The 113,711-nt window shown below is 42.1% G+C and overlaps 2 protein-coding genes across 3 annotated transcripts; both read left to right on the top strand.

Annotated features, from left to right (window-relative positions):
* Positions 1 to 30,876: 30,876 nt before the first annotated feature.
* Positions 30,877 to 97,752, top strand: DNAJC6 (DnaJ heat shock protein family (Hsp40) member C6). The gene is made up of 19 exons (XM_084848252.1): positions 30,877 to 31,316; positions 50,129 to 50,279; positions 58,967 to 59,016; positions 59,135 to 59,283; positions 65,369 to 65,491; positions 66,668 to 66,801; positions 67,662 to 67,856; positions 68,942 to 69,059; positions 71,363 to 71,442; positions 73,558 to 73,751; positions 73,863 to 73,943; positions 74,296 to 74,742; positions 79,203 to 79,355; positions 80,318 to 80,389; positions 82,016 to 82,150; positions 91,889 to 92,155; positions 92,669 to 92,814; positions 94,970 to 95,146; positions 96,657 to 97,752. The coding sequence occupies exons 1-19, from the start codon at positions 31,058 to 31,060 to the stop codon at positions 96,756 to 96,758; spliced, it is 3,033 nt and encodes a 1,010-aa protein (XP_084704378.1). The 5' UTR covers positions 30,877 to 31,057; the 3' UTR covers positions 96,759 to 97,752.
* Positions 97,753 to 101,327: 3,575 nt separating this feature from the next.
* On the top strand, positions 101,328 to 110,528 carry LEPROT (leptin receptor overlapping transcript). 2 transcript variants are annotated; one of them, XM_084852285.1, is made up of 4 exons: positions 101,328 to 101,401; positions 103,130 to 103,205; positions 103,810 to 103,996; positions 110,133 to 110,528. In XM_084852285.1, exons 1-4 carry the CDS (start codon positions 101,386 to 101,388, stop codon positions 110,139 to 110,141), a joined length of 288 nt encoding a protein of 95 aa, XP_084708411.1. In that variant the 5' UTR covers positions 101,328 to 101,385; the 3' UTR covers positions 110,142 to 110,528. The 2 variants fall into 2 exon arrangements, with proteins under 2 accessions (XP_084708411.1, XP_084708410.1); XM_084852284.1 differs by having other exon boundaries at positions 108,485 to 110,528.
* The last annotated feature ends 3,183 nt before the right edge of the window (positions 110,529 to 113,711 follow it).

Raw genomic sequence — 113,711 nt, 5'->3', positions numbered from 1 at the left:
CCCAAACTGATTGTGTGAATTTCATCAAATTCTCTGTGTAGCTTGGTACAGATCCCCAAGCAGCTTAAGACGCAACAGTGACTGGGTTCGCACGACACGACAGCCCATCATGAGCAGCCAGCCAGGGTTGGTTTTCCAAACCCAGAGTGCTTTCCATGGGGTAGCATATTTTTCGACAACAAGCCACAGAGAGAACCCATGACCTGTTGTAGGATTATTTTTGCCCATGATGGGTTGTCATGTCATTCGAATGTTTTATTGTGGGTTGTGGAGATAAGCTACAGAGCTACTCAGCAAGAGTGGCAAAAAAGCCCTTGCCACTTGCTTTTCACGACCTTTACTCGTTCCCTGGCATTTTAAAAAATTATTTTTGATGCCTCAAAAATGCGCAATTGCGGTCATATTATTTATTTATTTAGTCAGTCTTTCTCAAGTGTGCAAGTGCACACTTAGGGCTGTCCAATATGTGTAGCCTTGCCTGGTCAATTTCCTTGTATGGTTCAGCTGTCAAAGGGAGCATCTAAGGGGAGTAGGCAGTATACAAGGAAACTGACAAGATGAGGTTGCATAGGCTAATTTGGGCACAGTTGCAAAAGTCTGGGGAGAAATAATACTAAGGGAAAAGAGGGTAGCACAATTCAGAAGCAACGAAAAAGTGGGGGGAAGCCAAAGGAATAGATGCACCAAAAGCAGGGGATATATCTCCCTTAGTGCTGTGATCCTCTGGGATACGTGGTGGCTCCAGCTGGAGAACAGAGGGGGAAGGAGCAGGAGAACAACCCACAGCAAGCCCAATAGTCTGTAAATGTACTGTGGGTTGTTCAGCAGCAGGGTGAGGCAGCTGCCTCAGGCAGCAGATGCTGGGGGTCAGGAAGCAGTCGGGAAGTTTTGGGAGAACAGAGCTAGCCTCCCCTTATGACCTGGACCTCCTGAGCAACCCCTTGAGGATCTCTTGCCCCTTAAGAGTCGCACCTTTTAGACTTCCCTTTCCTAGTAATGTGGGATTTAGTCTGTAGACATGGGGTGACTGACACTCTAGACATGGGGTTTAACCACAACAGTTTACTAGTAGATAAAGCAAGCAAATCACAACTAAAAGTATTTACACAATACAGCTGAGTGATACAAAAGACATTAAAAGAAAATCATATTCTATGATTCTATGATTCTATGAAAATAAAAGTTGCAAAATGCAAGTTCCTTTATCCTAGCTGTCCTTAGATTTTTTTAGGCTGCTTCTTCCTGCTCACTCTTCAGACTCTGCTCTCACTTCAGGCTCTGTCTATCTCTGTTCTTACTGACTCTCTCAATCTCTTTATATACCCCCCCTCCCTCAAAACTGAAAGTACTGCTTCAAACCTGAAGAAATGAAACATAACTGGAGAAATGAAACTGACACTTACCCAGAGAAATGAAACTACTCCTTTCAGGGTTACCCCCTCCCAACAGAAAACTCCTCTAAGCCTGACCTTTTCCCTCTTTGCTTCTGTAGGTCTCAAACCTTCACACACTGTGTTGCATGTAACAGCAAGCCAGGAATGTCCTAAAGCAAAACTAAAGGCTTGTTTATTCATCCTCCTGGCCATGTGGGGAGGAGGAGAGAGTACGTCTCCTTTCTGTTCATATGCATAGCACTAAATTATGGTTTAGCCTTTAGGGTTATGTGTGAATGCTCTCAATGTGTCAACTATTAAGATTAAAGGTTAAGATTGTATCCAATGCTGTCATTTCCCAAACTGTGGGCATATATATCTATACTTGGAACTCACTCAGGATAACACTTCATAAATCAGATGAAATGGGCTGTAGTCCATGAAAGTTTACCATATGCTATAATAAATTTGTTAGTGTTCAAGGAGACACAAGACACTATTGTTTTTGCTGCAACAGACTAACATGGCTACTGGTCTGGAAATTGTTACTTGTGGCAAGTAACATGATGCTATGTATTACAAAAATGTGAATGCAAATGTGAATACACAGTTATACTGTGTCTGGGAGGACAGAGCTGTGGGTTCCACACAGTCAGAATTAGCCTGCTGCCCTCAGGTGTAGTGAAGGAAACTGCATCATTGCCAGTGTTAAAGTAAGATTCAACTACCTGGGTCAGCTTCTGTACATGGCATGGGGAGGGGGCATCTTGTCCTTCATCTCAAGAAGTAAAACGTTTTCAGCTGAGCCTGCCAGGGAGACTTGGGTTCAGATCTCCACTTAGCCATTACGCTTGCTGGAATGATCTTGGCCAGACACACTTTCTCAGCCTCACACTGATCCACTGAAAAGGCTTGGTTGTCAAAGGGAGGGAAAAAGCTGAAGGGGGAAGAATTCCCTCCCCAGAGAGGCTCACCGGGCAGCTATGTTATGGCCTTTTCACTAGGTGAAGACCTTTTTATTCACCCAGGCAGGCATTTTAAGAACTGTTTTTAGTGCTTTCAGATCTTAGCACATTTATTCTGCTTTTTGTTTTTAGTTGTGTTTTTGTGCTGAACTGTTTTTATCCTTTGCTGCCAGTTTTATCTTAGTTTTATTATGCGACGTTTTTATCATTGTCTGTTGTTTTGTATTTTATGTTAATCTACCTGTACGTTTTCCAGAGATGTCTGGTTAAAAGAGTATAAAATAAGGGTTAGACCCAGGATCTGTCTTCTGTGAGAGGAAAGGTTCCAGTTGCAGAGGTCCCTCGGCCTGATTTTGGGGGATCCCCCTCCTCCCCACACCGCAGCTCATCCCACCCAGCGGAGTCTGATGAGTCTCTGTGCAGCATTTTCAGGGGGCTGGAGGGGCTGCCGTGAGAAGGAGGGGGTGGGGAAGTCCACTCCCATCGGCACAGTTGACCCAGTGTAAATCTGGATCCAACCCTGTATAAATAAATAATCCTACCCCATCCTCTGACTGGATGGAAGTCTAGAAGATTTAAAGTAAAAGTCTCTTTCTCCTGGAATGGAAGGATTGTTTTAATTGCTCCCCAGTCACCGTCCCCCAGCAGTACTTAATGCTCATCTCTCTACCTGGAACAACTTTGGAATTGTTTTAAAAGCTTTCCCCCCACCCAACCCCACTCGATATGTGAATCAACATAAACAACCATAAAGCTCTTTAAAAAACTAGGAGAGGTACCAAACTTTCCTTAGGAATTAAGGGTGCAATCCTATGCATGTTTAAACAGAAAAAGTCCTTACAGCTCCCAGTATCGCTCCAGCTAGCCATGCTGGTTGGGGCATGCTGGGAATGGTAGGACTTTTTTTCTGTCTAAATACCCTTAGGATTGTGCCCTAAATTGACTGGACTAGACGCTTCTTACCATCTGGTCAAGTCAATTTCACTTCTCCAATAGGTTATAGGAGACTTTGAGAAGCCATTGCAATTAGGAGCAGTCTTTTCCTTACAGTGGGAAAAAAAAAAGGGTTTCTGGTCTCTCCATTATTTGTGCAACAGTTACCAAAGACCTGGAGAGAAATTGCTTTGTAGAAATAATAGCGTGTATGTAGTCATAATGTTGTATGTAGTCATAATGTAACCATAACAAACAAATTTAAATTTAAATTTGTTTAAATTTAAAACAAATTTAAAAAACAGATTTAAAAAACAGTCTCATACTTTATATACTAGAAAACATCAAAGCATAATGATTTATTTGACATAGGTCAGGATATTCAGTATACTTTATTCATGTTTTTTTCTGGATATATGCTGAATATTTATTACAGGGAGAAAATGACATTCTAATATGCTTTCTAAGTAATGGTGTCATTATCAGGCAGAAATTAATAAAAATGGAAATGAAGTATTCAGATTTCTAAATCACACAGATTCCAGCTTCCATGCTAGAACTCAGCATGATATGTGTATTAAAACATGCTCTTTACAAAGAACACCTTCTGGATTTCCTTTATACTATTTTCTTGTTGAAATTAACAAAAAGTTATGGATTATTTTTCTTTTTAATGAACAAGTAAAACATTGTCTGCAGAAATGAACTGAGAAAACCTTTTGACTCCAGATCCTGTTCCATGCCAGATTTTATTAAATATGTTATGTCTTCTTGCATCCTCACTCTGCCTCTGTTTTTTTTTAAATAATCTGAAGTATAACCCAGCACTGTACATCGTTTCATACAAATTATCACCACATCACTACCCTGTGATGACTGAGGAACGTAGCCTTCGTGACCTATGACTGGCTGTGAATGACAAATCAAAAGTCAGCATTTCAGAAATCAGCTGGTGGTGTTTTTTTGTGTGTTTTTTGGTATTTCTACTGAGCTGCAGCAAGGAGACGAAAGGGAGAATGAAAGAATCTGAAAATAAAGGTAAGAAAAACCTACAACTAGGAACATGTACAGTGTTCCAAAGAGATAATGCCTAATTAATATATGAGGTACTGCTTACAGTCTGCTGAGTAACCATTTTAAAATCGCATCCTAGCATCCTGTATCTTGAATGCAAAAAAGCCTTGTTTAAAAATAAATGCAGTTATATAATATGCTGAAATCTCCTTCTTATGCATGAAATCTCCTTCTTATGCCCAAACCTTTCATATTTACTATTTGATGTACAAATTAGGATGCCAAATTCATTAGTCCATAGCTGTGAATTTAATATATGTTATTGTATGACTGGGAAAATAATTATTTCCTCTGTGCTGTTCAGGCTTTCTTCAAATGCCAGTATATACAGTATATTTTAATCTTTAATGTTGTGTTATCAGTTTATATTAATATCAGCAAAGAATAACTGGATGGCTCCAAGTTAAAATATTAACAGCAGCATGGGATCTGCAGTGGATAAATAGACATCTGTTTCCTTTTGAAAGAGAAAACAAATATTAAAAGTATCCAGTCTTTCAGGATATATACATCAAATTGACCTTCATAACTGTATCCGGGTGATATGCCAACATCAAACACCATTTTCTCCTTTGGAAAACATACTTCTAAATACCAGTTACATATCATCTCACATTTATGTTCAGTTATTTCTGCTTTGAAATCTAAAATACTGAAACCAAGGCTATCCAAAGGAGTGAAGGAAGATTGGTTAAATCGTGTGCTTATCACAACGTTGCTGATGCAGTTACATGACATTACCAATAGTGTTCCATGTTATAGGTAGGTTATTCCAAAATGTTATAATGAAGGGTTTGGCCTTTCCTGCAATGCTTCTTATTTATACTGTTATGTATTTTTTACTGTTCCTCAAGCTAGCAAAATTGATGTGAACACTGATATAGATTCTATATAGATTCAGGTGCTGAATTTGGGTTGAGGCCTCCAGCTGCTGATGCTCTAAGGGGAGGGAGTTGTATATCTCAGTCGCAGCTTCGTTTTAGTGGTAAAAGCTCTTTCTTTCAGTTCATGTAATTTAGATGCTACCCATCACAGCTCAAACACAATACGGGGATACGCTATATTTAGCTAGCTGTGACAGCATCTGTTTCTTTCTGATCCAAGAAATGCTCACAGCTGATATACGCAGCATTTACAAAGCTCTTTAACCTTTAAGGAGAAACCATGTTTTGCCCTTTAAACTCTTGTGTGTGTGTTTTTACTGCATGCCAATGGTAGTATAAGCACTCATTTAATTGCTGACTGTACTAATCTGTTCCACGTAGGCTTTTGCCCTGCTGAAGATTAATCCTCAGAGCAGAAAGAAAGCCTAGGCCTCAAGCCTATCTGTTGTCTGCTATGTGATTCCATCCCTTGTCATCGTCCCCCACCACTTTTTCTGAGCAGTGCCGCTGTGGAGTTGTTGGGCATATTAAAATACATGTATCCCCCCTTTCACAAAATCTGTTAGTCGGACCTAAGAAGTAATTCATTTTTAAATATACAACTACATATCATAGAAGAGGTAACTGTGTAGAAGACTACTGTGGCGATGATTTTGAATTAACAAGCTATCTATACATAAGTTAAACTATCTTACCAACTGAATTCTATAGAAGCTGCAGGATATGTTTATTCCTCCCGCTCCCGCTCCCCCTTGTCCTCCTTCTTCCAATCTCAGAGTCTCTGTAGCTGGCAGAATATTACATTAATATGGGCAATTAGCAGATAACTACTCTAAGGGATAGTATGTACATTCAGCAGAATCAAACAGAACTGTAGTACTTCAGGCTGCATGTGGGGTTTGCATATTTTAAGGCTGCTCCACCAAAAATAAACCCTGCACATACAAAAAATGGCATGCTAGGGAAAATGTTAGGGTTTGAACGCTTACATGGAGGTTTGTTTGTTTGTTTGTTTTAGATGGGATACTATTTGATGAGATGCTTTCCCACCTGTGGTGGTACAGCCCAGGGAATCTTTACAACTTGGTTCTGCTGGATGTATAAACTGGGCTTAATGTTCTGTTTGGAGCAGGTGTGTGACTCGACACGAAACTGATTAGTGTCTGTGTGGGAGAGCGTCACTGTCCTCCCTGGCATGGCATATGACTCACTTGGCTGGTTATTAGGAAAGGGGCACTTTCCCCAGATTCTGGGGCATGACTCACTCGCTTGAGCCATCTGCCTGCATTACATAAACGGACTCCTTGTTTAAAAGATGCCTCTGGCACAGGACACTTTTTTTGTTGCTGCACTATTTGGGCCAGACGACACTGCAATATGTTAGTAGGTTACAAATGATTGGCTATAGATGATCCAAATTCCGCCTGCAAGCCAAGAATAGATACTGTTCCCATTATAAAATAGTAACAAATTACAGATACAAACACTAAAAACATGTAGTTTGTATCCAAATCTAATGTGTAAAAGTGAGAAGCAGTCCTCAGAGAGCAGGGCATATAGCATATATACTTCAGTTTTACTTCAAAGTGAGGACTGTGGCACAGCAGCATGGGAATTGGTAGCAGGCGGTGAGTCCTCACACAAGGACATGGTGTCCCAGGAAATAAATGATTGATAGGTTTGTCAGCCAGGGCATTAGGAACAGTGATAGGCCTCTGTTGCATTTATGGAACTGTTGTAGGCTTGCAGTGCAGCCAGCTCCAGGTTGTGAGGGCTCTTGGGCAAGACACCCTCAATGGGCCCCCTCCCTCAGCGAGTCTACCTTCTGACCCCCATTGTCACCAGCTGCTATTGCTCCTCTTCCTCTCTGTCATCATGGCTACCACTTGCTTGCTTGGCAGGCAGAGAGCCAGTGAGCAAGTAGGCAGTGGCATCTACTGTACCTCTTTCTCACTACCACCATTATCTGGGCCAGAGCAAGAGGGTGGTAAACAAGCAGGCTGCAATAGTGAAGAGGCAGAGCAAATCCAGGGAGTTCTTGTCAGTGTGGGCCTTTGGCAGGTGCCTAACCATGCCTACCCTTGATGCCAGCTGTGCAGGCTGGGGTACAAATTTCACTAAAGGCATGGGAATGAAGCTAGTTTAAGGGTATGCAGCCATCAGCCTGCCTACTGGAGGATTATGAGTGAGATGAAATGGCAGCGCATACACACACACACACACACACACACACACACTGCTTCAATGGTAGTTCTGATCTGTTCATTCATTTCAGTAGGGCTTCTGTGTTGGAAGTAATATTTTTCTCAGGCACATCAAAGAGATGCCGTTTCTCATTTTGCATGGAGTTTTCTTTTGCTAAAATGATTCTAATGATATGTCTGTTTATATAAGGGATTTTATTTCACCAGAGACTTTATATAATATTGCCCCCAAATAGGTGAACCTGTTTTGTACTAGTAGTACACAAGGAATTCAACCCTGTAATGGGCACAGTGTGGATCAAAACATTGCAAGGAATACCATTATTTTCCCCTTGCAAGCCTGAATTGGCTGTCTAACAGTGCAATCCTTTGCACGTTTACCCAGAAGGAAGGTCCATTGAGTTCTAAGGCTCCAAACCTATACAAACATACTGGATGTAAGCTCCATGGTAAAATCCATTCAACACAGTAGGATTTACTTCTGAGCAAGCATCGTATGATCATGCTGTAAGGCTGCAATCCTCTTCACGCTTATTTCGGAGGAAGTACCACTGAAGCCAGTGGCACTTGCCTCTGAGTAACATGCATTAAATCATGCTCCACATAAAAGGATACTGAACTTCGCTGTTTTCTGTTGAACCACACAATTTACAAATACACGTGTCTTAATAAAGGACAATTATTTGCAGCATTTATTATTTTGAAAGTAGGTCTTAACACCATTGGCCATGAACTTCTATGGTTTAAGCTAAATAATACTAATATAGATCAGTGATTTTTTTAAAATTCATTTTTATTGTGAAATTTCAACACCAACAAAAATTATAAAAAGAAGAGACAGAGGGAAAAAATTATATACATACATAGATTTGTATATATCCATATCAATGAATACATAAGAAATGCATATATGATAATTAGATTTAGTTTGAGTGTTGTAGACTAACACCTGTTTGAAACTAATATTATCTTCCTTAGGCGATCTTAATGGGTCTGTTCCATTGAGGAGTAAAACAAAGCTGTGTGTTGGCATCTTACTTTTAATTTTCTTTACAAATTATATTGCTGAACATATGAATGGGGATAAATACTCTCCCCCGCCCTTCCCCATCAACAATTTGTAGCAGAGGGGTTTCCCTGTTATTGTATACAGGTGACATGGTTTTATTCTCTCATGCTCAAATAAGCCTGAGAGGGCTTCTGACCAATTGTGATGCCAAAATAGCAAACTAATGATTAATTACAAGAAAACACAAGTCAAGCCTGTGCTAGCACATGGCGTGCTTGGGCAAATGCCCTAGCAGGCCCCACTGGTGCTGATGCCAAGTCTGGTCAGGGTTCCCCACAGATAGGAGCACTGGGCCCATGTGGCTGAACTTGCTCTTGCTGCCATTTTAATTCTCCCAAATGCAACTGATCAATTAATTCATGTTATTTATATGTATTTATATATCTGTGTGTTTTCTTTCTTTATATGTATGTATGTGCTGCGGCACCCCAGTTGTGGAATGCCCTCCTCTTAGAGGCCCGATTGGCGCAGACATTGGTTTCATTTCAGCACCAAGTAAAAATATGGCTTTTAATCAAAGCCTTTGAGGGCTAAATGCATTCCCTAAAGTAGCACACTGTTTAAACTGCTTTATGGTTATAGATTTTAATTGGTATGAGCTTGTTAAATGTTTAATATGTTTTTAGCTGTTTAAATTATTTATTGTTTTATACTGTTCAAATTTATTTTATCTGTCCGCTGCCCTGCGATCTAATGGTATAGGGCTGGATATAAATGTTTTCAATAAATAAATAAACAAAGCATTGCATTTGGGTAAATTAAAAGGGGGAGGCAGTTCTAGCTTCATAGGCCCAGACAAATGAACTGAGTGCTACTGTATGCTCCACTGTTGGGCGACCTGCCCCACTGCTGCTGTTGCTCCCAGGCTTCCTGACATTGAGCTTCCTGTCTGTCAGCTGCAGGCATCCAGCACCACTGATGAGAGTGTTGGCACCATGGAGCTGGCCCTGGCCATCCAGCCGTTTTGATTTTCCCAGAATGCAATGCTGTACATACGTAAGTTTCCTCTAGAGAGACACCAATTTTCTCTGCCTGGTAAGCCCACAAGTGGGCCCAGCCTAGTGTGATGGGTTGCCCACTGAGGCTGGGGCACTCACGGAAGGTTGCTCACAGGCCCACTGAGGATACAGACCTGGAGTCTGGCCCTGATTAAAGTAGTCGCATTTCAGGGAGGCCATTAAAACATAAATGGTGAATTGGTCAGTATTAGACTGAACAAGTGCAGAATTATAGATATCTTGGAGTATATTTACTGCTTCATATTCATGAAAGAGCAGTCAAACGTAATGCCAAACAAGTAGCTGGTAGGATTCTTAAATCTGGGCAAAATACCAGAAGAAGGCAGGTATTGATCCTGTAAAAAAAATCAAATTCCATCTGCAAGTTTTGTATGAAAGACAGATCTGTGGTCACCAAAACTCAAAAATTTGGACTGTATTCAAAATTAACTATTTATTTTCTGGTCTATGAAAATTTATCAGCAGGCCTTTACTTATTGGTATTAGTTTTAAGGGTATGCTGGACTATCTGTTAACAAAAATTGTGTTATCTAGGGCAGAGCTTCTCAAACTGTGGTCTATGGAGCTCCATTCAGGCAGTCCACATGAAGGTTGCTGAGAAGTCAAGAATATCTGTACTTGGCCCTGTTGTCAATTTTTTTTTTTCCTGATGTTGGAGACAGGGGCCATTTTGATCAGGGCCAGATTATCAAACAAGCTAACAAAGCTCTGGCACAAGGCATGTGATTTTCATTTATGTGACTGGTCCAGTCTACTAATTCTCCCCTAAACATTTATCTGTTAAAAGGTGCCCTTCTCAGTTGTCTGGCTTATGGTTCTGGTTTTAATGATGATGCAGGTGCTGAAGAAAAAATGTTATTAAAATATAAGTTATTATGTGCTTTAATTTGTAAGACCAAAAAGAAAAGGTTTATTAAGTGGTCCACTGAGACCTCCAGCAATTTTCAAGTGGTACAGAGGGGGAAAAAAAAGTTTGAGAGCTATGGAGGACATTAAACCCTGGTATCAAAGCATAATTCCCCTACTGCAGAAATTTGAATGTTTGGAGATCTACTTCCTTCAGAGTGATCATGACTTAGCTAAGGATTTTAAATTTAGACTCTATTATGTATTTACTCAGTTAGGCTTTTCATCTTTTACAATGCTAAAGGCAGTGGTATAATTTACTCAAATATTATTAAGGTCTGGAGGATCACCTATATAGAAATGATAAATTCAATTGGAGCAGAGAACTTACTCTAGGTGATTGGCTACCCTTTTACCTGCCAATAAAAATTCTTACCAAAAACAAAATAATTTTTGTGTAATCACTATTCTGCCAGTGACACAAAGAAATGTATATACGAGGAATGCAAATCAGATCTTTGATCTAAACAATCCTGTATAATATCCAGTGCCTCTTCTTGAGGAATATTAGTGTATAAGGAAGTGGCATTCATTGCAATAGGATGTCCTGATCCTGGACACACTTCCTTTGCATCTTAGGGTGCAATCCTATGCATGTTTAGACAGAAAAAAGGCCCATAACTGGGGCATGCTGGGAGTTGTAGGCTTTTTTTCTGTCTAAATATGTGTAGGATCGCACCGTTAACAATGAAATCTGCTGAAACCCTGACATATGTTGGAATCAGAGGGATGAAAGGTTAAAAAAAATTGAGCCAGGATGGCCAGGTGGTAGTAAAATACCTCTGTGTAGCCTGGGAAGAACATAAAACCATGGTGTCCTAGGCCTCATGTTCAAAAGAAAACTATACTCTGCTGATGAAATATAACCCAACAATAATCCTTCCAATAAAGACTGACCTCTATCAAGATGTCTTTAAATGAATCATGCACCAGTCCATGGTAATTTTTGTGCTGTGTATCTCGTGTATGTATGTCTATAAACTGTAATACGTTATGTATTATGAGGAACCTCTGAGGAAGGAGGTTATCCCTGAAATGTTGGTCAAGTGGCACAAAGCTGGCACTCATGTGATCTTGTAGCAGCTTTGTTTATGGCTGCTTTTGGTATATCCCTGTTGTTGGCTGGGTTTCTGGATTGTAATTCCTTTTTCTTGGAGTTTTGTAATGGGCAGTACAGTAGAAACTTACTGGCTGGCTGCATTTGTGGTGGGAGAATTGTGCGTGTGCTGTCGTGCAAGCAATACTGGATTCATCTTCCACCATGCTTCTTCATTTGGTTCAGCCATGACACATTCAGTCTACCCAAACTACTTATGATCCATTCATGCAAACCAAAAGTCAGAACTGAAACAGTAGCACAGAGCAGGTACCTGACATTCTCCGAGAAACCTATCAGGGAGAATCACCTTAAAAGATGCTTCTTCATAATACTGAAAGCTCTGTCAAGAACCAGATGGCAGCTTCCCACCAGATCTATCCAACTGTGTAGTTTAAATAGGATCTGGCTATTGTGAGAAGCAAATAGACATTTTCTTGTGCAATTTCCATTTGCTTATGACCCTGCGCAGAACATGTTCCTCATTATTTGTGTTCCTTGTGTTTTCTGAACAGGAAATTAAGTAATGATAAACAAAGACAAGTTCTATTCAAAAGCAAAGCAAATGTCTAGACTTTAATTAATTACATTAATTACATTAATTAAATTAATTTCATATCACAAGTAGTCTCAGTGGGACTGGAAATGGGAATTATTTCTGCAGATAACTGTGGTCTGTGTTCAGTGGCTGCCCAATCCAGAAAGAATATTATTAATATACAGAATCCCAGTGAAGTCCAGTCTCCTTTTATGTGGAGCTTGACTCAATACATGTATCTCCTTTGTACAGTATTACTTCAATTTTAGTGGCACAGCAAGCATGGAGCAGAGAGTGGAGGAAAAATAACTACATGGAATTGCTCTAAATACGTGGAATATTTCTCTCTCTCCTCTTTGTAATCTGTAGAAAGAAGACAAATGAGAGTCACGTTCATTTTCTTCTTGTGAAAATGTGAATAATTAGTGAAGTGGGGCAGCATTTCAACACATGATTTTGCCTCTGAAAAGCCATGGGAAAGAAAAAAGAGCAAGAATTTAAGACCAGAAAATACAGAGAGGAAAAAAGTCAAGATAAAGAGTAAATAGAGAATTGCCTAGGTCAGGGAAGGGCAGACTTCATGTTCATGGGATTATTTATTTATTTATCATTCAATTTATGAGTCACCCTATAGCCAAAGCTCTCTAGAGAATAAAAGCAAAAACAATAACACCAATGATAAAACCAGTAATAAAACACATTAAAAAGTATCGTTTTAAAAGCAGAAACAAAAATTCAGCATTTAAGAGATAAGTAGCTGAGCAGTGAAAAACATAGAGAAGCTGATTTTAAAATGAAGCAATAAACATATTAAAAATAAAGCAACCAGCAGTTAAAAATACTTTTAAAAGGTATCTTGGTGTTTTTTTACTTGAAGTCTGAGATCCACCAACAGTTGGTTCCAGAAAAGACACATGCTTAGAATTAAATAAGCCCAGGATTTTTTGTTGTTGTTACTACGAGAACCAGCAGATGCTGGTGGCTCTGAAGTCAGTGGGATGGTGAATTCACTCTGGGTTTCAGTCAGAACTCTGAGGGAGCTATCCAAGGTGCTGAAGCTTGGATAGCTCCTTTAGAGTTCTGACTAGTTCTGTCTGAAACCCGGAGCAAATTCACTGCTCACTGACACTGGAGCCACCAGCCTACACTGACAAGAACCGAATGGAATTCACAGTCCTTCCATGTAAAAACTTACTCATTACTTCAAGCATTCTTCATTTCAGCAGTATATTTTAGGGGAGTGGGGAGTCATTCTGTTGCCGCTATTGTTAAATAATTGCAAGTCAGAAATAATTCAGATTGCACATCATTCAGAGATCTCCCAGTCGATCCAGTTCTATCTTTTGCCCACCCCAGGTCTAGGGTAGCAGTCATTGGGCTGGTTTGCATGATCAGAAAGCCACCATAGTTTAAATAAGCCATGGTGGCTTGTTTTAATCCCTGGCACATGCTGGATGTCATTTCCCTAATTACCCACCTGGGCACATCTTGTTGTGTCAGGTGAACCCAGGCAGCATGACTTGTTTGAGGGGGAAGCAATGCTCGAATAGGTCTACAGTACGTTATGGCTTATTTAGAGCGTGCAAACTGGGAAAGTGTTTATATCCTAGCAGTGAAAAGCAGCTCACTGTATATGTACGTTCTTCTGAAACAGAGAAGTCGGTGCATGCAGGTGCAAACATATTTCCCCTCCACAGATTCCTTCTTGACAGCTGCCCTTACTGCTCTCCTGAGTTTACAAAACAGCTGAGATACTTGGCATGAAAGTTTTTAAAAGGCAAACTGCACTGCTAATGCACAAGAGGTATTCTCCCCTCCTCTGACTTTCCATTTCAGGAATTCTCATACCAAATCTCCAGATGGCTCGGTAAACCAAGTTACAAAGTTTACACGGAGCTGTGTGGGAGTCGTCAAGGGCAGCTATAGAGAGGCACACTCTGAAAAATTGGCAGATGTGGCCCTCACTACAAGTTTGGCTATTGAATTTATTTTGGCCAGCAATTGAAGACCTGGCCTTTCATCAATAATAATAAATCTAAACCATTTCCAAAGGGGTAGCCATGTTACTCTGTTGCAACAAAAACAACTACCGGCTCAATTCTATGCAATGGTGTCAGAGTTGGGATTAATTACGTAGTCAGAGGTTCAACAGCGTAATCCTATGCCTGTCTACTCAGAAGTAAGTCACATTGTATTCAGTGGGACTTGCTGTCTGGTAAGGGTATATAGCACTACATCTTAACAGTGTGTGCAATCCTGTACATGTCTACTCAGAAATAAGCTCCACTTACTTAAATGGAGCTTACTTCCAGATAAGTGGGCATAGGATTGCAGCCTAAAAGAACTGCCCCTCTCCTGGGCACCACATGATAAGATTTTTATTGACTATGGTATCTACTTCCTGTTCACCTGAATGAACTCTATAATCCTCTAAATACAGTAGCATGTTTTGGTTTGATTATATTAGGAGTAGGCAGGCATCACTGTGAAAATGTTTCAGTATTTATTTTGCTTTATAACCCCCCCCCCATATCCTTGTAAGAAGAGAGAGAGAGAAAAGAGGCAAGAAGGGTTACTACAATTTCTGTACAGTAAGCATATGGTGAGTGGCTACCAGGAAGGGGGCCTTTTCTGCTGTGGAACCTTGGCTGTGGAATGAGCTCCCTAGAGAGGTTCGCCTGGTGCCTATGTTGTACTCCTTTTAATTTCCCCAGCACTTTAGCATTCTATCCTTGTAGCTTTGCCGTTTTAAATCTGTAGTTTAAATCTCTGCATTGCTGCTAGGTTTTATTCTGGTTGTACTTTTATATTGTAGTTTTAAGCTTTCATTTTTATATTGTTTTATGCCATACCTTGTGGTTTTAATTTTTGTGAACTGCCCAGAGAGCTTCAGCTATTGGGTGGTATAGTAATGTAAGTAAGTAAGTAAGTAAGTAAGTAAGTAAATAAATAAATAGTTAATTTTGCTTGGTGCAACTTTTCTCATTCTTTTCCCCTTCTGTAACAGGCTGCATCTGCTGATGTTCCCTTATTTACCCAACTATTTTCTCCACATCCTCTTTTGCAATCTGGTCATCCCAAATAAAAAGCATCCCATCCCATCTCCCTTTCCACTCCTCTTGCAATTGGTGTAGGGAAAAATTTAAATGGTTTAAAAAGTAAGACATGGTTAATTTTCTAGGTAGCACTTTTGTGACTCTTCAGATGACAGTTTCTAGGGGATCAAATGCAAAACAGGACATGGCTCTGGACAAGAGAGGTTGTTTTTTTTTTTTCAGATGACCAGAAGTGAGCATTTTGCAGGTATAGTGCAGTGAGCAATGTTATTTGCACTGCACATAAACTAGATATTAAATTATTTGGTGTGCAATTCTTCTATCTTGTGAATAGAGACTATAGTCCTTCTATGACTAATTCTTTAAGCTGACATTCCTGGAGTGAATGATTTCAGGAGTGTGGTCACACTGGTGCACTCCTTGCAAAGGCTGATGTTTAGCATGCTATATCTTACTTTCTGGGAATGCTTTTAAGATACTTCGGTTGTGCCAAGAAGCCATTCTATGAACCAGTGAATATCTTGTACATGACAAGCTATACCCGCCAAAATGTTCTCTTCCACACAACTATTAAAGATACAGCAGCCCTGTTTTCTTTTGCATCTGGCCATCCTAGCTTTGATCCTCTAAACAAATTGACAGCCTGATACCACACAGAGTTAAGCATGCTTAAAACACATTGATATCATTGGCCTAACCCTGTAGTTGGCTTGGGATGTAAAGTTGTAGTCATATTCACACTTACTTGGGAGTAAACCCCATTTAACTCTGTGTGACTTGCTTCTGAGTAAGCATAAATACATTCAAGTTATTACTTGGTTGTAGCAATCCCCACTAAAGTGCATTTAGATTTACATTCTATGCAACAAATGTACGGTCCTATAAATGGCTATTCAGAAATATGTCCTATTGAGTTCAGTGGGACTTACTCCCAGGTGAACGGGTATGGAATTGCAGCCTAAGACAGTTCAAGTGATTTGTCAAGTACAATTTATTTAAAATTCTATCTTTCTCAAATGAGGAGTATCTGAAAAAGTATTAATGATACTTTCTTCCTATGAAAGTCAGATAAGACTATTCCCCAAAGTAATCCACCAGGTTGAGCCATACTGAATAGAGCTTGACTTATAGTACAGTCCTATACATGTCTGTTCAGAAGTATGTCCTACTGAGTTTAATGGGGCTTATTCCCAGATAAATTATAGGATTGCAGCTTTAGGGCTGGTTGGGGAATGCTGGGAGGTGCAGGACTTTTTTCTGTCCAAACATGCATATGATCACACCCTTAATGCTTCTAAGGATCAGACACAGCAGCTTGCTTGCCTGAATGCTGGCAGTAAACCAATATTTCCCCAATGCAGATCACATCTTGTATCAGCTGCCTTTGTTGGACAAGTATCTGTGAATATTCATCATAATTTTCTGATAATCTCAGTGTAACAGGAAAGCCTTTTGATTTTTCAAATTGTTTTTGTGTTTTGTTTTTAAAAAGGGTTAAGTTTCTCCAGAAAGGAAAAAAACCATGCTTAATTCATGAGTTGAATTATTCCATTCTCAAAGAAAAACCCACAAAGAAAAACTTGGAAACTCTTTCTAAATCCTAAATCTATTCCTTTTTTGTTTGTGCCAAAGAAAAAGATATTCTGTTCTAATTTTAACATGAAGAGTAATGGGGATATAAATAATCAGATCTCAGTTTATGCTTCATCTCACTTCTGTCTCAGAACCATCAGCCTACCATTTCATGAGCTGAAGCTCCCATTCATATATTGTGATTACTGTTTGATGTGGTAATGTCACCACAAGGGCCACATCCACATGGAGACGCTTTCTGAGACGATTCTATGTAAAACCAGATTTTCACCACTTCAGAATTGCTCCTTCCATAGTATGCTTTTCCAGCTAATGCAGTGTATACTGGGGAAAAACCACTGTCTCGGGGCAAAGTCCGTAGTAGAAACCGCCCTATTTCATGCATATGTGGGTGGAGTCCTGTGACATTTCCATCCACCCTGCCCAGTCCCTATGGTCAGCGTAGGGAGAAGCTGAAGGTTAACTCTTTCCATTCCTTCACTCTCCCGAAAAGCAGATATTTAAAACAAAAGGCTTGCCGTTTGCTCGTTTCCCTGCTCCTGTGCTCAGTGAATGCAATGGAAGACACCCTGCCGAGCATCACCACCGAAAAGCCAGCGGTGCTGACGAGTGCCAGGAGCCCCACCAGCAGGGTGGTGGTGGGGAGGGCAGGTAGCAGAATGGCTACTCCTTACAGCACCCCTTCACCACCCCCTTTGGTCACCTTCTCTGCCTCTGCTCAGAGTATGTTTACAAAGCAGCGACCATAACTTTCTCTTCCTCCTAACAAGGATCTTCCACCCCTTCCTTCTCTCTGCTCATGGCTGTTATGGCAAAGGGCACCCACCCACTCAGCTCCCCTCTGCTCCTTTTTCTGAGAAGACATCTTTACAAAGCCCCAATCAGTCACTCCTATGCACACCTGGAAAAGGGCTTATAAGTGCAACTTCCCTTTCTCCCCTCTGTATCTGTAAGCCTGGGAGAATGGCTTCTGGCCCCTTCTCTTTGCTCCTTACATCTGGTAGGCATGTTCAGCCAACACCTCTTTCTCAGCGATTAGTAGCTCGCTATCTTCCTCACCACGAATGGATGCTGCTGGAAAAGAAACAAAATAAAATGGTGATGCAACATCCAACTCCCCAGCCCCCCAAACACACACAGTAAGCCACATTTAATTTGGGGATATGGGGCACACTCTGCTGGAACTGTGAGGAAGCCAGGTTAAAGGGAAAATGGGGCACAAAACGCCTTTGCAAAAAATGTGGGCTTTCACTGGAAAGGATGGGTTTGCTGTGGAGGGGTAATAACATCATGTGTCATGCACAACTGTGAGTCATAGTAGCACCAGGGTAAACCTCACATGTAGATGGGCCCAAGGTGATTTTGCTATGTCAGTTGGACATGAATATGTTGCTTGAATGGCATCATTGTGGAGCAAGAGCAGGTATTTACAACACCTGAAGTAGAGCAGTATTTGCTATGGAATGGTGAATACAAGCTCTTATAAATCAGGGGTCATTAAAGCATATTCACCAATTCCTTAAAGCAGTTACAGCCATCCATCAGTTCCTGAAATTACCAGTTGACCATAATTTGTACTAGTGTAATACCTAGAAGCACACAGCTGCCATCCTCATGTACAGCGTAGTCTACATTGGTGTCACTGAAGCCAACAGAGTAAATGACTTCAAGACTGTAGCCTAAAAATGTTAATATAGGCACTGTGCTGCAGATGCTCACTTTACTACATAAAAAGGAATGGATTCTGACAAATGTACCAAATATTTACATTTTCTTAGACATCTTAGTAGTGTAGTTGAATAGCAGCCTTCCCCAACCTGGTGCCAAATGGGTTGGACTGTAACTCACATCATCCACAGCCTTATGAGTTTGATGGGTGTTGTAGTCCAGCACATCTGGAGGCACCAGGTTGGGAAAGGCTGCAGTAGGGTAAAGGGATTCATATAGGTTTTGTTTTTTTTAAACAGAACCAGGAATTCTGGCATATACAGCTGCTCAGGCAGGAGAGAGAAGAACTTCATGTACTGATATTCCCTTTTCATTCTATATACCTAGTTAAAGTAGGGCAGGTTTTCCCAACCTGGTGCCCTCCCAATGTTTTGGACCCATTGGGGAGTTAAAGCCAGCATGGTCAATGGTCAGGAAAGAGACCTGTCAAATTCCCTCTTGTACATTAAAGGTGCAGGAGTGCTATTCCTGCTTGAAAGAGCAGGAACCCTGTCTAACTTTGCAGCTTGTTGTTGTTGTTCAGTCGTTCAGTCGTGTCCGACTCTTCGTGACCCCATGGACCATAGCACGCCAGGCCTTCCTGTCCTGCGCTCTCTCCCGGAGCGTGCTCAAGTTCATATTCATTGCATCCGTGATGCTATCTAGCCATCTCATCCTCTGCCGTCCCCTTCTCCTTTTGCCTTCAGTCTTTCCCAGCATCAGGGTCTTTTCCAGAGAGTTTTCTCTTCGCATTAGGTGGCCAAAATATTGGAGCTTCAGCTTCAGTATCTGTCCTTCCAATGAGCACTCAGGGTTGATTTCCTTTAGGATGGACTGATTTGACCTCCTTGCAGTCCAGGGGACTCGTAAGAGTCTTCTCCAGCACCACAGTTCGAAAGCATCAATTCTTCGGCGCTCAGCCTTCCTTATAGTCCAGCTCTCACAGCCATACATTACTACTGGGAAAACCATAGCTTTGATTAGACGGACCTTTGTCGGCAAGGTGATGTCTCTGCTTCTTACTATGCTGTCTAGGTTGGCCATAGCTTTCCTCCCAAGGAGCAAGCGTCTTTTAATTTCATGGCTACAGTCACCGTCTGCGGTGATCTTGGAGCCCAAGAAAGTAAAATCTGTCACTGCTTCCATTTCTTCCCATTCTATATGCCAGGAAGTGATGGGGCCAGATGCCATGATCTGAGTTTTTTTAATGTTGAGTTTCAAACCAGCTTTTGCACTCTCCTCTTTCACCCTCAACAAGAGGCTCTTTAGATCCTCTTCGCTTTCTGCCATTAGGGTGGTATCGTCTGCATATCGGAGGTTGTTTATAATTCTCCCAGCAATCTTAATTCCAACCTCTGATTCATCCAACCCAGCATTTCTCATGATGTACTCTGCATATAAGTTAAATAAGCAGGGTGACAATATGCAGCCTTGTCGTACTCCTTTCCCAATTTTGAACCAATCGGTTGTTCCATGTCTGGTTCTGACTGTTGCTTCTTGACCCTCGTACAGGTTTCTCAGGAGACAGGTAAGGTGGTCTGGTACTCCCATCACTTTAAGAATTTGCCACAGTTTGTTGTGATCCACACAATCAAAGGCTTTAGCGTAGTCAATGAAGCAGAAATAGACGTTTTTCTGGAATTCTCTTGCTTTCTCCATGATGCAGCGAATGTTGGCAATTTGATCTCTAGTTCCTCTGCCTCTTCTAAACCCAGCTTGTACTTCCGGTAGTTCTCGGTTCACATACTGCTGAAGCCTAGCTTGTAGGATTTTGAGCATCACATTGCTGGCATGTGAAATGAGCGCAATTGTGCGGTAGTTTGAACACTCTTTGGCATTGCCCTTCTTTGGAATTGGAATGTAAACTGACCTTTTCCAGTCTTGTGGCCACTGTTAAGTGTTCCAGATTTGTTGGCATATTGAATGCAGCACTTTAACAGCATCATCTTTTAGGATTTTAAATAGCTCGGCTGGAATACTGTCATCTCCGCTAGCTTTGTTGTTACTAATGCTTCCTAAGGCCCACTTGACTTCACTCTCTAGGATGTCCGCCTCAAGTTCAGTGACTGCACTATCATGGCTATCAGGGACATTCAGATCTTTCCTGTATAGTTCTTCTGTGTATTCTTTCCACCTCTGCTTAATCTCATCTGCTTCTGTTAGGTCCCTGCCTTCTTTGTCCTTTATCATGCCCGTCTTTGCACAAAACGTTCCCTTGAGATCTCCAATTTTCTTGAAGAGATCTCTAGTCTTCCCCATTCTGTTGTTTTCCTCGATTTCTTTGCATTGTTCATTTAAGAAGGCCTTCTTGTCTCTCCTTGCTATTCTCTGGAACTCTGCATTCAGTTGGGTATATCTTCCCCTTTCTCCCTTGCTTTTCGCTTCCCTTCTTTCGTGAGCTACTTGTAAAGCCTCATCAGACAGCCACTTGGCTTTCTTGCATTTCTTTTTCTTTGGGATGGATTTCGTTGCTGCCTCCTGAACAATGTTACGGACCTCCGTCCATAGTTCCTCAGGCACTCTGTCTATCAGGTCTAATCCCTGAAATCTATTCCTCACCTCCACTGTATATTCATCAGGGATATGATTTAGGTCATACCTGAACGGTTTAGTGGTTTTCCCAACGTTCTTCAATTTAAGCCGAAATTTTGCAAGAAGCAGCTCATGATCTGAGCCACAGTCAGCTCCAGGTCTTGTTTTTACTGACTGTATGGAGCTTCTCCATCTTTGGCTGCAAAGGACATAATCAATCTGATTTCGATATTGACCATCTGGTGATGTCCATGTGTAGAGTCGCCTCTTGTGCTGTTGGAAAAGAGTGTTTGCTATGATCAGCATGTTCTCTTGGCAAAACTCTATTAGCTTTTGTCCTGCTTCATTTTGTACACCAAGGCCATGCCTGCCTGTTATCCCGGTGATTTCTTGACTTCCTACTTTAGCATTCCAATCCCCTATGATGAAGAGGACATCTTTTTTTGGTGTTAGTTCTAGAAGGTGTTGTAGGTCTTCATAGAACCGATCAACCTCAGCTTCTTCGGCCTCAGTGGTTGGGGCATAGACTTGAATTACTGTGATGTTGAATGGTTTGCCTTGGATTCGTACTGAGATCATTCTATCATTTTTAAGATTGTACCCCAATACTGCTTTTCCCACCCTTTTGTTGACTATGAGTGCTGCTCCATTTCTTCTAAGGGATTCTTGCCCACAATAGTAGATATGATGGTCACCTGAATTAAATTCGCCCATGCCTGTCCATTTTAGTTCGCTGATTCCCAAGATGTCGATGTTCAATCTTGCCATCTCATGTTTGACCACCTCCAGCTGACCTTGATTCATTGATCTGACATTCCAGGTTCCTAAACAATATTGTTCTTTACAGCATCGGATTTTCTTTTCACCACCAGACACATCCACAGTTGAGTGTCCTTTCGGGTTTGGCCCAGCCGCTTCACTCTTTCTGGCGCTACTTGGAAATTCCCTCTGCTCTTCCCCAGTAGCATATTGGACACCTTCCGACCTGAGGGGCTCATCTTCCTGCGTCATATCTTTTAGCCTTGTGATACGTTCCATGGGGTTTTCTTGGCAAGAATACTGGAGTGGGTTGCCATTTCCTTCTCCAGTGGACCACATTTTGTCAGAACTCTCTGCCATGACCTGTCCATCTTGGGTGGCCCTGCACGGCATAGCTTATGGCTTCACTGAGTTACGCAAGCCCCTTCGCCACAACAAGGCAGTGATCCATGAAGGGGAACTTTGCAGCTGTTCACCTTCAAATTAATGATAGCTATTTTATGTCATCTTATGAAGAACAAAAGGAGGAAGCATTTTTAACTGAATTTGGAGATGCAGAAAATGTGTTCTAATGAATACGAGAGGCTAGATCAATTCACCCAGTAATCAGCTGGAAGAGTTAGGAAGCTATTGAGATTACCCAACTGTAAATCTGTCTTCGTGAGTTTGAATTGTAGCCCAGTCCTATACATTAATTCAGTCATTCATTCATTATATTTCTTCACTACCCCATAGTCAAAGCTCTCTGGGCAGTACACAACATGAAAAAACATAATACAAACTTTTAAAACAATTAAAAACAATTAAAAACAACCAAACTATAAGACTTGATAAAAAACCTAGAATGTCTGAAAGTAGAAGAAAGTCTTAACCTGGTGTTGAAAAGTTGACCAGTGCCAGGTAGACCTTATGGGGGAGAAAATTCCACAGGGGGGCCACCACTGAGAAAATATTTCCTTGGAGAAGGCACTCGAAGGGTGGGGTGGGGTGGGGTGGGGGTTGATGTTGACTGTAGTGTACAGGTAGGTTCATACGGGCAGAGGTATTGTAGATATACATGAAGTAAGTCTCAGTCACTTACTTTATCTCAAGTAAATAAGCATAGGAGTGCAGCCTTAGTATCACCTGAGCTGAAGCTTTGTATTTTAGGAAGTCTAAGTTCATCAACAAACATCAAGAGCATAAATTTAAATTTATGTAGGGACCCAGAGAGGCCCATGTGCAAAGGGAGCTTATGCATGTATGGGGAGCACTTTACCATTTTTTGTCTTCTCATAACATCTCATAGGTAGGGTGTTGCTCTGGAGGGCTCAGCCTCTGGGGGGCTTCTGCCAGAAGGGAAAGCTGAAAAGCTCTCACTCACGTGGATGACACTGTTTACAGTGCTTTGTATCCTCTCAGTAATCACTGCACTTTACATTTTCCATGAGCATCCTGGCAGGCAGAAATGCAATAGGTGCAGATTCTCACCATACAGAGATTCTGTAATGTGAAAAGCTATACCCGTTGAATGTGTTCACCTGTCATGCAATTATTAAAGCTACAAGAACCTAGTCACATAAGAAGAACACCTAATTCACAGAACAGCCAAACTTAGTCAGGCTGCAATCCTAAACATACTTACTTGGGGATAAATACATCTCCCACTGAATTCAGCAGAATTTCTTCCAAGTAAACGTGCAGCTAATCAGGCTGCAAGAATGCTTAGGATCACTTGGGGTTAAAAGAGAACCTAGGAGGAGAAACAGATGAATATAATCTATTCATTAATTTATTTAGGCCGAAGATGATGCCACATCTGATTGTGAAGAGGAGTGAAAAACTGGAATAGCTTCTCACAGAATAACTTTGTGAGCACAAACCACAGATTCCCTAAATGTGCTAAATGTGCGAAAGAAGGGGCTTTGCTTACTGATGGGGTGGGAAAATGAGGCACCGGAGTTCTTAAAGGTAATTTTAGCTCTATGTTAAATGTTCTATGCTACTACAGCTATCTCTTTTCTTATTCGAGTCACTGAAACCCACAATGCAGAGTTGAGAAGCCACATTCACTTGGCTCTTGACAAGAAATAGGGTTTGTTTTGCTAACTATACAAAAATGTTCATGATTGTAGTAAGGCAAAAATAATAATGCATTTTTGACTTATCTGACTTGGTTTTTTAAATTGTTTCGCATATTGTTTTTATATAGATCTCTTTCTGAGTTGGGTATCAACAGTTTAGCACTAGAAACTCTTCAAGAGCCAATGCTGCATGGCAAGTACTCTTGGAAAGCTAACCGTTTCCCCTCTTTTTCAGGTATGCTATTTGCACAATCTTTAGACACACAGAAATTGTTCTGCTGAATGCTTGTTGAAGAATTCATTGATTCTGCCCCGCCACCTTCTTCCTGCCTTCATACACTCTCTGTGAAATCACATATATTATCTTGAATAAGGGCCACTGAGTAACATGCGGACGGAACTTACTTGCTAACTACTGTTCAAATGAAAGGGCTTGGAAGAATAATCAATAAATCAGCCATCCTCCAACCAGTTGGAGATGCAAATTGTAGTCTACCGCATCTGGAAGGGCCCCAGGTTGGGAAAGGCTGTAATAAATAGTAGGATGGTCAGATGCAAAAGAAGACAGTATTCCTCCACCCTTAATAGTTGTGCAGCAAAGGGAGTCTCAGCAGGGGTAACTTGCATGATGAAGGGTCCTTTCTTCTATTTGCTTCTGGTCACCCTAATAATTAGGGAGAGGCAACTTTATATAGTGAAACAATGAAATGAAATACAAGGCAGGCAAAACAGGATGGGATGCTGGTAATATTATAAAAGGATTTTGAAACAAATTATAATGTTTTGAGAAAGAGTGCATAATTTGCTGGGGAGCCAGGGTAAGAAACTTGGATCTCTCTCCCCACCTGTATGTTTCAGAGCTATATGGTTCATCCCAGGTTATCTGAATGGTTTACAGTGTAAAATCTAGTGGCTTTTCACATTTAACTAGGGTGTTGTTGTTGCTTTTTACTGTAAATTAAGTACATACTAGGTATCCACCAAGTGTATGAAAGGGCTACATTTTACAAGGATGCTGAACCAATGGAAAACTTATGTCCTTTGAGTCTTACAAAAGGCACTTTCTTCTATTGCTCCCAAGGATGAGGTTTCCACCCTCTTGTCTGGCCATTTTGCTGGGCTAGGTGATTACCACTGGCAGTGTCACTGATGTGAAAGAGATTATTCTCTATCCTTGATGTGAGTAAACAGAAGATGGTAATGTGGACTCCTTGCCTGAAACATTCAAAATCCTGGGACCAGCCAAGGAGTATTTATAGGACCTAATTGTAGTTGTTGAATATTCAAGAAACCCCAAACTCTGCTTTAAGCAGATGTTTATTTATTAAGTATGAACTATGCCTAGAAGCCCGAATTCTGGATGTGTGATGGCAGGTTATGGTATTCAGTGGTGAAGGAAAGATATTTTGCACATGCTCAAAGGCACTCTCTTACTACATAGGGACTGAAAATGGATTGTGAGACTGAGTCCAGGCGCAGATTAAGCTCTTTTTCTGGGTTGCTGTTGTGCTGTCATCCTCATTTTTTCCCCCACCTATGCTTTGGAGGTCATATACCTTCATCTGATTGACATTACATTTTAGCGAGAGCCTTAGGAGCAATAAAGCCCTTGTTAACAGCTGCTGACCATAATCTTTACATATACCCATTCCTGTTTCTTCTTCTTTTAGAACTCTTTTACTGAAAATAGTGTTGTAAGATTGGGAGGGGTTGAACAGTGGATGGTTAATTTTTCTCTAGAGTAAGTGTGTGTGGCCCCAATTCAGATTTTGGGTGCTGAGAGGGGAGGATTAAACCTTTTCCCCATTTGCTTACTGAAATTTGTTGTTGTTGTTCACTCGTTCAGTTGTGTCCGACTCTTCGTGACCCCATGGACCATAACACGCCAGGCCTTCCTGTCCTGCGCTCTCTCCCGGAGCGTGCTCAAGTTCATATTCATCGCATCGGTGATGCTATCTAGCCATCTCATCCTCTGCTGTCCCCATCTCCTTTTGCCTTCAGTCTTTCCCAGCATCAGGGTCTTTTCCAGAGAGTTTTCTCTTTGCATTAGGTGGCCAAAATATTTGAGCTTCAGCTTCAGTATCTGTCCTTCCAATGAGCAATCAGGGTTGATTTCCTTTAGGATGGACTGATTTGACCTCCTTGCAGTCCAGGGGACTCGTAAGAGTCTTCTCCAGCACCACAGTTCGAATGGGGGTTTCTTAAAAAATGGAAAAAAGGCTTCCATTGCTTTCAACTGATTTTTTTTAAAAAAAATCCCTCTGGGGTGATGAAGGGAAGCAAACAGTTTGAGTGGAGAGGTTTAGTCTTCTCCTCCTGGTGGTCTCAATCCAAATTGGGGCCACATAACTTACTCTAGAGTAAACCCCCCCCCCCATGCCTCAGCTACATGCTATGCTACTAACATAAGGTGTAGCTTGATCCAGAGAGATATGGGTTTCTAGGCTCTTTAAGATAACAATATTTTGGGATGCAAGCTGCCTTTCTCTGGAAATTTGATGTGGGAACAGTAGACTTTGGTTGTCGGTCAGAGAGGTGCTTAAGCTGTGTCTCCACTCCAGCTGTGCCCAACCTGTATATTTAGAAATAAACTCAAATATTACCAAATGCCATTCCATGGGCCTCAGTGACCTCCTTCCAAAGACAGACAAATCTGAGTAAATGCTTGAGCACTGGAAGCTCTCACTGCTCAGAGAAGTAGGGGAGGGCAGAACAACATGAACAATGGAGCTCTACAGATTTAATTGAAAGAAGTCTAAGTAGAATTGCTAAAATAGAAGCTGTAGTAATGAATGTAAGCACCAATAATGAAGACAGTTCTTGAATGACTGCAGTGAGCTGCACTCATAGCAAGATAATGTTACAGTTATCCAAATTAATTATCCAATCTCAGTAGAGATTTTGAGTTGTCTCCAATGGCAAAATCCAACATGAGTCCTACTTAGAGTAGACATATTGAAATGAATGGTACTTAAATACCATTCATTTCAATGGGTCTACTCTAAGTAGGGTTTATGTTGGATTTTACCGATGTTGTATAGATTGTATACAAGATTGTCTCTTGTATAGATTAGCATATAACATGTGGATGGAAATGCGGCCTCATCTTGTGCTGAATAATGTGCATCCATTAAAGTTGGCACGTAACAGGAAGCTTTGCTCTCCCCATGTTCCTTAACTACTGTGAAAGTTGGATTTATTGATATGATTACTATATTATTTATTTGAAAATATTTAAAGGCCGCTATTAAGGGCAGAATCCTCTCAAGGCGGTGTATCTCCTTCTGCATCTCTATGGTTGTGTCTGTGGATATAGGCATTATTCATTTCAATAGCCTTTACTGCCTTTGCCCCTACCCCACAATAATAATATGTATGGTATATTGAACAGTACCACAGTTGCTGGTTCAGCAACTTATGTGGAATAAGTACAGAAAGAAATTTTTAACATAAAACCAACCAATGTTTGTGGAGTAGCAACTGTGGAGGACTTTTTGTATGATGCTGTCAATCTGTAAATATTAATCCATGGTAATAAGATAAACATATGTATTGAACTTCTGGTGTGCTACACTGTGTGCTACACAGAGTGGAGCCAAAGGAGCCCCCTGATTTTCCAGGGTGCTGCAGGTGATGAAATGAATTGGGCGCTGACTAGAGCAATGGTGGAAAACTCGGAATGATCGAACACAGGCTACAGCTCATCTGAAAGCCTACTCCATGGCAATGGGGTGGCAAAGAAATTGCACTTCTCTGCCACCATTGCATCTCCTCAGAGTCACCCAGCAGAGCTTTTTCAGGTGGTCATAGTCCTTCCTATGTTCTGGCCCACAAGAAGAGGTGGCCCCTCAATAGCCCGCTGTGACCCATTTGCATGACACTTTGCACATAAAATTGATCGTATCTGTGCCGCCTTGGATGCCATAGTTGATACAGGTTCAGTGGATTTAACTTTGGCTCTGGTTTGTCCAGTTATAATGGATACTTTTCAAGTTGTATGGTCTGAAGATGTGGACAGGATCCTTTGAAAGTGTTTTTTTGGGGGGAGTACTGTCTGAGTGGATAAGGGTAGTGGTGAATACCTCTTTATAGCAAGGTGTGATTCCACCTTGCCTAAAGGAGGGGGTGGTAAGACCTTTAAAAAAAACCCAAAACACCTCCCTGAACCCCACTGCACTGAATACAGTGGTCTCCAATACGCCATTCTTTTACAAGGTACTGGAACATGAGGTGGCTTCTCAGCTCCAGGGATTTCTGGATGAGATGGATTATCTAGACCCATTTCAATCTGGCTCAGGACTGGTTATGGGGCAGGTGGATGACCTAAGCCGGGAACAGGACAGGGGGAGTGTGTTCCTGTTTGTTCTTGGCAGCTGTCGATACCATCAAGCATGGTGTCCTCCTGAGGTGTCTGTCTGAGTCAGGACAGTGGTTCTAGTCCTTCTTGGAGGGATGATCTCAGAAGGTGGTGCTGGGGGGTTTCTGTTCGATGCCATGGCCACTGGCCTGTGGTGTCTCTCAGCGTTCCACCTTATGCCCCATGCTATTTAACATATGCATGAATCACTAGGAGAGATTATCCGGCGTTCTGGGGTTCAGTGCCACCAGTAGGCTGATGACACCTAACTCTATCTCTCCGTTCCATCTAAACCCAAGGAAGCTGTTCTGGTTCTAAATTGGTGTCTGAGGTCATAATGGATCAGATGAGGGCAAACAAATTGAAGCTTAATCCAGACAAGACAGAGGTGCTTTTGGTAAGTCAAAAGGCAGATCAGGGAATATGGATTCAACCTACGTTGGATAGGGTTACACTGGTAGTTTGGGTGTACTCTTGGACTGAGTCCTAACCTGGATGCCCAGGTCTTGGCAGTGGCCAGGAGTGCATTTGCACAGCTGAGGTTAGTGAGTCAACTGCGCCCATTCCTAGAGGTGTCTGATTTGGCCACCGTCATGCTTGCCTCAGTTACATCCCATTTGGGCTACTGTAATGGGCTCTATGTGAGGCTCCCTTTAAAAAATGTTCAGAAACTTCAGCTGGTCCAGAATGCTCCAGCCAGATGATTGACTGGGCCCATTTACAGGGAGCATATTATTCCGTTGTTACAACAGCATCACTGGCTACCAATCTGTTTCTGGGCAGAATTCAAAGTGCTGGTTATGACCTATAAAGCCCTATATGGCTTGGGACCAGGCTACCTGAAAGACCACCTTCTCCCCTATGACCCTGCCTGGTTCTTAAGATCTTCTGGAGAGGCCCTTCTTTTGAGACTGCCACTTTCAGAAGCACATTTGGTGGCAACCTGAGAGAGGGCCTTTTTGTGGCTGCTCCCAGGCTGTGGAACTCCCTCCCAAGGGAAGCTAGGTTTGCTCCTTCTCTGCTGTCCTTATGCTGGCAGGCATAGACTGCTTTTTTCAAGAAGGCTTTTGGGCAGTTGGGTGGGATGCCGTTTTAACTGTGTTACTGTGTTTTTAATTGTGCTTTTAATGTATCTGTTTTACTACTGTTTTAATCAAATTTTTATTTATCTATGATTCTAAGTGCCATTTTCTTGGTAAAAAGGCAGGGATCAAACAAAATAAGCAATCAATAATGGATGATCACCATTCCTTAGAAAATTTGTAAGTTCTGGGTGAAAATAGAGGTGGTTAACAATAATCAGCTAACACAACTGTGCATGTCAAAACATTCAGACAACAACTGGTCACCCTGCCTGAAATCCCTCCGTACTTCTGCTGTGTGTGTGTGCGCGCGCAAGTTCAATTGTCATGTCGCCTTCTGAGGCTTACTTTGCACTGAATTCCATCAGAAAGTGGCTGCAAATATCTTGTTGTGGAGAAAAGGGATCATAAACATTGACCTTCAGTGCCACCTCATTCGACTTTTACTTTTACATTCGACTTTTAGTATGTCAGAGCCACTTACATAGCTCATTGGCAGTTAAAATGTAATAAGGATAAAGTGTGGAGGCAAGTGTGTGAATCTGCTGTTGCACCCTGATACTGGTAAAAGTAAGCGCCATATAATGCAACTTTCATAGAAGTAGGGTTAGGATTGCAGCAGCTATCATTTGGCACAGCTCCACGCAGCGGATATATCCCCAGTGGCCCAAGCCATACGTGGCATGTTCAAGAGGGAACCTGTGCCTCTGGCTCTGCCTCCCCTTAGCAGAAAAGGTGTCCTAATAGACCACATCACTGCGCACAAAGGATCTTTCCTTCTGTAAACTAGGGCATCTTACCTGCCAGTGCAATGGCTGCCATGTTTCTGCTGCTTTTTTCCATTGCAGATGAGCCAGCAGAGCCCTTCTTATTGCTACATTTTAGACGCAGTGATGTGCACATTTACATGGGAGTAAGCCTCAGTTGAACTCAACGGGACTTACTTTTAAGTAACCTAGCATGGGATCCAGAATAACAGCCAGTTCTTTCTTGACGCCGGGGCTTTGTCCTTTCTTAAAACTTCATTTATTACAAACTCAAAGGGTAGCATTCGTTGTGTTTTCGCCTTCCTTCCTTCCTCTCCTTTTTGTGTTCGTTCTCTCTCTCTCTCTCGGGAGGGGGCGGGGGAGAAGGAAGTCCGTTCCTAAAACAAGAGATGAACACAAATCTGGAAGCGCTCGGCCGCGAGAAAGTTCTGGACGTCCAGAGCGAAAGATGCACTATGGAGAGCCAGGGTGGAAGACAAGTGGGGGCGGGGGCGAGCTGGCAAAACTTGCGATTTCTGTGGGATACTGCGGTAAGAGCCAGCTGCAATGGCTTCTTCCCAGGGGCTGAACGCAAGCTCCGCTCGCTCCGCCACCCGCGCCAAACTGCCGGCGTTGGCCTCTGGAATGTGGCGCTCCGGAGCGGGGCTCGTCAGCTGCGTGCAGCCCGCGGCGATGGCCCGCTCCTCGGCGGGGGATGCTCCCTCCTCCTCGCTCTCCCGCTGCCCTTCTCCGTCCCCAGGTGGCGCCTCCTCGATTGCTTCCGGGCATCGTCTCCAGAAAGCAAAGGGCTCCTCGGCCGAGAGGCCCCGGCTCTTGTCTGTAGCAGCAGGCGAGGCGTGCCTGGCCAAGGCTGCTCCAATCGCTCCCAGGCAGAGAGGCGGGGACGCGAGGAGAGAGGCGGGCAGGCCGCCGCCCACAGCCAGCCAGCCAGCCAGCCAGGCCCTGTTCGGGGGGCTGCAGCCCCGCTCTGGGTGTGTGGCCGCCTCCGCCTCTCGGGAAGGTTATGCACTGGTGATTCCCTCTCCTCCTCCTCCTCCCCCCTCTTTATGCCAGCCGAGCCTCCCTCTGCCTGACTCGCCCATGAGCCTTCTCGGGAGCTACCGGAAAAAGACCAACAATGATGGCTATGAATCTTTGCAGCTGGTGGACAGCAACGGTGACTTCTGCGGCAGCCGGGAGCGAACCGGCGGCGGCGGCGGCAGCAGCGGCGGCGGCGGCGGCGGCACCGTCGGCAAGCAAGGGGTGATCCCCGCGGTGGTGGCGGCGGCGGCATCAGCAGCGAGGAGCCCAGCGCGACAGCAGCATCAGCCGCTCGACTCCAGCACCATGGACAGCTCAGGTAGCGGGGTTTAACTTCTTGGGCGATTTGATGGGGGTAATGGGAGGTGGTGTTCCGGCCCCACCTTCCACCCAGATCCGACAGGCCCAGGCGCGCGTGCACCGTGCTGGGGGGCGGCGGCGGGGTTTGCCGTGGTGCAGGCGCTCCTCGAATTTCGAAGAAGAAACCTTAGAGGTCTTTGCAACGCCTGGGCGTTGCAAATTTCAAGAGCTTTCAAGACCAGCTAATGAGGAAGCCGATCCCAGCTGCCAGCCTCTTCTTTTAGTTGATAGGGGAAAGGAGTGAGGAGAGGGGCACAAGAAGCCCCGCGTATTGTTCTCTGGCGGTGTGTAAGTGGGTGGGGAGGGGGAGAGAGAGAGAGATGGAGGAGGATTGCTTGGGTCGGTTTTCCTGAGGTGCCTTATTATGATGATACACAACTACATTAGGGTAACCACAGGGAAATCCCAGGAAGACCTATTTTTCAAACAGTATCTGGTCAGTGGCCAATAGATGATGCTTATAATGAGCATGCTTAGGGATCCTTTTGAAAGGAGCACGTTATCTCAATGAAAAAGTGCACCGGGGAAATATATCCTGTATATCACATACAGAAAAATGGAATTCCTGACAATGCTGATATTGTCTTGTACATGAGGGTGACTAAACAAGGGTTCACTTATTTCCGCAAACAACTATCATTACTTGGCTTGGCCAAAAGAGTTCTTTTGTTTTCCAGCATACTGTCACTTCTGCTATGGATTGGGGGAAGTCAAAATCTTAAGAGAACAAAAAGAAGAGATTAGGAAACAGTGCTGTACTTTATTTGCGTCAAGTGATTAATTCCCCCCCCACACACACACTGTAAGGCTTATGGCAAAAAAGGGAAAGGATATAGGCAATTTTACTGGAATCTCTCTCCCCCCCCCCCCCCGCCCTTGGGAGTTCTGGTAAATACAACCAGTGGAATGAGACTGGCATGCTGCATGGATGGGGCTTCCCCCTCTGCTAAATCTCCCAACTGGACAGCTAGATGGTTCATAGGATTGGTAATAAGAAGCTATTCACTTCAGAGGCCTTGGTACAGATTGGCCTGGATTGTGGAGAGCAGTTATTGATGGATTATCTGCTACTGACCTGTACTGAAATTGGTGGATGGGCATGTTTCTTTAAAAAACCTGGCTTTGCAATGCCATTGACACGAACAGCATTTGCCAAGAATTTTATCCATGGCTCTGCTTCATTTCTGATCTGGCTTCCTTTTATCTCTAGACTCTAGACAGCATCTTTTTGAAGTATAAGCACTTGTCTAAAGTGATGTGCTCCCACTCCATTTTAAAAGCACACACAAACCTCATATCAAGTTTGCATCCCAAGGCACAACTGTCAGATTGAGAGGCTGATAGTCTACAAGTACTCAACTGGTTTTTCTTTTATGTGGTGCAAGTGCTTTGTTGAGACCCCAAAAGTTGCTCATGAGAAGTGGCTCATTCAGTGGACAATGTGGAAAAAAAATTAGACAAGAGAGTAAGACATAATCCAATTTTTTAACAGTATCATGTGCATTTGAGAATCTAATTTGTAATATAATACAACTGAATTCAGGGCCAGCATCAAGGGGAGGCATGGTTGGGCATCTGCCAAAGGCCCACACTCCCTTAGGGGCCCACTGACAACAGCCTCCTAAAGTCACTTCTCCTCCTCACTACTGCAGGCTGTTCGTTCACTTGCCTCATGCTTTGGCCCAGACAATGGTGGTGATGGGAAGAAGGAGCAGTAGATACCCCAGCCTCCTTGCTCACTGGCTATCTGCCTGTCAATCAAGCAAGTGGTAGCCATGACGAGAGAGAGGATGAGGAGCAATAGCAGCTGGTGATAGTGAGAAGGTAGGCTCACTGAGGGACAGGGCCCATTGAGGGTGTCTTGCCCAAGGGCCCTCCAAGCCCTGACTGAATTAACTGGTTCTTTAAAAAAAGGAGAGAGAGATCTTTTTCAAACTTGGGGAGGAAGAAATGGTACGGCTTTTCAAAACTGTGCTTGCCAATGTGAGATTTTTTCACAATCGGCTGAGCAGACATTATAGTTGCACATGATTTGTTACCTCCATCTGGTTACAAATGGAAGCTAAACCTCATGTTGTGTGTGTGGCTTTTTAAAAATGTGTGTAATGTGAACTTGTACCCTAGCTGGAACGGGTCCCTGGCAGTGATCTGTGTCTGGGACTTGCGAGGGAAGGGGTCTTTTCTCCCAACTGCCATTGGTCAGAGCAGGATTTAAAGGTGTCTTGGTTTGCTAGTGGTTAAGCTTCTCCATCTCTTTGGAGTTCTGTATCCTTTCTTTTTTACCTGCCTTGGGAAAGAGGAAAGGACAAGCTAGGATATAAGGACTTAGAAATTATGCTGGATTTCACAGATACAGGATCAATCTGCTGCTTCAATAAGGAAGAAAATGAAAATACTCAATTTCTCTATACAGTCTTTGTTCTTACAAGTCCAGAGTTTACATGTATAGATTTCTGCCCATTTTATGTACCAAGAATGAATGTTTAACAGGCCTGATATGCAAATGTCTATCATTTTTGCAGTTGCATCTTTGCAGTTGTTCTTAATGAAGTAATAGTTTGTACTCTGTGCATATTTTCTTATTTATGGCTCAGTTGTTAATATGCATTGCTGCTGCATTGCAATGAAACTTTCTCTGAAAAAAGGGTGGAATCTACAATTCATACATTAGTTGAGTTTAATAGTTATAACTGGCAACACAGCAAAACCAGCTTATGAGTTTTAATGTGACCTTACTGACTCTTGTTTGAGATGGCAAGATAACTTTGTGCAGAAGTTTATTGGCTAAGGATTGTACTGCTGTAAATGGCCCCTAGCAAAATTCTGACAGAAAGAAGTAGGTGAGCTGGCGTCATTTTCCACCAGGATCATTGGCCTCTGAAATGAAGTACTAAAGAAGGAAAACAGAAGGGCAGAGTCTTCGAATACTGGATCTGTAGGCTTGAGATGTGATGCTTTGGGTTCTGAATTGCAGACTTCAGACTACAAATAGAACTGACCAAATTAATCCATGTTCCCTGAATTAAAGAACAGATACTCCCTCTCATCCTTCCTGCTATTTTCCTGTGTTTTGCGCATGGATACCAAAATCTATGGAATGTGGTAGTGCAATCCTATATGTATCCACTCAGAAGTAAGTCCCACTAAGTTCAACAGGAGTCACCTCCAGGTAAATGAGCATAGGATTGCACCTGAATATCTGGAAGGGGGAATATTTTTGATTATCAAATGTATGTGACCATCCTGGCTTAGTGTAAAAATACTTCTGCAGATCTTTGAAAGTGTAGAGTTCACAGAATATAGGAATTAAATGTCTTGGAGCTTGATAAATGACTCAGAATTGTATTCAGACATTGGAGAAAATGAAAAGAAAAGAATATAGATTTATATGGAGGTTTTGAGCATGTCCTATGAACTAGAGACCGTTAGTAACGTTAAAGAAAATGCATACATGCATAAATCATCCCCATATTTATTCTAAACTACTAAATACTCGCATACAAGGTTTTGTTGTTATTTTTAAATCTTAAATTTTTATGTACAGAAGATGCTCAGGCTCAGATTTTGGTGGATGAGGAAAGGCCATTCTGGAACAGCTCTGAGAGAACTTCTGTATGCCCTTACTAGTTATATTTTATGGACTAAATACTCTTGAAGTGGCTGAATTAGGAAGGGAAACATGACAGAAATCTCTTTTAATACCTCTTTGTCCTAAGCCATTTAGAAGTTTTCATGTCAAATCCAAGTAGTGTTAATATAACCTCTTGAGCCCAAAGTTCCCAACAGTACAGTTCCTAAATCACTGTATAATGTGCTGCTAGGGAATTATTGTCGTCGGGAGGCAGGTAGCCATAATTTGCACTATATGCAGCCTCAAATATTTTGAATTGACATATATTTAGTTTCAGTAGCATGCTGTACAAAGTGGCATGGTCATTTCCCAAACTGCTCATAATCTAAGTCTTTATTTATTACATTTTTAAACCACCCAGTAACCAAAGTTCTCCGGGCAGTGTGCCAATTAACAACATAGAATAGAAGGTAGCAATAAAACAATGACAATCAGATAAAAGCAGCAGCAGATTTAAAACAGTGCTACGCTTTAAACTTGCTAAAAACAGTTCCTAAAATGCCTGGGAAAATTCGTTCTTTGCCCCATGCCCAAAAGACCCTAATGTAGGCACCAGGAAAGCCTCTCTAGGAAGGACATTCCACAGTTGGGGTGCCACCACAGAAAACACCCTCGTAATTGTAGCCATTCATCTTGCATCATTTTGCGGGGGCACCTGGAGAAGAGCCTCAGATGATGACCTTAGGGTCTGGGTAGGTAAATATGGGAGAAGATGCTCCTTCAGGTAACTTGGCCCTAAGCCACTTAGGGCCTTAAAGGTTAAAGCCAGCATTTTAAATTGGGCTGGAAACTGACTGGCAGCCACTGCAGATGGCAAAAGACTAGCACAGTGTGATCATATAATAGAATGCACTAGAACATCTCAGGGTCAAAACGACGCTTATTGTAGACTGATGAGGGAAGGATAGGAAAAGGCAGAAAGGTGGCAGAAAAGGCAAAGCTATGGCAGAGCCTCTGAAACGTCCTTTAAGGGCACCCTTGCACCAAGCACACTAAAATAGTCTAGCTCCAAGGCTAGGAAATATGGCTGTAATGGAAAGGAAGGGCTGCAATGTTTTTGCTAGACAGAGGTAGTGAAATGTACCCCTAGCCACCATTGCTGTCTTAAGATCCAGGGGTAGCTGTGAGTCCAGGAGAAGCTAAAGAAGGACAACCAAACCTCACTGCTGATTGTTTTCTCCTCTGGTTCACAAGACATGGTCATAACTTGGTGCATGTGCTGGTGGCCCGTTTAATTCTCTACATGATCTCATTCACCAGTTTTGCCTATAGGTCAGTGTTTAACAAACTTCTGGGGGCTTCTGAACTTTTGCTATATATATTTTAAATTTTTAATTTGCAAATATAACAATAAGAAAAAACATAAAAAAGGGCAGAGAGGGGAACCACAAGGGAGAGAAAAAAAAGAAGAAAGAAAGGGAAGGACATGTCATAAAACATATCCATGCACAATAATCATTTATATTACCCTTAATAAAAAGAAAGAAAAAGAGGGGAAAAGAAGGATGTAACACCTTCATTTCAAATATATACGTTAATATAAGCAGTCCATATATCTAAATAAGCGTCCATAAGAAAGTGACAGCTGTAGGAGGTATGTTCAAATGTAGCAAGGTCAGTAAGATCTTCATTCCACTGAATGATAGGTGGTGGGTGCTTATCCTTCCAAGCTTGAAGTGTAAGTCTCTTTGTAACTGTAAGGGCTCTCAGTATCCACTTTCGCTGTCAATGTGTTAATCCCCACATCACAGGGCTGTAAATTAAAAGTGCATGAACATCCGCTGTTATCACAGAGTTTTCAAGAACAGAATGTATATGAGCAATGACTTCCAACCAAAAATAAGCCACTATCTATAGGACATGCCCACATCACTTCTGCTGTATTCTGAGCCCCACCTCTCCTGACAGCTATCTCCTCTGTAGGTGAGCATGCACAATCCTTGCCAACAGCTAGATGTACACAGCTGGATGCTATGTATGTAAGGATCTGTGAGATGGGCCCAAACTCCTACACCAGCAGTAGAAGGGAGCTGGAACAGGGCATCTCTTGAATCAATAACATTATGTATAGCTCTGTCATTCATTTTTTCAATTACTTTATTAAAAAAAACAAAACAGCTAAGGACAAAAGGGTTATGCAGCTCATTCTTGTCACTGGACCGCCACTGAAGCCACTCACAGCGGATTTGTATTTTTTAAAGTATCATAGAATTATATATAATTTTGGACGTCTGATTTCCTCCTAAAATCAACTATCTAAGGTAGATGGCAGAAAGTAGAGTAGCTCCTGTGGCCAGATGTTCTCCATATGTTAGTGTTGTTGAACCTCTTTGAGCCTGAGGGCCAAATTCCGTTTCAGGGATGCTCTCAGGGGCTGCATACCAGGGATGAGTGCAGCTAAAGATCAAAGGGTCAGGGACAAAGGCAAAAGAGCCCCAAATACCAGTATATTTTAATGGAAAGCTCTCCTAATCCTCAGGAGGGGCATTTCAACCTTTTAGAATGGGAAAGAAATATGCAAAAGCTGGGACACCACCAAATGATTAGTGGTCGTGGAGGAGAAGGGTTTGGGCCAGAGGAAGGGGGTATGGCCATCTGGGAAACCCTGGATGGCTAGACTGGGACCCCAGGAAGGCCGGATTTGGCCCCTGGGCTTGATGTTCTGCATCCCTGCCATATGTCCACTGCACCTTCAGTAGCTTCCATTGTTCAGCAGTTCTGGTGCTACTGGTATAAAAGCACTTCTGACTTTGCCTGTTGCAAGATGCTTTCCCTCCCTAGGACTTCGTCCCCACAAGGTGCCTTGTGCCACCTTCCAGTTATAGGTTAAACAGCAGAAGGGCAAGATCAGAATCAGAAGGGCAGGAATCAGAAGAACCATTCACCTGTTCTGTGAGAATCTATCTACTAGATCCTTCAGCTGCCTTATCATTACCTCATGATCAACGGGCATTAAAGGGCTTTTCACAAATCTAACGGGCTCAACAGAGTAGTTGTGTCTGCCTCCTTGAATTTATTATATGTGTATTGCACTGTCAGTATGTTTCAAAGTAATCAAATTGTGTGTGCCAGGATAATGAAAAGATATGAGCTGCAGTAAAATAGATAGCAATGTTTTCTTGAATATAGAAGTCAAGCGTGGTGAATATTCTACAGCTGTTTAAGGAACTGCATTTGTTTTGAGGCAGCATGTACACAGCTTGTGTGTTGCTGCATTTATTATGCATTTATTCAATTCCCATCTGTCCTTACTCAGTAACAAAAATGCATGCTTGTGACTACAGTTTTTTTCTCCCTGCTCTTGGGTCTCAAGATTTATGCTGCAGACTATTATGAATTCTAGGAATGTTCACACTTAATAAATGTGATTGACTAAGGAGCATTTCCAGGACTTGTACACTGTAGATTCAAGCATTTGATATTGTAAACTTTAATGCTTGAAAAATCAGAAGAGAATGCCTTCACTTTTACTGTTCTCATTCATTTAGCTATTCTCATTTTAGAACTGTCTGTTGTGAGCTATTATTTGAAATTAATTGGCACTGCATACCAGCTCGAGTACTTAATATATATTCAATTAATCTTTTCCTTATGATAAAGGCACACATTTCCATACACTGTTTTACTACTGCTGGTAATATGTTTTATGAAGACTTTGCTGAGAAAAACAGACAAAACTAATTCAGTTGTAATAACTGGACAAATCTATGGATATACAGTGTTTTTCACCATCAGTACTTCCATGAGTGTCCACAGGAATTTCTCCAGGGCGGGGAGGGGGGTGGGGGCAAAGCTGTACAGCTTGTGGGTATAATTCACGCATATAGCACATGCCACTACAAATCATCTGTGCGCTTTCCTTGTATGTGCACTTTGTTGCTTAGCATTGCATTCTATGACATTTGGAAGCCTACCCGGAGTGGCAGAAGGTGCTGGGGATGGAACAGTGTAGAAGAGTGTTATATTCAAGAAGTATCATGAACTCCAACAAAACTTTTATGAGGGATAAAATGGCCAAGGGCTGTTAGCAGGTAAAGGGCATGGTTAATATTGGAGGAGGTGACCTGCTCATCTTGCAGTCCGCTCCTGGGGTGCTCTACAGGCAATGCACAGTAGATTTAGATACCTTCGCAGCAGGGTTGTTTATTGCTACAATACCTGAGAAATCCTAACTTCTGAGGAGCTGTGTGGCGCACCATTTCAGCTACAAGGCCTGCACTAAGAGAGGGATGGGGAGAAGCTCCACTTGGGCCTCCTGCAAGAGCTAAGAATGGCAGATTCTGTTAAAGCTATATACACACAACACGCCAGGAGATTGGGTAAGAACACTGGACTGCACTGCAGAGTTGTCATACGCTACTCTCCTGATCCCCCTTGCAAAATTAGGCCTGATCTACAGGCCTGCCTCCTGCAATATGGGTATAATAATGATGAACTTTATCTGTACACATTATCAGGGTAATTTTTAAACTGTTATGAACTCAGGGGAAAAAAATATTTGCAAGACCTGAGTTAGAAGACCTGCCCACACTTTAAAACCAGCAAGAGAGCGTAACTAGGTGGGCGAGTACATGAGAGAGGGCTTTTTCTGCAGTGGCCCCACCCCTCTGGGAACAAGTTGCCATCAGGGGTCCTCCAGGCCCCATCACTGTAGTCTTTTAGGAAGGCCCTGAAAATTTGTTTACTTCGGCCTTCCCCTGATTATGTTTTATCAAAATGGATTGTAGCTGTAATTGTACACTCTAGATTTTGTCTTATGCTGGGTTTTTTTTTGTTTTTTGCTTCAATATTTGCTGTTTTTATTACCACATTGGTTTTTATTGTGTGAATTTTATTGTTGTAGATCACCATGGGAAGGCTCCTGCCCTGAAAGGTAGCCAAGAAATATTTTGAATAAATAAACAGAAAAATCCTGTCTTTGCTGTAACCGGGGGGCGGTGTGGGGTGGGGTTGGTAGACACACTACTGCCCAAACTCAGCTACATCAAATGCCTGGATTTCTAAAGTGTTTTTTGGGAAGGTGCAATTATTTCCTATCAGCGAAGACCCCCCAAAGGCTGAACACACCCTGAAGGGTTAACACAGACAGCGGGTGTGTTAACCATTACTATGACTTCATTCAAAGGCTAAAAACGTTGAAATGGGGTGAGGGGAGCAGGCTAGATTTGCACAAAATGAATGGGCAGAATAGTTGTTGCCCATTTTGCCTCATATCTCAAGTTCAGGCCCAGTGCAAGGTCTCTCACCACTGCATCATGCTGCCCCCTTACCCACTCCCACCCTGCCTTAACTTTACTGTTGCCACCATGTCAGCTTCACAGAGAATAATGCAGCCGCCTCTTCCAGCTGCATGCAACGAGGGCAGAGAGGGTAGGCGGGCGGGCAGGCAGCTGCTCTAGAGAGCACCGCCAGCTGTGCTCTTGCTGCAGCAAATGCTACAGTGGGAGAGTGGCTGGTGGGGGCTCTCCAGAGCACCTAGTGGAAGGTATGGCCGTGGGTCCTCCTCGTGGGGGCAGGGAAGAGCAGAGCAGTGGAATTAGCTGCTTCTCCTGCTCCGCCACCTGATGCAGTTGCCTCAGCTTGCTTCATGGGTAGGCCAGCCCTTCTCAGGTTCTACAAGGGCTAGAGATTTGTTTTGAAAATGGGAATCTGGAGATTATGGCTCATCCAGGGAGATCAATTGTCCCCCTTGCACCTTCCTGTGGATGCCTGTGAATACTTCTGTCATTCTGAAATGAACACTGAATATTTCAACTGTGGGCTTTTCCAGACAAGGAGTTATTGGGGAATCACCATGGCTCATTCACTCACATTTCACAGGTGATCCAGATGATGTTGTCGTCCTTTTATAATACACTCGTGTTTTCCCAGGAGGTTTTGCTTAACATGGAAAATTTGTTAAGGGAAAGAGCAGAACAACTCCATGTTTTCTTTGATGATGTGGAAAGGAAATGTGGCATGGGAGCAGGGTGGGAGGAGTTGCAACTTGCACAAGTTATGGAAAGTGCAGCTGAAGTTTGCACAAATGTCTCTTTCCGCAAATTGAAAACACACACACAGAAAAACTGCCAGGTGGCCCGACGTGCTGTGGACCAAGTTGGGCCAATTGGCAGAAAACAGAGTCGGGGCCAAGCTGATGAAAGTTAGTTGAGCTGCACCCCTCAACCAGATTCCTCTGACATCCCTAATTTAGCAACAGTATTGAAATTGCTTGCTTAACTTAACTTTGGAGTTCGCTCTGGTGCTTTAAGAAAAATGTATGTTAGTGGTATTCTAGAAGAACAGACTTGTGCAAGGACTATACATAAAAATTAAGACGTTTTAAATTGTGTGAGACAACTTTGTGATGGTGGTGATGGAGTGGGGGGGGAGCTGAGGGGGAGAGGAATCTGATAAGTCCTTTAAAAAGGAAAGCGGTGCAATCTCCTTTCGGCAATTCAAAATGGCATTAGCAGCCACTTCATTATTTGTTTCTTTTGCTGCTTTACTCCTGGAACACAATTCTGAGATTGCTTACTTAACTTTGTTGTTGTTGTTTTTAATATAGATGGATGGATGTTTGTGATATCCAAGAAGAACAGACTTGTGCAAGGACTGTGTGTGAGAGAGAAACAGCTTTGTGATGGTGGGTGGGGCACTGAGGCTTTCTTTTTACAAAGCAGTGAGAGGGGAATCTGCTGCCAGCTGCCCACCAATAGCCCCACCCCTTTCTAGCAGCCACGTTTGTTGGGAAACTGAGGAAGAAACCAGCAGATGCAGGAGAGCTGCATGCTCCATATTTCTAAATTAAGGAATTCTGAAATACTGCACTTCTGGAAATATTTTTTTTTTTAGCAAGGCGACAACGTGTATGCCCAGAATGGAGAAAAGGTACTATGGGAGGGATACAGAACAATGGGAGGTGTGGCCTGCAAAACCACAGGCCACACACCCCAGTACAGATGCTGCCTAACCAGAAAAAAGGGCTCGATGTGGAAAAACACAGATTCAAGTAAAGCAGTGCTAATGCTCAGAGAAATATGTCTGTCCATAGGGTGGTTGGTTTTTTATGCAGGTGATGGTGTCAATTTAAACTATTTATTAGATGAAGTCCTTATCTATTGGAATAGATGAATAAAAGATCAGCAGCTCCTAACACCACCTACTATATGCTCTACTGCAGCCTGATCTGATGCATGTTTACTCAGACATTTCAATAGGATTTGCTTGTAAGGAAAGGTGCATAGAAGACGTGCATGCTTCCTCACAGTTGGGACAGTATGACTAAGGGCATCTCTACACCACCCTAAAATCCTGCATTTAAAACAGGGCTTTCTGCTTCTGTTTTAAATGCAGGATCACAATGACTCCCTTTTTCACCCGCTTCCTTTCCCCCCTCCTTCTCCCCGTATCTGGGTCTTCCATATCTTTCATTGATCTTGCTCCTCTTCTTGCTGTTTTTCCTCTTTTCCCAGAGGAAACTGAAGCGGAACAGAATGGGGTAATTTGATAGCTCATTATCTGCGATTTATTTAAAAACAGAACAAAGGGCATCTAGTGTAGGAGACACCTTGGAGGTTCACGGGCATCATGTAAAGAGCCCACAAACTTCTGAGAGAGAGCCATCTCAATCACAGGATAAAAACTTTGTGTGAAGAAGACCTAAGGCATCCAGCTTGCACTGAAGCGTATGTGTTTAACGGTGCGAAGCACAGACTTGAAAGAGCAACTTCTTGAAGGGCTAAGAGTGCAGTCCTATGGGATTGCTGCTCTATAGACAGAGGGCTCTGAGATCACAGTCCTCTGTCTATTCTAAGCCATGCCGGCAGGAGCCAGGCAGTGTGGGAGCAATGATGGAGGCGTTTTCACCTCCAGCTCATCCTTTAAAACTCGATGGGCCTCTGAACCCAACTAACTTGCTTACCTTTTGGGGGCTCAGGCTGAATGGAGAAGCTTTAGAATCTTGCATATCCTGGCCTCTGCTTCCGCCTCCCCTCCATGCCCCCCGCCCCATTCCACCCTCCTTATCCTCTTCCAAAGTTGCTCATTTGGTCTCGGAAAAAAGAGCTGCCACAGAGATCTCCGTGAGTGCTGGGAGCGGGGAGATCCATGATTGGATCTCCTCCTCTGTGCTCATGGCTCTGTCTACAGGCATAGGAGGAGATCTGAAGCATCGTAAGGCATGCCATTTACTGTCCAGGGGCCAGAGGATTTCTCTGCTCATAGTACTTAAGTGTGATGTTTTGTGCATCTTCATAGGTTCAAGGTAGACTATGAAAATGAACATCCTTTATTGGATCTGAAACACTAAATTTAGCCACAAAACACTGTGACTGTTCAACTAGAAATGTTTGTTTCAAATATCAGCCCTTTGTAACCTTCATAGATCAGGAGTCTCAACCAATATTAGTTTTGCTTTCAAAAGTAAAATGGTAAGTTATATGTCCAGAAGATTCACTGAGGACTCATATTAGCATGGTGAAGACAGGAGAAGCAGAATTGAGTGGCCTTGTCTGTTGCTAAATCTGAGCGCCCTCTCCCTCTGAGCAGAGCCCGGCCAGCTCCTTGGTATACACCTGAGCTGAGGGCAATGAAGCAAAAGGGGAGACGGCTAGAACGCAGGTGGAGGAAAACTCATGCTGAATCTGACAGAACACAGGTAAGAGCCCACTATCAAGCCTACTCTGTGGCGGTGAGGGTGGCAAAGAGACAGTTCTTTTCCACCAGCATTGCATCTTCTCAGTGTCGTCCAGCGGAGCTTTTCTGAGTGGTTTGCAGCCTGTTACATTCTGGGCCAGGGAGAGAGATGGTGGAACCCTCGGTAGCACGCTGTGACAAGTTTGCACAGCACTTTGAGGATAAAGTCACTCAGATTCGTCATGAATTGGACACCACCATTAATGCAGTTCCATTGGTAGAGGCGTTCAGAGCACCGTCTGATCCAGTTTTATTGGATGAGTTTCAGTTACTGAGGCCTGAGGATGCGGACAAGGTGCTTGGCCAAGTCCGATCGACCACTTGTGTGCTTGACCCTTGCCCTTCATGGCTTATTAAATCAAACAAGGAGGGGTTGTCCGGCTGGGGCCAGGAGGTTGTAAATTCCTCCTTGAGAGAGGGAGTGGTGCCTGCCACTTTAAAACAGGCAGTAGTTAGACCACTCCTGAAAAAGCCTAACCTGGACCCAGAGGATGTTAACAATTATAGGCCAGTGGCCAACATCCCCTTCCTGGGCAAGGTGCTTGAGCGGGTGGTTGTAGGACAGCTCTAGGCACTGTTGAATGAAACGGATTATCTAGATCCATTTCAATCGGGCTTCAGGCCTGGTTTTGGAACGGAAACTGCCTTGGTCGCCCTGTGGGATGACCTCTGCCGGGAGAGGGACAGAGGGAGTGCGACCCTGTTGATTCTCCTGGACCTCTCAGCGGCTTTCGATACCATCGACCATGGTATCCTTTTGGATAGGTTGTCTGGGTTAGGAGTTGGAGGCACTGCACTACAGTGGTTCCGCTCCTACTTGGATGGCCGATTACAGAAGGTGGTGCTGGGGGATTATTGCTCTGTGCCATGGCAATTGTGCCATGGGGTTCCATAGGGCTCTATTTTATCCCCCATGCTGTTTAACATCTACATGAAACCGCTGGGGGAGGTTATTCGGAGGTGTGGGCTGAGGTGCCACCAATATGCAGATGACACCCAGCTCTACCTCTCTTTCTCATCAAAACCAGGTGAGGCAGTGGCTGTTCTGAATCAGTGCCTGGGCACGGTAATGGACTGGATGAGGGCCAATAAACTGAAACTCAATCCAGACAAGATGGAGGTACTGTTAGTGGGTGGTTCGTCTGCCCGGCTAGGTGATATTCAACCTGTTCTAGAGGGGGTTGCACTCCCCTTTAAAGGATCAGGTTTGTAGTTCGGGGGTGCTCTTGGATCCAGAAGTGTCACTTGAGGCACAGGTGAACTCAGTGGCACGGAGCACTTTTTATCAGCTTAGGCTGGTATACCAACTACGCCCTTATCTGGACAGAGATAGCCTAGCTACAGTTATCCATGCTCTGATAACTTTTCGTCTGGATTACTGCAATGCGTTATACGTGGGGCTGCCTTTGAAAACGGTCCGGAAACTTCAGCTGGTCCAAAATAGGGCAGCAAGATTGTTAACAGGGACTGGCCTGAGAGCTCATATTACGCCAGTACTTTTCCAGCTGCACTGGCTGCCAGTCCATTTCCGGGCCCGATTCAAAGTGCTGGTGTTAACATTCAAAGCCCTTAATGGCTTGGGGCCAGGTTACCTGACGGATCGCCTCCTCCCATATGTGCCTGCCTGGACCTTAAGATAATCATCAGCGGCCCTTGTCTGTGAGCCCCTGCCAAAGGAAGTGAGGCAGGTGGCTACTAGGAGGAGGGCTTTTTCTGCTGTGGCACCCCGGCTCTGGAATGAGCTCCCTAGTGAGGTTCGCCTGGCGCCTACATTGTATTCCTTTTGGCGCCAGGTGAAGACCTTTTTATTTTCCCAGGCATTTTAGCATTTTAGCTTTCTAAATTTTTATCTTTGCTGTTTTAAATCTGTATTTTAAACTCCTGCACTGCTGCTAGGTTTTATTGTGGTTGTATTGTTATATTGTGGTTTTAATGTTCTATATATTTTAAATTGTTTTATTGTGTGTTGTTTGGTTTTAATTTTGTGAACCGCCCAGAGAGCTTCGGCTATTGGGCGGTATAGAAATGAAATAAATAAATAAATAAATAAATAAAATCCCTTGTTTTAAAAAAAGAAAAGGAAGTGATATTACTGAATGCCTGATCTGTGATCGCTTTGTTGCTGGATTACCTAAGATTATTATTTAGAGACCAACAGACTTAAATCCTCTATTGTGTATGAGAGAGGGGCCCTGTTACGCTTCAAGAAGTTCCAGGAGATACAGGATTTGCAGTGCAACCCTAAACATGTTTTCTTACAAGTAAGCCCACCTGTGTTCAGTTAAAAGTACTCCCTGGTCAGTATGTTTAGGACTGCAGCAGACTTCGGATTCTTTGGATGGAGAATATTGGAGTCTTATGATGCCTTTGTAACATTTGCTTTATTTACTAATATACAAGTAGCAGATAGTGGAGGTACTCCTTCACCCAATAGCATAACTGTGAAGCTACATCAGATTCTCAAAGAGTGGTTGCTCCCCGAGGCGCTTCACCTTCAGCCAACTCACAGGTCCGAAGTTCTGTCTCTCCAAAAGTAAACTGTTTCCAAACTGTTCCTTGGCCTGGGCCCATCATACACCTTTCCAAGTCTGCTGTGCATTACATTCTAAAATCTGGACAGAGATTCTTGGCTAACAAGAGAAATTCTCCTGTAATTTATTTATTGCATGAATATATTGTCCCACTTTTTAACTGAAGCTTTCAAAGCAGCTTTGCAAAGTTTAAAAGTCAATGGCAAAACAATAAACCCACTCACTAAAATTAATGAAACCAGCAGAACACTCAAAACTATCTTAAAATCAACAAAGAAGTTAAAAAGAACAAAATGTTTGATATCTAAAAACCCTTAAAGGGTTTTGGCCAAAGCAACAACAATACTCTTAGACTGCAATCGTATACCCACTTACCTGGGGGTAAGTCTCAGTGGGACTTGCTTCTGGATAGACATGCATAGGTTTACACTGTTAAAAGGTGTTTCCCTGATACTGGAAAGACCTCAAGCTCAGGGCTAGGAGATCCTCCCTGGGAAGTGCATTCCAGGGCAGGGATGTCACTAGTGAGAAGGCTCTTCCCAGACACTGTTTGTCTCTGAAGGCGGTGGTGGTGAACATGGAGGAGGACCTCTGATCTTAGTATTAAGGCAGATCCATGCAGATGCATGTCATTAGCTCTCCTTCATGAAACAACCAACTGACCATTGGACTATTAGCAAGTCATCTGAATAATAAGAGGGCGGGGTTGACCGGATATGTAGCAATCCCTAAGCGTCCTGCAAAGGTTGCCTGCAGATGATAGACTAATCCCAAATAGCTTCTGATCTAGAAAAGTCAATGAAAAGAAAACCTTCGGGTTTGGATTTCTGGAATAGGTTAGGCGAAACCTAGCAGAGGTCAGTTCACATAGTCTTAAATATATTAAAGTGTAATACCTCTTCAAAAACCTGGCATTTCTAGAAGCTAAAATCTCTTTTTATGTTTATTTTTGAATAAGCCAAGAGATATCTCTGTATCAGTGAAAACAAAACATGGCAACGTCTTAGACAATGTCTGGTCTGTCTTTCTCCTTCTGTCTTTTTAAAAGAGAAGGGTCCATTACATAAGCCTCTTTGTTTCTGGGAACTGAACATCATGACCAGATCATCCAAACATCTTTTGTTCCAGTTGCATTGCCAGCTGCCTTTATTTTGCCCTTAACTATGTCCATGCTATACTTAAAATTGCCATTTAAACAATTTCGTAGCTTTAGGTCAGTAGACTAATACTCTGACAATGTAAATAAGGACAATATTTTAGTCCATGTAAACCTTAGCTGACCAGTTTGTAGGAATGAAAAGGAAATTAGAGTGTGCAGAGGGGTGGGATTAAATATTGGGGGAGGGCGAGTTGGTGAAAGGTTGGTGAAATCCTGTAGGACTAAAGCATGTTCTGCAATAAGAATATTAATGGAGGTAATTATCACAAGGAACTTTCTTTCTTTTCTTTGAAAAAATAATTCCAATGAGAAATCAACAACTGGATTAGTAAAGGATCTCTGTTACCAAACATCCTAGTCTTTCACAACTAAATACTAACATGCTAGACAGTACTTTACCATAGAGGCTGAAGTTAACTTGAGTATTGGAATAGATGTGCTACATAATTATTTGTGGTATGGTATGAGGTCTCTGTTCAAATGTGGGGCGGAGGAACAAAGTAAGCCTGAAGTGGCTCTTTAGGTCCTGACTGCTGTATTCTTGGCTAGCGTATAAAGCACTTTGGAATCTTGCTCTGCTTTCTGTAGAAGCAATCCTGTGCCCGTAAGAGTAGTATTCAGAGCTGCTCAGCATTGTGGCGAGGCCAGTCATTCCAAGGCAGCCTTTCAATGCCTTCTCTAGAAGGTTTTAATGCTTTCATATTTTATATTGTTTTATATTGTTTATATTGTTTTATCCTGTGCTTTTTGGTTTTAATTGTTGTGAACCACCCAGAGAGCTTCGGCTATTGAGTAGTATAGAAATAAATAAACAAAAAAAAACCCTAAACAAATAAGTAAAATAGAAGAGGGTGAGCAAGGACCACACCACTAACTTTGTCAATTCAGACATCACTCCAAACCATAGTTAAAAGCATTCCTATCCACAGTTTGGTGTAATGTGGAAATTAAGCCATTATATGTATTTATCCAGCGGCGGCAGCAGGAGCTGTTGCCGGTGATGGAGAGCAAAGGCATAGAAATGCACAGCTACCAACAGCAGGACAGATAAGCTGAAAGACAAGGGGAGCTTGGCGTTTCCATTCTTCATCATATGCAGCTCTAAACTTGGTTGCATGCCTTGCATTCCCAAGCCTTTTCTCTCCCATCCCCTGATGTATAGGCTACTGTCAGGAAATGCAGACAGAACTATTTTCTGGGTGCTTTCAGGGGAGTAAGCCATATTGAACCCAATGGAGCTTACTTCTGAGTAGAATGAGTAGAATTGCACTGGAGATGTGGGAATGCCTGCCTTGGATAGAATATTATTATTATTATTATTATTAAATTTATTAATCGCCCATCTGGCTGGTCACCCAGCCACTCTGGGCGATGTACAACATACAATAAAACAGTTTAAAACAATAAAATTCTTATAAAACAATAAAAGAATGGCTGGCCATGATGCTGTTTGTGTACCTGGTGGCTCAGAGGTGGCCCAGTGGGTAACGAGAAAGCTCTACTGACTCTAATAGGATGTGCTATATGTGTGGGCCCTTGCAGGATTGCACCCTTTGTTTTATCTGCTACTTTTGTGCACATATATGCCCCAGTCCAGAGACCCTTGTCCACTCAGATATGGACAGATATGAGGACCTGCTTCCTCCCTTGGAATGAATGAGGATGCTGCTGAGGTCAGGCAGCTGATGTGAACACTGTAGCATCCACAGAACAACTTGCAGATTCACGTAATGGCTAGGAATAGAGCTGTGAAATAGATTCTGGGGTGCTGGACTTTTATGTAGGCAAGAGCAACCTATACAACAAGAGTGAGAGAATGCGAGATGAGAGCTTCACATTGGCTCACTCACTTTTTAAGGGGGAAATATGCAGATATCACTGTGTATGCCATCAGCACCAATCTACCTCTGGGTTTTAGAGGAAAAGGATGCCATGTCTGGATGCATCCAGGGTATGAATTCCACAACTAGATTCCCTTAGAAGTCTATCACTACCTCTCCAAATGGGGCTGTGGGGCTTCAGCACTTACCTTACTGTAAGGACCACTGGAAAGCCCCAAGGGAGGAAGCCCTGGTTAAGTCATCTAGGGGGCTTTTCAGAAAGCTCAAGTGAAAATAACATTGAAAAATGCATTATGTTAGGAAAATTGCTTGCAAAAAATATGTGTATTTGGCAAAATCGCATACAAATATGCATGTTTTAGGAGAAATGCATGCATCAGTATGTATGAATTTTCATGCAAATATCTCAAAGTTCAGGATAAACTGAACTAAGATTGGAAAAATGAGAAACAGAGAAACTGAAACCTTCGGATTCAACCATTCCTACTCAGATGGCCTTTGTTTTATCAGTTTCTGCCTCTGGGAACTCTCCCAGGTCCTGCAGTACCAGGCACTGACCAGCAACCTGTAAACAGGTTGTGCTATCCAAAACCTGTTCTTTGCTGTGCATCCTGTTTCCTGTTGCTGGTTACTTTCTGCTCCCAGTCAGTTCACCTCAGATCTTGTCCAGCATCACATGGATTCTTAGACCAAATGGAAAAGGATAAAGATACCTAGTCATGATATCTGGGCACATCTTGAATTATAATCTCACTGCCAATGTTAACTAACATTGTCTTCTCTGGTTTTACCAGAGGTTGTGACTACCTTGGTTGATGTTCACATCTGTTTTCTCATTTCTTACTAGCAGCTCTATCTGGCGCTTGCAGTCAGTAAACTTCCAGACTTATGTGTGTTCTTATGTCTGTTTTTCCTTCCTTCCTTCCTTTCAAGGTGCCTCATCTCCTGACATGGAGTCTAACTATGGCGGTGGCCTGTTGGACATGATGAAAGGAGGAGCAGGGAGACTCTTCAGCAACTTAAAGGATAACTTGAAGGACACTCTAAAAGACACTTCTACTAAAGTTATGCAATCTGTTGCAAGGTATTATAGAACAAACACACCAGGAGTGCTCTGCTAGCAAAACAGTTATTTAAGGAGACTGCAACAGGAAAATAATTAGGTTTTAGTAGGCTTGGGCAAAAGGAAACTCAGTTATTTACCAACCTGGTGAAAGATTAGTAGTGGGATGGAAAAGGTTCTTATGAATTAAACTAAATTCACTAATACAAACCTTGGGAGTCTGACATTTGAATAACATGATGATGATGGTAAAGAAAATAGTAGGCAAGGTCCTAAGAACATATAGACGAACCTTTATTTTCATAATAAAGAGGAGAGATGGCTAGAAAGCAGATGGAGGAAAACCCATGCTGAGTCTGACAGAACACAGGTTAGAGCTCATTATTGAGCCCACTCTGTGGCGGTGAGGGTGGCAAAGAGACGGTTCTTTTCCACTAGCACTGCATCTTCTCAGTGTCATCCAGCAGAGCTTTTCTGACTTCTTTGCGGCCTGTTACATTCTGGGCCAGGGAGAGAGACTTTGGAACCCTCAGTTACACGCTGTGATGAGGTGGCATGGCACCTTGAAGATAAAGTCGCTCAGGTTCGTCATGAATTGGACACCACGATTAATGCAATTCCGTTGGTAGAGGTATTCAGTGCACCGTCTGGTCCAGTTTTAGTGGATGAGTTTCAGTTATTGAAGTCTGAGGATGCGGACAAAGTGCTTGGCCAAGTCCGATTGACCACATGTGTGCTCGACCCTTGCCCTTCATAGCTTATTACATTAAATAAGGAGGTGATGTCCAGCTGGGTCCAGAAGGTTGTAAATTCCTCCTTGAGAGAGGGAGTGGTGTGGCTTCTTTAAAAGAGGTGGTAAACAGACCACTTCTGAAAAAACCTAACCTGGACCTGGAGGACATTAGCAATTATAGGCCAGTGGCCAACAACCCCTTCCTGGGCAAAGTGCTTGAGCAGGTGGTTGCAGGACAGCTCCAGGCACTCTTGAATGAAATGGATTATCTAGATCCATTTCAGTCAGGCTTCAGGCCTGGTTTTGGAATGGAAACTGCCTTGGTCACCCTGTGGGACGACCTCTACTGGGAAAGAGACAAGGGGAGTGTGACCCTGTTGATTCTCCTGGACCTCTCAGTGACTTTCGATACCATCAAACATGGTATCCTTCTGGGTAGGTTATCTGGGTTGGGAGTTGGAGGCACTGCACTGCAGTGGTTCTGCTGCTACCTGGATGGCCAATTCCAGAAGGTGGTGCTGGGGGATTATGGCTCTGTGCCATGGCAATTATGCCACAAGGTTCCACAGGGCTCTATTTTATCCCTCATGCTGTTTAACATCTACATGAAACTGCTGGGAGAGGTTATCTGAAGGTGTGGGCTGAGGTTCCATCAATATGTGGATGACACCCAGCTCTACCTCTCTTTCTCATCAAATCCAGGTGAGGCAGTGGCTGTTCTGAATCAGGGTCTGGGCATGGTAATGGACTGGATGAGGGCCAATAAACTGAAACTCAATCCAGACAAGATGGAGGTACTGTTAGTGGGTGGTTCATCTGCCCAGCTAAGTGATATTCAACCTATTCTGGAGGGGTTGCACTCCCCCTAAAGGATCAGGTTTGTACCAACTATGCCCTAGCTACAGTTATGGATTACTGCAATGTGTTATACATGGGGCTGCCTTTGAAAACGGTCTGGAAACTTCAGCTGGTTCAAAATAGGGCAGCAAGATTGTTAACAGGGACTGGCCAGCGATCTCATATTACACCGATACTTTTCCAGCTGCACTGGCTGCCAATCCATTTTCGGGCCCAATTCAAAGTGCTGGTATTAACATTCAGAGCCCTTAATGGCTTGGGGCCAGGTTATCTGAAGGATTGCCTCCTCCCATTTGTGCCTGCCCAGACCTTAAGATCATCCCCAGCAGCCCTCCTCCGTGAGCCCCTGCCAAAGGAAGTGAGGTGGGTGGCTACTAGGAAGAGGGCCTTTTCTCCTCTGGCCCTCCGGCTGTGGAATGAGGTCCCTAGTGAGGTTTGCCTGGCACCTACGTTGTATTCCTTCTGGTGTCAGGTGAAAATCTTTTTATTCTCCCAGGCATTTTAGTATTTTAGCATTCTAGTCTTTTTAGCTTTGTTGTTTTAAATCTGTATTTTAAATCTCTGCATTGCTGCTACATTTTATTCTGGTTTTATTGTGGTTGTATTGTTATATTCCCCTTCATGGATCACTGACTTGTTGTGGCAAAGGGGCTTGTGTAACTCAGTGAAGCCATAAGCTATGCCGTGCAGGGCCACCCAAGACGGACAGGTCATGGTGGAGAGTTCTGACAAAATGTGGTCCACTGGAGAAGGAAATGGCAACCCACTCCAGGATTATTGCCAAGAAAACCCCATGGAACGTAGCACAAGGCTAAAAGATATGACGCTGGAAGATAACCCCTAACTTCGGAAGGTGTCCAATATACTACTGGGGAAGAGCAGAGGGTATTTCCAAGTAGCGCCAGAAAGAGTGAAGCGGCTGGGCCAAAGCTGAAAGGACACTCAGCTGTGGATGTGTCTGGTGGTGAAAAGAAAGTCCGATGCTGTAAAGAACAATATTGTTTAGGAACCTGGAATGTCAGATCAATGAATCAAGGTAAGCTGGAGGTGGTCAAACATGAGATAGCAAGATTAAGCATCGACATCTTGGGAATCAGCAAACTAAAATAGACAAGCATGGGCGAATTTAATTCAGGTGACCATCATATCTACTACTGTGGGCAAGAATCCCTTAGAAGAAATGGAGTAGCACTCATAGTCAACAAAAGGGTGGGAAAAGCAGTACTGGGGTACAATCCCAAAAATGATAGAATGATCTCAGTACGAATCCAAGGCAAACCATTCAACATCACAGTAATTCAAGTCTATGCCCCAACCACTAAGGCCAAAGAAGCTGAGGTTGATTGGTTCTATGAAGACCTACAACACCTTCTAGAACTAACACCAGAAAAAGATGTCCTCTTCATCATAGGGGATTGGAATGCTAAAGTAGGAAGTCAAGAAATCACTGGGATAACAGGCAAGCATGGCCTTGGTGTACAAAATGAAGCAGGACAAAGGCTAATAGAGTTTTGCCAAGAGAACACGCTGATCATAGCAAACACTCTTTTCCAACAGCACAAGAGGCAACTCTACACATGGACATCACCAGATGGTCAATATCGAAATCAGATTGATTATGTCCTTTGCAGCCAAAGATGGAGAAGCTCTATACAGTCAGTAAAAACAAGACCTGGAGCTGACTGTGGCTCAGATCATGAGCTGCTTCTTGCAAAATTTCGGCTTAAATTGAAGAATGTAGGGAAAACCACTAAACCGTTCAGGTATGACCTAAATCATATCCCTGATGAATATACAGTGGAGGTGACGAATAGATTTAAGGGATTAGACCTGATAGACGGAATGTCGGAGGAACTATGGACGGAGGTCTGTAACATTGTTCAGGAGGCAGCAACGAAATCCATCCCAAAGAAAAAGAAATGCAAGAAAGCCAAGTGGCTGTCTGATGAGGCTTTACAAGTAGCTGAGGAAAGAAGGGAAGCGAAAAGCAAAGGAGAAAGGGGAAGATATATCCAACTGAATGCAGATTTCCAGAGAATAGCAAGGAGAGACAAGAAGGCCTTCTTAAATGAACAATGCAAAGAAATTGAGGAAAACGGAATGGGAAAGACTAGAGATCTCTTCAAGAAAATCGGAGATCTCAAGGGAATGTTTTGTGCAAAGATGGGCATGCTAAAAGACAAAGAAGGCAGGGACCTAACAGAAGCAGATGAGATTAAGAAGAGGTGGAAAGAATACACAGAAGAACTATACAGGAAAGATCTGAATGTCCCTGATAGCCATGACAGTGTGGTCACTGAACTTGAGCCGGACATCCTAGAGAGTGAAGTCAAGTGGGCCTTAGGAAGCATTACTAACAACAAAGCTAGCGGAGATGACAGTATTCCAGCTGAGCAATTTAAAATCCTAAAAGATGATGCTGTTAAAGTGCTGCACTCAATATGCCAACAAATTTGGAACACTCAACAGTGGCCACAAGACTGGAAAAGGTCAGTTTACATTCCAATTCCAAAGAAGGGCAATGCCAAAGAGTGTTCAAACTACCGCACAATTGTGCTCATTTCACATGCCAGCAAGGTGATGCTCAAAATCCTACAAGCTAGGCTTCAGCAGCATGTGAACTGAGAAGTACCGAAAGTACAAGCTGGGTTTCGAAGAGGCAGAGGAACTAGAGATCAAATCACCAACATTCGCTGGATCATGGAGAAAGCAAGAAAATTCCAGAAAAATGTCTATTTCTGGTTCATTGACTACACTAAAGCCTTTGATTGTGTGGATCACAACAAACTGTGGCAAATTCTGAAAGTGATGGGAGTACCAGACCACCTTACCTGTCTCCTGAGAAACCTGTATGAGGGTCAAGAAGCAACAGTAAGAACCAGACATGGAACAACCGATTGGTTCAAAATTGGGAAAGGAGTACAACAAGGCTGTATATTGTCACCCTGCTTATTTAATTTATATGCAGAGTACATCATGAGAAAGGCCGGGTTGGATGAATCACAGGTTGGAATTAAGATTGCTGGGAGAATTATCAACAACCTCAGATATGCAGACGATACCACCCTAATGGCAGAAAGTGAAGAGGATCTAAATAGCCTCTTCTTGAGGGTGAAAGTGGAGAGTGCAAAAGCTGGTTTGAAAGTCAACGTTAAAAAAACTCAGATCATGGCATCTGGCCCCATCACTTCCTGGCATATAGAAGGGGAAGAAATGGAAGCAGTGACAGATTTTACTTTCTTGGGCTCCAAGATCACCGCAGACGGTGACTGCAGCCATGAAATTAAAAGACGCTTGCTCCTTGGGAGGAAAGCTATGGCCAACCTAGACAGCATAGTAAGAAGCAGAGACATCACCTTGCCGACAAAGGTTCGTATAATCAAAGCTATCATTTTCCCAGTAGCAACATATGGCTGTGAGAGCTGGACTATAAGGAAGGCTGAGCGCCGAAGAATTGATGCTTTCGAACTGTGGTGCTGGAGAAGACTCTTACGAGTCCCCTGGACTGCAAGGAGGTCACATCAGTCCATCCTAAAGGAAATCAACCCTGAGTGCTCATTGGAAGGACAGATACTGAAGCTGAAGCTCCAATATTTTGGCCACCTAATGCGAAGAGAAAACTCCCTGGAAAAGACCCTGATGCTGGGAAAGACTGAAGGCAAAAGGAGAAGGGGACGGCAGAGGATGAGATGGCTAGATAGCATCACGGATGCAATGAATATGAACTTGAGCACGCTCCGGGAGAGAGCGCAGGACAGGAAGGCCTGGTGTGCTATGGTCCATGGGGTCACGAAGAGTCGGACACGACTGAACGACTGAACAACAACATTGTTATATTGTGGTTTTAATTATTTTATATTTTTTATTGTTTTACTGTGTACTTTTTGGTTTTAATTTTCGTGAACTGCCCAGAAAGCTTCAGCTATTGGGCGGTACAGAAATGAAACAAACAAACAAACAAACAAACAAATATTTTGAGTCAGACTGTTGGGCCAACCAGCTCTGTATGTCTACTCTACCTAGCAGTAGCTCCCCAAAGTCTTTCCTAGATCTGCTGCCTGTGGTCTCCTAACTTTCCCCTGTTGACTTTGTTTTGTGTGAGAGAAGCATGATTAGATGGCAGGCCACATTTATTCAGTGGAGCCTGGTGGCTCCAAATTCAGTGGGGCTGTGAATCCATCCTAGTTTTCAGTCAGAACCAGCCAGAACTCAAAAGGAGCTACCCAAGGCGCTGAACCTGTTTTGGGGATGGGGTTAAGCACCTGGGATATCTCCTTTAGAGTTCTGTCTGGTTCCAACTGAAACCCAAAATGGATTCACAGCCCCACTGAAATCAGAGCCACCAGGCTCCACTGGGTGTATTGTGTTCAACGTTCTAATTTAAAATCAAAACCCTCACTTTTCCATGTGTATCCAAATACAATAAACCTGAATGTCCATATGAAATTGTTATGATTGGCAATTTCTGGTTTATAAATACTGATGCCTTGGATGAAGCTGGGCTGGAGCTGAAGCTTATTGGGAGTGCAGCTAGATCAGGTGTACTGGATCACACATTGCACTAAACAAGCTGTGGAGTAGGGCTCTAGCCAAACTGGGGCCTCAGCTATAATCTGTAAGATCTTCAAGGAGTCTGCATCTAGCCCTTTGCGTGGGGTTTCTTTGACATTTCATATTAGCAGTGAGCACTCACTTGCAGAGCTGGCCCTGCCATCAGGCAGTGAAGCAACCGCCTCAGGTGGCCGATGTTGGGAGGCAGCAGTAGTCCCCCGTCTTTCCTCCTGAGCTTCCTAGCTATATTCCCCTCTGTTGGAGGGCAGACTTGTGTGGATCACGCCACCGGTCCTGCACCCCCTAAGCTAGTTCTGCTGCCCTCAGCTGTGGTGGATGTCCCTATCCCATTGCAAGTACTGAAGATCCAACTGTCAGTCCAGTTGGATTCTGTATGCGGGGTAGAGGGGAACCATTTTGTCCTTTGCCCGAGGCAGCAAAATGTCTTGAGCTGGCCCTGCTCACTTCTTGCAAGATAGGTTGTCCTTGCTGAATAGAGTTGTGCCTGTGTGAGTGTTGGCAGAGGGGGAAAGACAGGATTGTGATTCAGCATCACTGTTAAACCTCTGGTTAAATTTAATATTCAGGAGCCAAACACCTTGAAATAGGGGAAACAATTAAAATAGCATTATGAGTTATCAGGAGGAGATCTTCAGGGTATTTAAAAGAACTGAGAGCTTTAAGAGTGAGTACTGCTCCTTACATTTTGTTTTTGGAACTAAAGATAATCCATTCTGAAATATGGTACTTTCCCTAACCCAGGGGTGGGCAATGTGAGGCCCTCCAGATGTTTTGGCCTACAACTCCCATCATCCCTCACTATTTACTGTGCTGCTAGGGCTGATGGGAGTTGTGGGCTATCTGGAGGGCCACAAGTTGCCCATCCCTGCCCTAATCATTAATATACAAACATATGAAGAGCCCTCCTGGATCAATCCAAAGTTCCATGCAGTCCTGCAATTCTGTTTTCCACTGTGGCCAACTCCAGGAAACCCACAAACAGGGCATGAAGGCAATACTTCTCCACTTCCTTTATCTCCCAGCAGCTGGCGGTCAGAGACCTACTGCCTGTGATCATGGAAGTTCCATTTAGCTATCATGATTAATAGCCACCTGCCCTCCATGAATTTGTCCAATCCAGCCTTCCCCAACCTGGTGTGCTCCAGATGTGTGGGACTTCAATTGCCATGATTCTCAGCCAGCATGGTCTAAATCTTTTTTAATTTATTCCATAAATCAATTATGTGTTGGGTGATGAACTATTTTATCTTCTTTGTCCTGAATCTGCTGTGCCAGTCAATTCCGCTGGATGACCCCCCAAGTTGTAGCATTATGATGGCCTTCCCCAACCTGGTACCTTCCAGATGTTTTGGAGTACAACTCCTAGCATTCCTGACCATTGACCATGCTGGCTGGGTCTGATGGGAGTTGAAGTCCAAAATATCTGGATGTCACCAAATTGGGGAAGGATGTTCTGAGATAGACAGGGGGAAACTCTTTCCATCCACAGCAAGCTCTCCTGTCCTTTCTAGAAAGTATGTGGAACTTGACAGAGAAATAAGGGATCCTTCTGAGGGTGAGTTCTTGAGTATCCAGATAAATGGCTGGTGGCCACCATAATGAATGTGAGGACTCTGCTTCCTTCCTAATTTTCAAAGTGGTCACCTCAGCCCATCACTTTCTTGCTGTTGCTGATCCTTCTGTCTGCATGGTCTTCCCCCTCTTGGATCTGATTGTGCTGAAGCATCAGAGCAGAGGTCCCTATTAGCTGAGTAGACACCACAGTATTATTCAGCAGCCATTATATACAGCTGCCTGCAAATGAACATAGGATGAGATTTTGAGACTTTGTTGGAGAATTGGAGACTTTGATAATACTCCTGATAATACAGATTATTTTGAGATTCTGGATATTTAACACTTGGGCAGTTGAGAGGCATAGGAGGTGAAGGACACAGTGCTGAAGTTTGCATTCTTTTGTAGAGCCAGTTTAAAAACCAGTAGTTCATGGACATGAAATATCTTTCATAGGCTGTATGCCTCTGTATACCAGTTGCTGGAGAACATGGGAAGGAGGGCTCTATTGCACTCATGTCCTACTTGAGGGCTTCTCCCAGGCAGCTGGTTGGCCACTGTGCGAACAGAAGGCTGGACTAGATGGACCTTTCATCTGATCCAGCACAGCTGTTCTTACGTTCTTATCTTCACTTCTGATAATGTAGCTGAAATTCACAAAACTGTTGCATTTTTATGATGCAGAATGCAGAATTTTGAGGTAATATGAATCCAGCAATCAAAGGAGGAATCATAGGGGCATAATGCACCCCACCTAATGTTGTGAAATGTTGTAGCTTACTGCATGCTATGATAATCTCCATTTGCTAAGCAAATGCACAGTCATTTGAAGGATGATTAGCACCCTGGAGATGTTGCTAACAAAGGGGAAACTGATCATATGAATATGCCTCCTATAATTCTTTTTCCAGACTCCTGTGTATATGTGTGTACACACTTTTATATATTTCTCAGAATCTATTTTCTTCTTTTGTTGTCTTCCTTTTTATAGCTACACCAAGGGAGAACTAGATATTTCTTATATTACCTCAAGAATTATTGGTGAGTATATCAATTACTTCATATAATAAAACAATGCAGTCCTGTCCAACTTCTAAGTGCCCATTTTGTGTCTGTTCTGTTTAGAATATACACTTGTATCTTTTTCATTTCTTGATAGTGATGTCATTTCCTGGTGAAGGAGTTGAACTGGGATTTAGGAATCATATTGACGATGTACGGACGTTCTTGGATTCAAGACATCCTGATCACTACACAGTTTTCAATTTGTCACCAAAGTCTTATCGCACCACCAGGTTTCATAATAGGGTATGTGATTTCTGCTGGTATAACAATGTGTCAAAGACCATCGCAAGGTATTTAGCCCTGTTGATAAGATCAGACATGCCATTTTTTATGAACAATGATGTAGCCTGTATCATGTCAAGCTGCTTTGAAAGAGGAAGCCCAGTGAAATATGTAACTGATGTATAGTTCGGTGGCTACAGAAGACCTTCCAATGTAAGACAGAGAGAGAGAGGGGAGAGAGAGAGAGAGAGAGAGAGAGAGAGAGAGAAAGAGAGAGAGGGATATCAACTCCATCTTGAGAAATGTGAATTGTCATTATAGCTAGTTAACATCAGATCTTGTTGAAAACTGTCTTTCTTCCTGAAAATAATAGGAGTGTGCATGCTTTTGGGGTGTGTGTGTACAATCCACTGTTGGTTCTGTGCCATAGAATTGTCAGTTCGTACAAGGTTCTGTAAATGTCAAACTTTAAAAGGCTAGGATGGTTCTGCCACTGTTTCTGTTCACTGCACATTGTCCGCTGTCCACATATGATGGTCTCATCTCTGTGACTTATCTGTGTTTGTACCCTGAGGTATTTTAGTCAGTGCTCACCTTTTTATTACTGTTATAGTGCCAATGGCCCTATTGTATACAGCAGCGGGAAATTGTGATGATAGCATGCCCATATGCTAATTACAGTCCTTAGTTTGTAAACTGAAAGCGAGTGAGAGGCAAGTGTCCATCCTACTGACTGCCAGCAAGCAATCGTGGCTGAGAGAAATTTCACATTGAGGGCAATGAAGTGCATGAATCCATACACTGAGAGCTTATTGATAGTCAGAGACTTTCAAACTGATGAAATGAAATCATGGTATATCTAATATCAATTAGTGGAACAATAATGTAAAATGCATACTATTTCCAGCACTTGGATATGTATCAGCAAATGATACCCTTAAAAGAAATGGCTGCAGTTGGGATTATTGGTCTTTTAAAAAGTGCACTTACTTGATCATAAGTCCTGGTTTGTTCTGCTGAGGTCTTTTCCACATACGCATGCTAAAGAAATCTCACTTCATTCCACCCTCACCCCCTTTCCATGTTGGGAGTGTAGCACAAGAACACTCTAGCCGTGTGCTTTACTGCATCCAGTTTCTGATGCCTTCCTTGTTGTCTGTTTGCCAACAAGAGTGTGGTTGGAGGAAACAAGTGAGGGCTTTCTCAGCTGTGGTGCCTAAATTATGGAGTAGCCTCCCAGTGCATCTGGCACTATTTTTGCTCACTTTTAAATGGTCTCTTATGACTATTTTATTCCAATTCGCTTTTTTTAGGTTGGATCCTATGATTATATGTTTTTGCTATTTGCTGATATTTATATGAACAGTCTTATTCATGACTTGTTTGTGTATTGTTAGGACTGTGTTCTATTTTTTAAAATTATTTATTTTATTTTATTTCATTTCATTTATTATATTTCTATACCACCCAATACTCGAAGCTCTCTGGGCAGTTCACAAAAATTTAAAAACCATTAAAATACAGTATATAAAGCATAAAACTATTCACATAATGATGTAGAACAAATAGCACACACAACAACATTTATCTAAAACAATTGTCTCAGCCAGAGACAATCAAAGAGACTCCTTATATGCAGCCAAATGCCTGAGGGAAGAGTGCAGTTTTAACTTGGCGCTGAGGAGATGACAATGTTGGTACCAGGCGGGCCTCATCAGGAGATTATTCCATAAATCGGAGGCCATGACCAAGAAGGCTCTCTCTCTTGTTGCTGCCCTCCAAGCCATCCTCAGAGGAGGCTCCTGGAGGAGGGCTTTAGATGCAGAGCGTGGTATATGGGTCGGTTCATGCTGGGAGAGGCATTCCATTGGTACTATGATCCCAAGCCGTGTAGGGCTTTGTAGGTCAAAACCAGAACTTTGAATTGGGCTCGGAAGCATATAGGCAGCCAGTGCAAGTGGGCCAGAATTGGTCTTATATGTTTGGACCTTGGACGTTATCAGTCTGGCTGCTGAAGTTTGCACATGTTGCCGCGTCTGAGCCATCTTCAAAGGCAGCACCACATAGAGCACATTGCAGTAATCTGACTTGGAGGTTACCAGAGCATAGACAACTGAAGCCAGGTTATCCCTGTCCAGATACGGGCATAGCTGGGCCAGCAACTGAAGTTGGTAGAAGGCACTCCATGCCACGGAGGCTACTTGAGCCTCAAGTGAAAAGACGGTTTTGTCATTTGAGGCTCAAGAAATTTCAGGAAATTTCTATACTGCTTTTCACTTTTTAAAAATCCCAGAGCAGTTTACAAAGTAAAATCATGATATGAAACCAATCAACAAAATCGTAAAGCAGTATAAAACAACAAAGTATCACATTAAAATAACCAAGGGTAGCTGGCAATGCTAATAGCCAGTAAAATGCGAAGGCAAAGGGATAGGTTTTTAGTTGTTGGCAGAAAACTTCACACTGTTCTTGAATGGGAGGTCTTGAAGGGGAGATCATTCCACATGGTGGGCACCACAATGGAGAAAGCTGTCCTCTGAACCACCTTCAGTAGGCCATGGTATGGTAAGCAATGTCTCCCCTCAGAACACAGAGACTGGGGTGGCCTGTAGGAAGGAGCCAGACTCCTAGATAAACTGGGGCAGAATCCAATGGGGTGCTTACACCCCCACTGATTCTCTTGCGCCCTGCAGATTCTGTTACACAAGCAGTGGGTCCCTGAACCTCCTGGAGCAGCTTTGGGATGTATGCAGGGGGCTGCAGCAGGAGGGGGAATTCAGTCCACCGAAGGGGTCTGTTCCACTGACACAAGAGCAGTGTTTGTTACACCTCTGGGTGCTAAACCATTGGTGGAGTTTCTGTACACTTTCTTTCACTTCAAAGCTCAGTTTGGGTTGTTCCCATTCTCAACTGTGGACTGGTTTTGTTTTGTTTTCAGTTTGTCTGAACAGGAAAAGTGAGCATTTCAAATGGGAAAAGTATGCACTTTCCCCCTGTTGACTAAAACATTAAAATGCTTTTTAAAAAGTATGTATTTTTTAAAGTGTGCACTTTTAAAAACACACACTTTAAATTGTTCATTTTAAAAATTGTTCATTCTAAAAGCGCGCATTTTTAAAAGTGTACATTTTTTAAAAATTTGGGAAAAGTTTAAAAAGTTTGGGAATTTGCAAACCTTTTCAGAGGACACATGCCAGTCTGGGTTCAGGGTTGTGAATGGGACATTTTCAAGTGATTTGCAAACTGAAACGAAATTCTTGGACATCCTGGCCTCTGTATTGTAGCACCTAAATAATAGGAGAAAGCTTTTACTTGTGAAAATTCATGCAATAAATTGAGAGCACAATCCTATGCATGTTTAGACAGAAATTCCCCAGCTAGCCATGCTGTGAGTTGAAGGCCTTTATTCTGCCTAAACAAGCATTGGATTGCAGTCTAGGGGTGCAATCCTACTGAGGTAGACAGTCGCCTCTGACTTCTCTGAAGTTGGAGGTGACCACCTATCCAATGCAGGGTGGCTGAAGCATGGAGTAGAGGATTTCTACTCCCGGCCACCCTACAGTTTGCCTTAGATGCCCAGTTTTGGGTGTCTAAATGTGTTTTCGCGGAGGGGGTGGGAACAGGGCTGGAGACCGCATAGGAAGCTGTCTAAAACAGCTTCTACCGTCTCCTCCCCACCCTGCCCCCAGGAACACCTCCTTTTTGCCGTGTCCATGCTCTGTGTTACGAGCACGGACAGGCACAGAGGGGCAGCCACCACAGTTCTTTCCGCCCCAGCTATGAGGGGGACAGGGAGGGGCAGAGAGCACGGTTTCCTGGCTGCGAGCTCAGAGCACTGTCTATGAGCTCAGAGCTGGGAAAGTGAAAAATCCTGTCTCCCCCAGGCACTGTCTAGGGGTCATAGGATTGCTCTCTAAGCTGCTTAAATCTCATGGCTTTCAAAGGGACCTAAGAAGCCTGACTGCACGCAGGACTGCAGCCATTGTCTTTTGTTGCTACAGGTCTCTGCTGTTATTCTTTGGTTAACTAGATTTAGTTAACCAAATTTAGTTTGATTGATTTAGATTTAGTTCTCCTCTTGTCAAATACACTGTAATTTTCAAAATGGCAGGATTAAAAAAAAACATGATTAGCAATGTGGTTTTTGATTACCTTATTCTGGAATAAAATGTTAGTGTTTCTGTGTAGCTGCTGGCCCAACTACAACACTAAAAAAACCTGTTGCATACAATGCAACTGCAAGCTGTAGATGTTCAAAAGACCAGAACGTAATGGTTTGGATCTGAAGTTTTCACTCCATGTATGGAGGGAACCTATAGCTTGTGCTCAGAGATAGCTCCACTCATGTAAGGCATTCTTCCCTGAGCAGAATTCTCCTTCCATGAAACACAAGCTCTTTCTGTTCACAAAACGAAATTTAGGATTAAAGCGAATACGTTCAGTGTTGTTACTGCTCTGCAGCGTTATTACAGAAAAAATGGACACTGGTTCTTTTGTGTCTCCTAAACCTACGTATGTGTGAGTGCATCGTTATAGATGCTTTCCCCCCCAAATGTGGTGGTTTATTGATAGACAGTTAATAGCTTACACTCAGCCGTGTTGTTGAGGCCTAGTTAAAGGATATTTAGTTTATGGTTCATTGGTCATATTGCCAGTAACTGCTGGGTTTAGAATAGTAGCAGTGGACAATCTAGACTAATTGCCTATGCAATCTCATTAATTTTAAAGCAGTGGATGGAAAATGCATGGAAAACAACTCTTCCATTGAGCTTGGTTCCTTATACCTTCTAGCACTGTGATGAAAAAGCCCTGTTGTGGTGGAAAAGCCACTTTTCATACACTGTCATCTCAGTAAATCCAACCTGCATCCCTGAGGTGTCATAAGACAAGTGACAAATCTCATACATGGTGTCTTTTTGTTATAAATGGGCCCTGCTGTCAGTGGCAATCCTAGTAAATGAAGATTTCAAAGTAATTACTGTCTTTCTTTTAGTCTGGCTATCACTTGTACTGAGTGTCTTGTCAAATTTAAATAAGCTGTACTGAAACATTTAAGGTTTCTCTTAAGTCATTGTGTTGGATATGCTTCTTTCAATGCAATAATCTTGCACATGTTAACAGGGGCCTACACTATACACTATGTTAAATACATAGCATGGAGTGGATCCCCACCATCTTGGTTACCTTAGTGCAAGGGTCTGATCCAGATTGGGACCACTGCACATAGGAAGGGGTGGTTTAAATCTTCCCATGCACCCACTGTCATCCCCCCTCCCCAAATTCACCCTCTACCACAGGTTCTAAAAAGAGTGAAACTAGAGTGCAGGATCTAAAGAGTGCAGGGACCAAAAAAAGAGGGTTTTTTTTTTTAGTTCCTGCAGTGTGTGTATGTCTATTTGTGTGGTGTGGTGATCTTGATCCAGATTGAGGCCACATATGCTTACACTAAAGTAAACATAATAGTGAGGATCAGCTATACTCTATGTGGAATGTGTTCTGCGTTCAATGGGGCACGGCCGGCCCACGATGGCTACGGGGCTGAGCCCCAGTTGTTTGTCCACTGGCTCTTCTCCCTCTCCATTCCGCTGCCGCTGGCTTTATTTCTTCCTGTCCAAATTGAGTGCATTGTGGCTAAAGTTGCTGCTGCTGATTTCTACTGTCCTCAGCTAGTCTCGACTGTTTATTTATTTTTATTTCTATTTATTATTCCATTTATATCCTGCCTTTTTTCCTCCATGGAAACCAAGGTGACTTACATGATTCACCTCTTCTCCATTTTATCCTCACAACAACCCTGTGATGTAGGTCAGGGTGAGAATCAGTGACTGGCCCAAAGTCACCCAGTGAACTTCAAGGCTGAGTAGGTACTAGTACCCAAATCTCCTGAGTCCCAGTCCAGCACCCTAGCCACTACACTATGCTGGCGCTCTCTGTATATAAATGTGTTTGCCTTCTGAGGGACTGCTGATATCCTGTGGAAGGAGAGGGAGGAGACTGAACACATACACCCCACCCCAGTTATCAGGAGGTTGATCATATGGGAGATGATTTAATGTGTTACTATGAAATTTCAAATTGGTCCATTTTCACTTTGTGACCTCTTTAGGTATCTGAATGTAGCTGGCCAATTAGACAAGCACCAAGTCTCCACAACCTCTATGCGGTATGCAAGAACATGCACAACTGGTTGCAGCAGAACCCCAAAAATGTTTGTGTCATCCACTGTATGGTAAGTCAGGCAGTAAGTAACCCACTTTTGTGAAATGTCTGATCAAAACTGTCTTGTTTATCAAAGAATAAAAATGTGCTTTAAAAACACACATACAACTCTTGATGTAAATTAATATTGTTTAATGAGAAAATGTGTCAGTTGTTGAAAATCTGCTAATATGGAATATGAACAACATAAATAGGAACCCAAGTTAGAATTGAGGTGTACCATTTAATCCTAATTGGCATGCTAAGGATAACCTTGGCATACTGGGAGTTGTAGGCCTGTTTTCTGCCTAAACATGGATAGGATTGTGCCCTTAATTACTAAAAGTTGTAGTCTTAGTAATACAGTATGCTTGATGTTGTACTTCTGTGTGTCTGAACAACAAGGCCAAGTAGGGCAAGAAGAAGGAAGACCAAGTGCAGTCTATCAGTGAGAGAGTGCTCAGGACATCTCTTGAGTACATCTAAGCCAAACCAAAGGTTACTGAATATGTTACAGCCTACATGTGGAGATTTCAGAAAAAACATTCCCTCGTTCAGTGCTACATGCAGGTTCTGTAGTGCTGATAAGCTTCTTGCCACATCCACCTACTCCATCGCATAGCGAGGCTCCACAACAGGGTTGCCAGGGAGATGCAATGCTGGTGTTGAAACTCTTCCATACAATCAGGCTGGAACATGCAGGAAGAGGCTTTCAAATGTTAGTCTCCACATGGAATGCTGCTACGCAGAAACACTTTTTAATGCTTTCTGCATTGGATGGGCTTACAACCTCTCGGGTGTCACTGAGTAAGTGCAAATTGGCTCTATACAGTGCTTTGGGGCATTCTTGGTCTCTGCAATCAATTTAATATAAAACGTTTAATTCTTTGTGAAGAAGGAGGGTCTGTAAAACACATGGTCCACTTAAAGGAGCTATATGAAAATGAATAACTTTCCATTGACCCACCTCACATCTGACTTTATCCATCAGTATTAATCTTAGCCAAACATTTATTGCTGGTTAATTAATCAATCTAATCCTGTGCATGTTTACTCTGAGAAAAGCTTCTATGGAGCTTCTACATTTAGCTCAGAAGCTTCTGCGTTGAGGGGATCTTGTTCGAATGTTCTTGTGTGCATTAGGTAAGGAAAGGTTAATTAAAGGGCAAGGTTTTCCTGATAGATGCTGTTGAATTTTATTTGACAGGATGGTCGTGTAGCATCAGCAGTCCTGGTCAGTGCAATGTTCTGTTTCTGTCATCTCTTCTCTAATCCAGCTCCTGCCATTCAGTTGCTAAATTCAAAGAGACCTGGCATAGTACTCTGGCCATCTCACAGAAGGTATGGCATGTGGCTTTCTGACTGACCAAATGTCGAATAATGTGCAGTGTGAAATTCAAATTCCTTATTTCTTGGAGCCGGATTTTAGCCAATTCCATCCTACTCCAACATTTACAGCTATGTAGCTGCATTGAAATAAATGGGGATACATTTTTATCAAGTTACTGAAATGCATAGCTGGTTGAAGGCAGTTTGGCAACGAATTCTACAAATGCTTTCAACTAGAGCTTCAGCAATCCCACTTGAATCAGTGCTTTAGGCCCTTCGATTCCTAAGGCTGCATTCCAGCACATATGCTCTCCTGAGTTAGTCCCATTAAAATGAGAATGTTCCAGAATAAGTGGGAATAAGAATTTTTAGTCATTCCTCAAGAATCCAAGGCTTAGATTTTAAGACAGTAACACCATACCTTTTCAGAAGCGCAAAAGCAAGGCTTCAAACAGTCATTTCTAATCTCTAAGACTATATGAATGTATGATATGTTGCTACAACACTGGATTGGGTAGTAGTTCTGTTGTCATGGAGCAGGAACCACATGCTTCTGAAAGTTTTAAATGGTACTGAATCAAGCCTAGAACGATGCTTATGTTTATGCTCATTTTCTCTCTTGGGCTACTAAGGACTTGTCATTGGATTCTTGTCCCTGAGATTGTCCAATTCTGATAAGCTCACATTAAAAATTAGAGGTACAGAATTCCTGTTCCCTGACAGCAGGATTTGAAAATATGTTATTTTCAGTGCTATTGAAAATATTGGATTGTGAAAAATTGAGCAAGCCCTAAATATGTTTTTTTTAGAGTGAAAGGGTGAAAAGCAGTAACATTTAATGGATTCCTCTGAATTATTATTTTTCATTGCAGGTATGTAGGATATATTTGTGATCTAATAGCAGACAAGCCTGTTCAACCTCATTGCAAGCCTCTAACTATCAAATCAGTCCTTCTCAGCCCAGTACCCTGTTTCAACAAACAGAGAAATGGCTGTCGGCCTTTCTGTGACATCCTTATTGGAGAAACTAGAATCTTCACCACCTCACAAGAATATGAAAGAATGAAGTGAGTCCCACTACGTTTCCTTAGAATATTGTGAGAACAAAAGCCCTATTCAGGTGTTTGGTGCCCATGGGTACTGAGTGCAGAAAGAGACTATCTAGAAGATGTGAGCTAGCCCTGCCTGCTTGGCACCCATGCACTTTGGCCAATGCATGATTGATGTTGGTTTGAAGAGAGTCTACATGCGTAAGACTCCCTCTATGGAGTTGGGAACCCTGATTGACTATGGCTCCGGTTCCCATGGAAGGAGGCCTTACATGCATACATTCAATCTGAAGGTCACCATCAGACTGATGCCAATCATGCATCAGCATCTAGGAATGGGACAAGCCTGCAGGTTCTGGATTTGCCCTTTCGTGCAGTGTGGTATAGTGGCAAGAGTGTTGGACTGGAGCTGGGAGATCCGCGTTCTAGTCCCCACTCGGCCATGGAAGCTCACTGGGTGACTTTGGGCCAATCACACACTCTCAGCCCAACCTACCTCACAGGGTTGTTGTTGTGAGGATAAAATGGAGAGGAGGAGGATAATGTAAGCCGCCTTGGGTTCCTTGCAAGAGGAAAAAAGGCGGGATATAAATGCAATAGTAAATAAATAAATTACACATGGATACATGCTTCAGCTATTGGGCGGTATAGAAATGAAATAAATAAAATAAAATAAATGCCCGAACAGCGCTACTGTTTTGCTTTGCAAGTTTTAATTTTGATTATGGGCTGGTTCAAATGTGATGAATTTTCTACCAATATTACTTCTGTGTACGAAGTAATGTCCAGATCCAATTTGTAATTAATTGCATGTCCGATTATCATGCATGTAGATGCAGTGAAATAGCCGTGTATTGCACATCAGTAGCCATGGCTTGCATAGAATTGGTCATGTGTTAGGCATTTGTGCTCTAATCCAAGTATCCAGCTTTGTAGATTGCAACAACTAAAGTACATTAAACTTCAATCATTTGTGCTGGCCTATATAGTCAGGAAAAAACATTTTTGAGTGACTAGAATATTTTTCTGCTTTGTTCAATGTGAAGAGTGTTTTGAGAGTTCTCTTGAATATTACATGAGGCATGTTATTTTACCTTCTTTAGGGAATTCCGTGTTCAAGAAGGAAAAGTTGTAATTCCATTAGGAGTCACTGTCCATGGCGATGTAGTTGTTTCGATCTACCATATGCGATCAACCATTGGGGGACGGCTTCAAGCTAAAGTATGACTTGGTGTATCTTTTGAAATGCAAAGCTAAAGATGCAGGAGGGTTAGCTGACCCAAAATACTTCTATACTGTGATGTAACTATGAGATGTAAAACTCTTAGCCAGGAGAAGAATTCCTTTCTGTTGTTGAATAGTTGTCTTCTTCTCCCAGACTTAAAAATCTAGCAGATATGGGGCAGTATCCAATATTGCTGTTGTGCCAGCAGGACCCACCACTAGTGCATCAGGAAGCTAGAGCTTCATAAAGCAACCCCGGCAATGAGAGGAAACGCTAGTTTCTGGAATGGGACAGATCAGCAGAGCTCCCTTCTGCATGCTCTACTGACTGGCCCCATTCTGGAAACAAGCGTTTCTGCTTGTTCCAGTTTGCTTCAGGTTCTGCTAGTTCCCGTTGCACCAGCAGTGGTTCCCACTTGCATGCGAGCAGCGGTGGATACTAGACATGGGAGTAAAGCTAGAGAGGCAGTGATGGTACTTTCTGAAAGCTGCTTAATAGCCAATGGAGCATCTCTGTTTTTGGTTAGCTTGGAGCACGGGTTGCCTGTTTGCCTAATAATACTGCTGAAGGCAATACCTTATCGCAGCTCGCTTGTTGCCACATTAGAATGCAGCTCAGTTTAGACATTTAGGCTGGCCTTTCCATGACATTCCTATTAGAGAAACTAGAATCATCACAAAGTAATGTGTTTTGCATGGTGATGTGCATCTAAACAGCAGATGCACCTGATGACACATAAATGATTATGAATGATGATTATATACAAAGATCATGCAGAATGGTGTAAGCATTCATTTTAGCACTGATAAGGGGAGGGATGCTAGTTCTGTTTTGTGTACTTCTATAGAATCCATATCACGAGCAACATTTTTTGTTTATATCTGAGTCCTGCTTGGTCATAAGCAAATTAGAAGGGAGTGCCATGTTTTATGACCCTTGTAGATATCTTACAATTATTGTACAATGCAGTTATTGTATTCTGTGTAATCATGGTAAATAATAAGTAAAAACAGAACAAAATGAATTATTGGGTTCCTGTTCTTTTCCCCTTTTAATTCAGAAATGTTTCACTGTGACAATCACTGAAGCCATAGGATTCTAGGATCCACAGTTTTTTTTCTAACATTGATCCACAGTGGAATGTCTTAGTTTTAATGCAATATTTTAAAATGTTGTTATAATGGATCATTTTGAATGGGTGAAATACTGATTATTTAAGTCTCTCAAAAGATGAGAGCAAATTGGGATAGACACACTGGTCTAATGGAAAGCAAATGTATATTGTACACTATCTTGCTTTTGAAGATCACTCGATATGCAATTTTTTTTTAAGAACTTTAAAAAAATTGTCCTTGGACAGTCACAAAGAAAAGAAGGGAAAAAATATGACTCACACAAGGTGATGACAGGCTGAGTCAAAGGGCTACTTCCACAAGTGGAAGGCATGTCTGCACACACAAGGGGTTTTGGTAGTTTTACCGATTCTTTCCTTTAGCTGCAGCCCCTTGTGCTACACTTCATGTCATTCTAGAGAGCCCCCCAACCCTCCAAGTCAGGGTTTTTGGGGTGTGCATGGGACTGCACTGAGAAGGAATGGGAGAAAAATCCCTGCTCTGTGCAGCTGCCTGGATCCAACTCACTGTTCCCATAGCATCAGAGGTGTAGTTTTGTATATCCCTTGCCAAATGTTCTTGCAGGGTGGTACCCCAACACTTGGAACTGATGTCTTTACCAGCAGTAAATTTAAAAGGAAATGCTCACAAATGCTCAGTGAAATACAAGAAAAATAATTCTAGGGTGGATTCTGTTGCTGTTTTAGTTCTTGTGTTTTTAAAACATAGGCTTTTAAAAAATTGTTTCATATTACTATGTTAGCCACCTTGGGAACAGAAGTTTATGTTGAAGGTGTAGGATATAAATAAGGGATTGGAGCCAGATGTAGTCATAAAGTTGATGTATTGAAATCAATGTGATGTACATTAGTAATGACTAGCTTAAGTCCCATTGATTTCCATTGGTCTTCTGTAAGTATGACTCAATCTGGATCCACACCTATATAAATAAATGTTATACTATTGCGTTCGTTCTTTCTTTCTTTCTTTCTTTCTTTCTTTCTTTCTTTCTTTCTTTCCTGTTACTCCAATTTGCAGTTCAGAATTATTTAAGGGTTGTCTTTAGTGCCTACAGTAATAGCTTTTAGTAAGGTAGAATTAATTGGTTAGTTCCTGCATGATATATATCTATGATTAGTTGCAGTTCTCTTTAATTTTAAAATTGTGCGTTTAACATTTTCTTTTAGATGACAAACACACAAATATTCCAGATTCAGTTTCACACTGGATTCATAGCTCTGGGAACAACGGTGTTAAAATTTACTAAGTAAGTATTCCGCAACCAGAGGTGATATAGTATGCAAAGCAGTGGAGTAGTTAGCTGCATATAAATTGATATGATAGCATCACCCATGAATGTTGATACATAAGCAAGAGCCACCTAGAGGCCTGTTTTGCACATAACGCTAACCCATCGTATGGGTTGTTGAATTCTCTGTTGTCGTGATGTGTGAACGTGGCTGCATTAACAAACCATTACTTGTTAACCACTAACAACCCAGAAAGAGAATGTTGTTGGGCTGTGAATTCTGAGTTGTGTAAACCATGGGTTGTCGTTATGTATTGGGTTGTTCATGGCTTGTTTTGACAGGATACAAAGATGGCGGGCAAGAGCAGTCAAAAACAAAAACAAAAAACAGCCACTGTACATGTCAGTACTACAATGCCACAAAAGCATTTGGGATGGGGGGGAGTGGGTGAAGGAGGAAGGAAACAAACAACACAAGAATCGAGAAAACAAACCACGGTTTGATTGGTCATCTGTTAGACAAACCCTAAGCAGGGCAACAAAACATATATTAAATAAACCATAGGTTAGTGTTATGTGTTAACCAAGCCATTGTAACAGATATTTTAGGATTGAATGGAGACTGGGATTTCAAGTTTATCATAATATATTTCCATATCATTTCTAAGATAATGAATGCTTTAAACCCTTATTGCTAAGGTTGTGGGCCAGGTATCTTCCAAAGATTGTATATTATCATTGTGCTACTAAAAGCAACATTGTAGATCTTGCTTCAACCCGTGACTTTAGCTACAGTTGTGTTCTTTTGAAGGCCTGCAAGGCACAGAAACAAATTCTACAGAGAAATCTGCATGCTTTACTGGTTGTCATAGATTTCATAGAACTCTACCACCTAATAATGCTACAACATTATGTTCCTTAGTGAATCAATATTCTAAAATAAAATGGAAAATTCTTGCCTTTTATGCAATGTACTTTTGCTGGTGGATAAGTAACGGGACATGTTTTGAAGTTAAGGCTGAGGATAGACATCCTAGGGGGGAATTATTGCCTCTTTTTCTCCCCCAGTACTTAATTGTGGGAGTAACTACACCATGAAATCCCATTGGGCCTTAGAATTAAGTTTATGATTCTACCCCAAGGTTGGCCATCCACTTGAATCACGTAGATCATCTTGCATATTGATGATAAAGGGATGAGCAGGACTAACCAAGGTGCACCACTCCAGGGGTCCGAGAAGTTAATAGATTAGGTGATTCAAGTGAGTGAGCCAAGCCATATGCTGCACTAGCTAGTGACTAGGACCTAATAGATTAGGACCCTGTGAACCAGCCCCTGCATGCAGAGAAGCTTGGAGTAGCTGTAGCAGATTCCTGCCCTCATCATTGCTAAGCCAGCCAGAGAATCCCATCCCAATCCTTGCAGCACTGCTAATGTGACCTTGTTTCTTCTTACTGCCACCTAAAGAAGCCAGGCGCTGCCAAGGAGGGTTATTAGGTGGTGGCAGCAGCACGGCTGCTGATTGGGCTAGAACAGGGATGCCTGTAGCCACACTCAGAACATCATCTGCCTCACCTAGCCCAAGGCCTCTTGCTTGTTGAAGCTGATTCACAGACTTCTGTGAAGTAGCAGAAAACAGTCCTTTAACATAACTCTGTCCATGGAGTCCCCACATGTTTTGAGCTGGAATATGGTTTCATCAGGGAGAACATTAAACTGGAGAATGAACCCTCCTTTTGCATATTCCAGAAGGAACAGTATACATCCTTTTCCTGCAGAGAGCTATGAAATATTTCCTGCTTCTACCTATTTGAACTATTTTCTGGTACTACAAATCCAAACCACTCTTGATATTTGTGACGAGAAAATTCTTCTTAGACTCTAAATGCTTAGATTCTGAGCATGAAACAAAATTCTTAACTGAATGTCTTCCAAGCGAAGCTTTATGGGGTCTCCTGCCCACCAGAATGCAGCACTCCATAATATGTAATGCAATGTAAATTATATTATTTTAGCTACATCAAGTCACTTCTCTGTTACCATTGTATTGAGGCTCAAGATTTGATTTTAACAGGTCGTCTTTAAACTGTTTGTTTTATTTTAAGTCGAGGACCTTTTCTGTCAATATTTTAGGCCTGAATTGGATGCCTGTGACTCACCTGAAAAATATCCCCAACTGTTTCATGTCCTACTGGAGATAGAAATCGATTCTGCTGATAGGCAGACTGACTTAACTCCTCCATGGGAGAACTTCACAACAAAGGACATCAACCCAAGCATTCTTTTCTCATCCCACCAGGAACACCAGGACACCCTGGCCCTGGCAGGTAAGAGCTGCATTATTTTTCTGTAGGAGTTGCTGCTTTCATGAAAATACCAGTTTGACCATTTCCAGTTACACTCATCTTTGGTTTGTTTTGACTCTTCGTACACTATAGGTAGAGGTTCTGTAGATGCTCCACAAGATAACCTGAAGAATGCTGGACAGGGTGCATTCTTGTCATCTCTCAGCTGGCAAGGTACATAAGATTTCTGCTTGGGTAACATACCTCTCAGAACTCACAGTTTCCTACCCACCCTCATGTCACTGTCTGTCTCCAGGGAGCTTGAGAATGCTGTGGTGCAGCAGATAGCCATTTCCAGTCTCATTGAAAAGAACTGGCTAGCAGCTGACCATGCATAGAACTCAAATGGGCTCATCCCATTCTACAGAGCTTTGGGGATCTAGCCAAGTGCTGATATCAGGCTCATTTTGTTCTCCATCTTTTACTAGTGTTGTTGTCTTCCACGTATGTCCTTCCCCGCTTCATATCTAGTATTACAGGATCTACAGAATGACTAGCTAATTTTGAGCTGGTTTTGACCCCTTAGATCAAAAACTGGAGAGAAGCAGCTCTCACCCCACCTCAGAGGACCGGGCGGCACTGGTACATGAAGAAAGTGAGCAATCAGATGATGAACTCTTGTCCCTCTCCAGTCAGCACAGTAGCACCAGCACTGACAAAATCCATGGGGCACCGAAGCACAGCAAGAAGCATCAAGAGCCACCAGGCCCACCCCCTCCAGAAGATGTGGACCTTTTGGGTTTGGATGGTAGCCCTATGAGCAAGAACATTCCAGCAGCACCCACTGCACCACCTTCTAACTCAGACTTGCTGAGTGACCTCTTTGGGGTTGGTAATTCCGGAGCATCAAGCCAAGGTGGGCAGTCAGCTGTTGAGGATGTCTTTCAGATGGGTGGAACCGGGTCTGCACAATCCACCCCACGACGGTCTGCCGCTTCAGCATCCCCATCTCTATCCCCAAGAGTAGGAGAAGGTAAAAATTCCTAATTGTGGCACTTGATTTAAACAACAACAACAAACCACTAATTTATCTTTAAGCAATGGCTGCTAAATAGCATTCTCTCTAAGAATCATAATGTGACTCTATTAGGATCCTCTGGTTGGGCTTAAGGGCTTGTTTGCACAACCAAGCTTCAAAGATTATTGTTCTGTAGTCATTAACCTGGAGGAACACCCAGTGGCTTGGTTCTAAGAAATGTGAAGGGAAGGAAACCTCCTGACCTTCCTTGGAGCTCATGCAAGTCACCTCCATCTGATTTTGAGTGATTTCTTCCCTCCCCCAGCAGTCTCCCCCATCCCCCAGCCCACACTGTTCAGGAGGGTCTCTTGACCATCAGAAGAGGCTCTTTGGGGGCACAGGCAGCTGCAGGGGGCACGAGAAGATTGGAAAGTTCCCTTCCATGAACTTCCTTCTGTTCATGGTTCTTAGGATCCAAACCATTGTTTATGGCAGGGCTGGGGATCCTCCAGCCCGCAGGCCAGATCCAGCCTGCCCAGGCCCCATCTGGTGCCCCTCAGGAACGTACAGACGTACAGGAACGTACAAGAACGTACAGTTGGGCTGCTGACCGTTGGGCAGGGACAGAGTGATCTGCTTCAGCAGCCCAATCTGTGTGTGCACCCACGCAGATGAAGAATGAGTATGAACAGGTGTCAGTTAATATGTATGAAGGGGTGTGTGTACATACGAGAGACAGGCCCTTCCCTCTTTTTATTGAATATTCATTATGTACTGCATTTCTATACTGCCTTTCCGCAGCCAACCAAGGCAAACATTCAGAAAACAAAAAATATTAACAAATAAGAACACAGTAAAACATTAAAAACATCCTTAAAAACCACAACTACAATTTAAAAAGCCAAATTAAACCGATGTGTCTTCACCCCCTTCCTGAATGCAGAGCGAATGGGGACCAGTTGTAGTTCAAGAGGGCATCCATTCCAGAGTTTGGGAGCAACAGAGTTTTTACTTTGGCCCACCCACCGATGGCATGCAAACCCCAGAAGGTTCGCCAGCAGGAAATGGGCCCTTGGGCTGAAAAAGGTTCCCCACCCTTTTTGGGGACACAAACCCTGGGTGATTGTCTTGAGTTGTTTTGGTCACTTTGTTTCTGCCAGGAACTGTGAATCCCACTAACCAGATGCAACAACCCTGCTACTATTTACCTGGTTCAGTTTTCAGCCTGATAATGACTGCTGGGGCGGGGAGGGGCGAGGCAGTGCATGTTCTGACAGCCACTGGCATATGCAGTGCTCAGCACAGGTGAGCTTTCAGCCTGACTTCACAACTGCCTGTTTACGTCTGACTGGGACAGCCTTGCCCTTGATTAGCACATGCTGGCAGCAGGAGCATGTCTCTCCCGCCGCCCCCAGCATGAGTTGAGTGCTGTTGTTTTTCTCACTCCAGTGGCAGCCATGAATTGAGGGGGGCATTACTCTCTATTTTCAAGCTAGGTGACAGCGACTGTTAAGAAATTGTTGATTATGTTAAACATGCAACGTTCTATCTTTCACTTGTTAAACAGATATTGATATGCAGACAGAGATCTGAAATTCAGACCCTGCTTGCTCATGCAACCTTGGTTCCTGGACCCACGGTCACACAGCTTTCAAAGTTTCTTTGCAAACTGGCTTCTGTCCCTCTGATGTTTCCCCTAACCATTTTCTCTTTTTCTCTACAAGTGCCGAACCCTCATTTGCTCAGGCTTCTGTTCCCTTCCAAATTTTGCCTTTCAGGTCCCTGCTTCTTATTCCACTCCTACTCTGTCTCTCAGAACTACTGTACAGATCCCAGTTTTTATGACAGCAACACAATGTCCATATTTTCTTGATCCGGTGTGAAGTTTTTCTTCCATCCAAATTGACCCTTAGCACCTTTCACAAAAAACTGCTATGTTCTAGGAATGTGCATACAAGCAAAACTCAAGCTCATCAAAGTTCTCCAAATTCCACCTTGAAGCTCGTTCCATTTCGTGTCCATATTGGATTGTTAGCTCCCCCCCCCACCTTTTTGCATGGAAATCTGTGCATATTTCCCCAAATGTCTTTGAAATGTACGCCTTCCTATCCCATTGATTAAAGCATGTTTGTGTGCATTTTTCAAAAATACGCATTTTTTCCATGTGCATTTTTCAAATATATGCATGCTGTTGAATTTGACATTTTTTTGTGGGGTGAGGTGGGTCTGCAAATCATATTGAAAGTTCAGAAATGTACAGACCTCGACCACCAATTGTATTCAAGTCTGTGTTCATTCTGGGAAATGCGCACAAGGTAAATCCTGATAAAAAAACCAAATTTCTCATACATCTCTGCTCTGTACCAATATTGTTGCCATGCTCACCCTGAGCTGATGCAGTGCCTGGACATGACACCACCACTGCTCAGGTGGTGATACCTTGCAGGTACATAGATGGCAACAGACCTTTTAGGCTTTCGCTCCCCATCGAGATTATTTTTCCCTAATCTTCTAGGCCATTTCTACACAAGGCATTTATCATGGGCTCATGATTGGCTGCTCTCAGAAGTTTGCAGGTCCTTTACATGACATCATCAACCTCCAGGATGTCTCCTGAGGTTCTTCTCAGTTATCCTGCCTTTAAAAAGATTCGAGATAATCTGGAATGTTACCCCTCCCCTCCATTTCTGCAGTGTGTGCTGGCATGCCATGATAATTCCACCACTAGATGGTGTGGTTTCATTGAGAAATATAGAAAGCCCAGGTAGGGATGTACAAAAGTGACTTACCTTTTCGCGGATTCTGTTCATGGTGTGGGGGGGAGGTGTTCCGTCCCTCCCCCCGGAATACTCGACGGGGGGGGGAGGCGATCCGGTCCTCCCCCCCGGAATCCTCGACGGCCGGCTCTGCTCCGTGGCGGCTCTGCGGAGCAGCCGGTCAGGCCAGGGCCGTCCGCAGCCGGATTTCCGGCTGCGGTGGCTGCTGGGTAAAAAAAAAAAGGCGTATGCAAATGGCGGTGGCTATGGCCACCGCCATTTGCGTTCCTTATTTTTCGCTGTCTTAGTCTACGTAAATATTTTTTGCCGTCTTAGTCTACGTAAATATTGCGTTCCTTATTTTTCACCGTCTTAGTCTACGTAAATATTTACGTAGACTATTACAGCGAAAATAAAGGGGAACGCATGTAGCATAGTGGGCGCTATTTGCGTCCCTTTTTGATTTGCCGTTTTAGCCTACGTAAATATTTATGTAGACTAAAATGGCGAATCAAAAAGGGACACAAATAGTGCCCACTACGCCGTTTTGTGTTTTTTTTTTTACCGGGATGTGATAGGCTACGTAAGTCTTTACGTAGCCTATCATGTCTCTGTAAAAAAACAAACACCAGACTGCAAATGGCGGCAGTGGCAGCTGGTCGGAAGACCAGCCGCCGAAGCTGCCACTGCCGGAGCTGCTGCCGCCTGAAACATCCGCCCCAGGTAAGTCTTGTCCTGGGGGGGATCCGTGGGGTAGCGGGGGGGGGGGGGGCTTGGCAGGCCGTTCTGCCACAGATTTCACCGAGATCCATGGCGGAATTCTCTGACATCCCTAAGCCCAGGTAAGGCTGCTAAGAAAGGGTGTTTTCATTTTCATGTCACATTTGTTGTCTAAAGGAGCCAATCCTAATCGCACCACAGAAATGGAAGATAAATGCTCCGGTAGGGCTGTGGGATTTTCCATTAATGTAGTGACACCCCTAGCCTCTTCACAACTAGGCTGTTTTCTGTCATCTTCTAAATTCAGTTTACAGTGAACACAGACTGAATGAAGGAATGAGAAGAAAATACTGAAATGCTGAGGGTCTAAATGTGAACAAAATCCCTATAGTTATATAATGAGTGAAATGTACGTCCATAACCAAGGGGAAAACATTCTATCAAACAAGAATGCTGCTAAACAAACAAACAAACAAACAAAAAAACAATAAGGAGGAATCCTAATGCAAATCAAGGGTAGTGTTTCTAGTGTTAATGAAAACTTGTAAACGTTGCATAACTGTGAATAATATATCCTTAAATGTTATTGTAAGGCATCTGGTTACAGTGAAATAGCATTACCTATGTTGATTTCTTGTTTGGTTGTCCAGGTGGATGAGTCAGAATTTAAACATCCTTCTATAAACACCCAGTTCAAGCATGCTTGGAAGAAGTTTGTCATTCTCTTTTCAGCCACTTCTGCATTTTCGTTCAGAGGCAAGATGAACGTAAAATGTAGCAATGTGAGCGAAATCTCTCCATTAATCTTTATCTTCCATAGCTCTTGACTTGAAAGCATACCTGTAAACTGACCCTTGAATCATATCCTATTTTTATGTATGTACAAAAAAGTTAGGAACAGTACAGGATTGCTCTGAAGTAAAGGAATTCAACCCAGTAGTGGAACTGAAGGTGAAAATGGGATGCATATTTAAAAAAACAAATGTGTTGTTCTTGCAGCAACTGCCTTTGACCCATTTGGGAGTAGTCCTAAGCAACCTGCCCCAGATCTTCTAAGCTCTTTTCTTGGTTCATCAAATGCCACTACTGATTCTTTTCTTCAAGCAGCAAGGAGTCCTTCACCTACAGTGCAAGGAGACCCTTTTAACATGGGTAGGAAAGATCTCAAATGTCTTGCCTTTTGGTTTTGAATTCTAAGAAAAGTTTAGTGGTGATAACCTTCTTTCCCTAGAGTTGCAGATTATTCATAAATAGAATAAAGCCAAGTAAAACATTTTACAGTTTCTTAAATGGTTTTGTGGACCATTTGGCAGTAAGATGCAGTTAGCATGTCTCTGAAACTAACAGCAACAAGCCAAAGGCCCCTAATTGTTCACATGTCAAAGGATACAAATTTGTTTGGTATCAAGAGGTTTCCTGGGAAGATAGTGCTCCTTTCCATAAAATGTGAATAAGACTGCAATTCTGTACACTAAGCTGGGGAGCCTGAGGCCCTCCAGGTATTGTTTGACTTCAATTCCCATCAGCCCCAGCCAGTATGGCCAATGCTCAGGATGATGGAAGTTGTGGACTCCAGATATTGTTGGGTTCCCCACTCCTGCTATACACACCTATGTAGGAACAAACCTCATCGAATTCAGTGGTGCTTACCTCTGAGTAAACATGCATAGAATCGGGCTGCGTGGCATCAGAAAACTTTCATTATCTTTTAGTCTTGATGTTACAAAAGAGGATTTAGACATGCTTCAGATTGTGGTAGGAGAAATTATTTCACTACAGCTTCTCTGCGGATTGCATAATAATTTCCCTCACTTTTAACATTTAATATCTAAGGTGCACCTGAATTTTTCATCAGCTGCAAGCTTCATATAGAATCATTTTCTGGGTAATAGGCTTGGGAAAATACATGTACTAATTTCTAGGAAGTTGACTGACCATGTAGTGAAAAGTGCATATATTATTTGCTAATACATGATTAATCTCTTCTCCTCTCTAAACAATGACAACAACTCTCCATTAAATGATGTGATTACATATATTTTTAAAAACCCCTCCTTCCAATAATTTGTTTTTAACAAAAGGGGGAAAGTACGTGAATTGTTTTCTTGTTTTAGGTCCTTCCAGTACACCAACTGTTTCCATTCAACCAGATGTTTCAGGTGATTGGGAATGGCCTAGCAAATCAGGTTTGTCTGAAACCAGTTTCTAACTTGTTGAAGATGATCGATGTGAAGCATGTTCATCTTAGCTTGGAACAGTGACATTTCCCAAATAGTTTCCAAATAGTCTGTTTTATAGTATAATTAACTTACATGATGAGGTAATAACACAAATAAGTACTTCTAAAGGCTATCTAAAAGAAACTGATGATGATGAAGAAGATGATGATGATTTAATATACGGCATGCTCAGTAAAACTACCAATTAACTTGTACCTTGGGTCTAAACTAGCTGCAAATCTTAGGGTGAGGAGCCCGAGTGCTGCAACCTTGGAGGCTCTGTTCCATCAAAAGCCCTGCCAGGTTCTTTCAAGCAGGGTGGAAGGAATGGTGGAGGCATCTTTTGCCTCTTTGTCCTCCCCAAAGGGAAAATCAGTTGGATGGGCCTCACAGCCTAACTTCCCCTCTGTGCTGGGGGTTATGGCTGGGGGCTGGAAGGGATCCTTGGGCACCCACTCTCCACCCAGCAGCATTACCCCAACATGCCTATTTCCCACCATCTACAAGGACAGAATTCCCCTACAAAGTTCTGACCTCCTAGGTAGCCGCCATAGAAACATCCGTGGTGGCTGGGAGGAACCAGGTGGAGCCAACATTAGAAAAAAAAAAATCCCTCCGATGTCAGAGCTGTATCTGCAGCCTTGGAGGGAAGTATGTTTCTGAACAATCCTATCACCCCTGGGATGCTGCCTAGGAACCATAGGATTGCACTATAAATGTATATTTGCATTGAATATGCATGCTTTAAAAATGCAAACAGCAGCCAATTGGGTGTGTGTGTGTGTGTGATGATTGGGAATGTAGCCAGCTGGGAGAGGTGAATATAACCCTTTTGTCCTTTCCTGTGAACCTGATGAAAATTCTACCTCCTAAGTTGCTATTTGTTTTGGAAGGAAATCCCCCACGGGATTTCCTCCCAATAAATATAAGTTTCAGAGGAGGGATTTTCATTGGGACCACAGTAAGGGAGGAAAAGGTTAAATTCTTCCCTCCCTGCCTGCTGTGATACTGATAATAATCAGACCCCAGCAGCCACTATTTAAAAAATGTTCACATTAAATGCAAACACACATTTAACATCATGACTAGTTTGTCCCTCAGAAGCATGAGATCATATGCAGAGAAAAACAAGCCTAAATTTTGATCAGGAACTTTGATGTTGCAGAAGTTCTAACAAAATGTGTGGTGTGTGTGTGTGCTACTAAACCGGCACACTGCCCATGCTGTTAGCTACATTGACTCAGTTGTCAAAAGCCACTTCATGGAACATGAACAAAGTTAAATTCTTTAGTGTCTGTTCGCTTGATGGCAGAATTTAATGAGAAAGCAGCCTAAGGGATTTACTATCCCCAGTGTGCTTTGCCAAAAATTATTTGGTTATTTGCTGGAACATGTTCAATGCTCCTTCTTGAATGTATCTTCTGTGTGAGCTTTGTAGAACAATTTATCTACACATTACAACCCCATGACCAGTTTGCGTACGTTGAGCTCACTAACAGATACATACAGCAAGATGATATTAATTTCAGCTCTGAGGTCATAAAGTTAAATTTTATCAGTCTTCTCTTTTTATCTTCCTCTTTTTCTTCTTAGGTGGTCTAGGCATGGGGAGCAAATCAGCTGCAACCAGCCCTACAGGATCACTGCACAGCACTCCTACACATCAAGCCAAACCACAAACACTGGATCCTTTTGCTGACTTGGGGGCTCTTGGAGCAAATCTAGCAGGTTAGGTTAAACGTAATAATGGCGTGGAATGGGTAGCCAAAGACATAGGTAATCAGAAGTGCATTTTACACAGGGCGATGAAGGGAGACCAGAGTGAATTGTGCAGCGGTGCAATTAAAGCCACCTGCCTGCTTCTCCAGAGCAAATAGCCATTGCCAAACCATGAATGTCAGGTGAGCAAATGCTGTTGGGACTTTATACACTGCTCCTAGAGCAGGGGTGGGCAACTCCAGATGTTTTGGCCTACAACTCCCATCATCCCTCACCATTGGCTACTGATGGGGGTTGCAGGCTAAAACAGCTGGAGGGCCACAAATTGCCCATCCTGGCCTAGAATATTGTTGTTGCACTTAAAATATTCAGCTTGTCTGCTAGGCCCATGAAGATGAATTAATATAGATTTGTAGTTTGATTAGACTTCCAGTAAAAAGGTTATATTTAATACATTGTCTTAACAGTTTACCAGGGAACTATATCTGTTTGCACCTGATCACTGCCTATAGTTGCATTGAAAAACACTATTCCAAAGGAAAAACACACACATGAGCATTGGTTCTGCTGAGACAAAACATTCTGTGGTCAACTGGCTGCAGTACAACTTTTAATTAATACGGTTTGTCTGATCAGATTCTGAAGATGGTTAATTTACATGAGTGACTCCAATTGGGCTTTTGCAGTGAACCTGAGGTGGCAGACAGCAGGCAGGAGCAGGCCAGGAAGGGACTTGGATAAAAGGTTATGTGGTCCCTACCACCTGAACACTGACAGCTTTGTCCAAGGCTGCCATTTAATTTTTCTTGCCTTCAGTGGATGTTTCCACAGTGCTTCAAACTGCTCACCAGCTTTCCCTCCTTCAAAATGAAAGATGACATTTATAAGAAGCAAAACTTGGCAGTGTAGTGAAAATCCAGTGCTTCCCTGAGTAAGATAGAAATACACGCAGCCTTGCAAGCAGGACCTAACAGTATAGCACTGTTTTCATAGAATCATAGAATAGTAGGGTTGGAAGGGGCCTACAAGGCCATCGAGTCCAACCCCCTGCTCAATGCAGGAATCCAAGTCAGAACATCCCTGACAAATGGCTGTCCAGCCTCGTCTTAAAGGCCTCCAGTGTGGGAGAGCCCACCACCTCCCCAGGTAATTGGTTCCATTGCCGTATTGCTCTGACACTCAGGAAGTTTTTCCTGATGTTCAGCCGGAATCTGGCTTCCTGTAACTTGAGCCCATTATTCCGTGTCCTGCACTCTGGGATGATCAAGAAGAGATCCTGGCCTTCTTCTCTGTGACAACCTTTCAAGTACTTGAAGAGTGCAATCATATCTCCCCTCAGTCTTCTCTTCTCAAGGCTAAACATGCCCAGTTCTTTCAGTCTCTCTTCATAGGGCTTTGTTTCCAGTCCCCTGATCATCTTTGTTGCCCTCCTTTGAACCCTCTCCAGCTTGTCTGCATCCTTCTTAAAGTGTGGTGCCCAGAACTGGACACAGTACTCCAGATGAGGCCTAACCAGTGCTGAGTAGAGGGGAACTAGTACTTCCCGGGATTTGGAAGCGATGCTTCTATGAATGCAGCCCAAAATAGCATTTGCCTTTTTTGCAGCCACATCACATTGTTGGCTCATATTCAGCTTGTGATCGACGACAATTCCAAGATCCTTCTCGCTCGTAGTGTGGTTGAGCCACGTATCCCCCATCTTGTAACTGTGCATTTGGTTTCTTTTTCCTAGGTGCAGAACTTGGCATTTGTCCCTATTAAATGCCATTCTGTTGTTTTCTGCCCAGCACTCCAGTCTATCCAGATCACTTTGAATTTTGTTTCTGTCTTCCAAAGTATTAGCTATCCCTCCCAATTTGGTGTCATCTGCAAATTTGATCAGCATTCCCTGCACCTCCTCCTCCAAGTCATTAATAAAAATGTTGAAGAGCACTGGGCCCAGGACTGAGCCCTGCGGTACCCCACTCGTTACCTCTCCCCAGCTTGAGAAGGTCCCATTGATAAGCACTCTTTGAGTCCGATTCTGTAGCCAACTGTGGATCCACATGATCGTTGTTTCATCTAGCCCAGTTCGAGCAAGTTTGCTCATCAGGATATCATGGGGCACTTTGTCGAAAGCTTTGCTGAAGTCGAGGTATATGATGTCTACAGCATTCCCACGGTCTACAAGGGAGGTGACTTGATAAAAAAATGAGATCAGATTTGTCTGGCAGGACTTGTTTTTGACAAATCCATGTTGGCTTCGAGTAATCACGGCATTGTTGTCAAGGTGCTTCCAGATGGATTGCTTTATGATCTGCTCCAGAATTTTCCCAGGGATTGATGTCAGACTGACTGGTCTGTAGTTCCCAGGTTCCTCCTTTTTACCCTTTTTGAAGATAGGGACAACGTTAGCCCTCCTCCAGTCATCTGGCACTTCCCCGGTCCTCCATGATTTCTCAAAGAGAATAGACAGCGGTTCTGAGAGTTCTTCTGCCAGTTCCTTTATGACTCTAGGATGCAGTTCATCTGGCCCTGGAGATTTGAACTCATTCAAAGTAATGAGGTGTTCCTTGACCATATGCCTGTCGATCTCAAGCTGCAATCCTGCCCCTTCAGCCTGTACTTCGCCTTTGCCAGGGGGGTCATAGACCCTCTTTTGGGAGAAGACTGAGCCAAAGTAGGAATTGAGCACCTCTGCCTTTTCTTTGTCATCTGTTATCATTTTGCCATCCTTATTTAATAGCTGAACAACCATTTCTTTCCTCTGCCTTTTACTATGCACGTAGCTGAAGAAAGCCTTTTTGTTGTTTTTAGCATCCCTCGCTAACCTCACCTCGTTCTCCGCTTTAGCCTTCCTGACGCCATCCCTGCAATTCTGTGCTACCTGCCTGTACTCTTCCTTTGTTACTTGGCCTTCTTTCCACTTCCTATATGTGTCCTTTTTTGTTTTCAGGTCATCCCCAAGCTTTTTGTGAAGCCACATTGGCTTCTTCTGTTGTCTTCCACCTTTTCTTCTTGTTGGAATTGTTTGTGATTGTGCCTTGAGAATTTCCTTTTTTAAAAGTTCCCACCCATCTTGGACTCCTTTTCTCGCTAGCATTGTTTGCCATGGGACCTTACTGATCATTGTTCTGAGTTTATTAAAATCAGCTTTCCTAAAATCCAGGGTACGCGTTTGAGTACACTCGGCTTTTGCTTCCCTTAGAACCAAGAACTCAAGTACAACATGGTCGCTTTCCCCCAGAGTTCCTGTAACTGCTACTTTATCCACTAAGTCATCTCTGTTGGTTAGGATCAAGTCAAGGATAGCCGATCCTCTAGTTCCTTCCTCTACTTTCTGTAGGAGGAAGTTATCCGCCACACAAGTCAGGAATTTCCTGGAGGGGCCATGTTTTGCAGAATTTTGGAGACAAATAATGTTATTTAATGCATTGGAAGTCCTTATTATCCTTTTTTATTTTTTTAACAGTAGGACCTTCTCCCTCTGATACTTGTGAATCTTGCTTTTCCTACTAAAAATTGGCTGGTACTGGTTAAACTGCAGAACTGAGTTCTGTTTTTTTTTATTTTACTCCTTACTGTTTGTCAGGGGGAGGTCACCTATGTAAAGTGATAGTCAGCAGGTTGGAAGTTTGTTCAAGATGGCACTAAAGAGCACTTTTGAGCAACTTTTGTGCTATTTCAGTATATGTGAATATTTTGAATGGGACAGAAAGCTAAAGAGATCTATTCTTAAATCAATTTGTATAAGTTTGCTAGTGCAGATTAGGTTGTATTGCTTTGCAATTCAAACCATCATCTTAAATCCATTAGGATTTGTTGTAGCAGGAGCTTTACCAGAGAAGATGGTCTCCTTCTTTTTAACCAGTACTAGCCAATTTGTGTTGGTTCATGATATCCAAGATAGAAGTTCTCACACACCCAGATTTTCAAGTGATAACTGAATTTATTATGTGAACAATGCAATGTTGATCTTGCACAGTGCATCACCTAAACGTGAAACACAGTTCTAGAGGCTACAAATCTGCTCATATTGCCAACATTGCAACTTTAGTTTTGGATGTAAATACTCACCAGTTTTAATATATGCAATTGAGGATCGTTAGATAGGAAGATGAAAATTAATTACGTAATTTAGAATAAAATGTAGCCAGCTGCTTTGTTTTGCAATACCCTTTTAAGTCTGGGAATACTTTCCCACTCTTCCCTGTTTTGTAAATAGATTTCCACCCTCCCTTTTCATTTCTTGGCCCCTAATTTCTGCCAGGCTAGTAACAGCTTGAGTTTAGCCCCCCCCCCCCCCCCGCTGTGTACTGCCTCATCTGCCTAAATGTCACATCGGTTCTGAAATTAGGTATCCCGCTTCCCTCTGCTGGTTTTTTGCTGCTCTGCAGGATCAAAACAAAAAATGTGTCTGATGTCACGTAGCACAGCTACTTGTGGCTGTTTCTTTTCTTTTCTTTTTTTATCCATTAATATGGAAGGAGTTGCATAATTTTAAGGAAAAACAGTTAGAATATGCAAGATATAAAGACCTGAGTGAAAGAATTTAAAAAGTAAAAGTAGGGTTATTTTTAAATTATCTGAAGTTTCTACTGTATTTCCATGATGGTTTAATAGAAGTAGATAACTTTTTCTATGAATCTACTCTCCAATTGCTTATTGTAACGTGATGTCTGGTGTTGACTCTAATACTTCTGATTCTAATACTGGTACACATTCAAATGGGGTTGTACTTGGTGGTCTTTTTTGGTCATGCTTCAAAATTGGTCATGTTGTTTTATACATAACACATATATGACACAAGGAAGCTTTAAAACTATGTATCTTTGTTAAGGATATTGGTGTTGATTGGACAAACCCAGTTTTCTCTAATCCAGAAATGGCACCTTTCATGTGGAAACCTCATTTCCCACGTATATAATTACATTTATATACCACCTTTTTTCATCTTGCAAGGAACCCAGTGTGGCTTGCATGGTTCTCCTCTTCTCCATTTTATCCTCACAGCAACCCTGTGAGGTAGGCTAGTCTGAGAATCAGTGAGTGGCCCAGTCATCAGTGTGTTTCGTGGCTGAGTGGGAACTGGAACCCAGATATCCCAAGTCCCAGTCCAGCACTCTAACCACTATACCACACTGGCTCTCTTTGTATAGAATTGTGTTTGTCTTCTCTGGAAGTGCTGATAACCCGTGGAAAGGGAGGGAGGAGACTGGAACCAACCCTACCCCCAATTATCATCAGGATGTTGATCGTATAAGATCTGTGTGTATGTAGACTGCTCCGGAGTACAATGACTTCCAATATTTATGGTCTTGGAGAGCTTGGAGATTAATCCAGCAAATGCCAACATATCCAGAAAGTTTATGTTTGCTGCTTCCTGATTTAGCAATTTCAGTATAAGCAATGTACACATACAAATGGACCTGGCTTCACGTGGGTTGGAAAAGCCCTTCATCTGATGCAGCAAAGCCTTCAAGCAAAGTCACACAGCTGTCAGAGTTAGATGCATTGTGTCTGCCCTGAGTGAAGCCGTGACTGCTGGCACCACTAGGCACAACCCCTTCTGTGGTACACCTCTATAGCCCCATGCGGGGTGGGTGTGCCCACTCCATTCGCCCAAGGGGGGCTGTCCCACAGTAGCAGGGAAGGGCAAGCTATATAATTCTGTCCCTTGGACTGCTCTCCCTGGCTTCAAACTGTACTGACTCTGACTGCAAAGCTACGTGCTGGTTAGGGAAGCCACCTAGTGACTGGAGATGGTACTACAGGCTTTAAAAAAAACAGATACGCCCTGCCATTTTAGTGGTAGAAGGATGTGGTATGAATCAAGTGACTGACTGACTGACTGACTAAATAAATAATTCTTTTAAAAAACCAAACAATCCTGAGGTGCATAGCCCTAGGGTCTTCTTAATATGCATGCCGTGTGAACGTATATATATATATATATATATATATTTATAAGAAAGAGAGAGAGGGAGAATGTGAGTACTGTTTAAAATATTGGATTCGAATAGAATTTTTAAATGTGTATTAAAGGATTTTGCTAACCAGTCTAGACTATATACACATAGCTACAATCCAAGTAGCCCCATGTGCTCACCTAAAATGCTTCACATGTACATGGAGGCTTGAGTGCCTTTTTAATAGAATCATAGAATACTATGGTTGGAAGGGGCCTACAAGGCCATCGAGTCCAACCCCCTGCTCAGTGCAGGAATCCAAGTCAGAGCATCCCTGACAGATGGCTGTCCAGCCTCATCTTGAATGCCTCCAGTATGGGAGAGCCCACTACCTCCCTAGGTAATTGGTTCCATTGTCGTATTGCTCTAACTGTCAGGACATTTTTCCTGATGTTCAGCCGGAATCTGGCTTCCTGTAACTTGAGCGCATTATTCCATGTCCTGCACTCTGGGATGATGGAGAAGAGATCCTGACCTTCCTCTCTGTGACAACCTTTCAAGTACTTGAAGAGCGCTATCATATCTCCCCGCAGTCATAGAATCATAGAATAGTAGGGTTGGAAGGGGCCTACAAGGCTATCGAGTCCAACCCCCTGCTCAATGCAGGAATCCAAGTCAGAGCATCCCTGACAAATGGCTGTCCAGCCTCGTCTTGAAGGCCTCCAGTGTGGGAGAGCCCACCACCTCCTCAGGTAATTGGTTCCATTGTCGTATTGCTCTGACACTCAGGAAGTTTTTCCTGATGTTCAGCCGGAATCTGGCTTCCTGTAACTTGAGCCCATTATTCCGTGTCCTGCACTCTGGGATGATCAAGAAGAGATCCTGGCCTTCTTCTCTGTGACAACCTTTCAAGTACTTGAAGAGTGCAATCATATCTCCCCTCAGTCTTCTCTTCTCAAGGCTAAACATGCCCAGTTCTTTCAGTCTCTCTTCATAGGGCTTTGTTTCCAGTCCCCTGATCATCTTTGTTGCCCTCCTCTGAACCCTCTCCAGTTTGTCTGCATCCTTCTTAAAGTGTGGTGCCCAGAACTGGACACAGTACTCCAGATGAGGCCTAACCAGTGCTGAGTAGAGGGGAACTAGTACTTCCCGGGATTTGGAAGTGATGCTTCTATGAATGCAGCCCAAAATAGCATTTGCCTTTTTTGCAGCCACATCACATTGTTGGCTCATATTCAGCTTGTGATCGACAACAATTCCAAGATCCTTCTCGCTCGTAGTGTGGTTGAGCCACATGTCCCCCATCTTGTAACTGTGCATTTGGTTTCTTTTTCCTAGGTGCAGAACTTGGCACTTGTCCCTATTAAATGCCATTCTGTTGTTTTCTGCCCAGCGCTCCAGTCTATCCAGATCACTTTGAATTTTGTTTCTGTCTTCCAAAGTATTAGCTATCCCTCCCAATTTGGTGTCATCTGCAAATTTGATCAGCATTCCCTGCACCTCCTCCTCCAAGTCATTAATAAAAATGTTGAAGAGCACTGGGCCCAGGACTGAGCCCTGCGGTACCCCCACTCGTTACCTCTCCCCAGCTTGAGAAGGTTCCATTGATAAGCACTCTTTGAGTCCGATTCTGTAGCCAACTGTGGATCCACCGGATCATTGTTTCATCTAGCCCACTTCGAGCTAGTTTGCTCATCAGGATATAATGGGGCACTTTGTCGAAAGTTTTGCTGAAGTCGAGGTATATGATGTCTACAGCATTCCCACGGTCTACAAGGGAGGTGACTTGATAAAAAAATGAGATCAGATTTGTCTGGCAGGACTTGTTTTTGACAAATCCATGTTGGCTTCGAGTAATCACGGCATTGTTGTCAAGGTGCTTCCAGATGGATTGCTTTATGATCTGCTCCAGAATTTTCCCAGGGATTGATGTCAGACTGACTGGTCTGTAGTTCCCAGGTTCCTCCTTTTTACCCTTTTTGAAGATAGGGACAACGTTAGCCCTCCTCCAGTCATCTGGCACTTCCCCGGTCCTCCATGATTTCTCAAAGAGAATAGACAGCGGTTCTGAGAGTTCTTCTGCCAGTTCCTTTATGACTCTAGGATGCAGTTCATCTGGCCCTGGAGATTTGAACTCATTCAAAGTAATGAGGTGTTCCTTGACCATATGCCTGTCTATCTCAAGCTGCAATCCTGCCCCTTCAGCCTGTACTTCGCCTTTGCCAGGGAGATCATAGACCCTCTTTTGGGAGAAGACTGAGCCAAAGTAGGAATTGAGAACTTCTGCCTTTTCTTTGTCATCTGTTATCATTTTGCCATCCTTATTTAATAGCTCTGCCTTTTACTATGCACATAGGTGAAGAAAGCCTTTTTGTTGTTTTTAACATCCCTTGCTAACCTCAGCTCATTCTCAGCTTTAGCCTTCCTGACACCATCCCTGCAATTCTGTGCTATCTGCCTGTACTCTTCCTTTGTTACTTGGCCTTCTTTCCACTTCCTATATGTGTCCTTTTTTGTTTTCAGGTCATCCCTAAGCTTTTTGTGAAGCCACATTGGCTTCTTCTGTTGTCTTCCCCCTTTTCTTCTTGTTGGAATTGTTTGTGATTGTGCCTTGAGAATTTCCTTTTTTAAAAGCTCCCACCCATCTTGGACTCCTTTTCTCGCTAGCATCACTTGCCATGGGACCTTACTGATCATTGTTCTGAGTTTATGAAAATCAGCTTTCCTAAAATCCAGGGTACGCGTTTGAGTACACTCGGCTTTTGCTTCCCTTAGAACCAAGAACTCAAGTACAACATGGTCGCTTTCCCCCAGAGTTCCTGTAACTGCTACTTTATCCACTAAGTCATCTCTGTTGGTTAGGATTAAGTCAAGGATAGCCGATCCTCTAGTTCCTTCCTCTACTTTCTGTAGGAGGAAGTGATCCGCCACACAAGTCAGGAATTTCCTGGAGGGGCCATGTTTTGCAGAATTTGTCTCCCAACAAATATCGGGGAAATTGAAGTCCCCCATTACTACTACATCATGCTTCCTTAAAACATTGGCTATTTGCTTTTCAAAAGTTTCATCCTTGTCTTCTCCTTGATTGGGTGGCCGGTAGTAGACTCTGACCACCAGGTTCCTTTTATTCTTTGCTCCATTTATTTCAACCCAGATGCTCTCGATGGGGCTACCAAGCTCCTCCTCCTGTATTTCTGTGCAGAGATATGTATTTTTCACATACAGTGCAACCCCACCTCCCTTTCTGTTCCTCCTGTTCTTTTTGAACAAGTTATATCCTTCAATTGCTGTATTCCAGTCATGAGAGTCATCCCACCAAGTCTCAGTTATACCTATCAGGTCATAATTTCCCTCTTGTATTAAGAGTTCAAGTTCGTTCTGTTTGTTTCCCATACTCTGGGCATTAGTATATAGACATCGAAGACCATGTGCTTCATAGTCTGGCTTTCTTCCTACATGTGTCTGAAGACTATTATTGGGCGCTATCAGAGCTGTTCTCTCCATTGCAGTGCATGCGCGAGAAGAGAAGTCATCTCTTCTCAAGGCTAAACATAACCAGTTCTTTCAGTCTCTCCTCACAGGGCTTTGTTTCGAGTCAGGCAATCCTTTGACTCCCAGGCACAGTAAGAAAATTACTGGATAACCTGTATTCTTAAGCTTTGTTTAAGTTGCTATTTCTAGCAAAAATGTAAATTATGAAAAAAAAAAAAAGAAATTAATGTAAAGCTAAAGTTAATATTATGCAAGGCCAATGTTATGGGTTATAATAGTGTAACCCAAATGCAACATCCAGTCTCAACCTGGTTTTCTACTAAACAGACTACAGTATTAATACTCATTGCTTTTTTTCTTCTTTCAGGTTGTCCTTCCTTTGCCAGCAAACCCAGCACACCTACAGGAATGGGAGGAGGTTTTCCTCCTATGGGATCACCACAAAAACCATCTCCCCAGCCAATGGGAGGTGGCAGCTGGCAACAGGGCACTGGATATTCTTGGCCACAATCACAGACCAAACCCCAACAAAGCATGCCACATTCCTCTCCACAAAACAGGCCTAATTATAATGTGAGTTTTTCTGCAATGCCTGGTGGCCAAAATGACCGTGGAAAAGGATCGGGCAGTTCTGGTAAACTGAATTTTTAATCTTTTGATTCTTTTTCTTGTAATATTGTAATATTGTTTAGTAGGCCAAGGAATGGAGTATTTCCAAGCTGAAGACTTTCAGTCAACTGTTCTATAGTATAAGTGGTGTGTTTGAAATTAAATCTAGGCATTCTGGTTCTAAGAGTAAAATTAGACAGGGCCTACATGTTATGGGCCAAATTGCACATCACATGGGAGATCTGTGGCTGAATCGCTGTGTATGTTTTATATGACACGCATCTTTGGAAGGCCATCAGCTTGTGCACAACAGCGGTGCTGGAGGAGAGGTTGTTAAACCCTTTCCTTCCCATGCTGTACATGCTGCAGAGGAAAATACAGGTACTTCCATAATATGTTTGACCTGAAGTCTGTGTATTGCAAGGAGTAATAACCTTCTGATAACATTTTTGGGGTAACTGGCTAAAATAGTATATCCCTAAATTAGGAACATTAACTCTCCTGATTTTTGTTTGTTTGTTTGTTTGTTTTCATCAAGATTCCAAGCCCAAAATGTCTGCTGATTTTGAGGACCTCTTATCTGGTCAAGGCTTTAATGCTCACAAAGACAAAAAGGGACCTAGAACAATAGCAGAAATGCGGAAAGAAGAAATGGCCAAGGAGATGGACCCTGAAAAGCTAAAAGTAAGTTCCATGTTTGAGATCAGTTACCAGATAATCTTGGACTTTGTTCTGCTCAGACTGAAAAATAGTTTAATATTTTAAAATGCTGAGATGCTTTAGGATGCAAGTATGATATCCTGATTTCTGATATGACAATGCTGTGGCACTTTTCCAGGGTGTGCGTTTTGCATACCAATCTTTTTCTATTTCTAAACATTGGTGTTCACCTGGAGGCACCGATAACACAAAACCGAGGGGGACAGTTTCTAAAGGTAGGAGAAAATCTATACTGATGGCAGAGACCTTTCCCCCTCCAAAGCCTAGCATAGGTCAAAGCTGACATGCATGCTTCCCAGGAAATACCCCTGGCAGTAGGAAGAATGCCAAGGATTTTGTTTGGTCTGCATTTTGAAGTGGTCTGATCTGCAGCTCCCAGACATATGTGTGGATCAGAACAGACTTATCTTCAGACTGCACATTTCTCTGAATGTTATGATGCAGTTTGTGACTTTAAAAAAGTACCAAAATGCAGATAAAATGCATATTTTAGGGCAAAATGCTTATAAAAATATCATTTACATGCATATTTAAATACATTTTTGTGAGAATTTAAAAAATGGCACATTAATGTGAAAACGGGATGGAGCAGACTTATGAACAAACACATCAAACCTGACATGGACCAGAAATAGACTGATCTGTCCATTTCTAGGAAGTAGAGGATGGCATGCAGACGCTAGCCTTTCTCGTGTTCGATTATAGGGGGAGGAATGATTGGCATTGGAAAAAGTGTGCCCTTTGGCAGGATTTCTCTGACCCCAACCCCTCCTTTCAACAGTTTGTGTATATCTAGTTAGCCTCCATGAAACACGTGGAGAGAAGGGTCTAAGCCCACTTAGCTCTACTTCTCCCACCATTGGCTTTGGTGGTGTAGGGGCCTCTGACCCCAATTTGCTCCACTGTTTCAGGGATGAAGGAAGCTAAGCCTGCTAAGGCAACTTAGGGAAACTGCAAGGAATGTAAGGGCACCTTCCCTAAGTCCTTCTGCTTCTACTCTATTTCTTTCCTCTATAGGTTTCAACTTCTGCTTCTAGTGCTCATTTTGCTAGCTTTTTAATTTGTGTGTGTACATTCACCTAGTACTTTTTCAGCTACTTCATGAAACCGATGAAGTAGGCAAATGCCCTGGAAAGCTCATGCAATAATAAATTAGTTAGTGTATGTGCTTTTGCATCACCATATTTTGGTGCTACAGACTTAATGTAGATATTTTGGGGGCTTCTGTAACTTGTAAGATTGTTCTGCCTCCATCTTAAATAAGAAATTTTGCAGGAGCAGCAACTCTTGGAATTGCATTGGACTGTAGATATAAGAAGCTGAACTGATTTCAGATTGAAAACACAATTGTTGTTAGTTGTTAGTTGTTTTTATTGGTATATAGGAAGTGAATCTTGCTAAGCATGCTTGTTCTCTATTTATACACTGGTGTCTTTAAAAGGGAAAAGGTCTCATCTCTTACATAATAGAATATAAAGAAATAAAAATTGTTAGGAACTGCAGTGATTAATAATTTTTGTGATAACTATGTTGTGAGCAGTTAGCCTTATTGAATGTTGAGATGAGTTTTCCATGAAGGACTAAATGGTGTCTGTCTCAATAACTGTAAAGACCTTTAATTTGAAAATACATTTTTCAGAAGGAGAACTCCATAGTGTAATGTGTTACAAGACTGAACTGTGTGTGTAGATCTATCTATCTGTCTGTCTGTCTATCATCTATCTTTCTGTACACACACTTCCCCAATATTTATTTTCCTGACCTTATTCTCCATGTCTCTTTGGCCTGTTTGCATGGCCCACACTCATTGCCTTGGTCACATGCTGTATTACATATGCTGTCTTTTCATAATCCTTATTTCAGCCCTTGGAAAGCTATAGATAGATACTAACTGAATCTCTGCTTCCAGAAGCAAGTTTATATTTATTCTTGGCTGGAGGTAGTAGTTTTGACCTTTCATTTGATAATATCTCTCCTTTTCTTTTGTCCCTGAAATCTAAAGCAAGTCAGAGAGAAACAAACTATTAGCCATTCCGTTCAGATACGAGCGCTTGCATATTCCAGTTAGTATGGAGGTGGTCTTACAGTTTGGTTGAGAACTATATCTGTCACTACACAGATCCTTGAATGGATTGAAGGGAAGGAAAGAAACATAAGGGCATTGTTATCCACAATGCATACGGTGCTATGGGAAGGAGAAACAAAATGGAAACCAGTGAGCATGGCAGATCTTGTAACTCCAGAGCAAGTGAAGAAGGTTTACCGGAGAGCAGTGCTCGTTGTCCATCCCGATAAAGTAAGCAATAATACTTGTAGATTAATCTCTTGCCTAATTAACGTGCAGGTTTATGGATTGCTACAGGATCTAGCTCTGTGATTTGTTGTCACCATTATTAGTTTAAAATGATATTAGTCACTATATTTCACAGGAGGCATTTGACATGGCATTTATTACTAGTGACGTGATTTGCTGGGGAAAGGTTGATCTTGACTGTCTTTCACTTGTGACAGGACTGAACTATATACATAAGTCATTAGAAGACTTGAAAATAGGTTAAGATTGGGTGGGTGAGAAGAGAGTATGTGTGTGCGTGTGTGTGTGTGTGTATGAGGTATGTTGATAGCAACCACAGGACTTAGAGTTGTTTACCTGTATTGTTATGACTCTTTATCATCAAAAATAGTCTGAAAATTTAATATGGTTAATAGAATCATAGAATAGTAGGGTTGGAAAGGGCCTATAAGACCACTGAGTCCAACCCCCTGCTCAATGCAGGCTCAGTCAAGTGAATAAAAAAATGAGACCTTGTCTCTTTGTTTGCTCGTATGTTTCTGATCCTTTAATCATAAATCTAAGAGGCGTTCACAGCAAAAATACTTTAAAAAATAATGGGCAGTATCCTAACCTGCTGCTGTGCCTCTGCTAGTTCTATGGCATTAGTGCAACAGGAACTAGCAGTTCTTCAAATAACCCTGGGATCGAGCAGAAATGTGCTCAGGTGTCCTGCCGCATTCTGGAGATGAGCATTGCTGCGCATTTCTGGTTGTCTCAGGAACCACTAGTTCCTGTTGCGCTACCGATCCATCCCACTAGCGTGGGGGCAGTGTAGGGTACTGCCCAAAGGCTGTGATTCATAAAATTTGTATGTCGAGATTAAATACCTGATGGGACACATAGCAAACATAGTTAACATGTTGATAGATCTTATGGACAAAGTTCTAGGTTGTGATGAGCAATTCTTTATAGCTCACAAGAACTATATCACTAGGTAAATACTGTGTTGACGTCTTGGCAGCTGCAAGCCTACACTGTAGATTACAGTGTAGGTAATTCACAGGAGGTAGAAATGAATATGTATCAAGAGCAACCACAACCTGCTTCTATTCTACTATAAAAATGTATCCAACTACCCAGAGTTAACGCTGCAAATGCTGTACACAAATCAAGTTTATAGCCACCTGCTTTTGATGACTAAGAATAGCCTCTAGGCAACCCAGCTTGATAACAAATTTGTTCTGTGTTTTTGAAATCACAAATGATTAATAGGTAGATGTTGGGATACAGGCTAGCCAAGTTGTTGTGTGTGGAATAGTGACTCTTATGGATTTGCTTCAAAGGCTTGTACTAGCCCCACCAGCTGCTTACTCTGGTGTGATAAACTAAACATAAATGCAAACTCTTGTTGGCCACCTTTGGTGTAAACAATGTCATCTTTAAACAGCTTTTAATATGTTTGTGATATACCCTTTTCTTCTTCTTCTTCTTCTTCTTCTTCTTCTTCTTCTTCTTCTTCTTCTTCTTCTAGGCTACAGGGAAGCCATACGAACAATATGCAAAGATGATTTTTATGGAGCTCAATGATGCCTGGTCAGAATTTGAAAACCAAGGCCAAAAGCCCTTGTATTAGAATACTTCCTCAGACATTGCTGTAGACCTGTGCTAGTGCTCGTATCGTTACTTGCCACAAGATTTTTCACGGCTGAACTGATATCTGGCTGGAAATTAGAAAACCATAAAACTTGCCCCAATACTAAAACCTTTCCTCATGGAGAGGGGAAAAAAAATATGGAGGCTGCTCCTTACATATGCCATGAATTACAGATGCAAAGAGAGGAGTTCAAGGGGTTAATCATATAGTGTTCTTTCAGGTTTAAACAGGGTAGGTAAGGATGCATTCTAGGAAACTAGGATTGTTTGTCTTGGAACAAGTAAGGTGAAATGGATGGCTTCTTCCACCATTATCCAAATGGACCCTGTACCAGTAGGGATGTGGTTTAGTCTTGAAAGTTTGTATCCAGGACAAATTTTCTCAAAGCTTAAGGATATTTATTCATATGAAGTTATTTACTTCTACACTCTCTCTCAGAATAATTTGTTCCTTCAATTATTTCTTGTAGTGTGTTTTTGAATCTGACAGCTAGACAACTGGATATGTCTCTGGCAACTTCCTGCTGCCTTAAGCATAGTACTGTATTTCATGTTTCAGACAAGTGAATAACTAGACATTCTACACCACCATAGAATTTGGGGAATGTCTTTAAATTATTATTTGGGCAGAAGCTTGTTGAAGATAATATCCAAATCAACAGAGCACTGAGTTGACTTCTGTGCATTAATAGAAAGTGAGAGTGTGAGTTAATATCTTGCAAAGGCTTTTTAAAATTCCCAGTTGAAGTAATGTCTTAAAAACCTGCATTTAAAACAAAGGCGAATTCTTTCTTCTCCTCTGACATTGTGTAGCTCTGTTATTCTTAATTCATTCACATTATTTATTTAAATTCAGTCAATAGCCAATGTTTCCCAGAGCATTTGTGAGCACTAACTGAAGTTATGACATAGCTTCACCTTCTAAACTTCTTTAGGTAATTTATCACAGTTCATGTAGCTTTGTCAGATCTGAGAAAAACAAAAAGAAAGAAAGAAAGAAAGAAAGAAAGAAAAGAAATCAGTTTACCTACAAAAGATACATTGGCCCACTAAGCAATAATGTTCATATATTCACATGGCGGTATCTATGAAGATAAAACAAAAGTGTGTCCTCTCATCTTCTTACAAAACTAATTTTACGTTGCACTTTGAAATGTTTCTCTTTTTGCAGAGAAACTTGTAATGGTGGTTTTATTTCCTGACATTTCCTGAATGAAATCCAGTCTCAAGCAAGAGGTGGAGTAAAATTATGTGCTCTTTTTCCCATTCAAGCAGTTGACATTATGTCCAACTGCAGCAGCAGCTGTGTAGAACTGGGTTCTTTGAAGAGCTCCACCGTGTTTATAGACTATGAAGTGACATCTTTCTTGAAAACAAGATACTTATTGTTTCTTGAAGGCCAACCATAGCACTGGAGTCTCATCATACACTGAATCCCATTATACAGCCCATTTCCTCATGGAGCTGTTTGCTGGTAGGCACAAAAGTTACAGCATGTAAAAAACAAACAAACCCTGGTCATCTGTATTTTCACTAGGCAGCTAGTGGATGGACAGAAAGTTTCCACACGTATTCCTAAAGGGAGAAATCTCTAGATGATGTGAAAAACTTTGTCAAATTACTGTTTAGGACAATCTGTTTTTCTGTTCTGATTTTATAGTAGGAAACTCTTTTCTGCAGATACAACAGCATGTCAACCAGCCTACATTTATTTTTTATGTTAAATGCCATCTTTTTCTTGTATTGATCCTTTATTTATTGCCATTTACTGCCAATGTGAAACAAAAACACCAAGTTCTCCTTTTTATATGTGAAAGACATTAAGATGTTTGAACACCTGTAACAAACTGGATGTTATTTATTAACATATTATGAAATGTTTTGATCAAGTATGTGCTTGTCTATTAAAAACATTTTGGGATGTGAATCATGTTCCTGTGACTTGTTTTACTCTTTCATTCACATCTGTAGATATTGTGTGAACTATGCTTACAATATATAAATGTATTTAATTAATGTAGCATACATTTTTGAAGTTACTAAATTACATTAGCTTTGTAAATTAGACTTACTGTTTTTTTAAGCCCCAGATAACTCAAATTTTCACAAAATACAAGATACCATTAAACTCCATCTAGTTCAGTAAAAAGAAAAAAAAACTTACCCAACTGAAACACCTCCTCTAACTGCAGTGTTTTTATGGTGCATGAAAGTGAGATCCGCTATGTGTCAAAACTACTGAACTCAAACAGATTTCCCCCTTTTTTCTTTTGGTAATATCTGGTAATTACAAAGCTTGTCAATGTTCAGGTTTACTGTTTAATTGAAACCCCTATTGTATTTTTTTTTTTGTAAATATACAAATATACTCAATGAACTGTGATTGGTCTAAAACATTTGTATATATTAAAAAGCTCAAAGAATGCAGTCCACTTTATTTGTATTTTATCCTTTGTAGAGATAGAAAGACTCAAGTGGTAAAATATAACCACCATTTGGGACAATGATACAACAGGGGTACATTACTGAGTCTGATGAAATTGAAGCAGCAATCCTAAACTCACAAGGGAATAAACTCATTGAACTCTGGGAGACTAAATAACCTTTTCCTGCAGATTTCTGAATGTATACCGTTTGTGTTACATTAAGTTCCTTTTAATTTATCAGAAGAGCAATAAGCGTCATTCATATATAAACTATTGGTTCACTTTCTCTAGAAGACCTTAAGTCTTGGAACATTACAGATATGAGATTACCCTGAATGCAAACATGTTCCCTGTTTTGTTTTCTTGTAGAATACATCCCCCCCCCCTTTGTACAGTATGGTGAAATAGTAGATGCCCACTTTTTAGTGTGGGAAAACTACAGTAACTTAAAAAACCCACCTTGGCCCATCATTACTCCTGTGAAGAAGCAATATTTTAAATAAGTAAGTGTAAAAAGAGGTAGCACCCCAATGTATATCTCCTTTCACTCCCATGTATTAGCATGGATTTCTGAGGCAGGGAAGCTTTTGACCTTAGACCTAGAGATCTACAGCTTCAGACATCATCCATGTTAATGTGTGCGGGGTAGGGGAAGCTGTATGTCATCATGGGTAGGGGCAGAGATGCAGCCCCTTTCTATGCATCGTGCCTCTTTATTTGAGTGACTTGTGGAGCAGGATAAGGAAAAATAGAAATTGCAAGGTGCACAACTATTTAAACTGTACATGTTTACAAAAGAAAATGCAGTATTCAGATGAGGCTTCTGCTTGTATTATTCCTGTTTTCAGTAGATGTTACAGTTGATCTACAGTTGTATAACTACTTCCTAATGGTGGAGGATAACTTCTAAATATCAACATGTTTGTATGGTAGGAGGAGAGGGGGTACAGAGAGAATTACTACAAGAAATGGAAACTCTCTGTGCTATATAAATAAATCCATGGATGATGTGTGGCTTCCTGAGGCAAAAGAGCAATACATCCACAAAAGAAACAGCTCTTAAAACGAAAATAGCACACACAAGCATTATTGGCTCTTGTCTAGCAATGGAAAGATGGTTTACTGAATTGAATTGTATCAAATATTTAATAGCAGTTTTAAGTTTTAAGATGCAGAAGCCTAATTACCATCCTGCTACTATCTGATATCCAACTTGTCTGGCAGGTTAGTTTACAGCAATGGAGGCTGGTGGATCCGATGTCAGCGGGGCTGTGCCAGTCAGAACCAGTCAAAACTCTAACGGAGCTATCCAAGGTGCTGAACCTATTTTAGGGCTTGGATTCAGCACCTTGGATAGCTCCTTTAGAGTTCTGACTGAACCCCAGAGCGATTCATAGCCCCACTGACATCGGAGCCACCAGCCTCCACTGGTTTACAGGTAACCCTGAAGCTGGACTTGTGTCATCTTAATGAGCATGTGACCATCCTCGCAGGCACCAAGGCTGTGCAGGTAACTCTGCTGGTAATTCCTGCTTGATGGGGAAAGTGAGGTTGAGAGACTCGTCCGAGACTTCGCAACTGAGAGTCCGGTGCTCATCTGGGAACCGAGCCCAAAGGCATATTGAAGGGTTGGGTGGGCGAATAGCCATTTCTGGGAAATAACTGAACAGCCGAAAGCAGCAGGACGAAAAACATTTCTGAAGAAAAACAAGAGGCTTGTGGCGCCCTAAAGACGAGCACATTTATTCTGGCATAAGCTTTCGTGGGCACTGTCGGTTGTATCCAACGTCAATCCTATTTCGAATAGACCCACTGAAATGAACGGGACTGACGTTAGACTACCATTGGATACAATTCTCCCCATTTCGTCAGATGCAACCGAGGAGAAGTTCTCTGAAGAAACCAGCCAATTGACTCCTCTCCCCAGAATGGGTCACTGAGGCGTTGGCGAGGGGCGGCCAGGCATACTTTGGCGCCGCCCTTACGCTCGGGAAGGCAGATCGTAGACATTAAAAGCCCTATTTTCCTATTGCTACAGAGCAGCTCCTTTTCCTAGGGGAAGGGTTAGGACAGCACCACGTGGGCAGAAGACGGAAGAAGCCAGCGCACTCCCCGCCTCCTCTGCTTCAGAGTCCGCAAAGCGCCCCAGGAAGCCACGGTTCCCCCTTAAAAGAAGGGGACATGGCGGGGATCAAAGGTAATGGCTCAGCTTTTCCTTTCTCCGGCGGACGCCCCTCCTCCGCGACCTCTTTCAGATAGGACCTCTCTTCCTAGCCCCGCCCTTCGCTACGGCTACCGCACATCCTCCCCCCCAGCTCCCCCCACCCCCAAGATGCAGCGCCGGCGCTTCCTGTCGCTTCGCATCTTAGTGTCTTGCAGAATGCCCCTGGGGCGCAATCTTGCGCAGATTTAGCCAGAAAAAAGCCCTAGCCAGCCATGTTGGTTGCGGAATGCTGGGAGCTGTAGGGCTTTTCTCTGTCGAAACATGCACAGGGTTGTGATCTCATAGACCTTGTCTGCTGCGCGTTTCCCTGTTGGCAAGGAGAGCAAACTTCCGCACTGTGTTTTGCTTGCTTGTTTTGTTGCTAGTTTCGCTTTCCCCTACTAGGCCTCGGCTAGGGTGTCGCTTTGAAGCGCCGGTGGCAACCTAAGCCCCACACACAGGGAATCCAGTCGCTAAAGAGGGCAGGGCCAGTTCCTCTATAGCAATTGTGTAGAACAGGGAGTTCTGGCAGGTGCAGCAGGTCATTGGCGGAATGGGGACAGGGCAAAACTGTATTTGCTGAAATTCCTCCTTCTAGAAACCTATTATAAATACAGAAGCTCTGACGTTCATTGGATCTGGTTACCCTAATTCCACAGCTTGCTTTTATTGGTGGGCTGTTTTGATTTGTTCAAAAGCAAAAATCCATAGTTCTCATAAACTTTTTGATATGTAGGTGTGTTGTAGCCATTGATACACGTGTGGACCATATGTGTGCAGAGTGTGATGCCATTAATGGCACAATCCTATGCATGTTTAGACAGAAAAAAGTCCTACAAATCTCAACATTCCCCAGCCAGCCTGGGAGCTGTAGAACTTTTTTTCTGTCTAAAAATGCTTTGAGTTAAACATCTTAAAACATCTTTCTAATCAATACTGTATACTTACAGTACAAACCTATGCATGTTTACTTGGAAGTCCCACTGTGTTCAATGGGTCTTACTCTCAGATAAGTTTGTGTATAGGATTGCAGCCCAAATATAATTAAGGGCACAACCCTACCCAGATGCCTGTCAGCCTCCAAACTCAGGCTCCCACTCTGCATTTTTGCTAGACAGGTGTTTTTGCCTGTCTGGCTAGGGTCTGTGGCTGGAGAGGGAAGGAGGCTGGGGAGGCTAGGGATAGCTCAGATCCTTGCTTCCTCAGTCCCCTCCCCTCCCTGCCCACAAAACCTCCCCTTTTGCAAGCTCGGAGAGGCAGCTGGCATGGTTCTCTCCATGCCAGCGGGGAGGTGGAGGGGGCAGGGAGTTTGCACTCCTGGATCTGAGGTCAGAGCACTGTCTCTGACCTCAGATCCAGGAACCAGAACTGTCCTATTCCCCCCCAACCCTGCAACTCTGTCTAGGGCTCATAGGATTGCTCTCTGAGGGGATCAAGAAAATTATTTTTTGAAAGTCCTATAACAGAAGCTCCTAACCTGGAAGTATGGATGTTGAAAGTAACATAGAAGTTTGTCCCATTAGAACATCTAGTGCATTAGGAGGCTGAACATTTAATTAAAATGCAGTTGAAATAATGGATCACTTTGTACTGTGACTTGTGAATTTAACTGCAGAGAATTATGACACATTGATAACTGGATAGTGATTTTATAAATGAACTTAGCTGATTAAAAGTTAAACAGCTCAGTGATTTCATTTCTTTTATTTTGTGCTTGTGCAGCCCTGGTTGGCTTATCATTCACTGGAGTCATTGGTCTGACATTTCTTATGTTGGGGTGTGCCCTAGAACATTATGGGTAAGAATATATTATTTTGGGATATATGTTAATGTTATCTATGTTATTTCAAGCACTATGCTTTTTTAATTTTAATTTTAATTTGTATTTGTATTTTAAAATGCTTTTTAATACTTACTTTAAACCGCATCTACGTGTGATGGCTGAGATGAGTGGGTTATGTGGCATCAGTAATGGGGTTAGCATGTGGGAGAGCAATGCAACAGTGGAGGTGGAAAGGGAAGCTAGGGTGGTTTGACATAAGAAGCGGGTGTTGAGGAATTAGAGAGAAAGTGGGGTGGTGAAATGGCAGAAGGTTCATATAGCAGAATTTCAGGGCATATGGGGATAATAGTAGTTGGAATTGCAGGAAGCAAGGATTGAAAAAGGCAGATAAAAGGCAGGATAAGCAGGAAAATGCAACTGAGGTGGAGAACTGCGTATCTTGGATGTGAGTAGAAGGACAAAGGCATATGGCCATATTGTATTCATGCTTCAGTATATTACTCCCAGGTATATAGTTAGAGTGTGCGAGTTTCTGTGTGATTTCAGAGGAAGAAAATAAGTTATGCATAAAGTTCATTTTAAACTGCTTTAACTTCTCACATTCTTTGTCATTCTGCAGTGTCTATTGGCCCTTATTTGTCTTGATATTTTACCTCATAAGTCCTATTCCTCACTTCATTGCAAAAAGAGTAAGTGATGACACAGATGCAGCAAGCAGTGCCTGCGTGGAATTGGCATATTTCTTCACAACTGGAATTGTGGTTTCTGCCTTTGGATTTCCTATCATTCTTGCACGTGTTGAAGTGGTAAGCTCTCATAGTAAGATATTGAGCATTGATTAATGTGCCCTTTGACACTTCAGAGTTCTTGTTTTTCTGGTGTATGGTGCAGCACCATGCAGATAGAGACTTAAATAGGCAATGTGATCATTTCTGGTCAGCTTGCACAAAGTAACCATGTCACTGAAATGTGACAGTTTCTTAGTGGTGTGGTAGTATTATGAGGGGCTGCGGTGGCTTAGTGGTTAAGACGCTGAACTGCAGACCGGAAGCTCGGCAGGAAAGCAGTTCGAGACCCGAGTGCTGCGTGACAGAGTGAGCTCCCGTCTTCAGTCCCAGCTTCTGCCAACCTAGCAGTTCGAAAGCAAGAAATCACAAGTAGATAAATAGGTACCACTTCGGCGGGAAAGGTAACAGCGTTCTGTGCACCTCGGTGTTCAGTCATGCCGGCCACATGACCACGAAAGCGTCTTCGGACAGCGCTGGCTCTTCGGCTTAGAAATGGAGATGGGCACCACACCCTAGAGTCGGACACGACTGGCTAGGGATACCTTTACCTTTTTACCTTTAGTATTATGATGCATGCTATAGGAAATAGATCCTTCAGGGAAGCACTTATTCTATCCAGTATAGGGATCCACATAAAGAATGAACTATGGACTTTCACATTTTAAAATATGTTTGGTGTACATGAGAATGATTGCTTACTGGTTAGTCTTAATGATTGCTTACTATACCGCACTTTCATGTCTGGTATTTGGAACCTTTAAAAGTAAAATCTCTACACTAATATTTTTCTAACCACAGTCCAGAGGAATTTACATACACAGTTTGAATTTAATGGGGTATAAGTGCAATTAACATGTTCTAAAGTGTGTTGTTTGGCTTTGATGAAGAGAGCTCCTTTACATGCACATATGTGCTTGCATGTATGTAGCATGTACTGTTTTTCATTATCTGCTGTGCTAATTTTTTAAATACACTGTAGGTCAGGAGGTAGGGCAGAGAGAGAGATAGCATGCTTAGATGACTGAGCTCCATAATTATCTTCTTCTTCTTGAGAGGCAGAATTCTTACCTACTTTAAATGGGTGCTTCCAGAAAAGGCTTTTATTGTGCAATCTTCCTGCTTTAGTCATACCACTAGAGGGAGCGCTAAGAAAAGACATTTTGCTAAATGCATTATGCTAGAGATCAAGAAAAATTAAAGTCATGGAAAAAACACCACTTTCTTATAGGGTGTTTTTTTGGGGAAGGATGGGGAGAAATAAAACCTATACAATACTTATCAAACTTAAATTTATTTAATTGTAAGAACATGAAATTCACAATGCCATGCAAGCTGATATTAAACACAATTACTTGGATTTCTTCCATTGATTTCAGTGGGATATGCAGGGCAATCCTAAGCATGTTTGCTCTGATGTAAGCCCCACTTACCTGCTCCCTAGTAAGTGTGTTTAGGATTTCAACTTTATTCCCAAATAGTTCTGCATAGGTATGCAGCCTCAGTTGGTATTCAGACAATAATTTGAGATGGAGTTGCAAGTGACTGCATTTCAAGCTGCCTAAGTATATCTTAGTTTTTGCTATCAGGGAAAAATATTAATAAAAGCAGAAGCATTGTAGTAAAAGTGGAAACATTTGTAGTAAACAGGAAGAAGGTTTTACTATCAGGATTTAAGATTTTTTTTTAAAGATTGTAAGCCTGTTGGCAGGGTTTGTTTTAACACACTATTGTACAGCATCTCACTTAATATTTTTATAATTTATCAAAAAAATTACTAGGAGTAGTATCATCCCTATAATGTTATTAAGTATCAGCAATACATCTGAATGTATGAAGTCAGACTTCATAATAACATTTAGTTCTTCATCATAATTCACTGTAAGACTGCAGACCTATGCACATTTTCCTGGGAGTACATTTTGTTGGACTATGTGGGATTTGCTTCTGAGAAAACAAGTAGAGGATGAGGCTGAAAGTGCAACAGCTACTATAAACAGAACTAGCTATCCTGAACTCATATTTATGTTATTTACATTCTGTTCCATCTAAGGAGATAAATGGCTTGGTTCAGACAGACTTAATGTGTGAGTGTTCTCCCCTCCCATTTTTTCCTGCATCTTAGGTCTGGGGCTTTTTGAAGCTCCATTTTCCATGACAAATGAACTGGGAAACTGGTTTAACTGATTCTGAAAGTATTGAATTAAAGTGTGAAAGAGAAAGGAGGACAGATGGGAAGGAGGCAGTCTGTGCACACAGCTGACAAACCTTAGTTGAACTGGGTTAATGGTGTCTAGACCAAGCCAATAAGCTGGTTTGCACAATCACCATAACCCAACATGGCAGGGGATTGCCATGGTTTGTCATTTCATCTGAACCTGGGCAGCAGGGGTTGTTTGAGGATTAAATAACCATCAAATAGCCCTACAACAGACCTTGAGTTTGCTGCTGTCATTGTGCGAACCCAGTCAAGGTATCATTGACAATACTAGCATATTCCAAGTTTATTTCTCTAGTCGCTAGTAGTATCTGAAAGCTTCTGATTCTGAACTTTCAGTTGGAGCTCCATGGACTTCACATGGTGGAGGGCTTTTATGAATTGAAATATGCTTCCCAACTTTCCTGTGTGCTTTTTCCTTAATAGTATGTGTGTACTTTCAAATTGTCAAGTGATTTCATTTGATGTGCAAGATGAGGGGTGGCAAAACAATATGGCTATCTAACTTATGTTCCCTTAAAAAGTTTTAAGCTTGGGTCTATGGAACTTCCTGCCGCAGTGTTTATTAAAGTTCTTAGACTTTAGCATTACAGAATTTTGCATTAACCATAACAAACCTTTAACAGCTGCCACCAAAGTAAACCCTTTGTACCTTATAGAAACTTGGTAGCTTGGTTCCTATGGCATAGACATGGAATAGATACAATCACTGGAAACAAGTTCATAAGATTAACAAAATTAAGATATTTATTAAGGGAATTATTTCCATGAGGGAATTAAGTGTTTCTTTTCAAATGGTAGGTTGAGATTGCTTAAATGTACAGTCTTCCCCAGCTAAATAAGCCATAGCTTTTCTCTCAGTTCAGATTTCCCTGCTCTTCACCCCAGCCAGTCACTCACAAACAGGAACAAATGCTGTTCAGCAGTCTTTCTCTGCCTCATGCTGCTCTTGCCCCTAGGATGATTCTGGTGTTTCAAGGACCTGCTTGAAACTTTCTGGTCTTCAGGTGCTCTTCCACCTGTAAACAGCTGACTGACTTGTTTTAAAAAAGTCCTGACCAGTTACGCTCTTATCCTCTGTCCGGGCCCTCACCTGCTAGTCATCTTTTAGTAACCAGTCAGTGGTTCTTTATGAACATACTAATCACCAATCAAATTTGTTGACCTCTTCATCAATCCAGTTGTATTGTACTATCCTCCTGATACATAAACATATATAAACAAAGGCAGCTTCTCCTTCTAGTCAGTTTTATCCTGCGTGCTTCAAGACTCTCATAGCAACTGTAACTAAGGCACCCTCAACTATCTTACACCCAATATACAGTAGCAAAGCCAGACTTCTGGCCTACTTGGTTACATTATAACCTCACTTAAATGTTACCCACAGAATATAAACATTACAAAAGATAAATAAACATAAAATGCAGTGTTTCTTCACATGAGGAATCTGAGGCAATTGAGAAGCAAGAGAAATTGGAAACCATGTTGCACAGCGACCTGGCTACTTAAGTTGCAGGAGCAGTATGTTCCTACATTGGCCAAAGATGTTGCAATATTTTGCAAAATGTGGAAGTAATTTTCCAATGCCAGGTCCTAAGAGCCTTGCTTGCTGCAGCTGTGATCCTATGTCCACTTACCTGGGAGTAAGCCCATAGACATGCATAGGATTGCACTGTTACTAATCCAGTCAAGCACAGTAGGAGTGGTATAATCATTAACATTATTACCTTTTAATCTTGGCTCTTAAGAGATTTACAGCAGTGTAACAATGTTATTTTAAAACACTGTTTTAAAAAGTATTTCACTCATTCTAAAAATGAAATATTTCATATTAGAATTTCTTCCCAATTTTCTCCAAATTTCAGTCCAGATTGGGGTGGGGGAAGGAAACTATATTTTGGTGATAGGGGGCAGGGAGGTAGCTAGCTGCTACAAATTATTTTTCATGAGTATTCCCTACTCTTGTTGATGACCTTGAAAAGAAAACTCAGAACATCTTGTAAACTTTTCATTAAATATCCTCTTAACCAATTTTACTTTATTATCAAGGACAAGTAATTAGTTTGTTTGTTGGTGCATTTTAGCAAAATATTTAATGAATTTTGTAATGGCTACTAGTTCTGTAATGACTATGAATTACTGTATAGCCTTGAACTCAACATTTACTGTTTGATCGTAAGCACTTTTTAGCATGCTGATGTTGTATTTCTTTGTACCTCTCTAATGCTAAAAATAACGTGTATTTTCTATCAATGAATAGAGGGTTATTTTTTATTTACTTTGTATTTCAGATCAAGTGGGGAGCTTGTGCCCTTGTGCTGGCTGGCAATGCAGTAATTTTTCTTACTATTTTAGGCTTTTTTGTTCTATTTGGCAGAGGAGATGATTTTACCTGGGAACAGTGGTAGACTTCACTATGATACGGATCTGCACTGTATAACTGACATGGACCTTTACTATGATATGGATCTTGGAATGCATTTCTCTTGTGTATATATGCTATGTATATATGTGCATATGTTGACCTATATTAAGTGCATGCATATATAGCCTTATATTATTGGATACTAGCATAGCTTTTATACTTGGGTCAGTGTCAGTCTAACATGGAAAATTTATTACATACTAGTACATATATTTAATGGAGTGTATGCAACCTGCTGGAGGATCTTTGAATGTCAGCATAAATTTTGCAAGTTGGGACTATCTTGCAAGCTGGGGGAGAATTTTAGAAATGCAGGGTTTCTTCACCAGCACTTGAATTTGTAACATTTGCTGTCTTTTTCTACTGCACTATAGCAAAATATACTGAGGTGATATGAAATCCAAAAAAGTTGTTTAAAGACTTACCAAGTTTCATTTTGCCAAAGTGCTTATAAAACTGTTCTGTAAAAAGCTTTCCTTCATGGCAGTAGCATGAAACCATTTTAATGATAATGTTTGTAGACTATTCAGAATATTAGAATCTTAAATCACTCAGGGTTTCTAATGATTCAAAATACAAAATATAGTCTTACAAAAAGAGTTAGTTGTGGCACACCTAGATTTAGAAAAACAACCACAACAATCCTCTAGTTGCTATTCTTGGGCATGAGTGAGAAAATGGGACATAATCCTGCAAATGTCTTTCACACAATGGGTTGAATCCAGAATCTGCCTCCTGCAGGTAGAAGGGCTCTTTTCATCCGCAGCAGGCTTCTGAACCAGCAAAGGAGGAGACAGCAGTCTTTGTTGATTCCCCCCTTTCCCTGCAGTCCCCTAAGCCACAGAAGTATGCTCCAGAGGTTTGGGGGCTCTTCCAGAACAGTGGGGGAAGTGGCCCCAGAGGCTGCAGAGGGAAGGGCAGATTGGCAAAGATCGCCTTCCTCCCAACTTTCCACCAGAGGGAGAATTTTGAGCCTAAACTTTGCTGTGCAGAATGTTCCCACAGGCAGAAAAGAAGCTGGATTTATCCCATTAATAATTTCATTCTGTTTTGAGAAGACCTCTTTGATCCTTAAAATGGTTCTATTTAGGATAAAAGTAGAGGTACAAAAAAAATAAAGCTGCAATCCTATGCACACTTACATTGGAGTGAACTCCACTGAACACAGTAGAACTTATTTCTGAGTAAATATATGCTCTAAAGTTGCCTTGTAAATATTGTTGCACTGATAAGGAAGGAATGGAAACTTAGTTTTGTTCTCTATCCCAATGAAAACCTATGGTTTTTGTCCAGCCCCCCCACCCACATAATACAATATTGGGGCCTTTTCAAACTGACATATGATACTAGGATTAATGATAATGGTAACTGATGTTAACTTTCTGGCAACTATCAAACCACTGGTTTTTCTCTTAAAAATGGGAACACATATTTTTAAATGGGTAATGTAAATGACAATGAAAAACTTTTGTTTCCTGTATAAACTCGAATTACTGTTGCTTGCCTATTTGCAGATCATATGAAATAGACTTGCTACTAGGGTTATAAAGATTCCTCAGAGCCTGATACTGTCCAGCACCAAGCTTGTCATCCTGTCACTTCAGTGATTTTCATTACATGGTAGTAAATGTACTTCAAAGTGCCTTTCCCCCAAGATTACTGTGGTCTAGAGAAGGCATGTACATAAAAACAATGCTACTTGTTTTTTTGCAATCTAATTAATAAACAACAAACCAGTTGCTTTGTATTCTCTGTTGTCTAGCTTTTTGTATGTTTCATATAAAATACATATGAAACGTCATAACTTTTGTAAATTATATCATTTGAAGCACTGAAATCATGCAGTATTGCAATATATTTGTGAATGACATGTTTTTTCAAGCTTTAATAAAATTATACTTTGAAGGTTTTCCCGCTGTGTATTCTGAATTATTTTTTCTCATTACAAATGAAAAGAAGCTAAGGATTGTACTGATCTTATCTAAGGCAGTATAACTGCCAGTAAAGAACTTCTTCAAAGCACAATAGAACAAAAGTTCAAAAACCATGTTGCTCTACAGATGTGGTCAGCAACTGTTTTCCAGTAAACATTCCAAGCTCAGTTTAAAGTACTTATATTTCCCTTATATAATTTTTGGCAGTTATCAGAAATGGTGAAAGAAACCCAGAGAAGAAATATTCATCTATACTTGAGTTTAACACAGTATGAATTGTGTATTGTGTGTTGTTTTAGTGAAGTGGCAAATTTTGTTCTAAGATCAAGTGAAGTAGTAGCGTAAGATTTTCTTCACTTTCAGTAGGTTTAGGTACACATTTACCATGTGGGTGGTACTTTTTTTTTTTTTTTAAATGTACATCATTCCCTTTACCACTTAATATAGCTGTGTGGAAGAACTTGGACTTACTGAATCAGTTGTTGCATTTAGCATTTCCAAATGACAGTAATTCAAAATTATTTCTGTGCCATTTGTTTGCTTAGATATGTAGCCTGTTTAGGTTGGATCTAATTCTGTCCCTCATTCACGGAGGGGCCCTTCTGTGAACACAAAGGGCCTTTGATCCAGCAGAGGCTCCCATAAATGGAAGGGGGTACTGGGGGTTTTGCTGATTCTCCTCTGATGCCACCTCCCATGCTATTGAGGGGGGGGTGTCCCTCAGATTTGCAGAGGGTTGTAGAGTGGCGGGGGGAGAGGAATTGGCAAAAATGTCTTCTCCCATCCATTAGTGGTGCTGGGAGTATCTTTTCCATGAGTGGAACTTGGTTCATAGGATTGTTGTATCCAACACTTTGACTTTCTTTCATATGGATTTTCTTGTATTCTATATTTTCTATATATTCTATATTCTATATTTTCTTATGCTGTCTTCTGCAAGCTATTGAATCCCAAGGGTTCCGTTCTAGTTGCTTATATCACCAATCTTACCATTGTATGTTGTGGTCATTCACTAGTTTATTTTAAGACATTGCAAAGCTTTAAAAATATCTGAAAGACAATTGGTAAAAAGAAAAGAAATGTTGCCAGTCTAGAACATGCAGTTGTGGATGGTTGTGAAAATATATGTGGCTTCTATTGCCTTACTGATCATTCAGAAAGGAGAGAGATGAATCCTGAACAATCCTTAAGATAAGATTAATTAAGCCTATAGTAGATAAAATAATCTTAAATGAATTTTTAAAATTTATTGAACTGAAAAATGAAACAGTGCCTGTTATAGTCTCACCATTATAATTATAATCTGGATTATCAGTTTTAATTAATTGTGCACTCCCTTATTGGGACTGATGCATGTATCTTACATTGTGTGTACCTTACATTGTGTAGACACAGAACAGAGCAGTCATCTGTACACAAGAGAGATGTGAGTGGCTGGGTTTGGGATCAAAGTTTTCAAGACTCTTTGAAATGAATGTCTCATTGTATTGAACAGTATTTGAAAAGGTAGTCAAAAATCAGTTTTTGTTTTCAAGCTGAAGACATTTACTGGAATACCAAATGTTATACTCATTACTTGATATATGAATTTTGATTGATGTATATTATGTTTGATATCACTTTCCAAAGCGAGCATTTGTGGGAAATGTTTGCACTATGTACCTAGGTTCTTATGCACTTCTTGTCCTTAACTCTCGTTAGTTCATTGAGAACTGGTGATGTAGTATCTGAACTGTGGATATACCAGTTTACCACCAAAAGATGTATAATCTGCCTTTTAGGGTAAACCCTCCCAAGGTGGTGTAAAACAAAAGTTAAAACTTCAAAACACAATGAATCAGTGCTCAAAACAACAGTAAAAACAATGATACTGGATTATTTTGTAATGAAGGATTCAGTGTAGGAGTTCACTGTCATTGCCTTATTCAAGCTTTCTCAACTATATTTATTCCATCACCAGGTTAGACTTATACAAAGTTTCTAAACTCTATTTTTTAAAAGTTTAGAAAAGCCTTTTAATAAATGGTGGTTCGGATAGCAGTATGGATTTTAAATGACTATTTTCTTCCTCTGCTTTTCTTTTGTAGCCCTAGCGTAATGTTTCATAGGGATTCAGGCATGTCCTACATATAATGTTATCTCATATTTGCTAATCTAACAAATTTACATAAGGTTCTATGAACAGGGTTTTCCTTCATCTTCTCAACATGTTTAGGGCTATTTTGCAGCAGTCCTAGAAACTCCTTGTTCCTATGTCACATAAATACTTTTGCTACAAATTGGGTTGGTTAATGCAATTTGGATAATGTTGAGAGAAAACAAAAACAATGTTTTGCAAATCACTTCTCCCAAAGGAAGTTGTGAACTTCCTTATTCTTTGTTAAAACTGTTAAACATAAGTAAATCAAAGGGCAATCTTCAATGATCATGTTTTTTGTTGTTGCCCTTCTGATAGTGAAATGGACATTTTGTTGTACACGTCTCCACTAAGGTAAGGTAAGATATAAGTTGCTGAAACTAATGTTATTCCCTACGCTAAATCACTTTTGTAATGTGTAGATAATGAGGAAGTCTTCTAGATAAATTCATTATTAGGAGCAGTCAATATGTGTTCCCCTGTAGCACTTCTCGTAATTTCATTAACTCTGTAGCATTTTCCTCAGCTTTCTGCAAACTTTGAGGTTTAAAACAAGAGATTATTCATACTGCCTTCTTCAAAAACTTACAGCACAATCCTGTGCATGTTTAGTCAGAAGTAAGTCTAGTGTTCATATAGGTGTGTATTGCAGCCGAGAGTAGTAATTGAAGAAATATATTAGAATAATATAATTCTAGAATTCATTCAAACATAGAGATGAACATTTGCTTCCCAGACTTAAATCTTTTGAAGTCCATTTTTCAACAATTACTTTTTTGTATTATTTAGTGTGCAAAGTATCACTCATCTTTACAACAACCCTGTGATAGGTATTTCATAATAATTTCTTTCCCACTTAGCTTCTCAATTACAGAAACGTTATATGGTCATTTCGAACTAAACAGGAAAGCCACGGTACCTGCCACTGCCTGTCCTGGGGAGCTTATGGGGACAGTGGGGGGAGGGGGGAGGCAGTGGGCCATGATGTGCAACCCAGTGTGCAGCAAAGAAGTGTTGCGTAA

This window comes from Heloderma suspectum, chromosome 4 (genome assembly GCF_057233095.1).
Source record: "Heloderma suspectum isolate Gila_16-S chromosome 4, 16-S_ref, whole genome shotgun sequence".
NCBI classification, from domain to species: Eukaryota; Metazoa; Chordata; class Lepidosauria; order Squamata; family Helodermatidae; genus Heloderma; species Heloderma suspectum.
This window is presented reverse-complemented; position numbering and strand designations above follow the sequence as displayed.

Bases quoted from the DNA above. Each gene is read 5' to 3' on its own strand.
- LEPROT (XM_084852284.1), top strand. The intron at 103,206-103,809 runs GTAAGAATATAT...GTCATTCTGCAG, and splicing joins TGTGCCCTAGAACATTATGG to TGTCTATTGGCCCTTATTTG. The intron at 103,997-108,484 runs GTAAGCTCTCAT...TTTGTATTTCAG, and splicing joins TTCTTGCACGTGTTGAAGTG to ATCAAGTGGGGAGCTTGTGC.
- DNAJC6 (XM_084848252.1), top strand. From the start codon at position 31,058: ATGAGCCTTCTCGGGAGCTACCGGAAAAAGACCAACAATGATGGCTAT. The intron at 50,280-58,966 runs GTATTATAGAAC...TCCTTTTTATAG, and splicing joins GTTATGCAATCTGTTGCAAG to CTACACCAAGGGAGAACTAG. The intron at 95,147-96,656 runs GTAAGCAATAAT...TTCTTCTTCTAG, and splicing joins TCGTTGTCCATCCCGATAAA to GCTACAGGGAAGCCATACGA.